This window comes from Coturnix japonica, chromosome 2, assembly GCF_001577835.2.
Source record: "Coturnix japonica isolate 7356 chromosome 2, Coturnix japonica 2.1, whole genome shotgun sequence".
Taxonomy (NCBI): domain Eukaryota; kingdom Metazoa; phylum Chordata; class Aves; order Galliformes; family Phasianidae; genus Coturnix; species Coturnix japonica.
In genome coordinates, this window is record NC_029517.1 from 84,360,754 (window position 1) to 84,504,932 (window position 144,179).

Consider the following 144,179-nt stretch of genomic DNA (forward strand, 5'->3'; position numbering starts at 1 on the left):
GACAATAATGAGGTGGACTGTACTGGCAGTGTAAAGAGCAATCCAGTAATGGCAAAAAAATAGGCTGTTTGGTCTTACAATTTTGTTCTGTTTGTAATTTACTTTATTTTATTTTATTTTATTTTATTTTATTTTATTTTATTTATTCATTTTTGTGACTCAGATGTGGTTTACAAAATACATTAGCATTATAAAGAAATTAGTGAATTTTGAGCTAAACTACTTTGTAGCATTTGTTCCCTGGCTTTCAATTGTGGGTATTTCCATGTAAAAATTATCTCCCATTATTATCTATCTGTTAATATTATTGAAAAAAATAATAAAAAATTTCATGATTATAATCTTGTATACAGATATGCTTATGTGGGAAACAAAGAACTCTGGCATAACATAAGGTCCATAAGATAATGAATAAAAATAACTGTCCCTGCATTCCTAGTTCTTCCTTTCCATATGTTCTACTGTTTTTACATATATATGTAACGTGTAATACACAGTTGGGGACAGATAATATGTCTTTGTTGAAAATCAAATAACCAATTTCTTTCATAACACCATTTTTATCTCCCTTTTTCTTAGCTTGAAAAGTTTGACTGGAAACAGAAGAGACTGTTAAAATTATTATTTTTTTTTCAATGACGAAGCATTAGTCTGACTTTTTAATAATATTTGATCAATAATATAAGAAAGTGGATATTCTGAGTATACTTGATTCTGTATTTTCCTCTTCCTCCCATTTCTTAAATTTAATGTCCATACCAGGCCAGCCAGTCCAGGGTTATGAGCCACAGTCCCATTGATTTCATTGATGAAATTGACTGAGGAATAAAGCCCTCCATAAAACTATAGAGCTACCTCAGTGCTTTGGTAAAATATATAAATCTCTATTTTTTTTTCCTTTAGTCACCTCTACTTCAGAATCTGGGCATCTTTTAAAATTTGACCTGCTGCTTTGAATGTGAATGTGAATATATTAGTAAAGTAAGTGCAGATATTTCCTATCTGTTTTAGATAATATTAGATTGCCCATAATTCCTTAACAGGGTATTTAATTTTTGTTTTTATTATCCCATAATTCTAGCCAAACTGAAAGTCCACAGAGATAGCTTATCTGGCAATCCAAAGCACCTTATCATATCTTTCCACATTTTGTAATAATTATTTCCATTTCATTTGCCAGAAATAAGCACTAAAGTGCACTTCAGCATCATGAAACACTGCATTGTTCATTGCAACTCTACTACTGCACACTGCACTGCTAAGCTGAATTATCTTTGATCTCAGTACCTTTTCTTTCCAAAACTAGTAATATCCGGGCACTTAGGAGTGTTTACTGTAACTGGGCCAGTATCTCTTTTTGAAGTTAAGAACAATTTTCTCAAACAAGGAAGTTCTATTAATATAAGTTTACGGGCAAGAAGCCTGTGTCTGCGTCGTTCTCTGACTCATCTGCTATCAAAAGAATGAGTGTCTTCTTTAGAAACTTCTAATTTTCAAGTGGAGCCTGAAACTTCAAAACTACTTCGAATCTTTGAAAGTCAAAATTTTGCAACGTTAAGATCTCAGATTAAACAAAGTGTAACACAGAGAGAAAAACACTATTTGTGTAATGGAAAAATACAAAGGATTTATCACACCTGATCTACATCTGGATGAGCATCATATCTGGACATGTTAATCTATTTACAGCTTTGCCCGGTGTGGGGTGCTTCATCTAAAGAGGAGGTTTTGATACTCCCTCAAATACCAAGATAATTGTGTAATACTATTGAGAGCTTAGGAGATGCAACTGCTTCCTGAATTGTCCGCGTAAAACTGAGCCTTAGGCTTCCTTAATTCACAGGACTGTGTATGAGAGTGTGATCATCTCATCATGCCTGGCTCTGTGGTATCCTTGCACACTTCCTCCTCATCAAACTCCCATCTCAGTCTGCAGCTGCATTTGACTCTTCAACAAACTTAATCCAAGGTGAACTATGAAAATAATTATCCTAAAACACAAAAAATAGAGAAAGATGGTTTAATAAAAATCCAGAGTTGAGCGTGGAGGACAAGTGGCAATTTTTTGCTAAAAAATGTCTGTGATCAGATGCATGTGTGTGTGCCTTCACATCTGTATGTTTTACTGAAATATCCTTCAGGTATGAGGAGAGAGTCTCTGCTAGAAAAAGACATTTTATTGCTGCTGGATGAAGTAGCTTGCTGTGCTAACTACGAAAACTGTCACATCAATAACAAATAACTTCTGATGAATTATTTAAGTAACAAAATCTTCTTGGATTTCTATTGGCATTCTTTCACAGAGTACTCACAATTGAACAGTTTATGAAGTCGCTGGAATTTCATCAGTAGTGAATTACTGCTCATTTCCTCAGAAGGAATTTTAAGTGTGACTGTATATTTTAATGTAATTTTTCATTTTGTCTTAAAAGCAGCAGAATAGTTAAGGTTATCTCAGGGTCACCACAATAAGCTTTGGTTTTTTTTGAGCTGTTAGATATCAAAAAATTTCAGCATTAACTTTTGTGATATAATACCTCAGACCTGGAAAATACTATAAAGATTAGTTGTAAAACAGTGTTTAAATAACCTCTCAATTGATCTGAATAAAACACATAACAGAAATATTTGGGGACTGAGTAGTGCTGGGACTTCTTAACCTTGCTAGTGTTGAGTTTGCTCCCTCTGTCACAAATCCTAGAGTTTCAATATTACAATTTGACATTTCCTTTTTTGTTCTAAATAGACAGCAAAAAATATTTAAGAGTGAACTTAAATTCTTAATTGTGAAAAACTGGCTTGTTTTTGAAAAAATAATACAAAAATACATCTTAGGCTGGCAATTTGACAACAACTGAAAACTACCCTTTGACTTGACTACAAATTAAGTCAGCCAAAATCACCCAGAACAAGGTTTTAACATCTGTGCAGTGGTGTCAGGAGCCTGTAAGTTTTATGTACTACTTTTACTGAATCAAACTGATGAAAACTGAGCTTTTTCAGAGAAGGAAAGCTTGCAAAAAACGAGGTATTAGGTAAATTAGTAAAAATGAATGTACATAGAAACTATATATGGCAAGAAAGTTTGAGACAAAAAACATGCTACCCATTGATAAATGCATAAGTGGTAGTAGAATCTAAGATAGGAATAATGAGTTTATTGTCTGTCAGGAATGAAAATGTAAACATGCAAAATGGATTACAGAGAACAAGATTAACCTTTAGTCTATTAAAAAAAAAAAAAGTTAAAATAATTACACAGGGCAAAAGTAAGAAATAATTTGAAACAACTAATGTAGGCTGAATAAATACTGCACAGAACAGTTTTCTCTGTGGTGTAAATCTGGAGAACTTTCTATGCTCTTTTTCTCTTTAATTTGCAGTTTCTATATGTGGTTGTTGCAAAACTGCCTAGCAACACTGAATGTCCTTTTTCCCTCATTATTGATAGGAATGGGGTATCTAGTTCTCTTAGCTACTAATTGATTTGATTCCTAAACCATCATTACATGATTAGAAAGATAATTTGTAAACTATCTACAGCCTCTGAAGAGCTGAAGGTTCTGTCCTCTTTTTGATAGTGATGTAGGTACTGCTCTGTACTCTTTAGTTTTGTGTTTTAAGACAGTGAACTCATTTACTTCATTAAATTCTACTTTAATGTTCCTCAAAGGGACACGGAGGAAATCAGTTTTTCTTCTGACATACAGACTATAAGTAAATTGTATTATGATTCTTACCAGGTGTCCCAGACACTACTTCCATTTGTGGCAGTGATGGCTGGGTGTGGAAAGAGGATACTAGCAAGCTCCAGAGCATAAGCCAAGTATTTGGAAATGTTATTTGGAGAGGTTGCAGCATGAATTCATTATGATCACAGGTTTAATATATGAGATCTGAAAAATGTCTTTCAGGGACTATTTCCTTCTCATTGAGAATGCTGTTTTAAGTGGCCCTCATGTAGTGGCCAAATAGAAGTGGTCTTCAATTTTTAGAACATTTCCTTTAAAATCAAAAATCACAAACTAAATGAAACTAAACCAAAATAATAAAACTAAACTTAGAGAAATAAACTACTTTTTCATTAGTTGTTTCGCATTATAAACTGTATGTCAATCAAAGGCTGTCTACAAACTGAAAGTAGCAGGCCTGCAGTTGGTCTTCAGACAGCAAAATGTTGCAGGTGAAACAGAGCAGAATTAAGGCATTTTAGATCGTACAACACATTGGGCAGTAAGTTGGGGCTAGACTGTAGTTGTGAACTCAGGCAAGCAGCAAGGAAGATGAGATGCACATCAATAACAGTTCCCAGGAATGCTCTCTGTTTTGCTGGGAAGGCAGATGCAGTGGCTGCTTATGGAGACATGCTGACACGCTCTTTGTATCTATCCTGATCTGTGGACATCTGTGCATGAACAGCATTATTGCTTGAGCAGCATCACATCTACTGCTGGCTGCTAATGAGGTTTCTGTCATCACTTCTGACAAGTACTGATGAAACACATTAAATTCTAAAAAGGGTAAAATAAGGAAACAGAAGACTGTGCTATTCTTTATCCTCATTCCTATGCACACACTTACAGAGAAATGTTATCCAACAGCTTGTCATTGTGCTGAGAGATGTCTGCGCAATGATACAGATTTCTGATGGTTAAATGTGTGGTTTGGAGCTAAACGAGAAATCTAGGAAGGCACAGCCTGGGACCAAGCATCTGATTTTGAAGCATCACCAGCTAAATGTTGTTTAATCCATACATAGCGAGGTGGTATGAACCCTCAGTTATATTTTTACTAAGCTGTGAATCAGTAACACATTCTCTGACTTGAGAGGATGAAAAGATTTAGACCTAACAAAGTGATCTGTGCTTGATATTGGACAAATGATTATCTAGTATTAACAGCAGAGAATCCACATGCTTCTTTCTGAAAGAGTTACACAGCACAAATGGATTCTTAATCAAATTAGTTATTTTATAATTGCAGAGCTAATTAAATTGTAAAGAGAGATGAGCTGGCACTGGAAAGAGTCTTCACATTCTTCAGATAGAGCCTTCTTATTCTATGAGTGCTGAACTGCTTTAGTCTTCCTGGACCTCTGATTTAGCTGTCTAACTCAGGTTTCTTCAGATAAGAGCATTTGCTTAGTGCAGACCAAGAGACAGTTTCAAGGAATACTTCTATAATAAATTGCTTCTTGGAGATAAGTACATATCGTCTTCCTTTAGTCAGTGAAAAGAGCAATAGATAGATGCTGGGTCCCTCTTACCTCTGCCCCTGACAAGTAAGAACTGGAAGGTACATGTGGCTAGCTGGCCCTTTGCTATAGTCTTCTCTATGGCCTACATTCAACACATCAAATTTAAATAGGGGGGAAAAAAAAACAAAAACGGAGTAAAACCCTAAAAAATATTGCATGAAGAATAGAAACATTGCCCAACAAAACAGTGCAAGCAATCCCAATGGTCACCTTGATATCATTCATTTTGAAAACTGGTTTTCTTCACTAGAGATATAGCTCTGGCATGCTTAGATACTACTTATAAACTGCCTTTCTATGAGAAAATTAAAATTAAAACACCGTTTAATTCTCTCTGTTAAATCCAAAAATACATATTGTGCGTAAAATTTGATAGTAGGTAGATTAGGATAAATATGGGAACCAAGATGGTGAGAATTTCAGAACTGAATGCAATTATTTTTAGCCCAGAGTGTGTCATATATCTGATGTCTTTAGGATGCTATTAATAAGGTTTTCCTATATGAAACCAGAGAAAGACATTGCCAGGAGTTTCTTTTTTTTTTTTTTTTTTTTTTTTTTTTCCATTTATGCTTTGAAAAACAACCAAAAGCCACTCACTAATAGTCATAGAATCATAAAATTACGAAAGTTGGAAAAGACCTAAAAGATCATCCAGTCCAACCTTTCACATATTACCAATAGCTCCCACCAAACCATGTCCCTCAACATAACATCCAATTGTTCAAATGGTGTGCAGGCTCCTGTTCATTGTTGACAAAAATGCATTTAAGTAGTGCTAGCACCAAAGCATCAGTATTTCAACACATCACTGAATATGATTGACTTGTCTGCATTTTATATTTAGTTTGTTCACCAAATGAAATTATGCCAAAAACAAACAAATAAACAAACAGAAAACAAATCATCAAAACAAAACTGTGAAATGTCAAGTCGGCAGCCAAGTTCATAGTATCATCATAGTATCATAGTCTCGTGCGGGTTGGAAGGGACCTTAGAGATCATCGAGTCCAACCCCCCAGGATTCGAGCCTCTGTGTAGCAGAGCGGCACTTCTACCACTTGCGCTACAGGGGGGATTTGAACCTGGGCCTCCGGTGTTGCAATGCGGCATTCCTTGTGTTAGGTGTTTCTCCAAGGTGACACATGTCAGAAGATGAACTTGTTGCTTTCAGCTACCTGCAAATGGACTCTGGCCCTTCTCATCTGTATGTCAGTAAATGCTAACAATCAGATCTGCAAACAGCTCTGGAGTCAGAACATGAACCATCTTCCTCATTGCTTGGCATCTAGATGACGTAGCAGGGCTACAGTTATTAAAAACTTATTTTTCTCTACTAAGAAAATAAGACTAGGTGAAGGCATACATATGGTTACATTTTTGAAGAGACTTCCAAAAAACGCTCTCAAGTATTTGGAAAAATGCCTATTTTTAAGGACATAACAGTCTTGGATGGAAAACTGGTTTCTTGCATGCACTCTAAATCTCACAAAGATTACAGGTGATTTTGTTAAGATGCTTTCAAAAATGTACTTGTGGGATTAAAAACAAACAAACAAAAAAAAAAAACAAACAAAAAAAAACCACACACCAAAACTGTAGGAACTGACATTCAAAACAAGCCAACTGACAGCCTAAAAATTTTAGCAATTGAGACAAAGATAAAAGGCTGGGTGGGAAAATAGGCAAACTATGAGAATCTGCTTATGGACCAGGGCATACATTTTTTCCCTCACTGGGGGAAAGCTGGAATTCAGACGACTCCAGGAAAGCAAGTTGGGCAGAGCTCCTTCTGAACCACTGGGGCTGGCAGTTCTGCTTTCTGGAGCACAAAATGAATAGCGGAGGACTGGCATCATCTACTCAAAGTTGTTTTGGTTTTCATTCTTGTTTAGTTTGTAACACTGGGAAAATGTTTTGCACTATACAGTTTTAAGTGTGCACTAAGCACCAGTGCTGTGAAAACCATGTGAAATCTACACAGGAAGATGATAAACAAGAATTGCATCATTTCTGCCTGTCAAGAATATTCTACCAAAACTTGAACACTTAAATTTTTATTGCAATTGAAGAGAACAAAGTGAGTAGGATTCCGTTGGAGGCACGTTTTTTCAGCTGAAGTTTAGATATTTGACACTAGTCTCATATTATGATACTTGACAGCTTCAAATCACAGGTTCAAATAGCTGAACAAGTTTTAGTACAAACTTACTAACAGTTAATGATTGACTTTATTTTGATTGAGACTCTGGTAAAATAGATGAGAATTTATTTTTTTATTTAATGTCATGCATTTCATCAAGAATTTATGTACATATTTAAAAACCAGGTGGTTTGAGCAAAGGGCATGTAGAAAAGAGTCTCCTGCCACAAGTGAATATAATATACATTGCTTGCTCCGAAAGTAATGCCTCCTAATTATTTCCATGGTAACTACAACAGATACAAAGAATACAGCAGCACTGTTTGATATAGCAACGTTCTCAGCTACAAAATGCTATTTTTCAATACAGTCAACATCAGCAGCTATGTATTTTTGCCAGTGATAAGCAAGAGCCTGCATGCTGCACTTGTAAAAATCTGCAGCTGCAGAGGTGAGACACTGTCACTGTCACCACTGCTGAAACACATCACCCACCACCTCAGTGTGCTCATATCCACTGTTTGGTCTCCACAAATGTTCAGCAAGCATCAGTGAATGTCAATGGATGCCAATTTTTCCACACGGAGGAATTCAGTGGCACACCTTTGCTTCATACATACTTCCATGTGAGACACCATTTCATCAGACTGCCCCTCTGCTGCCATCTGTCACACAGCAACAAAATGCAATGGAATATTACAATAGGAGGCATTACTCTCAGAGCAGCCCTCATAGGTTATGAATTTCTGTCATCAAGACCCTCAGAATTATCAAAATATTTCTATTTCTAACTTGAATACAGTTTCAAAACTGTGTATGCATGAATTTCAGATTAATACTTGATTTATGGATTGTCATTTAAACAGATCTGATCTCTATCTATTTTTTTCCCCAAGGATTTCCCAGACTTTCAGACAAGATCCTGGAAACTGGGTATCCTGTGACACAATTTTTTGTCCTCTGACTATTGCTGTTGTTACATTTATTACTGTATGCTTTTACAAAGGCATAAAGGCACAGTAATTCTCAGTGATTTGAGTACTGCATATTTATCAGTTGCTGTTTGTGGAGGCAGCAGAATGTCACACGGCTTCTCATTGCCCACAGATGTGACATCATGGCATCTGCAAGATGTGCAATTATCGGAATGCTCTTGGGCAGTAATATGAACAGTGTAAGATGTGAGTTTTTTTTCTAATACATTGATCTGTAAGTTGATCTAAAGTGTTTTATATTTTTTATTTCTTTCACCTGAACATGAGATCAAGAACACTTGAGAAACTTGGTAGATTCTTAAAAAGACAGAATGGAAACAGAATCTTATTTTCTTTGGTGCCATTTTTAACTATAATTCTAACTATTGGAGAAAAGTATTAAATGATAGGCAATTAGCACTAGCTTCTCTTTTCCACTACAACTCAGTGACCACCAAGTAAGTGTAATGGTTAATTAATGGCCAGACCTGTGAATATGACTCTGTGGATTATTTTAGTCTGGGAAATTTACTTTCTTAGTTAAATTACTATCATATTATCTGAAGATACTATTATCATTAAATAACAGTAACAACATCCAAAATTGTTTTCACTTCTACAAATGTGACCCAAAGTGTTTTCTAGTCCATAAATTGATGCAAGACTAAATATAGAAAGGAATACTCCATCAGTGTTTCAAGAGGAATTATTTTGTGTTTTGGCCTAGACTTTTCAATGTAATTACAGTTACATGAGAATGAAAACAAGCATGTCATGGTGTTGGCTAAGATGGGAATATCATACAGCACTAGTATTAGCAGGAAAGGGTAATGTCTATGACAACAGTTCTCAAGAATTATTGTTTTCTAGAACTGTAGAGCATCTTGAGATGCTCTATATTATGCAAGCAATAAACTACAGAGAGAGCTCTCTTTAGAACCAGCTGCATTTATTAAATGCCCTAAACAACACACTGAATAATCAGAAAGTGGTAAAGAAATGTAGCGATACATACTAAAACAGTCAATATTTTAATAACATTTACGATGTTATCACAGAGATATATTGATTTTAAATTATATAACTATGATTTGTTTATAAAGGGGAAAATATATGTGGTAACTGGTAACTGCACATACACAGTCAGAAATCATAGATAGTGCACTGGGCCCTGTAATAAAGCAATCCAGTTATTTATGTCAGGCACTGACTTGCCAGCCCTTTCCATGAGTTGTATGTAGACATAGTGCACTAGAGTTTAATCTGGTTAAAAAAAAGCCAACATTCAATTTAAGGTGGCTTTGTACTTCAGAGGGACGAAGAAGCTTACCAACTGTGAAAAGGTCACTAAAAATCTGTGGGCTACATCTCCCATCAGAAGGGTTTGGAACATGACAAATGCTAAAAGCTGATGTGTTGAGGGAAGACCTTTTCAATGTTGTAAAGTGTAATCATCTTATTCATCTGAATTCTCTGTGTTGTGCTCTCCTTCCCTCCCTGGTGTGTTCCCTTTGATGGGATCTAAATTTGCACAGCAGAAGAAAATAAGAGTGCCTTGGTGTGGGAGGCTGCTCTAACAGCATTCTGTCTCTGAGCAACGACCTGAGATGCTGCTCAGGGAGATTTGCTTCCTCTGATCTGTGCGTCCTGGCCTGTCCAGATACAACCACATTGAATAGGCCTGTTCTACACTGTCTGGTCTGATCTGTTCATTTTGTCTTTATTTTATTTTATGAGGGCTCTTCTGAAAGTAATGTCTCCTATTTTATGATGTGAGCTTGCAATGTCAGAGGCAGATGTCAGCAGTATGGCAGTAGAAGATGAACCTTCTCGCCAATATTGCATTGCATTTTGTTTCTGTGTGGCAGATGACAGCCAAGGGGCAGTCTGGCAAAACGGTGTCTCACATGGAAGTGTGTATGAAGCAAAGGTGTGTCACTGAATTCCTCTATGTGGAAAAAGTGGCACCCACTGACATTCACTGACTCTTTCTAAGCATTTATGGAGACTAAACTCTGGATGTGAACACAGTGAGTGATTCTTTTTAGCAGTCATGACAGTGACAGTGGATCACCTCCACTGGTGCAAATTTTTATGAGTGTGGTATTCAGGCTCCTGCACATAGCTGGTAAAAATACATAGCTAATAGTGGTGATTACATTGAAAAGAAGTGTTTCATGCATGAGGATTTTGATCTATCAAGCTGTGTGGTTATGCTCTTTCTATCTGTTGTAGCTTCCATGAAAATAAGTAGTATTACTTTTGGAGCAACCTACATGTAAGAAACAATAAATTAAGAATCTTATAAACAAGCTCCAAATCTGCATCTGTAATGCTGCAAACCAAACATTTGTAGCAGGCACATAGCTTGGGTATTATGTACCTGAAAGCAATAAAATTCAAGAATCTACCAAAAGATTGTCACAAGCTTTAAGGTAATGTAATAATATGCTGCTCCTGGACATAAAAAGCACAAAGTAAAAGTTTTTATATACATAGCTTCACCGATGTTTACAGAAAACCTTAAGAAGTCTGCTATCATCCTACTGGTTTTGAATACCAATTTCAGAAATCTGATAGTCAGATGAAATGATAAACACACAGAAATACTTTTGCCAGGTTGTATTAACAGTTTATGGGCAGCAAGTCCCATAGGTCCCATATAGACTGCATAGATAAGGAACTTACAGGGGTGTTTTTTGATTTTCAGACTTTAGATAGCAGCAGCAGTTGGAATCAATAGTGAACAGAGAATGGTAAGAAAGGTAGGGGTGACATCAGGTATCCAGAACAGACAAGGATAGTTTTAAACTGACTCTGGAATTAATACAGGCATGCTGAGAAGATAGTTAATTTATTCAGTTAATTTTCTCAGGTGAGGAATTCCTCTAAATTTTTTTTGGCCATTTTAAACTCATTCCATTTCCAGTGTTTTCATTCTCTTTGCTTCTATTTTGCCATCCTCTTGAAGCTGTGAGCTTCATTTTAAATGCAGCACTCAGCGAGGCTGGGGTATCACAACTCCCGTTCGACACTGCCTTCTCAGAAACTCCTGGATTTCATATAATCATATTTCACATCCCACATAACCTGATGTTCTTTCCTACAACTGCTGCTCTTTGGTGCATGTGAAGGAAAATTCATGAAGAATCATAAATTGCAACACTTAAGCTCAGAAGTGCAGTAGGAATATCATCAAAGGTGGAACCAAGACTGTCACACACAGTCTTTGATATGGTGATCTCTAGAGCATCTGGAAGGTGGCACAGTGGTAGGAATGCCGCTTGCAACACCGGAGACCCAGGTTTGAATCCCCCCTGTGGCGCAAGTGGTAGAAGTGCCGCTCTGCTACACAAGAGGCTCGAATCCCGGGGGCTGGACTCAATGATCTCTAAGGTCCCTTCCAACCCGCACGAGACTGTGATACTGTGAAGAATGTAAGAGGACAGAACTCAAAAAAAGTAAAGAAAGGAAGCTTTCTTTTTAATAGGCAACTTTGAAAATAGAATGCAGTATGACTGCATTCTGCACTGAATAAATGATTTACAGCAATGATAAAGAAACAAACAAAAGAAGTCTGAAAACTCCTTAATACTCTTTTTTTTTTCCTTTTTTTTTCTTTTTCTTTTTTCTTTTTTTCCCCAAGCTCATCTCTTGCTAAGACATTTAATTGAAACAAAATTTTAAAGTTAAAGTGCATCTTGTACTGAAAGTGCTAAAAGACGGCTTTTGGCACAAAACCAGAGCTCATAATAAAATCTAACTAATACATAAGATTGAAAAGAAATGACTGGAATTGTAGAAACCAAGTGTGTGAGGATAGAGGAGTAGGCAGTTCTTTTAAGTACATCTTATGTAGATCACAGTAAGGAAGCATCAAGGGACAATGTAAATGAGATTCAATGACTAATTTCCCGTGATGAAACTCCCACATGTTTTGACTTCAGATCAATAAGAATATACATAGAGGACAAATGTCCATGTTAAATAATGCCAGCGAAGATGAAAAAGTCAAACCTGTTTTAGAAGCAGTTTTGGGAATCTGTAGGCTAGCTAGGGGAACTAGGAGACAGGAGAAAATGGAGGTATTAGTGGGACATACACAGGGAATTGATGCTGTCAATAATGAGACCGGTATTATTCTTTCTGTGTAGATTTTCTCACAATCTTGATGATAATTTTTGAATCCATCCACCACTTTATCTCATTTTCTATATCCAGTAAAAGACTGTAGGTTTTTTGTTTTGTTTTGTTTTTCATTTTTCTTAGGAGAAAGACACTTTAAGCATCTTTCTAACAGTGAGCATCCAGTCTGCGCTGATCATGTCGAGTAGCAGTTTGATCCATGTTAGAATAAAGCACATTGTATCAGCAGATGCAGCATGCTCTTAGATCACTGGTTACACGCAACTTTATTTCTGGTCTAAAACAGAGGCAACAAAACTGAAGCTGCTGTTCCAATGTTAGGAATATATATAGATATTTTCAGTTGAACTTACGTAGGCCTTCAGTTAAGAAAATCATTTTTTTCAGACGCAATATTGATTGAAGATATTTAAAGAGGAGAGAAAAGTTACATATTGAACACGCCTATACATGTCAATGGTGCACATTTCTTCCCCAAAGAAACATTTTTACTTAGTCTCCTTTGGGAAATGACCGCTTCTTCAATTCCTTTTCTTTGCAGAACAAATGAGGTACAAAGCTATTCCATCATTATAGATTCTCATACATTTCCCAACAAACCTACTTGTTGAAATGTAAGCACTTCTATATCCCTGATGAGAGCTCTTTCTACACTGTCAGTGATCTCTTTTTCCTTATTGTTCTTGGAAACATCCAAATGAGTTCAGCTTCTTGTAGAAAAATATAGCTGCAGCAAGCATAGTATGCTTATAATCAGATTTAGCAAACCCCTTTGTTTCATTGCTTTGCAAATGTAAATACTGACTTGCAAAACGATGGACTGCTCAGAGTTGTCATTAAGAATTTAGTACAGCCTTGATACAACAGATGGAAGATATTAATCTAAGTTTACTCTGAGCTAATACCATAGTGACGGTGACCACGGTGGAAAAAATATTAGATGTAAACTGAGAGGGCAGTGACATATATCCTTCTGGAAATCATTTGCATATGGTTGCACTTTCCAAATTTTTGTTGGCTGCAGATAAAATGTATTTTCTTAAGCAATATATGATATAAAAGAAGAAACCACAAAGATTAGAAAGCCATTGTCATTTCTGCATTTGCAGTTACACAGAAAAAAAACAAAAAAACAACACACACACAAAACCTGCAACAACATTCTCCACTTGAACACTGTCCATTCATTTCTCCCAATTATCATGTCAAGTTCAATCTCTCAAAAATAAACATCAGCCCTCTAGTCAATCTGCAATGTGTTATGCATCTTTACTATGTGTTTTAGACACTCAGCTTTTTGAAAATGCCTTTTATTATGAACAAAGCAGTCACAGAATCACAGAATCACAGGATGACCCGGGTTGGAAGGGACCTCAAGGATCATGTAGTTTCAACCCCCCTGCCTGGCAGGGCCACCAAACATACACATTTACTAGATCAGGTTGCCCAGGGCCCCATCCAACCTGGTCTTGAACACCTCCAAGGACGGGGCATCCACAACCTCCCTGGGCAGCCTGTTCCATGGCCTAACCACTCTCCTAGTGAAGAACTTCCCCCTAACATCCAACCTAAATCTTCCCTCTTTTAACTTAAAGCCATTTCCCCGTGTCCTGCTATTGTCAGCCCTTTCAAAGAGTTTACTCCCCTCCTGGGTGTAAGTTCCCTTCAGGTTTTGAAAGGCTGCAATGAGGCCACCCCACAACCTTCTCTTCTCTAGGCTGAACAAGCCCAACTCCCTCAGCCTGTCCTCATAGGGGAGGTGCTCCAGCCCCCTGATCATCTTTGTGGCCCTCCTCTGGACCCTTTCCAAAATCTCTATGTCTTTTTTGTACTGAGGGCTCCACACCTGGACACAGTACTCCAGATGGGGCCTCACAAGAGCAGAGTAGAGAGGGACAATCACCTCCCTATCCCTGCTGACCGCCCCTCTCCTGATGGAGCCCAGGATACCATTTGCTTTCCGGGCTGCCAGAGTGCCCGGAAGTCTACCAGATAGACCTGGACAGGCTGGAGGGATGGGCTGACAAGAACCTCATGAAGTTCAATAAGATGTGAAAAGTCCTCCATTCGAGGTAGAATAACGCCACGCACCAGCATATACTGTGGGCTACCCAGCTTTTCAGAAAATTGAAGGTCCTAGTGGAGTTCAAGCTGAACATGATGCTCCTGGGCTGCATTCAGCAAAGTATTGCCAGCAGCTTGAGCAAGGTAATATGATAATCATAGAATCACTCAGGTTGGAAAAAACCTTAAAGATCATAGAGTCCAAACATGACCAAACCACACCACCCTTACTAACCACCCTCCGCTAAATCATGGCCTTGAGCACCACATCCAAACAGTTTTTAAACACGTCCAGGGATGGTGACTTAACCACCTCCCTGGGGAGCCTATTCTAGTGGTATGGTATAAGGTTAAGTATATTAAGTATAAGATTAAATATATTAAGATTAAATATTAAATAGTGTGTCCAGTTCTGAGCTGTACAAAAGAGACATGTGTATATTATAGAGAGCCTGATGAAGGGCCAACAGAAGACTGAAGCATCAACAGCACTTCTGTGTTGCACAGGGGATGGAACACTGGCACAGCCTGCCCAGAGGCTGTGGGTCTCCTCCTTGGAGACCTTTAGAAACCACCTGAATGTGGACCTGGGCACCCTGCTGTTCTAAGTGGATCAGACACAGAGGCTCATTCCAATCTCAGCAACTCCATGATTTTAGAAATAAGGTTATCATAGTCTCATAGTATCATAGTCTCGTGTGGGTTGGAAGGGACCTTAGAGATCATTGAGTTCAACCCCCGGGATTCGAGCCTCTGTGTAGCAGAGCAGCACTTCTACCACTTGCGCCACAGGGGGATTCGAACCCGGGCCCCAGTGTTGCAAAGCGGCATTCCTACCACTGCGCCACCGGGGCACACAATATAAAACAAACTAACTACAAAACTATTTTTGCAGATTATGCTGCAAAACAACAGAACTATTTTTGCATAAGATTAAGTTGCAAATACACCTTCAAGGACAACACAACTTAGGATATGAAGAACTGTCATCTTAGTTATGGGCAAGGCCCATCTTGCCAGGTTGGATGGGGCCCCCAGCAGCCTGGTCTAGTATACATGTGGAGGTTGATGGCCCTGCCTGTGGTGGTGGGGAGGTTGGAGCGTCATGATCCTTGAGGTCCCTTCCAACCCAGGCCATTCTGTGATTCTGTGATTCAAGCTGCAAGTAGAACACTGATGCGGCAGCTCCCTTCTGAATAGAGAACGGCAACTGCCATGGATCTGTTCCAATGCTGCAGGATGGGGAGGCAGCTGGTTGAGCTACACAACCTCAGGAGCACTACTCCATGCTGCATTCTGATCTGTAAGGATCAGAAGGATCTAGCACCATGCGCTGCGTTCTGATCTGTAAGGATGAAAACACAGAGACTGTTACATCGCACGGCTGGGCTCCTGCACAAACACATCTAGTTTTCTTTATAGAATACGAAGGAACACCGCGCTGAGGAAACAGCCCAGGACTTCCCTCCACAAAACCCGTGGGAGGCGACTGCAAAGCACTCCCTAAAGCCAGACAAAGTGAAAGCTCCCCACCCCGGCCCTGAGTGACCCCGCAGCAGGGTCTTCCCCCGCCCATTGCCGTAGCGGGGCACTACGGGACTTGTAGTTTCTTCCCCTCCCACCCTCACGTTGTGGAGGAGTTCCCCGCTCCCAGGGTGCTCCGCAAAGGGCGAATGAGAAAGCGAAGGGGAGCAGAGGAAGGAGGTGCGGACTACCTCTCCCATGTTGCCCGGCGGCCCGCTAGGTGCGGCGGTTAGCGGAGCCGGCGCGGCGGTTGAATTCCGGCGGGGAGAGAGGCGGGATGGAGTTGTCCTCGCTCGTCAGGAAGCTGGGTAAAGGCTCCCGGCTCCTTTCTGTTCGGGCACTCGCTCTTCAGCTTGCTGTGGTCCCCTCCCTTCCTTCTCCCGGCCCGTGTGCGGGCATGGACACGACCCGGCCGCGGGCTGCTCCGCTGCTTCCCCCGCAGGCGCTGCTTTTCCTTCTGCCCTCCGTAGTTAGCTCTCCCGGGGGCTGCCTCCGAGATGGAGGCGTTTTCACACATCTTTGACAGCATTATTATTGTCCAATAACCATAATATATGTTCAATAACCGTAATAAAACGTCAGACGATCTGACATTGTTGTGTTTTCTGTTTTTTCTGTCTTTTTTTTTTTTTTTTCTTTGTGCTTGTTTGGGGGCAGGTCATGAATTGGCAGAGATAAGAGAACGGTCTCTGAAGAGCATTCTTTTTAAATTGGATCATAACTTGGTTTCCTATGCCGATCTGGTTCATGAGAAAGTGCTTTTCCCTAGTCTCTTGGAATGGTTCAACTTTCCCATAGTGCCAATGAAGGAGGAAGTGCTGAATTTTGTGAGCAGTTTGATCAAGGTTTGGCATCCTTACATTTATTTATAATTGAACTGCATCTTTAGAATACAAAATAAAAGTGGTTGTAATTTAGTGTTAGTGAGATTTTAGTGTCTTACAAAAAGAGAGTAATAAAACCATTGTATGCAGGCAGAGAAATGAAAACTCCTTCCAGTACTTGAAGGGATAAAGTGGGGATGGCTTTAAACCAGAAGAGGGGAAGTTTAGGTTACGTGAGTCAGAGGAAATCTCTTCACTTGGATAAAGGTGAGGCACAGCTGCCCACAGAAGCTGTGATGCCCCATCCTGGAGGTGCTTCGGTCCAGGTTGGATGGGGCCCTGGGCTGCTGAGTTGGTGGGGAGGCAGCTCTGCCAATGGCATGGGGTGGGGATGGTTGAGTTTTGAGGGCTTTTCCAATCTAACCCATTCTATGACTTACTCCGCAATCAGTTGGAAGGACAGTGTCTTAGTTTCAGCTGGGATGGAGTTGTTTTCTTTGGAGTGTCTGCTATGATGCTATATTTTGGTTATACCAGAAAAACAATATTGATAATGCACCCATGTTTATAGTTGCTGCTCAACAGTGCTGTGCTGAGCTGAGGCCATTCACAGTGAAGGGCCCAAGGAGCTGGAGGGGAACAGAATTAGGACAGCTGACTTAGACTGCTAAAGGGACATTCAATATCATATGACATCATGTGGAAGGAGTTCTGTTGGGGGTGGGAGTTCATCTCATCGATCTCTCTTCAGCTGCTTGGGGACCTAGCTGGGCATTGGTCTGTGGGTGATGAGCAATTGCTTGCCCATCACTTGTTATCACTTGTTATATATGTATAAATACATTTGTCATAATTATTATCCTTTTCACTGTCTTAGTAAGGTAAAGTTGAGTTTTATCTCAACTCATCAGTTCTTTTATTCTATTTTATTCTATTTTATTTTATTCTATTTTATTTTATTTTATTTTTTAATCCCTCCCATCTCAGTGGGAAGAGGAGGAGTGAGCGAATGACTGGTGCTGAGCCACCTTCAGGGTTAAACCACAAGAGGCAGCTGGAAAAGGGATTATTTTCTGGCTTTCTACTTGGTTCTGATTCTTTGATTCTTGTTTAGTGTTTAACTTCTGCTTGGGACAAACACTTGCACCATTCCTGAGAAATTAGCAATTTAACACCATTTCGATATAGTTTTAAAAAGTGGTAGATAAAACTTTGCAGGAGTTTTAGAGATCTTAATCTTAGTCTATTCTTGTGTTGTAATCATTAAAAAGCATCTATAAAGAGGAAATTAAAACAAACGTATCCTTGACAGTGGAGAATGAGCTAAAATAATAAAGGTCTAATCAAGCTTTAGTATTGGTTACAACTTACCTTTTTTTTTTTAAATCCCTCCCTCAGAAGCCCTTGAAATTCTTCTGGCTAACTCTGTCAGTTGTTTATCTTAATGTAGCATCCACCTGCTGCTCAGGAAATGATTGGAATTGGTGCAGTGGAGTTCTTCTCTCAGCTTCGCTCAGATGTGGATCCGAACTTGCAGGCTATAATAGATGGGATAGTGGATGGACTGTTTTTACTTCCTTCTGGAATTCCTTGTGGTTATTTATCAGGGTGTTACCAAACTGAGTCTCAGCCTTCAGTAGACCAACCAGGTAAGCTATATATAAGGAGTGTTATTTATTTTGAATGAAAATAAAATAAATGAACATCTAGGCTATGAGAACTGACATTTTGAGGCATATTAGGTGAATGTATTCTTTAGTGTGAAGCATGTGGTTTTCTGCTAGGAAAAATATGATCTTAGCTCAGGTTGTGCTCCTCCTTTAATGGAATTCTCTGCATGAGAAAGCTCCTGTTGTTTGTAAGCAGACCTTTTGTGCTTTCTCATAGTGTCTATTTACTATTTGTTACAGTTTGAAAAAGACATGACATAGATTTTGAAGGTTGCTTCATGGCCATGAGTGTACCAGCTTCTGAACTAATCTCTTATTAAACCGCTATTTTTTGTTACCTTTCTTTGCATAGCATGCTTTAAGAGGAATATAAGTGTGTTTGTGTGTATATACATATAACAAAGGAGTAGAATTTTTTTTGTGTGTGATATGCATTATCTCCTTAGCTTTGGATAAGTACCTCTTACAGTAAACTGTGTTAAGCTTGCAGAAAATGTGTGAAGTGCTATTATTTATTTCTGTTGCCTAGCCTATCAGACATTACTAAGATGTTACACAGTGCCACATAGATATAGTGAAGAAACAAACCCACAAAGTCTTTTTCTGCATTAAAAATTTAGACATAAAGTATAAAGGAGGAAAGTAATAACCATGGAAGTCCTTGCCTGATCCTTCCAGTTCTTGTGAGAAAGATGTGGATGCTGTACTGTACATTGTAATAACAGTCCCATCTTTGTCACTCACACTGTGCAATCTCACAGATGTAAGTAACATTTTTTATTACTTCTGCAATCTGTCCAACAATTGGAATTTATTTCAGATTGCCAGAACAATATTCAATGATTTTTATTTTTTACTCTGAGTCGCAGTAAGAGTTAGGCAAGATTTTAATCTAGGATTTACTATGAGGAGTAATGTACTGATCTGTTACATATACATGCTTAAACTATACCTATTTTCCTAATTGAAATATCACACAATTCCTCTTTATGCTGTAAATTGGATTAAATCATGTAGATTAAATTGCCTGAGTGCTTAACAATAGGGTGTTGTGTTTCTTTTTAAACTTCTGGTATTGGGAAGAACATTTTAGATCCTGGCATTATATGTTTTGATTTTTTGAATCAAATACTGCAATCAGACATGTTCTGGAGGATAGATTACTTTCAGTGCTGTGCATGTTTTGTTATATAGTTTATATATTGATTTACATATGTTAAATATTAATATACATATATACACACGCATACACATATGAGGGGACTTAACCTTTCAGCTTACTTGAAAATGTGGCAGTTTTGGTAGAGGGTGGCTTTTAGTAGCTAATTGTAAATGTAGCTTTTAATACTACACAGCTAGATTAGAGAAAAACATTTTCTTCACTGCAACTTCTCACTTAGGCAGTAGACTTTGTGTAATTGTTTTCACTGCTACTTATATGGTATGAAAGGTACAGTATGAATAACAGGTGGAAAATATTGTTATAAAAAGCAGACATCAACACACTTTTGGGTTTTTTTTCCCACTTTGGTTTCCTGAGGCTAATTGAAATCATTTTTATGGTTAGGAAAAAGAGGAAGCAGTGAAGATAAATTGACTCATTTGCTTGTACAATTTACTCTTTATTTTAGTTCAGCCTCAAGAAGAATTATTTACTGGATATTTTGGTCAAGAGAGAAGTCATATGCGCCATTTAGAAATACCTCTGAAAAGAACATTTGGTAAGTGTAGTTAAAGACTATAAATTTGATTACAGAAGGTGCTTAGAAATGTTATTTAGATTGAATTCAATTACAATTATTAATGCTGACTATTCTTGTTATTCTGTTAAAAGGCTCATAATAATGATGTTGCAATAGATCTTTTTCTTCTCTAGTAAGTAGTATAACTATCAGAATATGTAAAACACCTTAGAATAGCCTGTACTTCAACAAAGTACTCTAAAAAAAAAAAAAAGTAGCTTAAATTGCTAATACTTTTCAGAAGATCTGTGTTCTGTAATCAAGTGTGTCTAAGTACCTTTTTGCTAATAAAACTCTAACTTTGAAATAGCTTTCTATTTTCAGAAAACTGGATAGTGCTTTAGAAATCTTTACCTTTTGCCTAAATGGAATCCAATATTATCTCTAATTTATTTAAAATATGAAATTGTTTCATTAACTGACAAATGTAGGCCAGTATTACTCAGACAAGTCTTTGCATGCATTGATATGCTAATAGCAATTTCCATGCCAGTATCATACTTAACATATATTGCTTAGAAATAGATTTTAAAAACTGACTTTGGAATTACTATATATAAAGTACTAGCTTACTTTTTATCAGTTGATGAACTATCTTTAAAATTATAGAATAACTGTTACAGAAATTAATTTTTAAAATAACTTTCAAGTTAGGCATATAGTTCATATATGTTTCATCTTTGCTATAGGAATACACAGTTTATGACTTCGGTATAGTATACTCTAAAATGTCTTCTCTCTCATGTTTGATTTTGCTTGTTTTTGCAGCGAAATGCTTGAAATTTTCCACATTTCCTTGGCTAACTCTTACTTCAACAGACAGACACATTCTGTCATCAAATGAAAGGTACAGTAATAATAGCACTGGAATTTGGTTGTAGTTTTTATTTTTATTGAAGAACAGGATTCTAAATTTTTGTATGTTCTCATAATTAGGCTGTTCCTGTAAATAACTAATGAGTTAATTTTTTATAAATGATTTTTAATACTGCACTGAAGCTTTGTGGAGCAGATAAACAGTGATATGCAATGGGACAGATTTCTTGTTAATAGCTGTATTAATTCTTGATGTTTAATTCATAATGTTGGTGTTTTGTTTTTTTTTGTTCATAATGCTTCACTTGTCTGAATTTATCAAGTGAATAAAAGTCACAATTAATTTTAGTGCAGAATTGTTGCCTCCCCACTTGTCAGGGAAATCCATACTTCTGATAGTAGCCTGACAAGATTTAGGTCAAGTTTAGTTGTGTTGATTTCAGACACTGAAGCCTTTAAATCTCCTTTTTGCAGTGATGTGTTTGTTTTTTTTTTGTTTTTTTTTTTGTTTGTTTGTTTTAAAGTTTTGCATAGTAAACTAATGTTTGAAATGGCCCAAAGAAAGTTTTGGAGCTGGGATTCCTGATTTCTAGCATAGCTGGCAATGCAGTATGAAGAACTGGTTTATTTAGCAAGTCTATTTAACTCATATTTCTTGTGAAACATTTTCACTTTTTACATTTCAAAAGACTTAGGAAGCTGGAAAAACTCTGTAATACATCAAATCCTTTATGTTTGAGTCTAGAAAAATAGCTTAGAAGCATGAAACGGGTTGTGTTTAAATTGTTAACAGTGATTTCCCAAATAGTAAAAATAGAAAAAATGATGTAGAATGTTAAAAAGGTTGTTACACTGTGCTATGTTTTAGAGAATAGCTACTAGATTTCTTTATATTAACTTTCCACGTATGTAATTCAAGTGTTTTGAAGCTGTACATGAACCTTGCTAATGGAGAAAAACTTGGGAGGTGTTAGATTGCTTGCTACATACCACTGTGATCATCACTAGCTTCATGGGGAGTTTCCAGTGTTTCTTACCTCAATTTCCAATTCAGAATCAATAAAGTTATTTCTCTTCTGGAAACTTAATTTTGTATGACAGTGGGATTGGAGGTATTCTTTACTGTATACAGAATTAACATAGCTAAGGAATAACTCAAGTATAAAAATTGCATGGCAGTAGAATTACAGCTCTTTATTTATTTATTTACTATTTTTTGGGGGGTTTTCAGTGTTGTGATTTTCTGTTTCTTGTAGAGGCTTGTCCAAACTAATGATTACTTCTTTTTTGTTTTTAATGCATGTTTAAACACTTACTGTAATTTTAGCTCTTTAAGAAGCAGCAACCAAAGCTTAATTTGGAGCACATGTGAACTTCTTCAAGATGTGATTATGCAAGATTTTCCAGCTGAGATCTTCCTTCAGAGACCAAAGATTGTACAGGCAAGTATTAACTTTGGATTTAAGGTTTTATTTTTTTATGGTATCACTTTCGCAAAATAAGAACAGTTGTAAATGCTATAACTTGTTTCTAAATAAAATAGCTTAACAATGCAAATATATTTTAGTTAAAAAATTATATTGATTGTAATATCTATATTGTTGATCAGTACTTAAGTGTATTGCAACAATTATGTTGTCTCTTTCTGTTAAGGTAAAATCACGTCTGTCATACACACACTATTTAAGGGCTTCCCATAATGATAACACTGGTTTCATTAGAAATATAATGTGACGATCAGGACTTATGAGTCCTTAGGATAGTCTTGTATTCAGTAAGAAAACATTAGTTAAGCCTATTTATTCTGTGCTGTGATCTTTAAACACTTGGGAACATTTGTGAATTGCATTTAATGTGAAGATCTTAGTGACATGATTTTCATGAAAGCATATTATAATTCAGCTATCAGTGTTAAGGGTTTTGTATTATTTGCAGAGCCTTTTATCTCTACTAAACCTAGCTTTTGGAGGAGATGGAAGACATCGATTAGCTTTACAGGCTGTATCGTGTCTGCAACAGCTGTGCATCTTGTTAAGAAGCAGACTTAACTTCCACAAAGATCCAAGTTTTTTTTCCATTGAGCAGGGTAGGTGTGTCTAAATATTTGAAATAATGTTGTGTTTTTTGCTACAGATGGGACTGTATATAATGCTCTTTAGAAAAAAAATGCACCTCTTTATGACAAATCTTATAAAACTGTTCTGGTAGTTGATAGTTCAGTACTATCTATGTCATTAAATATTCCTAGAATACTTACATTGTTTAGAAAGTATTTTAGGATTAAATTTACTGTTTGTATTGTTTCACGTGATTCTCTGTGCACCAGTCGTTTTCAGCATACAACTTTGGACTTCAGCAGGAGAGGGATTTTAAATAACGTTAAATTAAATATGTAAGATAAAAGTAGGCAACTTTTGAATTTCAGGTTTTTGAGCTACTCGTGCTTAACAACTTACTTAGAAATTGCTTCAGCCGTGGTAACTTTTTTTGTGTTCTGATGACTGAAAATAATTTAATCTTTTTTTTTTTTTTTTTTTTTTTTTTTCAGAAATTACAATTATTGGGACTATTTCTCAGTGTTCGTAATGCTTAAGTTTTGTAGATTTAATAATGTAGATTGTTTGTAAGGATTTTTCCATTTCCATTTTGTCAGATAAATTTAATCGATTTTGTTTCTCTGCAATGGCAGACTGGCTCTCTTCAGAAGATTGTCACTATAATTGGTGACGATTTCAATAAATTCTGTTTAGCTGTGTCTTTACTAATTCCATTGTAACATCAACAAATCCAATAGCCTTGGCCAGAGACCATATCGGTATTTTGGTCTGTTATTAAGTAAGTCTTCATGATAGCTATCTTTTCCTAAATTGGTATCTATAACTTGATTTTTTTGACCGCGGCTGTTTATTTGAATGCAATGTTTATTTGAAGCTTATGCAACTTAAGAATGTTTTTGTCCACTGTGCTGCTCTAAGACTAAAATAGAGTTAATAAAACATGGCATGGAATTTTTCTATATAGTTTTTTTTTTTTTTTTTTTTTTTAATGTAAGATTTCTGATTAAACTATGATTAAATTGAATTTCCAGACTCTCCTACATGCCAGTGATAGGTTGTCCTAGGTTGCCAATATTTACTTATACATTTCAATGCTCTGCCTTAATTACTTTTACCATTATTTGACTATTTAATATCTTTAAGATAAAATAGTCTTTATAATTCCTTTAATGGGTCTATATAATTTTTACAAAGGCACAATTTCCCAGAATTCTTCTCTATCTTACTGTGAAGAAGCAAGAGGTGCTCCTCGTTCTCAGAATCCATCACCTGGAAGTAGTAGTCCTCGGCCGTCTGTGATTGGGCGGACAGTTCAGCGTCCTAGAGGAGACGGTCAAGACTGGGATGCAGCATCTTCTAGGTGAATAAAATCAGAAATCAAATTGAATTTTAATTAAAAATTATTAATACTGAAATATGTAGCGAGCTCTCTGCCAGTATTTGGGATCATGTGACAGTTTTATTAACCAGTTAAATTCAATTCATTTTTATGGAAATGTTGTCAGGTTACACAAAGAACTAAACAGTTTTTTAAATAGTGTTGTGAGTGGTGTGTAAGGTTAGTTATACCTGCTGTATTCTTAAGCCAGCAGTGTGCCCTTGTGGCTAAGAAGGACAACAGTATCCTGCAGCTCAGTAAAAACAGCTGGATGAAGATGAAGAAGGTTGTCCTCTGCTCTGCCCTGGTGAGACCACATCAGGAGCACTGCATCCTGTTCTGGGCTCTCCAATTCAAGAGGGACAGGGAGGTATTGGAGAGGGTCTGGTAGAGGGCTACAAATGCAATTAGGGGCCTGGAGAATCTTCCTTATGTGGAAAGGCTGAGAGATCTGGGACTGTTCAGCTTGGAGAAGGGAAGGCAGAAAAGGGGGCGTGGGGGGGGAAATATTACCAATGCTTATAAATATCTAATGCGTGGCAGTCAAGTGGATGGGGCTAGGCTCTTTTCAGTAGTGCCCAGTGACAGAAAAAGGGGCAATGGGAACAAACTGGAGCATAGGAGGTTCCATACAAACTTGAGGTAAAACTTTAGGGATGATAGAGCACCAGAACAGGCTACCTAGAGAGATAGTGGAGTCTTCTTCTCTGAAGATATTCAAAACTTGCATGGATGCTTTTCAGTGCAACCTAATCTAGGGAATTTGCTTTAGCAGAGCGATTGGACTAAATGCAGTCCAGAAGTCTCTTCCAACAATTTTGTGATTCTGTACTTAACTGACATTTCTAAAAAAAAAGTCGTAGTTGTTTCTGTGCTGTTATTGCATCCATTTGACACACAAATGCTTATTCAGACTTTTGCTGTAAATTCTGGGGTTTTTCTTCATCATTTGACCCCACAAGTTTTTAAAAATTGAATGACCATCATGTAGGTAACAGTGTACAGTATGATCAAAACTACTACACTGTATAATTTCTGATAAACTCTTTAAATTTTAGTGCTAAATCTGACAACAATTTTCATCTCTGTATCTCCTAAAAATGAGATTACAAATTTCTGTCATAACTTCAAAATATTGAGATTGTTCTTTGTGTGTGGATGTTACCTTGATACAACAGGCATAAAGCAGTTTAAGTTCCTGGGAGTCCTTACTGTGTGCTTATTGGTAATTCTTTTTGAGTCTTCAGGGAATATTGACTTAATGGTTGAGTAACTCATACAAATACAATGATTTTACAGATGAGAACACTTCATGTATTTAGTTGTATATGCATCTTGAGAGTCATTGTGTTAAAAAATTATTTTTACTCACCTTAGGTAGGGTTTTATTCAGGTTTTATTATGTAGCCAGTACATGACTCTAAGTAACCTATGTGCTTTGTATACCTAAGGACCTGACTGTTTTCTCAGCTTTAACAATTAAAGGGTTAGTAATAATTGGTTCCTATTGCACAAGAGAGAGGCATGACCCTATCAATCAGTCTAGTAAGGAAATCTATGTAAAAGTGTCAGTTGAGATTGTTATGATGAACCTTTTAAAGAGCAATAATTTACTAATAGTATTAAGGCCATATTTTGAGCTATTTATGAAGTTACATTTTTGTATTGTCACTCCCTTTCTGCTGCTGTCCCTGAATCCCGTTTCATATGACTATATAATTTAACTCAGAGATAACATAATGGAAAACGTATTTGAACAGAAACGATGTTTAAGGAAACAGTGAAGCAGGAATTACTATGATGCTTTAACATTCATAATTCTAACATGGATCATCTATTGTTAGTGAATCTTTTTTCAACATAATTGTAACATAAACTATTTGTTTACTGTCGTTCTCAAAGTAACTGTGTTTTTCCTTGTTCTTTAATCTTGAGACTCTTCAATCTGTGTGTTTGTCTGTTTCAAATTCTGCCTGGAAATTTAACCTTTCCTCTTCTGAATTGTTTTTGATTGATACCTCTCCTTTCTTACCCTCTGGTAAGTACAACCAGAAACTCTACATATTTCTGAACTCTCCTATTCTGCTTATGGTCTTCAGTCATCCTCTTAATCTGTTAGCTTTCAGACCCCTTTTACATTCAGGTGGTTAAAATAACATAGTCCTGTCACAGTTCAGTTTTTTCGGCTTGCTTAACAACAAAACAAACTGTGAAAGTCATACTGATTGCTAAGGCAAATAAAAACAATTCATATGCTTAGGGCATTACTTATTTTAATTCAATTAATTATAATGTAGACAACAGAATTCTTTCTGAAAGCATGTAGAAAATAAGAAAATAGTGATTTTTTATTTTTTTATTTTTAGCAATGCATACTTGATTTTCTCGAGGAAGGGATAATTTCCTCTTTTACAGTGAAAGGAGAAGCCCTAAATGCTTTATTTAACAAAGAGTACTCTGTTTTCCTTCTAAGAATTCTGTGGCTAGCTATGTAGAATAATCTTCATGTAGTATGTATGATTTAGATTGAAATTTGATTCAATAAGTGGCCTCGCCTCAAGCAGCTGTGAGATTTTTTTCATTGAAAAAAAAAAAGTTATAAATCAAATGTTTTTTTTTGTTTCTTTTATAATGTTGTAACTCTATTGGGAAAAAAATAAAAAATCCCCCATTTCCCTCAACACTGATTGGGTATTGGTTAGGAATGATATGCTGTATAGAAGGAAGATGTTAAAATACCTATTGTCATCTCTAACTTCTATGCATTTATCAGCTTTCTTTGCAAGGGTAAATGCTGTTTCATTTTTATTTTTTATTTTTTTATTTTTTTATTTTTGCCATTTTAAGTGGAAACAGTACTCAAGCAAATGCGGACTCGAGAATCTCTCTGCGTTCTCCACTTGGCGCAGGACATGCTGACCTACCAGATACTGAAAATGAGGACACTTTGGAATTACAGATGAAGCAGTTTAGCCTTCCTCAGTTCTGTGTTTCTATCTTGGAAAATGCTATACCTCTTCTAAGAACAGGTGAGAAATTTTTGAACTTTATCTTTCACTTTAACTTTCCTATATGTGTACCAACCTGTAAGGATGTTGTTATTATGAGATGTTGATGATTACTGATACATGATAGTTAATTATAGCAGTTCTTTTCTAGAGTTTTTGTCTAGGTTGTAAGGCTTGAATCATCTGGTTGATTTTCATATTTCCTGCAGAAGCTTAAGGTGCTTTTTATTGATGATCGTGAGTAATGATAGGGAAAATGTGAGTGTGTGTTGTGAAAAACTGCATAGTGGAATAAAATGTCCCTTGAGAAGATGGAAAAATAACCACACTTAACAGCACAATTTTCGGTCTCTTTGAGTCAGTGGGATTTTCCTGTTCAAGAAATAATAAACAAAAATTCTGGAAAAAGTTTGTTTTCATGGTATTTGCAATAATGCATTGCAATTGCATGTGAAGCAAGAAACATACATAAAGGCTGCTAAAGATTTTTATTTTAACTGAAATGTTCTATGTTCCAAAACCTTTTGTTAGACAATTGTTTTGGTCTTAGGTTGTCTAAAATAGCACTTAGTTGTAAAACTGTCATCAACAAAGGTATTGGTATGGAAATATGTATCGATCTCTGGCTAGAATAGTAGTCCAAATTATTTCGGTAATAAAACAAGCTCATATTAACAAAATATTTGCTCTTTTCCTTTTGGAGTATTGAAAATTTTAATTATTCAAATAGTAACTCCTCACAAGCACATTCATTCACACACTTTTGCCATTTTTTCTTTTACTTATGACTGTACAAAATTTATTTTCCATCTTCTCCATTTCTTGCACCTGTCACTTCAAGTCTGCAGTCATAAAAGCACTTAGTGAATTTTTTCGTAATTGAGTGTTTGTTTCAAGTTTCTTTCTTTGCATATATTAGAGAACTAAAATAGATTCATTTTCAGATGAGGTTAGACTTTTCTGTTGCCCTCAGTTGTTTTTTTTCCAGTGCCTTTTCTTAGTTTCTTTCTTCCACTGTGCTGTAATGAGATATGGATGAGAAAACATTTTTTTTATCCCTTTTTTCATCCTGTTCCCATTGATCTGAAACCCTGTGATGTGTAGTCTCACTGTGACATTGTGAGACAGGGATATCTAGTAATGACCTGTTCTCATGTAATAGTGTTTTCTGATTTTATTTTATTTCTCAGTAAAGTTGACAGGCATATTCATTAGCATCATTTCCACCTTACATGGTATAAAATAATCCCCCTTTTTCTTCCAAATGTTTAAATTACTAGGTGAAAGGAAATTAATAAGTGTTCTGTAAAATTCACTTATTTTATGTATTTTACAATATAACGTCTTTTGGTTAAGCTCAAACTCTGTTCTTTGTTGAGATGGGAATTCTTCGCTGTACTGACCTGGCTTGTGATGTGGAATCATTTCAGATATCAGTAGTTGGTTGGTTGGATGGTGGTTTGTTTTTTTTGTTTTGTATTTTTGTTTTTATTTTTGTTGGTTATTTGTTTACTTGTTTTGGTTTTGTTGTTAGCTTTAAGTTATCTCATTGGTCTTATGTTTAGTGGTTTAAAGCCAGTGTTAATACTGGATGTTTTAAAGACAGTTTCTCTACATTCATTTGTATCTTGTTTTTGTCTGCCTCTGATTAACATGGGTAGCAGGAATAATGAGGATCTATACGTATTGTATTAGATTGGTTTGTATTCATCATTGTATTAGATGGCTTAAACAACTAGAACTGACAGGTGTATGTCTGTTGGCACTGATGACTCCTTCTGGTATCTATGGCTCTGCTGGCACTACCTACAGTTACTGTGGGAATGACTACATGTAACACACTCATGTCTTTAATTGTGATAGTTTCTAAGCAGGTTGTTGTGGGGAGAGATGGTTACACCTGAGTTTCCATTTTGTTTAATATTTGTGATTTTTTTTAGATCTGAAGATAACAGTTTGCTAAACAAGTCAGTTTGTAAAGCTGTATATAGTTATTTCAATTTTGAATTTGTTATTTGGTTAATTATATCATTTACTGTGTTCTTTGGTAGAAAATATCAGCACTGCATGGTGAATGGAATTTATGTTTCATTTAATTTGCTAGTAATTGTATTATTTGCTTTTAAAAACAGAGTCGTAAGTTTGTTGTATATGAATAAATGAAAAAAAAAAACCAACGATTTTGAGGGATATATGCTCTTTATCAAAATTTAAAAGGGAATTGAGAAAGTTCAGTGGTATGTAGAATTCATCCAAGTCTTTAAATAGAAGCAGTCATTGAGCCAACAGTGGAGCTATGTCAACTATCTGGGGCAAACTGTCACTTTCTGTTTCCATAGGATGCCAGACATCCTTGGCATCCTCTGTTATCTGTTGGTGAGTGAACTTGGTCTTGTTCCAGGAGTTCTGCGTTGTTCTTCATGAAACTTACTAGTCTTTCACTGTTTTTTTTCTGATTATTTGTGGGCATGGAACAGGGGCTGTATATATATTTATATATATATGTATATATTATATATAATATAATATATATATATATTTGACATGAGGGAGAAGATGTCATGGAGGGAGAAGATGTCATACAAGCAGAGAAAGTGGTATTCATCTTCTTGCCTTTCAGAAATGGATCTCCTGTAAAATAGTCCAAGAAGAAAGCCACTCTTCCTATACAGAAAATGCAGATTAGCAGGAATAGGCGATATATTTTGAATATCTGTAACCAATCTCTATTGATGGGTGGTGGTAGAAGTAAGTAGCTATTCTGAACTTTATTGAAGTGTAGCAGTTGTATTTACAGCAATAGTAATGCATTATCCTCTAGGATATAAGCAAATGCAGATTTCTTTTTAAATTTAGGTAATGATTTTAGTGTCTTGTATTGCGATTCCTTTTTTTCCCAGCTGTTGACTTTTGCTAGAAGATAGTTTGCTGGCTGAGGGTAGTTAGCATTAATTTAACACAGGGATATACTACAGGAAAATCAAAATTTCAGTATTTCAGATTTAGAATACTTTGTTCAATGTGGTGTTGTCTGAATATGATAATATGTTATTTTGCTTGTATTCAAATGTATCCTCTGATTTGTATTAGGCAGCAGGAGGATGACAATGGAAGTTCTTGAGTTGCTTGTGGAAAACCTGTACCTTATTGGTGATGCTATTTCTGAGAATGTTTGGGAAGATGAGAGCCTTTTTGGATTGGAACTGGTAAGATTTCTTTAAGCTTTGGTCATATATATTTAATAGTCCGCTTTGGTAAGCCTCTGATGTTTACAGTGGTTAATATACATGTTTAATCTGCTCAGCTATCCTATTGAAATTCCCAAATAGTTTATTGATAGCTTTATGCCTAACACATTCTTTTTATTTGAACTGTAACTTACTTCACTTCATACTGAAATTTCACTTCAGGAATATAAATCATTAATTTTGTCTTGTAGTGAAAAGCCTGTAAGTAGCCGTTGAGGAACACGTGCAGGAAGGGATCTGAAGCATAAGTGCTGACTGCAGATGTAGAAGAGCAATTGGACTTAAATGATAACTTTAACTTTCTTTTTACATTATAAACTATTTATTTAAAAATAGAGGGATAACTGTTTAGATCCCAAACTGGAATTTTAAAGTACCTTGTGTCTATTTCCTACATAGGTGTATAGATTCTCACAGATTTTGAGTACTCTCTGTTGCTTAGCTGAGAAAGAAAGGAGAAAGCTGCCTCAGAAGAGATAAAAAACCTCGTGGTACTGTTGGCCTCATATTTAAATTACTGGAAATACATACTGAAATCAGTTGAGAGTTGTTATAGGCATGAATCATCAAATTAGTGAATGACAGGTTGTATGGGAAATTGGTAATCACAGCCTGAACCTCTGATTAATCAGATGTGGCAAGTGTTGGGTCAGCTGTGGGAGCACAGGTGAGAGTAATTCAGCTGTGCTCCCGGAAGTGGTGGAGCTTGACTCCACCTCCTCTAGACCTCATTTAAGGGCTGACCACCACTAAGGTAGCATCTCTGGGAGATTGCTCCTTGGTGGAGATTACATCAGCGTTTCCCAGCAGACTGAAGGCTTCTATATGGGTGAGTTTTTCCTGTAGATAACCTTTTGGATATTTATTACCACCTCTCTTGTACCATTACCATCTTTACATTATTGTCACCGTATACAGGTGAAGTACCAATGGGTGACTTGCTTTTTTGAAGTTGATGGAAAGCTAAAACATTAACTGGCATAGCTTATGCATATTGCAAAAATACCAGAGATGGAGGGGCTGGAGCTTGTTTAAAAACTTGTTAACTGTCTCACATGGCCTAAGTTAGATTTCATGAAGATACTGCTAAATATGAAGCAATAGTATTGCAATAATTGTTAATTGAAATATTACAGGTAATACCTATTCAATACTGTACAAATTATTATATATAGTTATAGGAACTAGCAATGAATGAGCTTTTTTCTTTGTATTGGAGTACTGATCTGTCAAAATCTATTGTAATTGATCAACATTTAGTCAATACTGAGGATTCCTTGCAGAACATTAAATTAAAGAAGCCTAGGTGAGAAGTGTCCTTAAAAGGACTGTGCTTGTTTTATGCTGTTCTCTAACTTCCCATTCTCCAAAGAATAAGAGGAGAAAATGCAATGAAAAAAAGCCCACAGATTGAGATAATGAGTGGTTTAATTAAAGGAAATGGGGGGTGGGGGGCACCACCACCAACAAAACAGCAAAGACCATGCAGAAGCAAAAGGAGAGAAACAGTCTCTACTTCCCATCAGCCACATCTTGGGAAGCAGGACCTCATTATGCTTTGGAATTTCTTGCAAAGATGGATGCTGTAAATGACAAGAGTCCCCAGCTTAGTGTGGCAAACTATAACTCTGGCATTGCCAGGATCATGACATACATTGTCTTGTTTGTTTGTTTTAGGATTTTGCACTTGTTTAGAGTGAAATTCAAATTCATTGAAGGAAACAACTGTGAAAGTTGCCCCCTTACTGGTATCTTTAACTTATTTTTTAACATGAATTAAAAACAGAAACGCATCCTCATATTTGGTATTGCCTAATTGTCACTATAAAAAACTGGTGTTTGAGAACTGGCATTCCAAGTGTAGACATTTTGGTTTTTTTTGGTTTTTTTTTTTTTGTTTGTTTCCTTCTTTCTTGTCAAGTGACTGGATTCTGTGTCTGTGAGCTGGATCTCTCTAAATGGTAGTGATATATAAACATACATAGAACATTTGATATTGACAATGTTGTTTTTTTTTTTTAATGTTTTTTGAGTTGAAATTTCATTAGTAGGTTCATATTAGCTCCTGATATTTCAAAAATGCTAGAAATTCTAAGGTGAAGCAAACAAGAATTAAGACAAAAATGAGGGAAGAGAGTAACCAATAATGGGTAACTACTGAACAAAGTATTCAGAACTACAAGTGCAGGTAAAGTAAGGGCTAAAACCAATTCTGTTCGGATGACAAATGAATTACTGTGTGTTGTACCATTCCTGCAATTTTAAATTAGTTTGTATAATTTTTTAAGGGTTCTACAGGTGCTATATAAACAATACAATAAAAATATGTCAATAGCTTCTAATGATTGTGTCTTTAATTTTTTTCAGAAAGACAAATTGCTTCTGGTCTTGGGCTTGCTTGGAGAAACTATACTATATCACAAAAGCAATATAAGTACAGAGCAGCCTGAGGTGATGATGGTGCATCACAGAATGGCATTCGTTAGCATTTCGCTTTTCACAGTTAGATTGCTACAAACACTTCTTCCTGTGGAAAAGGTAGGCCGTGCTAATTTTAAAAGTGATTGCATTTGCTTTTTGCATTTTAAAAGGATGCACTCCTCAGTGATTAATGTTGGGAAGAATAGCCACCAAACAGAGAAATTCACCTGATCTACATGGGCTGAAAAATAGTTGTGGAAGGGAATTTTGTCTTCAGGTATTGGTATATTCTGCAGAAACTGCTGTGGAATGCAGGTCTTAAGAAAAAATAAAATAAAAAAACATATACAGCATTTTAATGAGGTTCGCAATATTACATGTTCTTTCTATAGCATTTTTTTTCTGGGATTATGAGTGGTTTGCAAAACTATGCTGCCCCCTGCTTGTTTATTGTTGTTGTGATATGTCTAGTGTTGTATACTCCTGAAAAATCATTCTTAGTTTTAGGGAGTGAAGTGAGCAATTATGTTTTATGCTTCAAACTGATTTAAACTGTTATATGCTTCTAATGCTCTTAAAACGTTGTGTTGTAGCTCTTCTGTTGTTTTTTTTGAATTTATTTCCTGTGGGCATTTCATATTTGAACGTTTTTGTGAGATGCAGAGTGGTAGAAGATGTTTAAAGTTCTCTTTAAAAACTTGTCCACATTTTTTGTGTATAATATTGTAGTGTAGTTTTCTTTATTCTTCAAATTAAATAAGTTTCTTTTCTCAGTTTCTTTTTTGCTATGAATATTAGATCTTTTACTAATAGCGCAAGTAGATTCTTGTCTCTGCAAGCAAGTGCACATGTATTAATCTACTGATGTTTTATAATATTTTTTCTTACCCTGCAATGTACAAAAAATTTTTAGTTCTGCATATGATAGGAGTTGGGAAAAAAATGCTACTGTATCTGAGGTCAAAATTTTAATTGAATGAGTACGGAACACTTGCAGTAGAAAATAAAAACAAAGATGAAACAAAATAATAGATATTCCTGTTCTTAGTGTGTGTTACTGTTCTGTGGAATTTTACAGATAATTGTGGTCTGTGTATTCTCTGCCATCTAGTGGTTAAACAGTAAATGTCAATCTGTGTTGCTGGTGCTGGATCCGACTCATCTTTTATGTCTGGTTGCAAGTCTTCTGTTAGGACTAGCATTAACTGGACTCAAGCATTTAATAATAATTATTTTATAACTATTCTTCATAGTGAGCTCTTTTGATTTGTATTTCTTCCTCTAAATTTTACCTAGTAGCTGTAATGATTGTACTTATTGAAAGACTATAAATGCTGATGTTGGTTTTACTGTATTTTCAGACTGTTATTCTGAAATATTCTTTTCTTTTCTAAAGGCGAGCAAAGTTTTGCAAAAGAGCTTGCTGAGTGCTTTGTTCCTTCTGTCTCTGGATGTGCCCTTTTCCTTGGAATATCCAAGCATTCATGAAGCCATTGCAGCCTATTTGGAGCAGATGAGTTCTGAGAACTACAGTATTTATAAACAAGCTTCAGAAGCTGCATATTCGATTGAATGTACTTGTAGCTTTATGATTGAAGTTCATAAGAAGGTGTAGAATTTTATTTTATAAAGCATATTTTTGTTAATAATAAAGTAAATTTATTTCCTATGTTTTCTTTCTCTTGTAAAAAGTGTATTTTAGTTTTGCCACAGAAAAAAGTTCATGAGTATTTTGTAGCATTCCAGATTTATTTAACTTATATTTGTTTTCATTAGCATTATTGTTGTTGTTGCTTATTGAAACAAACAAACACAAAGCTAATGAAGAAAAACTTTAGGCAAAAACAAAGGAATAAACGCTTTCAAGTGACCATGTGATCTATTATGCAGAAATAAATTAAAGCAAGTGCTGTATTTCAATATACAGTTTAGTATATTTGAATATTTAAATTCCAAACTATCTGTCAATTCTAGCTCTAAGATACTGCTACTTTTATACTGTATGAAATCTGCATGTTTCACTTTGTTATGCAGATAACAAATATACTGTGTTTTGCTAGTTAAGAGATTCTAGCGTGGTAATGAAACATTCTTCTCCATTAGTAAAATGGACAAGTAATTCCTAATTGTGCAAAATGCTTGTTGCATTCTCACTAAAATGTTAATGAACAAAATACAGCAATAGGAATGACCTATTATCTTAAATCTGAGTGAATACATCCTTTACATAAAAAGGTTCTGAACTTGATGCAAGCAGTATTTTAGTTATAAAATATTAGTTGCAGTGAAGTTGCAGTCTTCAAATTGAAGTGCTCACGTTTGATGTGTTTGTGAACTGAAAGTATGGATACGTATATACATAGACTTATTTACTTATTTTTAAAAACTTATCCTAATATTAATAGTGAATTGTTAAAAGCTTAGCTTTTTATACTCTATTCTTGGACACTTTAGAAAGTGTTTTGAATAGTGTTGGAGTGTTAGATATTGACTTTAATAGAAATTTTTTAGCAGTTGAAGAGTTTTCAGGTCACAGGAACAGGTACTAAAATGTACTGTGACCTTCTCTTTGAAAGGCTTAACTAATCTCTACGTAGTAGATACATTAAATGATTAATTCTGAAAGGTGAGGAAATACATTTTATAGTTTTAATATTACTAATTCTGATCATTCCTATTTTTCATTTTACTTTTCAGGGAGAGAAGAATCTTACTGAGTTAATAGAATTGGCAGATCAGGCTTTACATAGCCTACCCTACCATCAACACTTGCCCTTGCTTCAGGAGAGCATTCACATATGTTCTAATATGTAAGTGTATTACTGTTTAACTTATCTGAGAAAATATATATATTTTTAATAGATTTTAATAGAACTTTTAATTTAAAATAGATTTTAATAGATTTTTGATAGAACTTTCTCAAGTGGGATCTCAGTTCGTTTATGTATCTGTATCTGAACTTCAATTTTTTTTTTTAGCTATTGAAATATCTCTTGTGAAAAATTTGCGCCATCCAATGATTGACTTCTTAAAAATGGAATTTCAGCTGCTAAGAACTTACGCTTTATTCTTTCCTATGTATTAAAATACTTTGACCTCTGTTTTGACTGTTTTTCTATTTTTTTATACTTTGTGAGCATAACTTCCTTTTATTTTACTTTCAAAACTCCTGAAGAATTTGTTTTGTTTTACAGGCAGTGTCTTGCAATATTTCATTTATTAAAATGTCTGTTTTAATTGAATTTTCTTTTTTTTAGATTTTCCATGTTAGCCTCTATTAAAGTAATGGCTCAGGAGGCTGTGCTGTTTAGTCTGGAGAAGAGGAGGCTCAGGGGAGACCTCATTGCACTCTATAACTTCCTAAAGGGAGGTTATGATTAGGATGCACTTGGCCTCTTCTCCCAGGCAACAAACAGGACCCAAGGAAATGGCCACAAGTTGTATCAGATGAGGTTTAGACTGGTCATAAGAAGGAACTTTTTCTCTCAGAGAGTGGTTGGGCACTGGAATGGATGCCTAGAGGGGTGGTGGAGTTGCAATCCATGGCAGTGTTCAAGGAGCTAGGAGATATGGTTTAGTGGTTTTCTGTAGGTATGGTGAAGGGAGGACGGTTGTACTAGATGATCTTGTAGGTCCCTTCCAACCTTGTCATTCTGTGATTATAATTTAAGTTACTCTGTCACGTCTTGAAAAATTATGTGTCATATACTTAATTAGAAATACAAAATCTCAATTTCACAGTATTTTAGAGTTTTAGGGATTTATTTCAAAGGAAACTACATAAAAGTGCTACCTAATAATAGCATTTAATTATAAAACGTCAGAAAAGTAGGGCTGCTCCAAAAGTAATACCTCCTATTTTATTATGTTGGCACCCAACAACAGAGTTGGATGTTGGTGGTATGACAGTAGAGTTTGAACCTTCATATGATAATTCGCAGAATCACAGAATTGTAGGGGCTGGAAAGGACCTCTAGAGGTCATCTAGTCCAACGCCCTGCAAAAGCAGGTACCCTAGACCACTTGCAGCATTGGGACTCTGGGACTTGGTTGTCCTTTGATATTCCATTATATTTTGTTGTCATACAGCATTTAGCAGCAGAGAGGAAGTCTGACAAAATGGCATCTGGTGCAGTTTTTTGAGTGTAGCTTGCAGGCTCTTGTTCAGAGCAACTTTCAGTTTTTTTTGTTTTTTTGTATTTTTTTCTCAGTATTCTAATTCTTCTAGAGTTAATTATTGTTAGGCAATTTTTCCAGAAACAGGATTTTCACTTGAGTTGTTATATTTTTCTCTAATGTCCACACTTTTTGTGATAGTGAGATGGACTGTGATTTCTAACAGTAAAAACAAAATGTAACAATAAAACCCTGAAAGCACTGGAATCTTCATAAGAAGGTCCTACTGAAGCTCCGGTTGACATAAATGTTTTTCCAGTTCCTTAGTTTGATTAAAGGATTTTGGAAAAACTGTGATCTTTGTATGTGTGTGAAAAGAAGGCAGTTTTTCAAATGTTAAGATTAATATTATAATTTTATTACATATTTTGTGGTCTTGAACTTTTGTCTGTCAAGTTGTTTTTCAGGAAGAATTTTGGAGTTATTATCTTGAAATTTAACTGGAAAATTTTTATCTGGTTCCTGTAAAATAAGTTTATATAAATTTATAAAATATATGTATGAAATCATAGTTCTATAATTTATTATACAAATTATTATAATTGATAATGGAAATTCAACTGTTTTTCATTTTAAGTTCAAAGTCTGTCCAGTCTGACCCATTGCTCCACACTGAGAGTCAGAATGTGCTTCTCCGTCTCTTGGCTCATCCATTGCTGAATATAAAAGCTGAAGCCTATCGCTGCTGTCTGGAAGTGGTTAAGGTTAGAACTGCTGTATCATTATCATTCTGTTGTTGTGCTAATGTATAAGGTGTGATTTCCTCATGTAAAGCAAATTCTGCTTACCATATGATACGCTGTTATACCTGTCCAGGCATGGGTTTACAGTTTGCTGTTTTGTTCTGGTATCTAAAACTACTTAGATTAAACTTCAGGTACTTCCATTCAGAACGTCCATAAAGGGTGAGGAAAGCCGGTGACTGACAACTTTGATTTTTTTCAAAAGGACTCTTAGTAATATTGGTCACTACTTGTTGTTTTGTTTGATTGATTTTGTGTTTGTTTTTGCTACTGCTCTGCAGAAGTATTTCAAGTTACTTTTACTTGTCTGCTGAAATGAGATTGCCCATCTTCTGTTCCCCAGGAGGTTTTTCTATTCCCTTTGTTGTGCTTTTTTGATTTAGTTAGTATTTTTTGTTTGTTTGTTCCTGAGCAAAAATCATTTTGAGTTGACTGCTTGTCTGGTTTTTTTTTTGCAAAGATATCTGCTTAGACATGATAGAATAATGAAATACTGATGCTTTCAGAATATAAGTATTTCATTTTAATTGCTCAGACTGTATAAAAAATGTGGAAGAAAATGATTTTTTTTCCTATGTGTAAATGTCTGGAGAGTGTTTAAGAATATGTAATTCCTTTATGTGCCAAGTCTGTCTTTTTTTTTTTTTTTTTTTAAAACCCACTACCTAAGGTTTTTGTTCGTATGTTTTAATAAAGATAGGACAAGAGCATCAACTTCCTAGAAGTGTATGGTTGTATTCTTTATTAACAGTGGTAGTGTCTTATTAATCAGATCATTTCAGGTATTCAGTAATATTGACTTATATCAGTGAAAACAAAAAACACTTTTCTGTTTCGCTGTTAGCCTCCATTGAATGAATGTATGAAATGTACCTATTATTTAAAATCAAAATGAAATGATCTAGCATTTCTTATTCTTATATAGCAGCAGCAACTTTTAGTCAGTGATCTGTAAAGACGTTTCTTTCAGAACTATAACATTTAGTTTTCAGAACTTTAGTCTTCGTAGCTGCACAGATGCCTTTCACTGCATGTCAACTCCCAAGCAATAGTGAAGTCTGCGTGGCGTTTTATAACTAACTGTCTTTATTTTTACTGAAGGACTGTTTAGGTATTCATAATGTTGCTGAATCTGTGTCTTCAATCTGCCACGGAGTACATTTTCTTCTTCATCCAAAAGTTTTATATGAAATTGTTACGTTTGGACTTCAGGAAGAAAAAAATGAGGTACTATGTTTAGTAAATGTATTAAGTTGATATTATTATGGTGCTCTGAGGCTTACCTGAAGTTTTTACTACATGGTTTTTCTACATACACGTGGAAAGAGTGAAGGATAAAGAGAAATGTTATGCATTTGAGTCGTTTTTAACAGCCTGATGTTTAGTGTGACTGATAATTGAGAATTTTTTTGTATTAATATTTTCTATTACAGTGTTGTCAAACTGATGTAAACACATGAGTTGTTGAATTAGTTTCTTTTCTTTATTATTTTATTTTTTAATTTTGCAGGTAAACTCCTCAGCGAAGGCCATTCTGATGCATCTATTGCAGGGCCAGTTAGTAATGACAGTATTGACTTGGAACAAGTTTCTTGAGGCTCTCCATCCCATCATTCCTGTTTTACAGGTACTTCTATGTGCTAACTTCTATGTGCTATTATCAGTATTTAGTGTATGAAATCTTGTAAACAGCAGCATGAATCTTGTAGGGAACAAACAGAATATTTACTTAAGTAGCGGGTGGAAAGTAGATTAATGGTGAAATACTCATATGTCAAATGGTGAAATGCCTTCTTTTATATTTATTTGTAGACAAATTTTAGCCTGTTACCATAATAGAGATTGGCAGTTACTGGCTGAGACTTAATTTTTTTTGAGGATATGAGTGGAAATCCATATTTATTGTCACCTGCATACTTATATATATATATATATCTTCAAGACCTGTGTCTAAGAAGTTGTTCATGGTAACATTGAAGAAAACTGGTCATAAGCTGGAGCCCTAGGGAACCTAACTAGGGACTGGCTACCAGCCTGGTGTAAGCCTGTTCACTATAACCCTTTGTGCTTTACCCATCTACCAATTGTTCATGCCTTGTGTTATGTCTTTGTTGAGCTGCATGCTGGACATTTTGTACAGAATGATACTGTTAGATCACCAAAACCTTTGCTGAAATCTTCAAACTTCCATCTTCTGGCTTCTACTGGTTAACTAGGAGGGCTACTTTGTTATAAAAGGAAATCAAGTCTGTTTACCCTTGAGAACTGGTGTTGACTGTTACCTGTGACTGCTTTGTCTTTAAAATGTTTTTCAATAATTTATGGAGTAGTCTCTGTAATTTTACCAGGCACTTAAGTGAGGTTGATAGGGTCTATAATTACCAGTACTGTCTTTCTTGCCCTTCTTGAAAATTAGGACAATATTTGCCAGCTTCCAGTTGAATGTGAACTCTCCAAATTCCCAAGACTGTTGAAAAATAATTGAGAGAGGTCTTGTGAGGTTTCTTTCTCTTGTTAAGTTTTCTTTTGAAATATCACCCTTGATTATTATTTATGCTTACTTAGTATCATTGCCAGCAATTTCTTCTTTGCCTGTATCTGAGTATTACCATAAATTGAAAAAAAAAATAAAAAAAAATCATTAAGTAAGGTAGTCTATGAAATAGAAGGATCAGATTGGATGTCTGTCACAGCAGAGGAAGTGCAGTATGAAAGGAGGAAGGCTACTGGTGAAGAAAGCTCTGAAGAAATGTCAGGTTTTCTGTTGCACATACATATGCATTCCATTGATATTCAAGATTAGATAGTGATTTTAATATAACTGTAGGCTAAATGTGTGAGAAGGAATTGTCTCATTTTTTCGAGAGTACGGTTTTTCTTTATGCTGTGGCTTATAGTGACTACATCAAACAAAAGCACTAACAGACAGAGGGTTAAAGTTTCAAGTGGAAGTGAGCCATGTAAGAATCTTTAGATAAACTTCATTGTTTTTTTCATAGAGGAATTTTTATCTACAGGAATATATTTTTTTTATTTATGTTTTTTCTTCAGTTGCTACTTCTTCCACTCTCCATTAGTATGTAAAAGAGCGGGAATTACTTGTTGAATTTGCTAAGTTTTTAATTAATTTATTGTAATTTAGGGGATTTGTTTTTGTTTTAGGGTTACGCTGACACAAAGGATGAGCTAGGTAACTGTATCCTCACTTTGAGTGAAACATCCTCTGACAAAGGAGATGGTATCCTCCCTAGAACTTCCAGGCTACGAGCTGCTCTGCGTCTTCTCTTCTCAAAAAAGCACTTGTGTGTATTGCCTTGCATCATTTCAGCATATCTTTAACATTTGTGCCAAAAATATCTTCCTTAAAACAAACCTAAAAAACAATTGACTATTATACAGGGGGTTGATGTGAAAGGTATAAAGTAAAGCCTTTGTTCCCCAGTACTATATTAATTATATAGATTAATATTTAACTGTGACACTAGCATTTTCTGTTATGAGCACTCTAGATATTTATTTTAAATTTTTTACTCCTTTAGGGTTCGTTCTGTAGCACTTAAACATTTATTATTCCATCTTTTGAATGAAGAAGGAGCAAGCCTGAAACGTCCATGTCTTCATGGCAGTGTGTTTACTAGTATATCAAACTTATTTGTTATAGAAGGAGCTATTGAGCTGAAATTGGATGATAAAATGGAGTCTATATTTAAGGTAAGCTCTGTCCAAATACTTTATCATTGGTACAATGATAGCTTGTAACAATTGTTTGTTACTCAGTTGTTATGTTTTTGCTTTTTTTTTTTTTTTGCCCTTCATGGATCAGTTAGCAGAAAGAATGAAGTGCAAAGGAAACAGGCTTGCCCTGCTTATGACAGTTTAATTGTGTGTGGGTGGTCTGATTTTTTTTCTGAGATTTTTTTTTTTTCTACAGGACCTGTTTTTACTGAGGAAGATAGGTTTCAGTATGAAAATATTCTAAAATAATGGGAAATTGTCTGTGTTTTTTAAATATTATTGCTTTTGTGGAAAGGAAAAATAGTTATGACTACATGATATAAGGGAAAATTTTCTTTCTGCATTTGGTCGGTTAAGCTGTGTTTTACTTATTTTTCCCTTCCTTCCATTCTTTTCCTTTCTTTACAACCTCATGAGATTAGCAACTGTTTAACATACTGTTAATGTGATTCCTCTCTGTTTTAAAATTATTCCGGCTACACTTGATTTATACTCCAAAAACCATAATATGAAATTTGCACAGATATATAGAATTATTTTAGTTCCTCTAACCCATTTGCCATCAGTCCCCTTCGCAGACTAAAAATTATTAATTCTAGTATTCCTGTGTAGTTTTGGGCTTTCTGTAGACTTGCATAAACTGAACATTATTTATTAGAAATCAGCTTCTATTGTTTACTAAAAGCTATTCTTTTCTGTATATGACAGAAATTAGAGGTTATAAAAAGGCTACAGTCTTTTCCTTTCTTATTTTGTACACATTGAATCCAATTAAATATTTTCTAACAAAGAATATAAGCCCTTATTTTGATGGAGTCAAGATCTTTTCGGTTATGTTCAGTGACAGGACAAAATGCAATGGACGCAAAGTGAAACACAAGAGGTTCCATCTAAACATGAAGAAACACTTCTTGACTGTTCAGGTTACAGAGCACTGGCACAGGTTGGCTACAGAGGTTGTGGAGTACCTTTAAAGATATTCTAAAGTAGGATGTGGATCTGGGCAAAATAGGTAGTCACAACTTTGTGGCTTGAGCCTCCTGAAGTTCCTTCCATCTGTAATTCTGGGATTTTCTATTTCAGTAAGAAATGTGACAAGTTACCTTATTTCACAATTGTATATTGGTTGTAAATCTATAATAACTTTACTTTTAGGTAGAAACAATTGAAAAGCTTTATGACATCTTGACTTCTGATGCTGTTGACATAGTTCTACGAAAGTCTGCAGCTGAGCAGCTGGCCATTATTTTACAAGGTAAAATTGAGAAAATTTATAGTCAAATGTTGTCCATGAGAACTTTTAGTTCTGCTACTTTTGTGTATATTTCTGCAAATGGTGCTTTTTGTAAGTTTTATGTGTATTTTTGGAACAGAAGGTAGTGCTGTTGTGGACAGTAGTGTCTTTTATTCTTGATGGTAATAAAAGAAATAGTGATCTTACTTGTTTGAAAACAGCTCCCCTTGGTAATAGAGGAAGAAGCTGAATTTTGTAAGCTCTGTCAGAACTTTTTTTTTCTGCCTTGCCTTTTAAATGTTTATCATTCTGTTGATTTGTGTTACAACTGATGGTGCTTCAAATATTTTCTTTTACTACTTTAAGTACAATGCCTTGACTGAAGGAGCTGATGTTTACTATAAAATATACAAGTATTTTTGGTGTTGTTTCATTTTAATTAGGGAAGTCAGTTCTTAGATTACATAGATTACTTTTACATGTTTTATGTGTAGTGGAGAATTTCTTCTAATATCCTAAATGTTTCTCTCCGTTTTGAGATGGTTATGTCATGAACATAATTTGGTAAACTCAGGTTAAGCTTCCATGTTTATATCCCCTTTCAAAGTCAAGATATAGACTCTCTGAGGCATATAGTATGTTTGCAGGAAACATGCTCCTGCTTGTAATCTTTGATTTTATTTAGGTTACTAATCATATGCATTACATTTTCATTGATGAGTTTGTTTGTTTTATAATTGTGTTGATCACATGGGCAGAAAAACTATGAATTGTTACAAAGACTTGATTAGTACATATGTAAACAGTTTTTGGTAGAATATGATTTGGCTCAATGCAGAATTGCAGCCTGAAGCACAAATTTTACTCAAGAAACACAAATCATAAAGAGAGAGCATGGGAACGTGAAATCTTAGACAATATCAAAATTAAATTGTTTGTCTGCAGAAAAATGATCAGAAAATTGAGGAAATGTCTCTTTTGAATTGTAAAATATTTGGCTATGACAGGAAAAGTTTTCAGATGTAAAGAGACAATGTGCAAGTTATCATAGGATAAAGTTCTACAGTAAAAATTGCAGTATTTTTTTCATAAGAAGTGGACTTATGAAGAAGTTATGGACTTATTTAAGAAGTTACTGTAGTCAGATCATTGTGTTTACTTATTTATTTGATTTTGCCTTGGAGAGTATTATCTGAAATCTGTGCTGTGATGACTGCTTGTATGAGCATCTCTGGTCTTTTTCACTTGTTATATAGACAACTGTGAGTTAACTGTGCAGTTACTGTCAAGTTTTTCAGAAGGAGTAGTTAATATTTATGCATTTTTAACTAGCATTGTGCTATGTTTTTGTTAGCTGAGTTAAAGAAAGACTGATGAACAAGACTTTGTGGAGGCTTTCCTTAGTAGAACTAGAGCTTTACTTGCTGTTAAAGTTGTTAATCAACAGAACAAGTTTTGCTCTCAATGGAAGTTTTTGATCATTGAGAGAAGTTCAGCATTAAACTGATTATGAAACCATTTTTTTTAACCACCTTTTGTCTTTCCTACAGATACCAACATGCATGGTATTGTGAAAAAGTCGGGTGTCATAGAAAAGGTTTTGGCTTACCTTAGTGAATGTGTACATGTAAATGGCAAGGTAAAACTAGCTTAGCATGATGATAGTAGAATTTGCTTTTTTCTGTGCTTAAATCTGTAGTTTTCTTTGTGCATCAGTTTTGCATTGTAAAATGTATTTGTTATGTTTCTGATGACATTATGATTCTCTTAGGGAAGATTAGTTTGTCAACTTGTGAGAATAGTTAGCAGACTTTAAGTGATGTGTCTCTTAAATATACCTGAACTTCTACCAGATTTCTCAGTCATGACCATAACCAACTTTTTTAACTCATAAAAGCTATTGTCTATAATAGACTCTAAAGGTAAGACTTGAGGCAATTTATAATTAAAGATTAGGTTAGATTCATAGCAAGTGAGAATTTACACATCAGGTTACAATTCAGGAATAAGTAATTTTTTGACTATAGAAGATCACTTAACAAGGGATGGCCTTGTAAGATAAGATATTTAAAGCTGAGTGCATTTATGTTGTGGATGAAGAATCTTTCCAGTTTTGTAATACATTTAATCCGGTGGTTGAATTTTTCTGAAAGTCATTATTTTCAGTCATTTAGTGTCTGCTTATTTAGGCTATAAAGTTTCTTTTAAATGGAAAAACTGCTTTTCTCAGTTTGCTTTCATAACATTGGCATAGCAGTCCAACCATCCAAACCTTTAGTTATTTGTTTTGTTTTTGGTTTTCTAATTCATTTTTCTATATAATGATTTATTTCCTCAAAATGTGCAAGAGCTGGGTTAGAAAATAAATCAAGTAGAAGTACTGCTTACCTCTTCTTTAATGTAGCTTTTTCTTAACAGAAGGCAGTGCTAAATTCATTAGATCAAAGATACACCACATAAGTTTTATTAAACAAGAAATTGGGATGCAGTCTAGTCTAGTTTCCAATTCTCATTTCAAATGATTTTTAATTTCATTCTAAAATCTATAAAGGGGAAAAAAAATAAATATGCAAAAAACGACACACTTACAAAAAGAGAAATAAAACTCTGCATCATTGTAGTGATATGAAAGAAGAAATTTATAGTAGAGGGAAGAAGCACAATTTAAAAAAGGCTGTATATGGTCTCGTACAGAACATGCCTTCTCAAATTAAAGAAGCAGAGATTTTTTCTATTGCATATCCAATGATGCTGAGTTTGGTGATAGAGTTCATTAAACTAAATTGAAAGGTAGAATCTCAGTCGAGCAATGGAATGTTCTGTGAAGGACATGCTGTCTTATCATTCTTCAGTGAAAGTGATTTTGGTCCTGTTTTTGGCTGCTGACTGATACTTTAACAGCTGCTTTCTTATTTTGTGATCTGAAAGATTGGGACTAGAAAATTTGTATGATATTTGCATTTAAAAAAGAATGAATAAGGTTATGAATGAGTAGTTTTTTAAAATCCCTTATCTAATGTATGTGCTCAGAAGAAGTACGTATTTTGGAAGTGTGTTATATAACCATAAGTGTGTTATAAGGCCAGAGACCAATAATACCACCAACAATTGCTAATAAAATGAAACCAAAAGTTATCAGTTATTTTCTAATGAATATACAGTTATGCAGGGACAGCATTTTCTTGACTAGGAATGTTTCTATACTATAAATAGTAGTATGTGCTTGTTTATTGTGTAGCTATATGTATTGAGCACCTCATAACAGATCATCCTAATTGATTTCAATATTAAATTGTTATTCTTGCAGGTTATGGAATCCATAGTGTTACCTTGTCTGATGATCTTGAGGAAACTCGTATATGCTGATTCAGATGTTCGTTTGTCTCTAGCACAGCAATCATCTTTGTTGCTTTTACTGTTCAGAGGTGAAGTTTCTATTTTGACTTTAATACATAGGTAGAAAGAAAATATGTGAAATATGTTACATGACTAACCAGCAGCTTTTGTGAGTGTCTTGGATAACTCCTGAGTCCATGATATTTTAAAGAAAACATTGTTTGCTAGTGTTAACAATGTTGTGACATCTCATTAAGATGTTAGCAAAATACCTGTGGGGAAAAAAAAGATGAACCACTGTCCTTCTATGTACTTTTAAATGCCACTGTGTCCCTAACCATTTCTAAAGTATCTTTTGTTTTATTCAGTTTCCCTGATATTCCAAAATGATCAAGCTGTTTTAACGGAAGCCTCAGTATTGCTTTGTCTTCTGTTGTTTGATGAAGTATCAAGAACAGACACGTGGTATGAAACATAGTTATTCAATTCCATTCTCTTAATCAAAATTAAAGATTTTTCATGAAAATTAGTTTTGTTTGGATATGTGTGTGTATATATGTATATATATAAATTATCCACAGAAGCATATGTTCAAAATCACATATTTGCATGTCAAATGAATTGTTTCATTATTTAGATTGTATGTCATATAAGTCTACTTGGCATGTATAAGTACTTTGTACTTAATACTTAAGTACCTTTATTTTCATTTTCAAAAAGCCCTGGTTATTCTCTAATCCATGTTTTCCATAAATGGAAACGACACTAGTCAAATAACTAGCTATGGATGTGTTATTGATGATTTTCTAACTCAATTAGAATTCTCTTATTTTGACTTTCAAGTGTTGTGGTTGCCTTTAAGTCAAAGGACTTCAGCTAATGTTATGTTGTTATTTTAAATTAGTATGTATGTCAGGAAAAAATATGTGCTTAAAATATGCACACATGGAGTACACTGAAAAACAATTCTCATTTGTGTTTGTCTCTAATAAAAAAAGTACATAGGTCACTTCAAAGTAATGCCACCTATTTATTTCCATGGAAACTACAACAGATGCAATGAGCACAATAACACTGTTTGATAGAGTAAGTTCTCAGCTACAAAAAACTATTTTTCAACACAGTCAACACCATTTTCTATGCATTTTCACTATCAATGAATAAGAGCCTGAATGCTGTGCTCATAGAAATGTGCACCAGTGGAGGTGACCTGCTGTTGCCATTACTGAAACACACCATCCACTGTTTGGTCTCCATAAACGTTCAGCAGGCACTGATGTATGTGAATGGGTGTCGTTTTTTCTGCATGGAGGAATTTAATTCCACACCTTTCCTTCATACACACTTACATGTCAGATGCCGTTTTGTCAGACTGCCTCTCTGCTGCCATCTGCCTTACAGCAACAAGTATAATGAAATGGCAGGAAGGTTCAACCTCTACTGCCATGCCACCAGCATTTGCCTTTGATGTCATGGGTCAAAATAATAAAATAGGAGACACTACCTTAAAAACAGCCTTGTAAATAAGCCTGTGCTTTGGTATTTAATTTCATTTACATGTATGTTACGTCTCTAGCAGGTATTCTATGTGTATATGACCTAAGAATACCTGAATATTGCATAATCATAAAGAATCACAGCTTATAAATATATTAAGCAGTAGGTTCTACAAGAGATTTTTGTAGGGGAAAAAATACTAAACAGCTGTATCAGAAACATGTTGAGTAACTACAGCATTAGTAGATAATCAAAGTTAAAAATAAGAAATAACTTAATCTTTCTTGCAGGACTGAGAGCATGAGCAGTAATGGTACTGTCCTGCCTGCCTTCAGTTTACCTGTTGCTGTTATTAGAAGGTATGTTGACTTTTTGTTACTGTTCTTTGTTTTATTCATCCTTTTTGGGGGGAAGTGGTGGTGAGGGAGAGGTGCGGGTTGGCATTGTTTGTTTTTGTTTGGTTTTTCACTAAACTTTAGTCCTTTATGTTTGCTGTCCTTCATAAAGGATAGAAACAAAGAAGGCATTTGATATTACCTCCAAAATTGTCTTCTCTTTTAAGTGATAAATGTGGAATTTTTCACCTAGCTTTTTTTTTTTTTTTCCTGTCAGTTTTGAAAACATTATTTGCAAATTTAAAAAAATTATTGACTGAAGCATTTAATCGTTGTGTTTGTTTATTTCAGATATCATCTCCCAGTCAAGATCACCGGTCATCATATAGTTAGCCCTAATTCCATTGTAGTGCCTTTGTCTTTTGAAAGCTTGACTATGAAGCCTGTGTTAGATATGCTAAAGATGTCTTGGAATCTGTCATGGTACCATGGGACTGAAAACCTGCTGCGACTGAAAAATTACGAGAAGCAAGCAGAAACGTGAGCTGTTTAATCTTGTTTTTAAATCTTAGTATATTTCCTTCAAGTTCATGCTTGACATCAAACAACAGTACAACTTGTTTGTAGTTTGAAAATATTGTCTTCTAAATGTAAAGGATTGCATCACAGTAGTTGTAAATAAGTTATTGTGATAATACCTAAATCATTGGATCATAGAATTGCTCAGATTGGAAAAGATCTTAAAGATCAAGTCTTAGCACAACCTATACATACTACCCTAATTAACAACCCTCCACTAGATAAAGTCTCCGGGTACCACATTCAAGATTTTAAACACATTCAGAAATAGTGACTCAACCACCTCCCTGGGGAGCCTGTTCCAGTGCTGAACAGCCCCTTATGTAAAGAAGTTCTGCATAAAAGCATAGAATCACAACGTTGGAAGGGACATACAAGATCATCTAGTCCAACTGTCTTCCCATTACTGTTGCTACCATGAGCCACTAAATCATACGTCATAGCTCCTCATCCAGACACCTCTTGAGCACTGCCAGGGACGGTGGCTCCACCACCTCCCCAGGCAGGCCATTCCAGTGCCTGACCACTCTATGAGAGAAAAAGTTCTTTCTTAGTCCCCTTATCAAGCTCATTAATAAAGATGTTAAGTAAAGTGTCCTGAGCACTCCTGACTGGCCAATAAGTGGATTTAACTCCATTGATCACAACTTTTTGGACAAGGCAATCCAGCCAGTGCTTCACCCAGCGGAGTGTACACCCATTCAAACCATGGGCAGCCAGCTTCTCCACAAGGATGTTGTGGGGGGCAGCGTCAAAGGGCTTACTGACATCCAGGTAGCCCACAATGACAGCCTTACCTTCATCCACTAAGCGGGTCACCTTGTCATAGAACAAAGTTAAGTTTTTCGAGTAGAATCTACCATTCATAGACCCATGCTGACTGGCCCTGATCCTCTGGTTAACCTTTAGTTGATCCATGATGGTTCCTGAGATTGTCCTTTCCATAACCTTCCCTGGCCCTAAGCTGAAACTGATATGTCTGTAACTACCAGGATTATCTTTCTGGCCCTTTTTGGAGATGGGCATCACATTTTCCAGTCTTCAGTCTGCTCGGACATCCTTGATTCTTCAGGACTATTGAAAAATGATGGAGAGTGGCTTGGCAACTGCATCCACAAATGCCTTCAGCATTCTAGGGTGCAATCCATCTGGCCCCTTGTATGTGTGAGTGTCCAGCTTTTGAAGCTTGTCCAAAACCATTTTTTCATGGATTATATGTGGCCTATTCTGTTACTCATTCCCTATCTTCCAGTGCAAGGGGCTCTGTGCACAGGGAACAACTGGTCTTAGTGTTAAAGACTGAGGCAAAGAAAGCATTAAGTACCTCAGCCTTATCCTTGTTTAATGTGTTCCCCTCTGTATCCAAGAAGGGATGGAGATTCCTCCTAGCCCTCCTCTCACTGTTGATGTATTTATAAAAATATTGTCTTTCACCTTAGTGGCCAAGTTCAGTTCTAGCTGGGCTTTGGCCTTTCTAATTTTCTCCCTGCACAGCTTCACTGTGTATTTGTAATCCTCATAAGTTCCTTGCCCCCTCTTCCAAAGACCATAAACTTTCCTTTTGTTCCTGAGTTCCAGCCAAAGGTCTCTGTTCAGCCAAAATACTGGAGAATGCAGGTATCGATCCCGCTACCTCTCACATGCTAAGCGAGCGCTCTACCACTTGAGCTAATTCCCCTCCTTCCATAGGTAATCAAGAAAATTCTCTGAAAGTGCTTTGGTGAGCACTTGATTAGCAAGGTTTTTGAGATTCTTTTGTATACAGAACTCAGCATTCCTGATAAATCATTTTTATTTTAATGTATCCCATTCAAAACAGAAATAATTTCTTAAAAAGAAAATATCATAGTTAACACCGACAATGCCAGAGAGGAAAAATTTGTTAAAAACCATGAATGACACCTTTGAAAGAAGTTTTTGAGAGGTGCCCTCCTTCCAAAGAACTCAAGTGGCTCAGGATTTGAATTCTTTTGGGGTTGTTTGTTGGTGGTGTGTTTTTGGTTTTGGGCTTCTGTTTTGATGTTTTTGAAGTGAAAAAAGAAACGGGAAAAGATTGGTTAACTAAATTACATCTGGAAGGAAATTTATATTTTGTTTTCTCATCTGAACTAAAATAATTTAGAAGTATACTCATGGATAATAATTTTTTCTTTTATGTCTTTTCAGATTTTTAGACACACTAAAACTCTCCTCAGAAGACATTCTTATACTGAAAATTACTCACACAACCTGTGGACTGCAGGACTGTCTTAATTCAATCATTCTGGCAGTATCCCATGGGGATGTTAAAGCTTCTCTCATTAGGCTCAGCTTTTATGCTCTGAATGACAAACTTGCTTTAAAATGCATCTCTGGGTCTTGTCGAACCATTTTGAAGAGCATTGTTTGGCAAAAAGCAATAAATAGGTAAGCATACTGAAAGCAAAAATGTATTACAAGTATGTTGTTTAAATTATAAAGTTCATAGTTTTCATATCATCAATTTTACGCCTTTGGTAGCCTATGTACCTTTGATTCTGATTGTTTTCTGTGCATATAGTCAGAATGATCCCATGGAAAATTTATTATGTGATCATGTAGTTGATTTCTGTTTCCTTGTACTTCCTAAAGCTAATAGATGAGACTAACCACAAATTGTACAGGTAATATTAACATTGGCTTTGCTTGTATGCTATTTTTATTCTTTTTTTTTTTTATTTTTCTGATTTTCTGAGTGTTTGGTTTGTGCATGGTTTTTCTTTGATTAGGAGTGGAATTAAATTTCTGTTCATAAAACACATCATCTATCTGTTTGCAAATAGATCTTTAACACTACAGAGCTTGTAATTTAGCTATTTGCAAGCAAACATGACTGTTCTGGATGTACTCAGTTTTGTGTATAATCCACTTCTGAGCAGGGATTATTCATTCTACTGCAATTCTCCACTAGTTCTGACTTTAAAGTGCTACTTAGAGCCTACAGCCATGTGATTCAAAGCATAAGTCCACTTATTTCTAGTGTATAGTTTTGTGTGTTTTGTTGAAAGACTGGTATATCAGTGCAGCACAAATTCTGTTGTTTTGTGTTTGGCTGTTTTTTGTCCATCTGTTCAAATTTTGGTTCTGATATATGGGCTGAGAATCTTCTGTATGCTGTTTAGGAAAATGGGAGTGGTTTGTTCTATACCAAGCTTAAGCTACAGCAGTTCAGCAAGGGAAATGAAAATTCCTGTACTTGGGATAGAACAAATTCATGCAACCATACGTACTGATGGCTGATGAGCAAAGGAGGTGATTTTACCCCCTGCATGGTGTTGATGAAACTGCGCTTGAAGAATTGTGTTCATTTCTGGGCTCCCCAGTACAAGAGATACATATATGTACTAGAAGGAGTCCAAGGAAGTGCCAAATAAGATGTCTTAGCAACTGGAGTATCTCTTATGAGGAAAGGTCAAAAGAGCTGCAACTGCTAATAGGGGACTGCATCTCACTGATGTATATAAACACCTGACAGAGACTGCAGAGAAAGTGGAGCCAGACTCCTTTCTGTGATGCCCAGTGTCACGAAAAGGTGAAATGAGCAAGGACTGAAGCACAAGAGGTTCCATCTCAACATCAGGAGACGTTTTCACAGTGTAGAGCACTGGCACATGTTGCCCAATGAGGTTATCAGGTCTCTTCCTTAAAGATCTTCAAAAGCCATCTGGACATGGTCCTGAATAAGCAGTTCTACATGACCCTACTAGAGTAGGAGAGTTGGACCAGATAATCTCTAGAGGCCCATTCAAAGCTCAGTGTGCATATGATTTTGTCATTTGTTTATGTCAAAGCAGCACAGTATAAGAATACCATATATAACTATGGGGTGTTTAAAATAGTAGAATCATAGAATGATTTGGGTTGGAAGGGAATTTCAAAGTCATGTAGTTCCAGCCCCCTACTATAGGCAGGGATACTTCCCAATAGACCAGGTTGCTCTCAGCACCATCCAGCCTGTCCATAAATGCTTCCAGGGAGGGGGCATCCACAACCTCTCTGTACAACCAGTTTTAGTGTCTCACCACCCTCACAGCAAAGAATTTCTTCCTAATATCCAGTCTAAATCTACCTATTTCCAGTTTAAAACCATTTCCCCTTGTCTGTTGCTACATGCTCTTCTAAAAAGTCCCTCTCCAGCTTTCCTGTAGGCCTCCTTCAGGTACTGGAAGGTCCTCCTGGAGTCTTCTCCGGGCTAAAGGGTCCCAGCTCTCTCAGCCTGTGCTCGTAAAGCAGGTGCTCCAGCCTTCCTATCATCTTCGTGGCCCTCCTCTAGACCTGCTCCAACAGTTTCTGTCTTTGTCCCTGTTCTGTTTTTTCTGTATTTTCCAACACATGATTCTATGTCTTTTAATGTGTGAAGTATATATAATGCAGGTGTATGGAAGATTTAATATAACTGATAATTTCTATTATTTGTAGTTATGTCATGTATATTTAGATATACTTAGATAATAAGCAACCCCTTATTTGCTTAATATATTAATTAATATTATACTTGCTTAGTTAATTCAGCCCTATTAGACTGAGATCTTAACACTCTCCCTAAAAGTATGAATATATATACTCTTGTTTTCATTGCAGATTTTTGCAAGTGCTTCCAGCTTCTGCTGAGGATGAGAAGCTTTTGGTAGATGTTTTAAGATTTTTAAACAAATTGTGTAGGGAACAGAGAGCAAGCTTGGAGGCAGATCATCTAAAGTGGATCCTGAAATCATTGCTTAAAAATGTAAGAATATAAATATGAACTTATCTTGCTGTGGTGTAGGTAACAATAATAAAATGGTTATACAGAGCCATGTAAATGTAGTTAGCTATGTGTAGATTTATGCAGAGCCCTATACATACATTATATATGCATTTATATTAAGTAAATAGCTGTGCATGAATATACATACTTGTATAGCTATATGTTTAATTACATAACTGTGTTATCTATGCAACTCAAAGAATGTAGTTCTCTGTGGGTATATTGTGACTTTCCACATGGTAAAGAAACATAAATATCTTTGATTAAGAATAAGAATTGAACATTAGGACAGAAGTTTTTGTCTTCGGTGTCTGTTGTTTCAGTTTTGATTCAAAATGGTTGTAATATGTCTACGTAAAATATTTTTATAACCCTGAGGAAAGTATTGTATGAACATACAGTTGATACTGTATGAAATATAAAAATGCAAGTGTAACATTGGAGGAATATGATTTACTTTTATTTTTTGTTTTTTACATGTGTGCTTTTCATTTGAGATTTCTTCTATCTAGTATTATTCATTAAGATGTACAAAAGCAAGTAGTAAATTAAGATTAAAAAAGCAGTATGAACAACTTTTATTGTACTTGTCAAAATTCAGTAATTCAATCTTACTATGTGAAAACTAGATTCTAAAGATAAAAATGATGCCTGCAATTGTATAACTGCATTACGTAGTACTGTTCTTCACAAAGCAAGTGCGTACTGTAATCAAAGCGAGATCGTTCATGTCTTACAACGTTTGTCATATATCAAGTCTGCATGCATTTGCATCTTCCCATTTTAAAATACAGTTTAAACATTTAGAAAAAAGTGCTAATGATGTTTTTTATTTTTTTTATTTTTTATTATGTAAGAGCTGATATACTTCAATTTATATAGTTAACAAGAAATCCTTTAAAATGTGGTAGATATGGCTACTTAGTACCAGGAAATCTTTACTGTGGTTTTTTTTGTTGTTGTTTCAAGTTACAGAAATACTTCTTGGTAAAATGATGATTGTGGAATTTATGATTTTTAGTGCGTTTGATTTTAAAGCATCAAACAAAAAAACTGGATTTAGTGTGTTTATTAAAGTAGAATGTTAGTACTGCATTATGTGACTGTATTTTTATTCTTTTCTCTTAGAAATCAAATTCCCTTTTGGGCCTTTTGGTGCGACCAGAATCCCAAGTGCGGGATGAAACAGATGAAATACAGACTGCTGTCAGACAACGACTGGATAAAGAACTCATTCATCTTTTTAACACACTGTTATTTTGTTCCATGTCAGTGACTGACAGGTACAGTTTAAATGGCACCTTCTGTGTCATTCATTCTGGGATAATAATGCCTTGTGCTACTGCATCTTACTCAGAGTTTGAAACTAATTACATCATGATACAGTCATGGTAAACTTTAAAAATGGAAAATACTCCTCTTTAAGTGGAGGTCAACCTTAGCTACACCTTTTCACAGTAAAATTAGGAAGTTAAGAAAATAGTGAAGAAATACACAAATGCAGTTTTTCAAAAAGTGATAGTTAAGTTGATGGCACTGAGAAGATGGGCTATTTCTTTTTCACTACTGGAAATTTGTTCAAGCAATAGCTGCATTGATTTTTCTACTGGTTACTTATAGGAAAGAGTATCAGCAATTATTTATTTTTATCTACTTCCTTTTTGCTTCATTGTATATTATTGACAATGTTCATGCACACTGGTTATTGATAGGACGCCTACTTCAGTGCCATCCTTTTTCTGTTAGTCAGGCAAACAGAAATTAACTTCTATTAGTTTTTTTTTTTGTTGTTTGTTTGTTTGTTTTCCCTAAGTTTATAAAATAATACTTTCCTGGTAAAGCCCTCCATCCAAATGTATCCAATTCTAAGATGCTAAAATTGCAGCTGTCATATTTATCTGTATGTCACAACATAACTGCTTGTAAAGATTCCTTCAAACTGCTATCTTTATCATTCCTCCCACTCCCTCAATTTCTAAATAAAAAGAAAAAAATGACAGCCTGAAAAAGAAGGATTACAGAAATTGCTGCCAGTTATGTCTTATACTCCTTTGTTTTCTGTCTACCTGGATGATATATTTGCAGGAAATATTTTAAAACTTGGTGCCTGAACCAGAACAAACATAAGTGAAATCTTTGTGACTCTTGTCACTCTGAGTTGTCTGATGGTCTTGAACTCCTGCTCTTTTCTATGCTCTTTGGAAATTAGAGCACTACTTCATTTGTCCTTTTTTTTGGTTAAGCAGTACTGTTCTGTAATTTAGTTCTGCATTATTTGGTGCGTAAGCCAACAGTTACTAATTGATATGCTGAGACCCACTTACTAGCAATAACAATAATGATGCACTGGCCTCTTACAAAGTAATTCATTATAATAGCTTTATGCTACTAGTTGATGGTTTTTTTTACTTTTTATAATTAATCCAGAGAGGGCTTGGAACTTGCTGGCTGTTTCAGAACTGAGCTGGCTCTCAAGCTGCTACAATGTTTAAGGCTGACAGATGCACCACATTTTTATGGACTTCCTTCACTGGAGAGAACATTGAGAGGAATGGTTCATGTTACTGCACTTCCAGACTGGAGCACATATTCTGCTACCGCTGAACCTGTCACAATTTGTAAGAAATATTTAACAGGTCTTCTTGAGGTAAGTAGTTTATTTTATAACCTAGCTTTTTTCTGAATGCCTGTAAAACACTGTGTAACTAATAAAGTTATAATTTTTACGCTATACTTCCAGTGAATATCTTTTCTATGAAAGGTGCTTTTCTTTCTCCAAGAAAATAGCTAAAAGATTAAGATTAGATCAAGAGATTTCTATCTTTACTTGAAGGAGAAAAAAGTTTTTAAATCTGTTTGCTTATGATGATTGTTTACCCTGTGTGCATCTTCCCATTCCCTTTAGAAGTTCATATAGAAATATTTGTTTATTCCAATTCAGGTCCTAAGAAAAGATACAAATGACCCATGTTCTTGAACATAGAATTTTGGAAAATAAAGTGTATTTTTAGTTACAAACATAGCAAAAAAAAAACATGCTTGGTGCAGTAAGTGGCCTGTTTCCAACAAAGACAAACTTTTGAACTCTGACTGAGATACTGTATTTAGCCAGCTTTCTATTTAATATTGTCCTTATTATATAGCTTTGCTATATTCTTCATTTGAATAAGCAAATAAAATAATTACTGACCTTCAAGGGTTTAACCATACAGAAAAATGATGTATGACTCATAAGTAAATTATTAAGATTTAGCTAAAAGGGTGTGTTTAATAGTTCACCATCTTTTGATGAGTTTAATTTATGTGCCTACAGTTGTTTATTCGTTATCTGTGTACTGCTAACAGTAAAGCTACTGTGAACTTATTCCTACACTCCCAGGTCATCTCATCATTTTATGTTGAATGGGGAGGAAATGCTATGTCCTTCATGGGAAAGGGTGTTACAAAAAGCACTGTTCTTTGTTTGCTTCATTTATCTCATGAAATGATGGCTCAAGCTAAGGATACAGTGAGTACTTTATAGTTTCCCTTATCTTGTCGCTTTTGATGGCTAATAACAGGTATATTTTAACTGATTTAATTTAATAATTTAGTGTAATCAATCTGGAGAATTGCAGTCAACTCCAGTTAATACCTGTGGTTGCCACTTGTGAAAACATTTCAGTGTAATGATGTAGACTTTGTATGTGGAAATAGCTTTGCTTTTGGAAAAAGCAACAACAAAAACAACAAAAAAACAGTGTTCCTGTTATTATTCCAGTTTTTATTTCTGAAATCCTGTAGTCTTTCATGATTCTTTATGTCTTGATAAAGTTTATTAAAGTGAGAGGATGACCAAGTATTAAGTATAGTGTAGGAAGACTGTAGCCTTTGAGGAATTAAATCCCAAGAGAATGAATTAAGGAGGGGACTTAAATTGATTTTTAAGTATGTATTTGTTTGTAAACATGTAGAATAATATGTATAGTAGCATAATGAACAGTGGTGGTTTTCTTGTGACTGTAAGTCATAATGTGCCAGCAGCAATGTCTAGATTACTAATGTTTTATGTTATTATAATAGTTTTAAATCCTATCCATTGTTTACAAGTGACGTGATTATGTGTTAGATCTTGTGGAGAGAGGAATACAAAGTTACAGGAAATTTCCTGGATTACCAATTTAAAAATTACAGTTTATTGTCAATACTAAAAATGTACAGTCTAATGAATTGAGATTAAAACTAGTTAAAATCCAGGTGGCTTTTAATGTTATTTTGCTCATTGGCAGTACTATAAACCGTTTTGGTTCTTTGTTACTTTAAAGAGCCACCTTATTAAGTTGGACATAGAATCCTTTAGCTCATAGCAATGGACAGAAATGACTTGCAGTTGTTCAAAGAGTATATAAGAAATAGAACAGATGCATAGTATGTGATAGAGTTGCTACAATGTTTTATTTCTTTCATTTCTTTGATATTGCTTTATGGACATACTTTGTTTACTTGGATGTATTTCATTTTGTATTTTAATTTTCATTCTACCTCAAAGACTGTAAAAGTCTGTCATTAATTTTGTGTATTGAGAAGACTCATGCAAAAGATACTGTTCCAAGTGAGGCATCCAAATGCAGTCATCTGTTTTGGAAAAAAATATGGAGGGCTGAGACATTCAGAAGATGCACCTATAAAATTTTGAATTGCGTAGTTCTCTATGAACATAATGCATTGTGCAGTGCCATAATTAAACAAAGCGTATGTTGGGTTTTTGTTTTTTTTCACCTGAACTAAAGAGCTACATTTGCAAAGTATGAATTCATGGAGTCTGCAGCTAAGTAGTATATGGCATTTAACCACATAGTAGGCGCTCAAAGTAATAAATTGACTGAAGAGAGAGCTGCATGTACTTAGCAGTTTCCTGCACATATATCATGTCTCTATTTTCTTTTTAAGAAAAAAATATGCATGGAGTAATTCCTAAATATTCCCAATTTTTCAAGTAAAATATTTAATCCTTTTGGCGCTGTTATCCTATTACTAAGCAGAAGCAGTTACAAATTTAATTTATTCAGTGGGTCGAGTCAAAACAATATATGTATGTTTAAAGAGACAATGAGCATCTTTTTCCTGTGTTATCAGTGTTATGTTCATTTAGCATGTTTATGTTTAGTATGCAATTGACAGCCCAGTCTGTTTATAGGCAAGTATGGCATTGAAAGACTTAGAAAATAATTTCATACTTTATTTTCTGTTTTCTGATCAGGACTGGGTATCTCTTTGGTCTTTGCCTTACAATAACAGTGAAGATCAAGTTCCTTCCCATCTAGGTCTGACGTGGCTGGTTCCTTTATGGGTAGATAGAGATCCTGAGGTTAGTTAATGCAAAGTTGGTCTTATTTTGACACCTAGATACATGCGAATTTTTTGTTTCAGGAAGTTAATGTTTTAACTACCAATTTGTATTATTTTAAATATTACTGACTGTATCCTAAATAGCAATACCAATAAAGTAGGGAGAAAATTTTCTTATAATTCTCTGAAAACCTTCCTTATATCTCCAATCTTCTATCCTCTTATTTGTCATTTATGGTAATGAATCATAGGCAGTTTTCATCAATGTTGCTTTAGCTCTAATGCAAAAATATGTATGTAAACTACAAATTTAGAGCAAATGTATGATGCCAACCTGTTAAATTATGACTTTTTGAATACGAACTATCTTAAATGGTAAAACACTGAGAATATTGAATATATATTTAAGTATTCAATAATTTATTCATTTTGCTATTTATACATACATATAGTTATGACTGTGAGTATACTGCCAGATGAATACAGGAAAAATAACTTGTTAAACAATTTAAAGCCTTTTGAAAAGCTACAGATTGAGTTGATTGAACTCAACAATAATTTAAAAAATGTGTTATTACTGTAAGTAATGTAATTTTCTATTGTTTTTACATGTACCAGGTCAGATTTACTGCGCTTGGAATAGGATCAGCTCTTACATCTCTTGAAATAGGTTGCATTGCTTTAGCAGAGAGTTGCCAGAACATTTCAGGAGGGCTGTGGGGAACAGCGTTCAACATCTTTCTAGACCAATCTGAATGCAGCATGGTACGCAGGGAGGTATGTTTCTTGTCTTCTGCCTTCTGCTGTCTTAAACTGTTATGGGTAGTTTGTTATGGAGAAAACAAATAGCTAGATTTTAACCTGTTTTGTTCTATTTACAAGCTCTTTGGTGTACCAGCTTGTCACCAGTTCTGTAGTAAATATCTTCTCATTGTAAACATGAGGTAATCTAATCTGCTCTTTTTAACTATACAGACATTTCTCTCTCGTCTCTAGTTGTAAGATTTCTTCTTTTTTATCCACGTGAACATGGAAAATCTTTGTATCTAAAGCACTGGAATAATATCTTGACTATTCTGTTCAGTCTGATGTGCTTTATTGGACTGTGATGGCTAGACAGTAATGTTGGTGCATTCATTTCTTTTAGGCTGCTTTTATTCTACAAAATCTCCTTGTGATCCCAATCCCTACTGAAGATCAAAAAGACTTGTGGCAAGTGAGTGACACTTAAATTTGATGAGAATGTTTATACTGTCATGGAGAGGCATTATTTGATATAAGAGCAATGTCAATATATCTACAAAACAAATTTTAAAAGTTACATCTGAGATGACATTTTTGAAAGAAATATGTGAATAGATAAGCTTCTTCCACCTCCCAGAGAGTTCAGGAAAACAAGTAAAGCTTGGTTGTGTAGTATCCTATATCATGTACGTATGGTATCTTATGTATATCTTCGATCTCCAGGGAAACTTCATTACTTATGCAGTATCTTATAGATAAAAATTGGTTAGTTTTCTTTTGCCTGGAATACAACTTGATTTTAGGTGTATAAGAAAGAAAAAAATATGAGAAAGTAGTGTTTAAGTGTTTAATGTAGTGTTTAATATTTTGAAAGAAATATGAGTGACAGGAAGCAAGCCTTCCCAGAGAACGATAAAGTAGCTTGTTGCATTAAATACTTTTTTAAGAGCATACTCCCTTAAAGAGATGAGTTACAGCAAGTTTCTCAGGGCTATGTCCAGATAGGTTTTTAATTTCTCTGAGAACAGAAACTCCACAACCTCTCTGGATAACTTTTTAATGTGTTTGACCACCCCCACAGGAAAAAAGAGACATTCCTTCTTTTTTACTTGGATAAATTGTTGCTGATTCACATGTACCCAAAATGCACGCATCTTGCAGAGCTGCAGTTTATAATATGCCTCTCTTTACATATTATTATAAAGGAAAATTTTCAGGTAGTGGCTCTGGTTTTGGTCTTTGGATATTCGTGATTTTTTTTTTTTTAATCAATAGAAATAATTATTTAATAGCATGGGATTTGCAAGGTGAAAGCCACTGTGACATTAATATAAATGTGCTGTAAATGTGTCAATATTCAAAGTTGCTCTTTAGTCTTTAAACATTTCAGTGACTATGGTGAAGTGTCAGAAATTGAATATAGTTGAACTCAGAATGAATTCAAATGCAATTAATGAATTTTGAGTCAATTCTAATTAAGAGCACTTTAATGGAGATTACTCATCACCTGGTGGGGGCTCATGCAGGAAGATATTAAACAACACTTTATAGCAATGGGCAAATTGAAAGTGCTTAAAATATAGATAATAATTAAAGTTATAAGATACCAGCAGGATAAAATACTGTATTTCAGAGCTATTTTATTTCTTTCAAATGTACAATTAATAAGATAAATTGTTTCTAGACCTTCATGCAATCAAGTCTAAAGGAGATGAATTAAGTGTATTTGGGTGAATAGCAGAAATAATATACCATAGCCAAAGTAGAACATTCTTATTTTTTCCCTTAAGTAAATAGGTTTGGGAAAGAAAAGACTGTTACTAAAGCCTATAGGCCCTAGTACTGCCATAGCGTTACTTTTAACCATTTTGTTTGCTTCATAATAGTTTATTTTTCTATGTTATTTTAAAGAGTGACCACAGGAAGCATTTTTTAATAAATCAGCCTGTATAAGGTGTGCTAAGATTATAATGTACTGCATTTTCTGAAAATCACTGAAGTCAAAATGCATTGTGAGAGGAGCTCTTTCATTGCTCCCATTATACAGTGAAGTGATTGACATAGCTTTTTAGATTGACAAAGACAGTTATGGAGCGTGATCGAATTTAAGAGAATTTCTAAACTATACATGTCATTGTTGATATAATCCAACCACATTGCTGACAGTGTATAAGCTGTTTCATAATTCGTTACAAGAAATTTGTATGAAGTAATGTTGTTCTTGGAACTATTTGACATCTCATTGTTTACAAATTAGCATCAAACGCAAATGGTCAAAATTGTTTATGTATTATACAAAACAAAAAAGTCAATATTTAAAAATAAATGACTGAAAACCATTCTTCAGAGATAACATCTCTGTTTTATTTTGTTGTGTATTGTAAATCGACATGAGATAGATGTAGCCTAACAGCTGTATACTTTTACAACAGAATTACCAATTCAGGATATACTTACCTTAGTAAGTGTGTACTCTCTCCTCAAGGAAACTTCTGCATTAGTTGATATCTGTAAGCAGAATTAAATGAGAAATTTGTAACAGCTACATAGAAAGTCATAGAAAGCTGTAACTTAGGCGATTTAAGACAATATCTATTTCCATTCTTCTAAATAGAATGTTTTTATAAAACTTTTAATTGAGCGCAGTCTCAAAATCTGACTGCCAGAATCTGTTAGTCTATAAAACAGCTATACATATGCAAACAAAAATTATTAGACTTTAAGTTGTGTTTTGTTTGTTGTTGCTAGTTTTATGTAAAATATTCCTATTTTTTTCAGGGACCGTGTGTACATGATGAAGAAACTGGGCTCTCCCAGACTGGAAAACCAGCGCTTAAGTCTCTTTTGCATCACTGTCAGTTTTATGAACATTTGAATCAGATGGTGAAACACTGTTACTTAGGCTGTTATATGTTTGATGTCGATTCTTCCAGGGAAGACAACCACATCATTGAAAAAAGTGGTTCAACTGGTAAGTTATGTTAATCTTGCAGTATTTTTAACTTACTGAAGTAACATCTAGTTAAGTAATTCATATTAAAGGTGGAGTTCAAATAGAATGCATTAGCCATGAATGTAAATGTTTTCAAGTTTGATTTTTACCTTAAAGTTCTAAGAATAAGTGGTTCACCGATTGAACAAATTTCAGAAAAAGCTCAGAACTGTTTTTTACATCTTCAAAAAAGATGTAGTTGGTTCTGCAGTACATTATCTTGCAAAGTATTAGGTGTAAAACACTTCTTAGATTTGTGATTTTGACAGCAGTACAGTCAAAGTTTAAGAAGAAAGAAATACACAGACAGGTATATTACCAGAAGAGGCTGACCCTCACCTCACTGCAGCGTCCTTTTAGGTAATTGGAGACAGTGATAAGGTTCCACCTGAGCCCCTGCTAGACTGAACAGTTCCCTTAGTAAGACTTCTGGACTGTGCAATTCTTTGAACACACTCCGGCTCCTCAATGCCTTTCCTGTAGAGAGGGGCCCAAAACTGATCACTGTACTTAAGATGTAGCCTCACCAGTGCTGAGTACAGAGGAACAAGCACTCTTTAGTCCTGCCGACTACACTATTTCTGATGCAAGCCAGGATGCCATTTCTTTCTTGGCCACCTGGGCACACTGTTGATCATGTTCAGCTAGAACCCCCCAGATCCTTTCCTGCTACACAGCTTTCCAGCCACTCTGTCCCAAGCTTGTAGTGTTGCATGAAGTTGTTGTAACCAAAGTGCAGGACATGATCTTGTTGTACCTCATACAGTTGGTGTCAGTTCATTGTTCAAATGCAGATCCCTCTGTAGTTCATTCCTACCTTCAAGAAGACAAGCACTTCTTCCCAACTTGTTGGCATGTGCAGACTACTGAAGATGCATTCAGTTCATGGAATTATAGAATGTTTTGGTTCAGAAGGGGCCTGTATAATCTGGTGCTGTACTGTTGATTTAATTTTTCACTACGCATAAAAATTATTAACAGGTTTGTTTTGTAAAATTTTCATCACTATTTGTTCTGAAATATTTACAAGTTCCACCTTCATTATATTTATGAATATTCATTTTCTTGAAACATGAGCTTAAAAGTTTTTGAGGATGAAGACATCAGTTCATTATGTTTGTACTGTGAGACCCCAAAATCAGTACTTTTTATCCTCTTCCATTTTAAGTGAAATGAAATCTGAATTATGTAAAATTAGTGAAGACTATGTAATTGCAGTTTGAGCTAATCGTAGCTTTTCCCATGCTTTATTGTTATAATCAGAAGATTTTATTCTATTTCTATTTATTCAAGGGATTTACTGGATAATAATACAGTGGCACAATATGTAGAAAAACTTTAGTATTTTCAGACTCTTTGAAATATTTTGAATGTTTGAGAATAACTGCTTAGCCACTTCGTAGCATGAAGATGTTTGAAAGTGTTATGTTTTCTGCTGGTCTTGGAGCAGTAGGAATGCTTGTTTGAATCTGATGGTTTTTTTATTTCCCCTCCATACAGATTTTGATGATTCTCTTAATCTTTGGAAGGTTCTATCCAGTCGGACCCCATCTTCACATTCTCAGTCAACATCAGAAACTATGGTAACTTCCACAGTAACCTCTTTATGTCAAATACACTGTTACTAACGATATACTTTGAGGAAAATTATTGCTGTTGTAAAGACAAGAAAAAACTTTAAATATCAGTTTAGTTTAAGAGCTGAAACTAAGTTGAAATTAATTATGAATTAGTTTTAGGATGCTGAAGAAATGCACAGAACAATGTTAAATTCTCCAGCTACTACATTAGAGAAATCACTCTATTATCAGCTTTACTGACAATAAGCAATCATTTTTGTTTATAACTGTCGCTTCTACTGTTTTTATCAAAACCATCCTTTTAGAAAGAACCTGTATTTAGATTATGCAGCTATAAAACTGGGTCAATGAAAACCACAGAGGCATATTAGTTTGAAGATGCATTTTTTGTCATCATAAATACTGGATTTCGTAGCGTATTTCTAAGGTATGCAAGTGTAAGAAAGTGGATGAAATTGTTTTCTGGACAGGATGATTCCTGCAATTAAAAACTTTAAATGCTTACTGTCTTTTTAAATGGCAAATGCAAAGGAAGTGAAAGCAAAGTATATTCTTTCAATTCCAGAATGGATTTACAGTACTAGATGAGACTATAATTAAAGCTTTTATATTATCCATTAGTTACCTAGTAAAAATTGCAAGTTCTCAAAGATTGCAGCATAACTCTAAGAAAACTAACATATTGCATTGGGAAGTCCATTTTTAAAATTTTGTTTGAAGTTTTTTGATGTATAAATAACCATCTAATGTAATATGAAAGCTATAATACTACAGCTAATACAACTATCAAAGCTGTCACAGCTAAGTGAAGTTTTTTAAAAGGTATTATAAAAATACAGTGTAAGAAAATTACTAGTGTAAAAACGTTATCTCAAAGTTTGTTTTCCACTTGTTCTTCCTACAAAGGAGCAAAATTATTTCTGACAGGTTCTTGGCAATACCAGGTGAAGTATTTGCAGTAGACCAATAGTGAAATACCTAAAGAAGAGCTGAAGTCACCCAACTGGTGAAGGGGAAGCTCTGCCTATGTTAGTAGTCCTTCTTGGGAAGCAGACTAGACCCAAGAGCTACTCTCCCTTCAGTGTCTGGCCCTTATCTGAGCCCAGCATGACTCCATCCTGGGTGCACCCGTTCTGGTCATTTAGGAAGCACAGCTGCAAACAATTTTGCCTGTGCTTCTTGAGCCAGACACACCCCTTCACCTGTTCAAGCTGTGACCTAATAGTACCCCTACACTGCTGCATTTTTTTAAGAAAGAAAATAATTAAATTAAGAACACAATAGGTCATGTTCATGCTCACTGTTTTGCATTTCAGTTAGAATGATCTTGATTAATAAATGTTACTGCTGAAAGTCAGTACTTAAGGCACCTGTAGAGTTTCTGCATTGTTATATTGGTCTGTGTTTCTTTAAAGTTTTTAAAAAAGCCAACCACATATAAATGAAGTGTGGTTTTAATTTGGATTTTATTTTATGAAAGTGTTATTCAGCTTGGACAGTGCTAAGTTTGCTAATTACAGAATGTTAAGGCAGTGTCCTTACTTTGAATTACTTTTGAACTAATTGCTTAGGCATTCCTTTTCTGTTAAACAGATGTACTGCTATAACAAATACTTTTAAAACACATCAGAATGCTATATTACTTTCACAATTCAAATTTTGGAAGGTGTTCAAAATAAAAATGCTAAAAAGCCAATACTGAAATTTTTAATCTCCATATATTTCATATTTCCTATTTTTCCTTCCTATTTCGACTCTCTGTTACACATTCTGTCTATCACTGCTGCTACTATTGGAATGTTTTAGTAATTTAGGAAAAGTATACCTAAGTGTTAAGCTAAATTATCTCTGCTTTAGAAATGTTATTAGTTTACTTGATTTTCATTTTGCTAAAACAAAGAATAAAGCGAATAAGTCTACAAAACAAAAACTCAAAAACCCAAACTTAAATATTCAAAGCTGAATATTTGAAACTAAAATAAATGAGACTGCATAGAAATCAGGAAATTGATGCTTACACAAATAATACTTTAAAAAAAGATACCATATTTAAATAGAAACTGCTCATTGTTTCCAAATTGCTTCATACTGAATGGAATGTTACTTTCATAAAGAAGCTGAGCATGTTTTGTTCATGTTACTCAAGGTGAAAGTTGAATTTCAGCAATTCTTACTGAAGTTGAATATTTGATCCTCTAAAAGTTGTGCTTGGGTTCTCATAAAGAGAACTCATGGAGAGTTCATTATATCATGGCTTGAGTGGTATATTTAAAAAAAAAAAAAAGTGCTTTGGAATCTGCTAGATCAAGTTAATGTATTTTCATTTATATGTGTAAAGTAGCACATTATAGTTTAATGTAAACGTTTAGCTGTACGGTTCCATTTAAGAAATTGACCACTAAAACTAACTAAAGCTGATAGCATATGGTGATAGACTCATTTGTATCAAAATTCCAGATATTGTAGACTTTGCTCTTACTAGGATTATATTCTTACTGCTCTAAATAATATTAAATATACATCACATTTATTAAATATATATATGTAGATTTCACAGAAAACCTTTGGTTGTTGTGAAGATAACTTAATTTGCATTTGACTTACATGCTGATTAGCAGTATGAACTCTTTTAGCAGCTGTAAACTTATTTTTATTGACTGTGTTTTTTGGCCTTTAAAAAAAAACACCATAACAGTGCTTAACATGATACTTGATAAATTACTGAGCTGGAATGAGAAATGCAAAGATCTGATATTCCAATCCTGGTTTTAATTAGAAGGGGTAAACACAAGGGAATTGAGGCTAAATGCAAACTGTATTTCAGAGCGCAGCTAATGTCTATTAAGTGTCTATCTAATAAATTTAGAAACAGTATTTAAAAATACCTCAAACTTTACCTGCAATCAGACACAGTTTATTCCTGTTCTAAATTACCTTTACATTTACCTTCCTACTGGTTGGCTCAAAGTTTTCTATTTTGATGTACAAGGAAAAGGAGTATATTCATGAAGTCATTAACAAAAGTTTAAAAGATAAAGGGATATCATCATTTGAAATACACTAGGTGGCATACTTTCCCTATCACAGATGAAAAGAAGTCTGCCGGCCCTACTGAGGGAAAAATATTTTTCTGTTCAATACCAATTTGATGACAACAGCCACAAGTAATTGAGAGTTGCAGGTAAAAATACTAATGTTGGAAACTCTTTCCTGATTCATTTTTTTTTTAATTCTTGTAGTTATTTCTACATCCATTCATTGTAACTCCTGTTTACTTCTGTTAGCCGCATCCTGAAGATCTTTCTGGAAACCAAAAGGATGATTTTCATTTAATTCCATAAATGGACAGTAAAGACAGATTGATTCTTTTTTAATGTATTTGAAATCAGTTCTAACATATAATGAAAAAAGTATTAGTTTTCAGTTTTTTCAGGTTTCATGTAATCTGTGCTTTAATTGAACTATGCAGTATGAAAGACTTTTCGCATAATTTTAAATGAAAATGGTATTTAAGTTACTCTTAGGCTTCATCATATTTCCCCACCTCTGTTTTTTCTCCAGATTTACAAAAATTAAAAATTAGAAAATTAAAAATCAGGTATATTCATAGCAGGAATTATTATTTTCTTTTTTACTTTACCGTATAATGTAGTCTGACAGAAGTTTTGAGACTATCTGTACTATTCTACACAGTTTATAGAAAAAAGAATGGCAGTGTGGGAATGAAATCAATGATTCAAGGTCACATAAAGGACAGCAGGAGAGCTGAATTACTAATACTCTGAATGATACATTCTGTATTCTGTGTCTTTAAGATCTCAGTGGATTCCGTATTTTTCACCAGTTTATTTTTCTGTGAACTATACTGTGGATGTTGCTGTTGTAAGGAAATAACCATGTTTTGTCTCTTATAGAATTTACTGTTTAAACATTAATTATTATTATCCTTACACAGAAGTTATTTTAATCAATATATTTGGTTTCTGTTCATTATTATGATTGAGAACACCATACAGCATATACGTGCAAACTTGTTTTACTCTGTGTAAATATATTAGGGCTGTTCTGTACCCAGGGCTGCTTAGCCAGTATGAACAGTTCTTTAAAAAATTAAGCTAAGGTTTAGGTTAAAGACCTATAAACATTTCTCAAATAGCAAAGTCATGACCATTCTTACCTGTGAAATCTTTATCCTATTTTGTAAATAATGTGTATTTTATTTTCAGGTTCTGTGGTTACCAAATTGTTCTATAGCTAAGCAATTTAAACCTTTGAAAAAAGAATTAATCATTGCAGGCCTACTAAAATAATACCAGAAAGACTGCATACTAGTTTAAAAAAAGACCTTTTATTCGTATCCAGTAGATATACAGTAAAAACATTTATCTTGTTTTCATTATGATGACTCTTGTATTCTTTTTTAATTGTTCCACGGTCATCGTCTCCCCATCATGCAGCTTTCTTTTACCCCATTAAACTCCCTTGCAAAATCCATTGTTTTGCTATTAAGCAGCAGAACACTTCATTACTCCCTTAAAGAATATGGTAGCAGTAGTCAGTATCCTTGTGTGGACAAGATGTCCTAGACCTCCAGCTGATCCTTATCAAAGGTGATATATAGAAGTGGTTATATCTTTTATTTCCTGGGAGGCATGACACTGTAGAAATTACTTTGTTGTATTACTGTATGTATTCTGTTAAGATAGCACGAAGATTAGTTTTTTAACCCATATCTCAGTGTAAAGCAATTAGAAATAAATGTCATATTACTCCAGGAGTATAATATTTTTATAACCAGGTAAAACATTCATTGATTTTTTTTCTTACATATCTAATACCTTATTTTTTATTTATTTGCCAAAAGTCTTTAGATGATTTTGCAAGAAACATAATTTATTGTTTGATTTAAATGATGCTATTTGTTAATATATGAATGTGCTTGTATGAATTCATAATAACATTTTTAAGATGACTCTCAATATAGTAATAACTCCTTTCAGGGTTTTACTTGTTGCAGAAGTGGGGGTAGCATTTGGTGTTTATTACTTTCAAGAAGGATTTATGCCTTTTGTTGTTTATTACAATGCTTGGAATTGTAGTGCTAAATAGATGAAGAATTTGTCATGTGTCAAGATAGATTGATTTACTCTTGTATAAATGATTTTAATAACGATTTAAGTTAACAAGTGTTAAACTTTAAATAATTTATTTCAAATGTCAAATATGCTTTTTAGTTATGTATCTAAACAAATTTGATGTGGTTGGTGCAATTTGGTAGTGATGCTTGCCAACATAAAAGTACCCTGCTAGGCATATCCTAGAGATTATGTGAGCCCACATAATCTGAGGTATGCATATTCTTGGTTTCACACATGCACCCCAAATCTTACTGAAGCTTGTCTTCAGTCTTATAATAATCTTTTGTTTTCTGAGGAACACTGAGCATTCTTCATTAAAAAAGTTTGGTGCTGTAGATAGTTGTGGGAAACCAGAGGAAAATGGGGAAGAACGGAGCTCAAGGTTGCCACCACAAGCTTTCTGTTCATGAAAGGACTTTAGTCTTGATTAAAGTGGTGCATGTACACCACGTTAAACGTCATCTAGCTCCAACTCCTCTTCCAACAGCGGGAATACCTGCCACTAGATCAGACTGTCCAAGGCTCTATATTCTTTATTCTATATATTGATATTGTTGGGAAAAAAGTGTTATGTGAATTGTTTAGATAAGAATCAAAATTAACAGAACTGAAAAATGACCTGATATGAACAGTACCTGTCATTTATTCTGTGACAGGTCATAGGTCTTGTTGTATCACAGAACCGTTAAACTTTGGTGTCTGTGTCTTCTGGTTTCAAGCTTGTGGTCATAAACACTGTAACAAAAGCATTAAGAATCCATTTTGGAAGCATGGAAAATTAATAATACAATGAATAATCTAGTTGTTCAACTGGCAGAAAAAGCATGGTAAATTATTTAATGTAATGTAAGTATCTCGTATTTTCAGCATGAAATGAACACATTCAAGGGTCACAGAATGAAGATTAAGACAAGTATTCAGAATCAGACAGGCTCTGGAGCTTCAGCTTTAGCTGTCAATCAGCTGACTTTTAGTATTTTTCTTATATCTTGATATAAGTGCAAAAGTCCTGATGGAGAAAATAGTCCATGAGAAACTTGGGTTTAAGTGACAGAACTGTGTAGTGCCTGAAATTTCCAGTTTCGTGGGCCTTGATTAATTTTTAACTGAAATGTTTCAGCAGGTTCATATTACTCATCTTTCAATATTTCAATTAGTAGATGCATATAAATATATGTTTTTTTGTGCATATATATATATATATATATATGTGCACAAATGTTATGAAATTTGTTTTGGCCACGAGTAATTTGTATTTTTGTATTTCTTAATTTTTTTAAATTTATTTTTTTTAATCATGTAAGCTATATGTAAATAGAAATCTCCTCTATCAAATCTTTTTTATGACTTCCTAGATTCTGTCTGCATCACCAGCACCAGGGAGTGTTACTGAGCTTCAGGCAACAGTCCCAGCAAATTCAACTAGTTTTGTTCCTGAAACTGCAATTAATCGGCTTATGGCACAAGGTAAGTCAAGCTTTGAGTTTGTATGCATACTAATTACTGTTTGACCTGCTAAAATTCCAGTATTTGTACTTGAGTATAAAGTATGTGTATTACTGGAACACTCACCATTGGTGCTTCTAATCGTTATTTCAGAAAACAAGCGTGAAAGAGACTCCCTGTAAAAAGAGATGGATTTGACAGAAGTACAAATGGTTGCTATTGCTTGAAGTGTAACTCATTTCTGTCATCCAGTCACCCTTTCAAAACATTCCCTATTGGTGAAGCAGTTGTTTACATAGGCAAACATACACGCACATAAACAAAAATCTTTGTATGTTTATAAATATAATTCAGTTTATATGTAGAATGATAAAATGTATATAAGCTTATATAGAAGCTATGTAGGTCTACATATCTATATAAAGATTTAAATATTTTTTGTTTAGGAAAGAATTGAAAGCAAAATTTAAATCACAGTAAATTTACCATTTATCTTTGATTATTGGTGCCTTTAGAAAGAACATTTTATTTCAGAGCTATTTTAAATAACACTCTTCTGTATTTGATTTGTTTTTTCTTTCTCTTCTTTCTTTTTTTCTCCCTCTCTCCAGAATATATTGTTTTAAGTGTATGTATTTTAAGTATATTTGGGCATTTTACGTGAAGTAGAAATCATGTTGTTTTTAGAGACTGCTTTAATTCATCTCTTGTATATTTTGTATTTTTTTATTATTTTTTTTTTAATTAAACATATGCTAGGTCAAAGTGATACTACCACAACAGCATCTCCAAGTCAACATGATTCTCCTTTGTCTGCTGCAATCTCTAAACAGTGTGCTGTAGTCACACCTGCACTTTTATCAGCTGTTTGTAACCTTCTGCACAATCTGCTTCTTGTTATACCACAAGATACTGGGATTGCCCTTCAACAAGGCTTGCTAACAGCTCTCAGCAGGTATGAGATCAATAGCTGATGAATTACAGACAAGTTATAGTAACAGAAGTGAAAAGTTTGTTAGGGAAACTACCAGTATTTCTTAGTAAAACTGTTAAAAACATTGATTTCTTCATTCTTCTGGAGTGTTCACAAATGCCTTTGAATAAATATATATATGCATATATTTTCTATAGAATTAATTAGTGATACCATTTGTGGTGTCTACCTTCTACATAAATTGCTGCGTATACTGTGTATGGTCTCAGTGGTAATTTAGTTGTTGAGAGGGAGAGGAGTTTCCTTTTTCTTATTTGACACTTCAATATGTGATATTCAGCTCTTCAGAACTGCAGATCAGTTCAATTTGTTTTATAATTTTCTAGTTTTAATTGCTAGCTGTATTTTGAGGCCAAGGCCTGTTGCAGTAAAAGAGAGTGAGTAATGTGTGCCAGCTTTGGGAAGTATTAGATCAGAGACTGTAATATGTTTTCTTGTTTGATTTGGGTTTGTTTGTTTTTAAAGAAGGAACATCTTCAAAATAGTCTTCAGATTATATTGCATGTTTCCACTTACATCATAACAAATTCTTTCATCTATAAACAGTGTTTAAAAAATCATGAAGTGGAGCATGAAAATTGTGGGTTTATTTTTTTTTTTTTTTAAGGCTTTGAAGAGCTTTTGCAGTTGCTCTTCATACTGCAATTAATGATTAAAAAAAATCTTACTTGAGTACAGTTTACAGTATTACAGAACTGTTTATTCTTACATAGGAAAGAAAGTAAGCAATCAATCAAATATAAAGAATTTTAACCCATGCAATAATGACCAATAGAATTCCCATTAGTCTAGCTATTATGAAACAACTTAATGTGACTACAGTTGCTATTACACTAGATTTTTTTAAAAAAGTAAAGAGAGTAAAGTTAAATTATGATGTGCTACTTTTAATATTCACATATAGAATGGTAATTTAGTAGAATATTTTTAGTATATTTCTAACCAACTTTATTTTGTTTTAGTCTTGTAAGTGCTAATCTGGTTGAGAGATATATCTTGGAACTGAAAGCTCCATTGGGTAATCCATGTCATACAGAACATGTAAAAGCTCAGGTTAGACAAGTACTTGTTATTTTTTATTAATTATGGAAATATTTATGTTTTCTATCTATGTTTATTAACATCTACCAAGCATACTGCCACAGGTTACACTTGTATGAATCTTTGTGCTTTTTCAAAAGTTTAAGTGAAAATACTACATTATGCTTAACACTGAAGAACTAATTTCTATATTAGAACTATATTTAGAACCCTCAACTTGAATATTAATTTTGTGGGTTTTTTTTAAGCACATTGTAACTACAGTAAACATGTAATAGATTTTATTTGTACAATACTGAAGTATGAGCCAGATGCAGTTAGCGACACAGTTATTTTCCATAACAACCTGGCTGCCTTACTTTGGTTCTAGTCCTGTGAACACTTGAATAGTTCTCATCTGGCTATGGTGTATGCAGTGTGTAAGGGTTATTGCCTGTGGAACTACTTTTGTCTCAAATTTAACTTATTTTAATTAGTTTGAAAGCAGATATTCAGAACATTAGGAAAAAGTGGAAGTGATATCTATCTATCTATCTATCTATCTATCTATCTATCTATCTATCTATCTAATCTATACTCATTCAAAAAAAGTTATGAATCAATTAAGTTGATTATATTTTAAAAATGTGAAAAGTGCAAATGTATGACTTTATTTCTTATCTTTTGAAAATATTTAACAGGTATTATTGCTACTTCAATACTTATCATCTGTGTCCAGGCTTCTGAAGTCATGTTTACTGGTGGACTCTCAGCTTGTAATTCAAGATGAACTGTTGAAACCTCTCTTAAGAAATGCCTTCACAATTCTCTCAGTTCTCTCTAAAGATGGGCTAGGTAATGAAGAACTTAGTTTCCAGTATAGACAGACAGAGGCAGTTCTTTATTTTGAGTAGTGGCTTTATTTAGTAGCAGTTGTTTCTGGGCATAGTTACACAGATTTGTGTGTATGTATAAATAGATTTTTCTATATTCACAGATTTTTCTATATTCTTTTTCCAGATACTGAGTTAATATCTGTACTTCATGAAACCTGGGTAGATTTCTTCAACCTTCTAACTACATTATTGTGGAACAGTAGCCAAATGACTTTTCCATATGTGGCAGCAGCTCTTGCAAGTCATTGTACAGCAGTAATTGGTAATAACTTTTCCTGAATGGGTTTTAACCTGGAAACAAAGAAAATAAACAAAAGAGGGAGGCATGCCATGCTATATTTTAAGTAATTTCCAGTGTCATACAAACATAAATATACCTGGAGAACTTGACTAAATTTTTCTCTTGAATTCATATATTGAACAGTAGTTCTAGCTCTGAATCTTAAACAAATATGACACTTTCATATCAAGATTGAAATTATCCATTTTTTTCCCTTTAAAGATATTGTTGTTTTATCTTACTCAAAAAGTGAAAAAGTGAAAGTTCTGGAGTGAGATAAAGGTTACAGCAACTCAAGATTATTATGCAGATGGTTTGTCAGGGGGGTGACAAGTATGCTCATTCATTTTTTCTTTTTTTTTAGTTGTTCCTTTGTTTATTACTTGTATTTATCAGGATGGTTCTCTAATATATTTAGAGACACCAAGATATGAGTGTCACTCAAGCTTATGATTTCACTTTTCAGATACAATTTGTGATTGTATTCGTCTGTCAAGCACTCATCCAGCTTTATATACAGCTAGTTTACAGTTCCTTTCTATCCTTTTGAATGAAGAAAGAAGACAACTGCAAGATAAACAGAGTGTATGTCAGGATCCAACTGTTAGCTTTCTTTTAGATCACTCTGAAGAATGTCAGGCATCAGTGACTCAACTTAGTGAATTAATTATTCAGGTATTTAAAGTTTCATCATGTGCTTGCCGAATATACTTTTGCTATTTATTTTTTTTCTATTTTGCAAAAAAAAGAATGTTGTTGCCTAAAAAAAAAAATAGTTTCTAATTATGAACCAAAACACCTTTCATCTGAAACATCCACTACATTCATTTTTGAAAGTCATAAAATAAGTTGGAAAAAAATGTGGAGCAGCAGCTCCTGGAAGTTCTTTGCGTGGACATTACTGTTGTGCTGCAAAAGGATGGGATAAGATCTTTTGTAGGAAAGGCAACAGAGTATCTTTGGCCAAATACTGATATGGTCTTTTTTTTTCATTTTTCAAAAATGTTATGAGATTTTATGGCTGAAGTTGTAATCTTCCTCATTGTAAATGACAGAACCATTGTTCTTAGTAAGCTGTTTTTGTAAATCAAAATGGACCATTAACTCTTTCAGTTAATTCTCTGCCAGTCTGAGTGGTGTTATTGTTCTTTAATACACGTCCTATCATTGTATTTTCCAAACTAGTTTTAGATTGACCAGGCAGCATATTTTCATTTTATCTCCCAGCAAGCTTATATACTGGTGGCAAGATGTTCTTTCTGAAATTCATTCTCAATGTTCTGTCTTTCCTACAGTAATCTCATTATTTTTACTTATACTTTCTTGCTCTGTCTGAAATAATCTTCACTTTCTTCATTTATTTACATTGCTAAAATATCATCCATTTCCTAGCAATAAAACAAGTTATGCTAGAAATTTGTCTAATTTACCTTTCCCTACATAACAGTTCTTCTGTCTACATACTCACTGTCCTTTTTTATATTATGTGCAGTTTTTCATTGTAATGATAATATTGATCCATGAGTAAACATACTAAAAAAGTTGGCTGAAAATGAAACACTTCAATTTACTAATGCTTTCCTTTTTATTGCTGTGGATTTTGTTTGTTTCTTTGGGTTTGTTTGTGTCAACGTTTAGTCCTGTTTTGTTATGTACAATAATATGTTTTGAGTATGTGTCAGCTCATGTCGAATGGTAGAAACAGAATAATGTTATGTTAGTTATCATTTCGTCTCTATTCCCGTGGTTACTGAATTCTTGTTAAATTACCTCAAAGAAGAGCTCAAAAGATAACCTGTGTTTCCTGAAGCTTTATACTGTATGTAAATGGATATATCTCCTGTGATCCCGTGATAGTATTAGGAATGGTCTGTGGAAGGCTGAGATTATTAACCTAGGTAGCATGTTAAAAAAAAGAAAGAGGAGTAGGCTTTAGGAACAAATAGTTGCTGGTTGTTTTTGTTGTTGTTGTTTTCTGCTTTCTGTTAGAGAAAATGATGAAATGCTTCAACGTGAATAAACTGTTAACATGAATGTAGAGAGGGAGAATTCTGGACAGGAATATAGCAATGAGCTAAATACAAGTAATACTTACAAAATGATTACATTTTCAGTGTGATAATGAAATTACTTTATTTTTAGATTTGTGAAAGGAAATCATCAAAGGATGTGCTGAAAGAAGTTGCTGCAAATGCATTGCTCTCTCTATTAGCTGTCAGTAGAAATGCCCAGAAATATGCATTGGAAGGTGAGCATTTTTTAATTTATGATCAATGCTTTACTAACCAACTGTTTGTAGGTGTTTTTCACAGTTTACTACTTGTAATATCCGTTGTCAAAACAAAATACCTAGTTTTCAGAGACTTTTTTTTTTTTCTTCTGAGATGTTTTTGCTAAAATGTATTAATAATAATTCCAGTATCCAGTCAGAAAATCTGGTCTTCTCAGCCTTTGCTTCAATCAGGGTGGTTCTTCTGTTGAGGACCCATGAAGTCATCTAAGACCTGACTCCTGTAAAACCACTACAAGTGCTAAGGCAGCCTTTAAATCCTAGCTGTGATGTAGCACAAGTCTTAAAGAAGAGTTCTTTAAGTTCAAATTAATGACCAGAAAATATCTATAGCTCTAATATCGAAAGTTCAGCTCTTAAGAACTACTATTAAATGCACAAATGCAAAGTCCTGCACCTGGAGAGGAACAACAGCGTGAACCTGTGCAGCCTGAGGAACAGGAAAGGACCTTGAGACCTAACCAGTAGGCTGAATGTGAGAAGATTAAGAGCATCTTGGACTATATTAACAGGAGCAAAGCCAAAAGGTTGAGTTAAAAGGTTATCTCCGTCTACCTAGCATGTTCTAGGCCAAATCTGGAATAATGTATCCAGATTTGTCCCAGTACAAGAAAGCGTGATTTCAGTGGAAGGCCAAAAGGGTGGGCAGGACCTAGAACTTAGAGGAGAAACTGAGGCCTTTAACCTGGAGAAAAGGAGGATTTTGGGGGGCCTAATGGTAACCTACAGGTATGTATGAGGTTGTGAAGAAGACGGATGTTTTAACAGCAATGTGTGGGAAAGGAGGATGGGAGAGAATAGGCAAAAATTGAAACGAGGGAGATTTCTGTCCACAGAGGAACTTCATATCTTTCAGGGCAGCCAAACAGAGGATTAGGTTGCCTAAATGTATTATGCAGTCTTGGTCCTCAGAGACTTTCAAGACCCAGCTAGATCAAATAACAGGTAGATCTTGTCTACTCTTACAGCTGATTCTACTTTGAATATGAGTTTAGTCTATATGACCTCTGGATGCTGTCTCTTCCAACCTGAATTATCCCATGCTGCTGTGATCTTGTTGTAATTTTGAGAACTCTGGGTGCCATTAAACTAACAACATTTTTCACTCTGAACCACCTGAATCTTGGCATTTTTTTTTTTTTTTTCTTTTTCCCTTACTTCAGATGTAGCAAATCTTCTGTGATAGGGAAAAGCTTGGCTAAGATGAATGAGTGCCCTGACCATTCAAAGCTTTAGTCTTTTATGCAGCTTTGTTGAAGATATCTTGAAGACTTATGATTTGCTATCCTCATCCTCCCAATTCATTTTCATAAGCTAGCCTGTCTCCATCTTTGTCAACTGTCTGTCTTATTTCAGTGACTCACAGAAATGAAGAATGAAAAAAAAAAAAGTGATAAGAAGAAATCATCAAGAGTCATATAATCATAGTATCATAGTCTTGTGTGGGTTGGAAGGGACCTTAGAGATCATCGAGTCCAACCCCCGGGATTCGAGCCTCCTGTGTAGCAGAGCGGCACTTCTACCACTTGCGCTACAGGGGGATTCGAACCCGGGCCTCCGATGTTGCAACACGGCATTCCTACCACTGCACCACCGGGGCACACATCCCCAGTCTCCCCCCTCTCTTTATTTGTTCCTTTTTCTTTGAGTATTGTCCTCGCAGGAATCTGTTGCAGGACAACTCAAAAATATCCTTGGTTCTTGAGGTCATTAAGCTAGGTGCAATCCATCTCAGGGACTGTAGTAGTTACTTCCTGATATCATGGAGATTTTGTTATGCAATTGCAGAATTTGGAGAACTGAATAATTAAACTTCAGGAGAGTAATAGTAATCATCATCTTTGTAAGAGCTATATCTTCTGTTCCAGCATGCCTGTTGCCGTATTATTGCAAGCTACTAAGACCTAATCTTAGTTTCTTTCTTTTTAATTACTACTGTTTTATTTTGAATAGTTTTGAAAGTTCACATTACATAAAGGTATTTTGAATTCCTTTGATTATGAATGAGCTTCTAAATATTAATGATTTTTGTCTTCCAGTTGACCTGATAGGTAGCTGTATAGAACAGATAAAACACATTCATGCACAGCTGAATTTGGATTCTCTAAAGCCTGGGAAAACACAGAAAAAAAAGGTAACTGTAAAAACAAACAAACAAACAAAACCTCAACAACAAACAAACAGAACACTGATATGATAAGGTACTTCTTGGCTTTTTTTTTTTTTTTTTTTCCTTTCCTTGAAGTGTATACTTACTTTTGGTAGCAGCCACAGCTAAAAGAAAATAAACAGCTTGTCATTTATAGTAAGGTTTCCTTAAGAATCTCCAAGTACGGGGATTTTGCTAACTTGATTATTTTTTTGTTTGCAGAGTTGGACTTCCAGCATTAACAGTCATGCCCCTGCCCAGTGTAGCTCATTTTTCTTATCTTGTTTTCACAAGAATATATCTTTTTCATTTTTCAGTTTTTCCTCCTCTCTTTCAAGCTGTCCTATCCATTTTCTTTTTATATTTTCTTGCACCAATCTCCTTCCTATCCCACAACTTGTTGTGCATTTTACTTGTGTGTATAAATCTTGTTTTTTATTCTCTAACTTCTATTCTTTGTTTTCCAATTACATTCCATTTTCTGTCCTACATAGTTGAGTTGGGTGCTTTGATTTCTTATTTGATTTCTTACCAGACTAAATTGACCTTGTTGTTTGCTTCTTATCAGTTTGTTTACCTCATGTCTGCTCCTTTCACTATCAATACTCCCATGTTCTTCCCTCCATTCACAAGGTGTTTTTTTAGCTTTTCTTTTTTAATTTCCAATTCACTCCATCATCAGACTTATCTATTAACCAGCTCTTCCTTACTGCATCTAAAAATAGATGACTTATTATAATACAACAGTTTTATCAGTTTCTGCCTGCTTTCTACTATTTTCATCTAAGAGAATTATTAAAATGCAAGTAATGACTTCTGCTGTCAAATTTGATATCTCATGCAATCCCACATTAACTTGTAGTTGCAGAAAGTAGGTAGGGTAGATGTGCATTGTTTAAGCTAGATATTATTTTTCTCATTGGCATTGGTACAAATAGACACCGTGCTTGTTTTGTGAGGTTGTGAAACTGCATTTTGTAACAATGAGCTCTTACAGGAATTTGACCCTGATATTTGAAGATCATAATGATTTCTCCTCAGATCTCCTAAACACTGTATTATCCTTTCTGCAAGGGATGGAGGCTCAAAGGTGTACTTTGCTGAGTATGCCTCTTGAACTTGGAGTTTGTTCCTCATTTATATTTGTTGGGCTGAGAAGGGGAAAGCTGGGGATATGTGCTTCTCATTAAATGTTAGGAATTAAATAAAGGAATATGAGATATGAAAGAAAGAATCTTTTGAGAAAGGTGACCTCAACTAGCCAGAAGGATTTTTTATATTTAATAAAAAAATTTTGAAAGAGATTTTCAGAAAACTTTCTGGCACATTTCCCCATTGAGCTGGGACTGTAAATTGCTGCAGCAAATATAAGTGTGCTCTTGTTTGTGTGTGGTAGCGCATAAAGATAAGTAATTTGGTGTTGCTTGAGGGAAAACCATACAAACCACCTGTCAGCCCACTTTGGGGAAAAGCTCTTAAAGTAAGGTTAGCAGAACTAATTTTTTGTCTTATTTTGACTGTTGTGAAAAATGTGTTTGGACTAACTTCAGTCTCAGAGCACCTGAGACTTTTGATATGAGATTCCTTTTCCTTCACAATAATTATCATAATACTAGCCAAATACACATATATATACAAATAGTCAAGCTTTAGAAAAGCTCCCAGAACAGAATCAAGACAGCCTAAAGTAAATAAGTTAAAACAGCACCATGAACACAATCTATAGGCTTTTTAACCTGCTAGCAGCTCACACATTAAGTATTAGTTGCAGCTTGGGGAATTTTATAGGATTTATTGCTATTTGAGTTTAGTAAACTAATCCATAAAGAAGTTCTTGAAGGATCTTCTTAGTATTTTACTTAGTTAAAAATGAGACAAACCAGTCATAAAATGTTTTTAAAAGGAAGACATATATGTTTTTTTTTTCTTACATATGATTTTTATTAACTTTTTTTCAGATAGCTTTGTAATTAATATTTAAATATCATCAACTGTACATGGTATGTCTTATAAGTGTTTCACCTTATTGGAGAAATAGCATAAATCCTACATCCTTTATCCTTTATGCGTATAGATATTGAAATATGGAAACATTCTCTTGGGTTCAAAAAGCTTCCTGGAATTTGGTAATCTTGTAGAAGTGGTTTAGTCTATCAACCTTACAGTAGTTAGAGGTCAAGCCATCATTAGGTTTTAGTGTCACAGAGCTACCATGAAGACAGATTTTATTTTTTCACTTTTATACTTGAAACTCTTCATGATAGTTCACTGTCCAAAGGTCTGTATTTATCTTTATACTATTCTTTTAAGGTCAGAAACTTTCCAGTATTAAGAATTGTGAACTAACACAGAGAGAATATATTGATGAATTGATCTGACCAAATACAGAGATCTGCAAGATAGAGATAGTTCATCTTTGTTTTCACCCAAGGATTTTAAATAGGTGCTTTTAGGAACTGATTTATCTGACTTTTTTTTTTTTTTTTTTTAAGATGCCTGCTTTAGGTAGATACAACTCAAACCCAGCAATTGTTCCATCCCATTTTTCTTTAATTTTCAGAGAAAGTGAGCTCTACATTACAGATCTCTGCATTTGGCCAGTTCAGTCCCCCTGGTTAAAAAGAGAGAGGAGGAAGTGTGCAAGTATACATGTTTAAAGCTAAGTGAAAGAAATCTAACCTGAAACCAGAAAGAAAGCATGGAAGCCATGTGACCTGTACAGTGATAACTTAGATTTTCACCTCTCATTTGAGATATCTTTCTTTCTGTGCACTGTTTTTGTATTTTTGTGCTGATCTTCCAATGTTTTTATCTAAATAGGAGGATAGCCTTAAAAAGCAGTTAAGATGCTCTATGCAGCTTCTTAGAAACTGCCTCTTCCAAAATGAAGAATGCAAGGTAAGTAATTCCTTGCAGGAATACCTCTGCCAAGGACATGTGCTAGCCTCCATTTTTGTTTATAGAACAACATGTTAATAGGACAAGAGGGAATGGCCTCAAGTTGTGCCAGGGGAGATTCAGTTTGTATGTTAGGAAATACTACTTCTCTGAAAGAGTGGTCAGGCAGTGGAATGGGCTGCCCAGGGAGGTGGTGGAGTCACCAATCCTTGTGATGTTCAAGGAACATTTAGATGTACTGAGGAACCTGGTTTAGTGAGAACTATTGGTGTCAGGTCGATGCTTGGACTGGATGATTTTGTTGGTCTTTTCTAAAGTTGATGATTCAGTGATTCTATCAATTACAGGCCTACATAAGCCAACTGGTTATCCAGATGGTTCCCATATTGGTATACTTTTTTGGTATACTATTACTTTGGCTGCACTGATGCAACCTTTCCCTTCCAGAATCAAGACCATTTCCTTACTGGCATACTTCTTCAGAGGAATAAATTTAATTGCAAGCAGATAATTATCAATAACTACGTATTATAAAGCTGTGTAGAAACAAAAATATGGATATATAATGTATACTTGAGATTTTGCTACCAAAATATTTTAATACTGAGGTATATATTGCAAAGTGTAGGCATGCATATAATTAAAAACAATTTTACTGAAATGAAAGCAAACTAAAGGGACACAGTAAGGAAAAACTTGTTTTTCTCACTTTGTTTATACTTTGAAGTATATTGTATATACTATAGCAATGTAGGAATTATATAGTAATATAGTGTTTATATAATAATATAAATTCTTTATTCTGTGTTCATAGATAGCAGCACTCAAAGCTCATCTTGTTCCTGTTCTGCATTTGCTATGGCCATGGCTTTTAATGGATGACTCCTCCATGGAAACAGCTCTGCATTTGCTTTGTGTCTATACTGCATACTATCCTGCAGGTATAGTCTCTCTGTGATGTAATGTAACAAAATATTTTAAAAGAATAATTAGGGTAGCATGAAAAGGGAGCAGAAAAAAGGAAAAGGGAGCATAATGAGAAAATAATGTTTATTACTACTGTCAGAACAGAGTGTAAAAGCACTGGTCCGTCAAAGTCTATCAAGAGTTTTAATTTTAATACATTCAGGACTTCTGCTCAGATCCTGTTTCACTGTGTTGGATTTAGAAATAATACAATTGTATTAAAGGATTAAATAGCATTTAATTCAAACCATGTCTGAGGGTTACACTTATTAAACTAAATAGTATGTTGTAGAAATACTGCTATGGGAATTTTGTTGTCAAGAACAACATTATTGGTACTTTATACAGTTTATGTTTTGGCCCTTGTTGGAAATATAATAATCTAATTTAACTCTTCTATTTATATATCAATCTTAGTAACTAGATTGATAAAAGTGCACTTTTCATAAGAATCTTCTTCACTTAAGGAAATTGTCTATTTCCACTGAGTAATTATCCCCACTGCTCATTTCAAATCCAGGTTATCAACTTAAATAACAGTTTGTTTGTGACTTGAAGAAGCATAGGTATTTGATTTCTCCCTGTCAGAATACCTTTATGATTTAGCTTTTTAAGAATATATTAACAACTGAGCATTTTCACCCTTTTTTAAAGCTAATATCTCTGGATTTTAAATCAGTCTATTATATCTTTTTCATAAATCCATTATTTTTAAAATGGTTTTCAGAAATATATGAATGTATTAGCCAGCCGTAGTGAATGTGTGAAGTTCTGTGATATGCTGGAAATCATGCTTAAATTTCTGATGGCCCTCTTGCTCTTGTGTGTGACTCTAGGCTGTATTAATTCTCGCTAATAAGATTTTAAATTAATAACATTTTCTCTTCCCATTCATAATTATTGTTTATGAGGTGACCCAAACTTACCTGTTCTAAACTGCTTACCCACTTCTGCTTAATGCAGCCAAAGAAAACATGCAGATGTTTATAACAGTTAAAAACAGTCTGATTTTTATTTACTTATTTAAATAATTAACCATGGTTACAGTTCACAAATACCACTAAATAAAAATATATAACTGCATATTTTTACATAAACTTTATATCAGTAACTTAATTGTTCCCTGTTGATGTGTTAGAGCTTGTAGTTCTGTAGTACTTTAGTACTACAGTTCTGTAGTACTGTAGTACTAGTACAGTACTTAAGTACTGTAGTACTTACTCTGTAGCATTTTATTTGTACTATGGTTAAAACTTTCATAATTAGAGACCTGATTTCTGAAACAGTTTCAGAGGATCACTATGAATTCTCATGCCAGATAACTGCACTATTTCCTAGATAGAATGTACTTGTCTTTAAGGAGACATTCTGAGGCAGAGCAATTACTTTTTTATTTTAACAGTAGAATAAACTCTTAAATGCTAGAACAATAGGCTGCTCTTCCTGTAAATTGTCATGTTCACCATTTTTAGTTAATTTCTTTTTTTTAAAATGTATTTATATTCTGTCTTATATGATAAATGTTTCATTTCCTTAAGGTTGTGCTTCACTTTGTTGGACCAGTGGTGGACAGTCATCACTTGTGTCTGTGCGAAGTGCAGCTGGCAGTTCATTAATGCATAACATCTTGAAATTGGCTTCCCAAGTATCTGATGATAACAGCCCACTTCAGCACTTGATCTTTGATCTTCTTTCTAACCTTGCTCTATCTCATGATTGTAAAGGAATTATTCAGAAAGTAAGTAAATAATATTCTTCACATTTTTTTTTCATGATGTGATACATACATTTTGCTTTCTGTAATAAGCCCTCATACTTCAGTATGGAGAGTCTTGTGGTCATGTGTAACTGTCCCAGCTTTCTCAGCCTTTTCCCATATGTGACTAGATGCTCTGGTCCCTCGGTCATCTTTGTGGCCCTTTGTTGTATCCTAATATGAACATCCATGTCTCTTGCATACTGAGACGCTCAGAACTGGGCACAGTACTACAGAATTGCCTGTAGAGGGGAAGGATCTTCTCCCTCAACCTGCTTGCAATGCTTTTACTAATGCAGCTTAAGATACTTTTTGTCTTCTTTGTGGCAGTGGCACGTTTCTGCCTTTTTTTCCACGGAGACCTGAGAGTCCTTGTCTACAAAGCTGCTTTCCAGCTGGGTGGCTCTCAACATATACTGAGAGTACCCACATATTTCTCCTTGCTGAAGTTCATGATATTTTTGCCAGCCATATATTCCAGCTTCTTGAGTTCCCTCTGTGTGACAGCATGATCCTCTGGCATACCAGCCACTCTTCCCAGCTTTGTGTCGTCTGCAAACTTGTTGCAAATACATTGCTTATGACTATATATGAAGTGCAAGATACTGTTCATTTAACACTTGTTAATATAAGTGAGGATTCAAGAACATATTACACAAGTGCTGCATTGATTCAGTAAAATTGTTTCTAGTTCATTTTGGGGGCAAAAACAATAAATACAAAGCAAACCAGAATGCTTATGTAGTGATGGGACTTTAAAGAAATATATTGTATTGATCCAACTTTTATGTGTCTATGTGTACCACCAAAATGAATAGAGAAGAATGTGTTTTGCCATAGCAACTTTATAGACATGATGTGGATTCTTTATCATATGTAATTATTTTTAAAAATCCTTGACTAACAATGGGTTTCAATAAATCTATATATATCAATAAATAAATATCTATATTAGGTGTTGTTCAAGTATATACCTTGGAAAGTCTTAACAGCAGTGAAGAAATCATTGAACAGTACATATCCTAACATTCTTTTTATTCCTTCTGACAGAGTAATTTCCTGCAGAACTTTTTGTCTCTTTCATTACCAAAAGGAAGTCTTAAAAATCCTAGCAACGTGTGTACCCTTTGGCTAAAGCTGCTACTGAACATATCTTTTGGAGAAGATGGACAGCAAATGATTATGAAGATAAATGGGTTTTTAGACCAGATAGTGGAAATGTGTAAATGCAAACACAAGAGCAGCCAACATATAGCACTACTTATTCTACATAACATGTGTTTTAGTCCAACAAATAAGCCCAAGATATTAGCTAATGGTAAGTGCATGAAGGGTATTAAAGCTATTAGAAAATATATCTTCCAAGATACCATATTTTGGTACAATTTGTGTTACTATTTAAAATCTTAATATTATTTAGAAAAGTGTATTTATAAAAACAATTTTCACAGAAGCAGAAATGCATTCAAAATAAAAATATTTAGCAAAGAAAAAGTAGAATAGTTTTAAGAAAATTATTGTCAATAATTCCATGTTCTGTTGTTTGTAATAATATACTTTAATAGAACTTTATTAGAAATTTCTACCATGGAAGTTAATCTCTTCGAACGAAACCTTATTATTTGCTGCAAATCATGGCTATCGAAACAAACTATTATGTTCTGTCATGCGTTGAAAATGTTTTTGATAGTGATAAAGTAACAACCATAGGCATATATGTTTGATGTAACAACAGGCTCAGAACTATTCTTGTTTTTTGTTTGTTTGTTTGTTTTAGGGTGTTTCAGGTTCTCTTATTTAATTGCAGACAGAATGCTGCCTTTCTTATGACTTTTCTACAGGTCTTCTACAGTGTCCATCCTTCTCAGTTTTTCCCCAATGCTGATTTGCTGCCTTAATGAAACATACATTATTCACATACATTATCTGTGAATTTTGTTAAGTGAACAATCTTACTTTAATATGTTTTCATAGTTAGGCTAGAAAATTAAGGTGCCTACTATAGAGGGAAAAATATTTTTCATCAGTTACAAGTCACCTACACAGCATTTACTATGGAAAATAAAAACATCTTAATTTCCATCTTGATGTGGCTCTAATTGTGACTCCTGAGAGTTATGAAACAGCTTCATAGCTTCCTCAGTCTCTGTGCATATCTGATGCCTGTACATAATGTGTGCATGTTTTATTCCTCATTTCTTATTCTTTTGCACTCATTGTTTTTTGTTTGTTTTTAAACACTTTGTGAGCATATTTAAGTTTAATCTGATATCGTAACTTCTGTAATTCCTCTACCATACATATACCTTTACATACATGTCATATAAAATGTGCACTCCAAGGATAAAAATAGAGAAATATGCATATAATTATGGCTTTGATATTTTCTTGATGATTTATTTTTTCTATTTATTTATTTTAAGATAAAGCTATTGCAGTTCTAACTACCTGTTTGGAAAGTGATAGTTGTGCAGATCAGAGAATTGGAGCAGCTTCACTTTGGGCGTTGCTTCACAATTATCAGAAGGTTAGTATTTGAGAAATACAGGAATAAAAATGTAATGCTTCCTTTATGCATGGCAACTTTTAAGTAAATAAAATTATAACTTACATTAGCAGCTCCATCTTCTTATTTTAATCACAGGTGCTTGTGATTGGGGTTTGAACAGCAAAAGTAAGCAACTTGTCCTGTGTGATTTCACACTGCTCATATAAATACACTCTGTTTGATGATAACATGCTAATTCTAAAATTCAAGAATTTCAACTTCTATTGAGTTATTGTCAATATCTGCTTATAAGCAGGGGGGTTAAACTTGTTGTTTAAGTGTCTAGGTGGAGGGAAACAAAGTTATTGTGTTTTGTTTCTGTGTGCTGCAGGCAAAAGTGACTTTGAAGAATCCATCAATAAGAAGAAAAATAGATGAAGCATATTCTTTAGTGAAAAGTAAGTTTTAATCTCAGCTAATTCCAATTCTGTATTTTTTCTTCAAGTAGCTCACTAGTGCATTCTAATTTATATTATCAGAGTAATTTTTGGCTTGCTGTGAGGTTTTGACAGGATACTTTCATCTCTAAAATCATGAGTACTGATATGATTTATAGCCAGGTATCTTTTAAGTATAGATTGTAAAATGTCATTTGATTAAAAATTTTCATGCAAGATCTCAGGTGATAGATAAGGTTCATTTGCAAGAATAGGTCTGTTTCTGTCTGCAGCAAATATACTCCTGTGTTAATGATTTAGAAGAAAATGTTCAGATTAAACTTTGCTTAAAGAGTTTTCAAAGTCACTGTATTAAGTTACATAGAGAAGGAATCAGGACAGATGGTTGTGCCAGTCTTAAAATGCTGTACTATGAATTAGTTGACTTCTTGAAAGCTTAAGAGTTTTCTGAAGTACCTGAAGATAACTACAGTTTTGAGTAGCTTTTGAATGATAAATTGCTAAATTCAAGAGCTTTTATTTTGGAATAATATTCAATCATTAGACTGGAGCAGCAGCAAGCATTAGTCTGGAGGAGCAACTTCAGTAGGTAATAATGGATTTGTATGTTGTAATTCATTGCATCAGACCCTGACCTTGCAAAAGCATGCAAATACTTAATTTTAAATCAATGAACTTTCCTCCTGAATTACTTTGCTCTACACTAGTATGCAGACAGGTTTATCATTGCAGAGGCTTTTAATACAAAGTTAACTTCATATTCTGAAAGACAGAATTACCACAAAATTTCTGCTTACAATACAATATTTGTTAGGATTTTAATTAGGAGGAGGTGCTAGAACAGCTCATAATTTAGTTCTATACTATGTCTACTCTAATCCATTGTGCTGGTGTTCCAAATTCATCCTTTACTAAGTCAAACACCAACTGTAAAGCAAGGTTTTCTTATATTAAAAACACAATAATGAATAGACAACTTTGTGTCGACGTTGATAGAACAACAGAACTTAGACTGTTCAAGTCATTAAGTTGAATCAACAAGGTAGAAATGCATGGTTTTGACAGACTAGTACTTCATAACATTGATCAATATTTATTGATAGACTACTTCAGAATGGAAAGTCGTAATCTGAAATATTGATTTTTGAATTCAGTAAACATTTAAATATCGAAATAATGACTATGAAATACTTTAAGGACCTGTAGTTATTACAGTTTACAACAATGTGAAGTTGTCTTCAATATTTTCCTGCTTAAAGTTTCTTTATTGGCCCACCCTAGTGATTCTCCAATTAATTCACATTGACAATTGAGCTAAAATGGTAGATTGTTCTTCTAAGTGTAAGTGGAGGATTTTTTTTTCAACGTCTTTTGTTCTTTTTCATTGTCCACTTTGCTTTTCCAAAAAAATATTTTCAAAAAACAAACAAACAAGGGATTACTTTATTGTAGCACAGCAGGATCAAAAGGCAGTTTTCACTTTGTTCTTACAACTGACTAAGAAAACATACACTACAAAAACCAACAGAATTTGAAACATTAAGTATTATTTGTTTTAAATTTTCTACTCCATAATGCAAAATGCTTATAAAATAGGATATGGGTAAAATGTAAGGCATTTGATTTAGTCTTTGGAAAATATGATTTTTATTAAGAATCAATTAGAAGTTAAAGTCTTGTGCTTTGTTTTTTTTTTTGTTTTTTTTTTTTTTTTTTTTTTTTTTTTTTTTTTTTGTTTTTGTTTTTTTTTTTCATTTTAGCTACTCCGCAGCCAGAAGGAGACGAGCTAAATGCCTACTACTTAAAATGCTTAGAGAATGTAGTGCAGCTTCTTGATTGTTAATGACTGTCAGATGAATCCTTTTCTTGAAATCGGACAGATTGTTCAATGGAAGTCTGGAATTCAAAGAAAGCACTTCTAATTCATGGATTTATGGCAACAGCAAGCGTGCTATGGAAAAAAATTATGAAGCTTTTGAGAAAGGGAGTTGGTTGCTTTGAACCAAAGAAGTTGCATTAAATGTAGCTTAGACCTTTTGTACTCTAATCCCAGTGGGAAATTGTAATGATGCTGCTATGTAAAGTATGTATGAAGAATGAATGTACAGAGAAAAAATATGTGAAAAGACAGTAATTTTCTTAAATTGTATATTGAAATTGTTACTATAACTTATTAGAATTACTGTTTTGGATTGGTCTTAATAAAGTTTTGCTTTGCTTTTTAATTCAGTTTAATGTTTGTTTATAGTTTGTAATTTGTAATGTTAATAAGCACACTGAAAACAGTTTTAAGAATATTCACAGTCATGTTGTGTTATACCTGTTAGATATAGAGTAGCAGCCGATGGTCCCTTCCAACACAGCCCATTCTATGACTTTAAGAAAAAGGTCATGCACGTGGCGTGATATTGCTTGTATGACATAACCACAATACTTACAATAGCTGGATTAAGTCATTACTAGGAATTTAATTTCATTATCAACTATCCATCTTTTCCCTGACAAAACAAAAAGCAAAGTGAGAAAATCAAAGGCTGATTCTTTTCTATTTTATACATTGTATGTGGTTACTTGCAAAGTAGTTATTAAATGCTGTCATTCTCACCCTACAGTATTGCAGTAAGCTGTAAGGCTAGTGAGAATGAGAATGTTTGGCTGTTCTTAGCCCTGCATGTTAGTGTTTTCTGCCCAGGCTTAGTGGATAGGTATCACAGTAGCAAATGCTGGTGGTTCTTTGTTTCGGCATAATCAACCCTGATGATTTCTCTCAATTTCAGTTGTAAGTCAAAACAAAGATTGCTTGCCACTTTGCTTCCTTTGTCAGAGACACAAAAAATGAGAGCACTTACTGCCAAATTAGTTTTAATGGAAGTAAGCAATCATTTAGCAAGAAGCTTTTTCAGGGTGCAGAAATACACATGGATCTGATTAGGTGAAATAGAGCTGTATTTTTAAAGCTTATTTAGCCTTGAATTTTTAATTCAGACTGATTCATATTAAAATGTTTTTACTGATCCAGAATTCTTGAAGTCCATAGCCTTGTAAAGAAAGCAGTGTATTCTCTAGAAATAGAACTATACAATGTGGCAGAGTACAAATTAAGAGGTGTTTCAAATCTCATAGCTGTAATGACAAACTAACAGCATAGCTATTGATCTAAGTCTGTGCAGACAGGACTTTGTCTTGTTAAACTCCACTGGATGCTGAATATTATTTTATCTTTTTATATATATATTTTTTTCTGAATATCCGTAATAACATTTGAATTGTATCATTGAACTCACATACAGTATGTTAAGAATATCAAACAGATGCCTGTACTCTTAAGCATTTCAATTTTACTGAGCTATAGAAATTTTTGAAGAAATTATTCATGTTAAAAAAATCCAGAAAAATTGCTAGTACATTTGTTTCTATAGAGCAAAGATAGAAATTAAAATTTTCTCTGCATTTTGAGTTGTTTTACAGTAGTGGGAGGCAACTGTAGCAGTGGCTTAAGTAAATAATTGGTTGGTATTTATTTTTTCCACGGGAAAATTTAAATATTTTAGCCTCTAAGGAGTATATATTTCAAATCTCTGGAACTGCTCCAACAGCTTGGAGACTTTCTTGTATTGGGGGCCCCAGAACTGAATACAGTACTCCAGGTGAGGTCTCATGAGCTGAGTAGAGGGGCAGAATCATCTCCCTCAACCTGCTGGTCACGCTTCTCTTAATGCAACCCAGGATATGGTTGGCCTTCTGGGCTGCAAGTGCACATTGCTGGCTTGTGTTGAGTCTTTCATCAAGCTACACCCCTAAATCCTTCTTCTCTTTTCTGTGCTTGGGGTTGCCCCGATCTGGGTGCAGGACCTTGCTTGTGGCCTTGTTGAATTTTGCATGGTTAGCATGGATCCACCTCTCAAGCCTGTTCAGGTCCCTCTGGATGGCATCACTTCACTCTAGCTTTTCAGCTGCACCCCACAGCTTGGTGTCATCTGCAAACTTGCTGAGGGTGCACTCAAACCCACTGTCTATCACCTACAAAGATGTTGAATAACATCAGTCCTAACACCGAACCCTGAGGAACACCACTTGTCACCAGTCTTCACTTGGACACTAAGCCACTGACTGCAACTCTGAGTGCAACTATCCAGCCAATTCCTTGTCTAACGAGTGGTTCATCCATCAAATCCATCTTTCTCCAGTTTGATGACCAGGATGTCAAATGCTTTGCACAAATCCAGGTAGTTGATGTCAGTTTCTCTTCCTTTTTCCACTGACATTGTAACTTTATCATAAAAAGCCAAGTCTGTCAGACATGACTTGCCTGAAGCCATGTTAGTTACCACCAGTCACCTCATCTGTATTTTTCATGCTCCTTAGTATGGCCTTCGGAATATCTGCTCCATGAATTACCTGACCTTGTTCAGTAACTGTAATAAATTAATTGAAGACTTGTCAGTATTAATGTGTTAAAATACTAATAGGAACCAGTTGTTATCAAACTACTCTGAAAAATAATGATGGGTTTTTTAAATTGCATCATAGAAACAAGAGCTTCATTATTATATGTTTGTTGAAAAGCATGTGCATTACTACAATATCTGATTGCTCGTTATTTTTTTTATAAACAGTATTCATTCCTCCTGATTAAGACTAGCCAAACATAACAGAAGATTTCAAGAAGCTGACAGATATCTGTTAGTCAGTGGTTTTACCAAGCGTAGGTGGTGCATGCGAGTCCTTTTGGCTAATTTCAAACCTGTGAAAGATGCGTCTTACGCGTTGCAGAAAATGATTATATCTGTTAAAAGGGTAAAACTGCTAACCTTCCTCACCCTTCAAAAGCACTCCAAGAAATTATGTTAGTAACTAGCTGTGACAGATAATTATCACAGGCAAAAATGTTTTATTCTTCCTAAATTATATATATTAATGTTGCAGCGAGCTATGTACTTTACGCAAATATAACATATCGCTGCATGCAGTGCTTTAAACTGCTACTAAGATTAATTAAACAAGTATTCCAATATAAAGATGTATAAGAAAGCCTATTTTATGAAAGTGAAAAGACTCATACTAAATTCTGATGAAAAAAATATTCTTGTTTTTATGTGAAATTTCTGAATCAGCCAGACAGGGTTGGTTAAGTTGCAGCCAATATAGCCAATAAATAAAGCCAATAAAGTGCAGGTCTGATCCTGCAGGTGATACATATCCACAGGTACTTTCTGGAAGAACTAATTTTTACTTCTTACTGACAGGTAAAACTTTTCTTTCTTGTTCCATAGGAGGAGCGCTCCTAAAATATGGAGCACAGAGTAGTATGAGAGAAGTAGCACTGCTAGTGAGTCAAATGGCTGAGATGTTTAAAGCCATCAGTATGCAATTTGACAATTCTCAGAGCTTCATGTAGGTAATGTGAGTTGTTTCACTAGAATTTGCATGCCTTGCAGTCTTTTCTAGGCATTGTCTATCTTTATTTTACAAGGCAGTATTAGAAATGCTTCATAATAAAAAAAAAATATTTTAGGAAAACTGACCTGGCATTGAGATACATATGGGATCAGGCAGAGGCAAGTAATGACCTTTAAAATCAAATATTCTCTGTTCTCGCTTTTTCCATAGCCTTAAGTAGCTGAGGAGGGGTAGCAAATGACCTCTCAGCCTGGGTTTTATGTTGTGAGCACAGGGAGCTATAAGATCACCTGTGTCCTTGTTTTGGATCCATTAATGGTAAGCGTGTGGTATGAAAAACTTGCTAGCCAATTTAATGAGATCTAAACCTTATGTAAGCTGTTGTGAGATGATGCCAATCTTTTATTAAGTTTAATAAGGTCATATCTCCTCCATATTGTTTTCTATGTTAGGTCAGCATCACAGACTGCTACCAACTTCAGAGGCCATCTGAACAACACTGAAGAATTAAAAAAAATGAACAAGAAAAAGCCCATTACTCTTTAGAAGCTTCTGTGAGAAGACAGTTCTCAAAATCTAGGTGGGTTGAGAAAGATGCATGCTTGACTGAGGCAACTGAATCCCATATGTTAATATCAGAATAGAAGTGCTCATCACATAATTCCAAATTCAAGATATTTTAGAAAAGCTCAAAATGCTTCCACTTCAAAGTGATTTTTTACCAAATCAAGAAGGGGAAAATTGCTTTTCCTATGAGTTCTAGGATTCTCTGTAATTGATGATTTGCACAGAGAGCCATTTCCTATTGCTATGGCAACTGGGTTATGACTCACAACTTTTCTGAAACTTTTGGTGTGATTTTGAGTCTGTTTGTGTAAATTAAGGCATCTCCTGCTCATTAATCCAGAGCTCAGTTGTTCTGGGTATGCTTCTTGGCATTTTTGCAGTGGTTGCCTTGCACTTGCAAAATATACTATTTCCAGCACTGAAAATAAGTTTCAACCAAGGAATGTCAAATTCTTCCACCTACTGGTTTCTGACCTAATAAAAAATGCTGCACTTGAAACAGAACCCTTTTGTTGTAAGAAATTGCAGTGCACAGTGAAGGGTTTGCAAAGCAGCTCTATGAATGATCCCATTAGCCCACGAGCAGGCCTGGAGCCCCACCAGGGAGGCCCCTGGGGTTTGGGGGCCATGTGGCCTGTGGTAAGCCCTGTGGCTTAGGGCTTGCCCTCCTGTTTGGGGGCCAGGGCAGTCAAAGCACTGCTTAGGAGGAAGCGGTGGTGGTTTGCACAATGCTGGTGATAGCTTCGGAACACCTCTCAGTGCTGTCTTTATGTTTTAAAGAGAAAATGTTCCTCCATGGCCTTTGAGTGGTCCTTGACAGTAATTTGGTGCTGCTTTTATTCCTATTTATTGGGTTTATCATACAGCAACGGGGGGACAAAAATTGAACTAAGCTACTTTAATTGGCCAAGTTCAGGGTCAGAAAAATGTCAGAGTAATTTTTTCTAAACTGAATTTCTCAGTGACAACAATAGCAGAAGAAAAAACCCACCCCAAGCCCCACAGTGCTATCACAGCAGTGGGTTATTTGGAGTCTGTATGTGGTTAAATAAACTTGTGGGTTTTATTCTATGTATGTTTAAAAAACAAACAAACAACCAAAAACAAACAAACAAAAAAAACTTTTAATGACAAAACAAGTAACATTTAATATGGATGAAAAATTATTGTATGTGTAAAAAAAAAACCTGACTTTAAGAAGCCAAAGGACATAAAAATCAAAAGAAAAATCTAACTTCAGGTGATGCTGGACTAGATCCCAGAAGGGGAAATATAATTACATAGGCAAATTCAGTATGGAGCGTATCAGGAATTGAGGTTGAAGTGTAATCACCCAGAGCGTAGCTTTTCAGGGCAGTTTCTTTTATTCTTCCGCTGAACTGAAACATCTCTTAATGGTAATAAATGTTACCCGATGCTGGGGTGTATTTGCAATAAAGTGTCAGAAGAAAGTTCTTTAGCTGCCTACACATTTTTTCATATGACTCTCAAATACTGTTTTCTTCCCCAGTGTGCTTGCATAATTTTATTTTCGGTGAGAGATTAAATGCCTAGATGGAAACAGCAGTAGGTGACAACTGCTAAAGCAAAGGTATGAAATCTAACTGATTCTATCCATCTAGAGAGAGACAGAGAGAGGTAGAGAGTTACATAGCCTGATCTGGTAGATAAGTTCAACAGACCACAGCTATAACACCTGTGAAAACTGTAACTGTATGAGCCACCACGCTTTGTTACAATTTAATTTGTTTGAGCTTTCTTTTTTTTTTTTTTTTTTTTTTTTTTCACTCAGTGACTTCCTTCAAGTGTTTTCTGTTCCTGCAGCTCTAGAAACTTTTGTTGAACATTACCCTTTGAAATGTTGTCAAACCACTTAACAATCAGTTCACTTTTTTTTTTTTTGCCAGACACTTAAAACTTGCATCCCTTTATACCCTCATAGATATGGTAACATAAGCTTTGTTTTGATGTTGTTTGTCTATTTGGTTGGTTTTATGCCAACGTAGCAATGCTTTTGCTGACTCTTAAAAGCACAGAGATGAGTCTGCCGTGTTTATTTCCCTTCTCATCTGTGAATGAAAATGATGTTGAGTAAACAGCATTTAGTACTGGTATAGCAGTTTCCATCCAAGGGCAATGGCACTGCTGTAACCATTGTGGTGGAAAGGTACAAGTTTCATGCACAGCAAAGCCCTCATCTATTCTATAAAAAATAAAGTGAATATAAGATGATCTCTTTGACAGTTCTATATTTCTTCTGCTTAAAATGTCCTCATTCTGCCATTCCACCAAGTTGTTCTTAGTTCCAGTTAGAATTTTTTTGATTTCACGGGGACTCACATAGTCTGAGAATTACAGATAATACACTGCTGACCAGCAGAGTGAAGCAATGCATAAACCCACCACCAGCTTTTGTGCTAGCAAAAAGCTCACCTGCTTGTGTTTGTAGAGTCCTTTTGAATTTCTGGATAAAATGAGAAGAGTTCTGCTTCTGTTCTGTCTTCCAGTGAGTACTTTTTATCACTGCTACATTCAGAAGGAGTTCCTTTCTGCACAGTGTTTTTAGGAAGTCTCCTCAGAGAAGAAGCAATATCAGTGTTTTGGAGAACTCAATGGAAATGTATTGCTTGGTAGCTGACAGTAAGTTTTGGATTGGTTAGTGTTGTCTTCTGCATTTTGGTTTGGTTTGGTTTGTATTTTGCTTTTGTTGCTGTTGCTTTGTTTTCCCAGGACTTCCAGTGGATGTATCAGTACAATAAACAAGACAGCTTTCTCAAATGCATCAGAAGGTCATGTATGAAAAAAAATGAATTGAGTGTCAAAAATTTTTCTTCATAGAAGTAATTAGCACTGTCAAAATCTTTCCAGAAAAGCAAAATGAGAACTGTTTTAGATGCTTTAGACACCAGCTAAGAATATCTAATACCAGAATGACACAAAATCTGTATCTTTGTTCTCAGAAGACTTAATTCATCATTTGATGAATTAATTGAGTTGCCACATTCTGTATGTTACAATATATATATATCTTTTTAGCAGTAGATTTCCTGCTCTAGGGAGAGGGCTGTACATCTCATCTCAGGTTTAATAGAAAATACAATTGATTCGGCAGTGAAAAAATTGTCCATTGAGACTGAAATATAATACAAGAAACACTATTCACCATCATCTAGAACAGAAACAGCAACAAAAGCCAGCACAGAAAACTCTCTATCAAGACAGGAATTGAAAGAAAAAAACAAAACAACTGACAACAGTTTTAACAATACAATGTATTGTTATAACAATACAATACAATTATTTTACTCTTTGAAAAACAATCAAAAATATTAATTGCATCTCACATGCAAAATAAATACTGGTTATAATGGACACACTACTACAAAGAAGGTTTTTTTTTTTGTCCTTAGAGAGATCTTTATAAAGATTGCTTGAAGCAACCAGAAACCTGAACTTGTACATGTGACAGATCTGTGTGTGCATGTAAAGCAACCAACTCTTTAAAATTATCCTAGCAAGCTTTGTCTTGGTTTATCTGTTTGAATTCCTGCCTGCTTAATGCATCAGATTATTCTGCTAAGCCTTTGAGCACATCATAAAAACAGATCACTTCCTTTTTAAAAATCTCTTTCAGAATAACAAACGAGAAATAATGTTTCGATTAAAAATAGAAGGCAGTTGTTGTAGGGAAAGAAATATCTGCAAATTTTCACTTACAAATGGCTTAAAAAGAGCTAGATTTCAAGTTTGCAGGGGTTTCATATGATTTCAGCTAAGGACTTGTAAGTGTAAAAGCATAATATTTTTAATTTATAGTAACATAAAGGTACTACGATAATTATGTTAAGATATTTGGTGAGCCATCTTTGAGCAGGTATACTACTTTATAGCCATTTAATGCTTCATGTAGATCACAGACATAGTTTTTAAAAAAAAGTCTGTCAAACTCCAGTGCCTCCTTGTTATGAGAACATAAAAGAAATAAAAAACCTATGTGGCCAGAATAATTAAATTTGAAAAATAAATCCTCATAAAACAACTTGTGATGATTCTATAATGGCTGCTCTGAAGTCATACTGATGTAATATAATTAAACTTCCAGGATCTTAGAAATGAGTGGTCGCAGTTGCAGGTTAAATTTTGGAAAATAAAGCCAATGTATTATATTATTTCTCGAACTGCAGAGACTAATTGAGCATATGAGTCACCCACTGCTTCATGTCAGTATAAATATCATTGATTTCTTTGCAACTGCATTAGCATAAAACAGATGTAAAATGTTGTAGAGAACCAGGCAGGAAATTAAGATACAATTATGCTATTTCCACTAAAACAAATGATTACAGCAGATATTTACGTGTTCCATTAATTTACAGTTTATTGTGAATCCTTTCTTGAAAAAGCTTTCCTGCCGTGTAGGACTTCCCCTGAGCAAATGAAGAGTAAAACAGCTCAGTGCTCAAGAAGCATCTATTCATGATTTTTAGTAAGGAAAGGCATTTTTACTTGAAGAATTGTGATATATTGTCATATGGAGGTGCGGAGTTATAAACAAAATGCAAGACCAGGCGAGATAAATTCACTACAATAGAACAGATAGAACAGAAATTTTGATTTGTCTTCGGGTCTGTTGTTGCTTCTTCCATTTTTTTGCATGTTTAAAGCTTTGGGAGGAGGTTGCCACATTTACATGGCTTTATTTGTCCTTCTAAATCTCTCTCCCTTTCTGTCTCCCATGTAGAATTTAGACCTTTATTTGGTCAACATTTTCTCTCGCAAATAACTTTAATTTTCTCTTTGAATGTATTTTTTGCAGTATAATCGAAAGGGAAGAAGTTCCTTGTTCTGAAGCATACTTCTTTCAAGCAGGAGGTTAAACAGCTGGGTTGGTACTTCTTGCAGCATTTAAAACCTGTTAAAGATAAAGAGGAAAGAAGCAAAGTGCCTGTACACTTGTGCTAAGTCAGCTATACCTTGGAGAAGGGACTGAGTGTGTGCCCCGGTGGCGCAGTGGTAGGAATGCTGCGTTGCAACACCGGAGGCCCGCGTTCGAATCCCCTGTGGTGCAAGTGGTAGAAGTGCCGCTCTGCTACACAGGAGGCTCAAATCCCGGGGGTTGGACTCAATGATCTCTAAGGTCCCTTCCAACCCGCACAAGACTATGAGACTATGAAACACTGCTTTCCCTGAAGCCTCTGTACCAAAGGTATTCAATGCCCTTGGCTGTTTTTCTTCAGAACACAAGTAATGAAACAACACAAGGTACCTTTAAAAGCAGATCTCAAACACTAAGTTTGAGTCTAAGTTTTGTCTAAGTTTGAGAGATTTTATAAGAGTCCGAAAATAAGCTTTCCCCAAAAAGTTTGTGCCCTCACAACTGTTCTATCTTCCAGTTCTGTCACCTGGGTGACAAAGCCACTGCCGTACAGGCTGTGGGTCTTATCTGCTATGAGGTCAGTTCTAATCTCAGCTCCCCCACCCATCCCAATGCCTGGCTGTACCAGTCTTGTCTCAGCCAACAGCAACTTCCATCTCTAATGCCCAATGGCATGCTTCCCCTCATATTTTAACAGAAAAAACAAAACCCAACCCAATATGAGCAAGTTGTCAAACTAGAAATAGTTAATAAAGCAAACAGTTACCTGATCTTCTGTTTTCACACATCATCACTGCTGAATATTTGGTGTTTGGATTTTGGCTTTGTGTATTCTTATGGGGAGAAACTTTCGGATTGTATTAGGAGCTTGAATTGATCTTGTTGGGAAGAGATCTGCTATATCAAATGATAATCTGTCACTTTTCTCTTAATCGAGTTTTTATCAAAAGAAGGGCACAAAAAGGGCTTAACAAAAACGATATATGAGATATCTTTCTTTGCCAAGAAGGTATCAGGTACTGAATGCATCAACAAAAATAAGATGCATTATGTACAAAAGGTGCAGTCTTTTCTTTCCCTAGCTTTCTCCTTGGACTTTGAAGGCCATTTTTCAAGCCATAAGCTTCTTTGCCAAAGATCAGCTACAGATCTAACTCAAAGACTTGTCTGAGCTGACAGTATCATATAATTCAGAATAACCTCAGCCCCCTCAGGAGGGCTTCACATCCTGGCTGTATTTAAGGGTATTGTTTAGGAAACCTCTCAGTGAACTGCTCTGCCAGCAAAAGGGAAAAACACCAATGTTCATTTCCTTAAACTGGCTGCTAACAGTTTTAAGGTAAAAGTTGTTTTTTTTTTTTAATAGCAACATGATTGTCATGAAAAGTAGAGGTGAACCAGGAGAGGGTAGTTCAGGAAAGATAACAGTTACTTAAGAATGGCTGTGTTCTGAAAGCAAAATGCCCCATTCCCAAGGTCCTTTCTTTGAGCACCTTAAAGTTTTTCTGCTTCCGTTTTTTCTTTCATTAAAAGGAAACTCCTGGGTTTCTGTAAATAATGCCACTTTTCTGAAACTAACAAGCTAAAAGATTTCAACATGAGGACAAGAACTAAGTTAACAACAACAAAAAAAGGAACAATGTACAGAGCTAACAGTATTAACCCATTAAATTCATCGAGACACGAATGTCATCTGTTATTTTCCTTTGTAAATTAGTTTATTTCAAATCTTTTGAATGACATCTTCCATGCTTCTGCCAGATGAAAATTCAAGGTCACAACATGAACTAATTATCAACAAAATGTGAAAAAAAAAAATAAAATCCAGTCGTATCTTCCTATGCTTAAAGGAGAAGAATTTATAAAACGTTTCTAAGGACATTTTTAGTATCTTATTGAACAAATCAATGACAAATATTTACAGACAAGATCACCAAATAAAAAAAAAAAGTTTTAGTTTGAGGAAAAAGGCCTGGTGATAGGTCTTCTCATTAGGCAATTGCATAATTAAAAATGTGAAGAAAATATTAAATACTAAAATGAATTATCTGGTTATTTTCTAGGGGTTATTTATCAAGTTTTTCTTTCTCTTCTTTAAGTAGGTCAGCTTTTTTTATTTACTTGAATAACCTTGTTTATTAAATTCACTTTTTGTCATATTTTCCACCTTTTTTTTTTTTTTTTTTAATTCAGATGAACAGAGGAGAGCTTCTGATGTTTTAAGAATTCCCCTTGCATGCAAGTAGACACAAACTTCTATGAAGTTTGGTAAGTTGTCACAGGCAAACTGTCTAGCCACGAACACATCAAAGGATCACCACTTACACAGTGAACTTAAAAAATACCACAGACCTTCTTATCTCCTACCAACACACCTCTCGCTTAAGAGTCAGCAGCAGTATTGCTTTATGGTGTCTAGTTCAAAATTTGTTCAGCAGTGACGTTTCTCCCACTTTCTTAATCAGACCTTTATACTATTAGTACATATCACCGTGAGCATATTTTGTCATTCAGCATAGCTTTTCTGCGTTCAGATTCCATCAATTGCTTGTGATTAATCTTCCTGAAAATAAATAAATGTGAAACTACCCTTCCTGAATCTCAACAGTTAGCAATATCTAGCCTTCATGTTGCAGCTGTGGTGTTATCACTAACAGTCTTATCTTCCTGACCCATTTAGGTGCTCAGTGTTACATTAGAATGAAAATCCAGTTAGCAGTTTGGTTCCAAAAATGCAGATAATTTTCCAGTTCCAGAAATGTAAAAACATAGTCTTTATCTAAAGACCCCTGAATACATATCCTCTTGCAGCGTGGGGCGATGAAACAACTCATTATAGAATTATAGCTCATATAGTGCAACCTGTGCAATTGCCAGTTTTATTTAAAAATTAAAAAAAAAATAAAAAATCAACAAGGTTTTGAATATATAGATCATATTTTCTCTACATTTTTACTCTGCAGAAGGACTTTTAGTTTTGATTATTTTTTTCTTCCTCTGAGGAAGTAAAGGCTCCTCTGAGCTCTGAGTCTTTAATAATGTACCCCACTGTATTTAATTGATGTTTTTTTCCTCCAATTTCTTTGGAAGAATTCTAGGTGTTAATTTCTGCTCTGATGTTAATGAATATGTACTAAAGAATCTTATCCATTATGTTACTGCATCAGGCATGCATGTAGATTAATCCAATTTGGGGTTTTTATTAGTGCAATTAGATTAGATGCAGAATTGGAGAGGGGAAATTGAATTATTTGCCTTTATGCAGCTACACTGCTTAGCCCTTCTGTTTAAAGAAACCAAGAATAGTGAATGGAAGAAGAGATAATTTCCTTTATGGTAATCTTGAGGAAGACTGTCATCCATGGAGGGAGAGGTGTATCATTTGTTGCTGAACTACCATTCTGAGTTGATTAGCCTGGCTTTTAGATGGAAGAGCTGATCTCCAGAGATGCAGAGGCCAAGCCCTAACTATTCAAAGCACTCCTTCCTTCCAGTCCACTTTCTTTATTATCTTTACTGAAGATTCACTGAAACAGTCCCCATGCCCTGACCAATTTTTCCATTGGTCATGTTTGTAAGTAAAGTGGTACCTGGAGTGAACTTCTTTTTGGCTATCTCCTGCTTTACTGCACTGCCACAGACAAGGCCTTTTTCCTGGAAGAAGCAGAAGCAAGTAGATTTGTCTCTCTTTCTGCAGTATTGCTGCAGGCCTATCTGTTAAATCTTAAATGCTAATAAATCATTAAAAAGGATATTAACATATTGTGCTGGCCCTATACATATATCTTATTCTTCACTCTTTTATAGCAATTTCCATTAGAGAATCTAATTACAGAAATCACTGTAACATACTTTGAAAGAGCATCCTTGGTTATATGTTATCTATATATTGATTTGGGGGAAATTAACACACCAGGAAACAAAATGATGTACCCAGAGTCATAGAAGATGTGTGTTCAAGTCAAGACTGAAATCCAACCCTTACATCTCCACTGTGTTTACTGTTCAATTGTTCCTGTTTTGTTTTGTTTCTTTCTGATTTTTAAGTCACCACTCTACAGTTATACATTCAGCTGTAAAATTACACGATGATGGTTTTTGCTGTTAAATTATAATTGTCACTTAGAAATAATTACTGAAATATAACTTGGTCACTTCCATGAACATCTCCTTCTTTTGCTTTGGGCTTCTCAGGGTGGAGAGAAAATGGGATTACTGGGAAATGAGCAATGTTATGGCAGGCAGTGAACTGGTGTGGAAGAGACCAAGGAACTACTTGGGTGACCATGGCATGTGCGGTTGCTGTTTCTGTGAAGGTCTCTTCTCCACAGATGCTCAGAGAAACAGGGATTTTCCAGCCTTTTTCTGCTGGAGACCATAAGGAGAACAACAAGTTAGAGGTTCAAGGAAGTGGGAGGCAAGGTTGTGAGATAACCTTCCCTTACATTACCTGCTCTGTCCACAGGCCAGAAGGGCTGTAGAGGCAGTGTTTATTTCTCATTTTTTAATGCATCTTATGTAAAAACAATGACATTTAAAGCTTGTACCTTCTACCAAATTATGTCATTGAACTCAGCTTTCACAGTGGCTACAGCTTCCTAATTTGTGAATCCAGGCATACCACGCAGGTGTTCAGAGGGGACTTGTAATGCAGTCGTAAGGGTGAGATCCAGTAATACTCTGTTAAAAGACTGCTGATTTTAGCGTGTGTGACAAAGAACCCTGTTTTGAGGACCAAATAACTAACCAAGAATCCATGGACATTTATAGTAACTGTGACTGTTGCATAATAAATAAATGTGTTTGGACAACATGTAGTATCACTGATACTTAGTCATCATGTAGAGCTGGATGTTAATTTCTTAATTTCTGTTTTGCTCTTAAAGCCATATGGAGAGAAATGAGCATGAAATCCACAGCAATAAAATAGTAATTTATATATGAACAAATAAATGAAGAATAATTTCCACTGAAGGGAATTTGTTTTCATTTTGGAGATTTCCTGAGTACTTAATCTTAGCTTTAATTAAAGAAAACAGATGTGCAAGAAGTTTTGTTTATAATAATAATTAAAAAATATATTCACGTCTATTTATCTTTTCCTTCAACTTCAGACTTTGTGAAACATCATTCATTTGTAAACTAGCATAAGCATATGTAGTATGACATAAAGAATATTTCGATGTAGAGAGGTACTTCATCAATTGCTCCATTTGCAACTGCAGCATGAGAACAGCTAGCCAGTGAGTTCATTAAAGACTTAAATACAAGAAACATACAGATTATGTATAGTCGACTGAAGACCATAATGGTGCATAGCATCCTGGAACCAGGCCTCATCGACCCATAGAATCCTTTTTTCTCCTGTACAAACCTCTGTTTGACTTTGGAACCTCCTCATTTCTTTATTTTGTTATCAGCAATCATTCTATTTCCTGAGATACGATAAATGTAAATAAATATTTTAATGAAGATTAAATATTTAAATAATAATAATTAAAGATTAAATTGAAGATATAGCTGTAATAAAATGAAATTCAGCCTCCAATTAATTTTTATTTATTTATTTATTTATTTATTTATTTATTTTCTATTTAGATTTTTAGGATTGGATCAGATTGGCTATTGACAATCTGGGAGGATTTTGTGAATTCAGATTATGATTTTTCCAATTAATAAGTTGCTCTTAGAAAAGATGAAGCTACTTCATAGAAGTAGCATAGTTTCTGGGAAAAAAACAAACAAACAAACAAACAAAAACCAACAAACAACAAACTAATAAAAAACCATCAAGCAAGGTTTTGTGTATTTTATATTCCTATTTTTAAGGACATTATATTTTTGCAGTGGAATTATTACCTCTGGGTTATAGTTCCTCTATAGGAACTGTCTTCTCTTCCAAATTTCTTACCCCTTGAATAGCAGACAGATGTTGACTTGGGGTAAATGGCACAGAAGAATTCTATTGGCTTGTTCTGATGAAACCTGAAGATCCCTGAAGATACTTGAAGACCCAGTTACCATATGGCTGGAGGTTCAATAGTAGTGCAAAACTTTTCCCTGAGATAGTTTTAGATGTGAATTCAGTGTCTCTTCAATGCAATTTTTAGAATGTGAAAGTAAAAAGCTTGTGATGTTTTTCATGTTTCAAAAGTAAAACCTTCCCCCTGAGAACAGCACGTGGTGTGCAGAGGCTGCACAAAACCACATTGCACCAGTCACTGATTTCAGTGTTCTTTGAGATGGATCACAGAGCGTTCCTTGTTGCTGTTCTCCAACTTTGTAGAAGTAAGATCCCTTTCCTATTCCTAGCTATCGTATTTCTTTCCTCTTCTTACGTAATTACAGATATGGTAACAACTCACAAGTGTGTCACTGTGTGCTTCAGAGTAATGTTAACTCTCCAGTCATATTTGTACATTAGAAATAGTTACAATATCTGGGGGTAGCAGTTATTTTTAATGAATGTTTTCTTCAAAATTTTACTTCTGATGCTGTTAATGTCATTTCTCAGTTTTGCTACAATTTAAATTTCCAGTAATGTTTATAATAAAACTGGATGTCTTTCTCAGTTTTAGCCAGCATGGAAGGAAGGTTTGTGGATTCAACTATAAAGCATTCAGAGAAGATGAAACTGGAATGCACATATCCGAAAAAAGCTGTGATAATACAGACATCCTGGATGAAACAACATGGAAGTCATAAAGAAAATGTTGCTGTCTTGCATCCTACCTATGGTGTACATATTGAAGATAAGTACAGAGGAAGAATATATTTTGAAAATACTTCCAGGGAAGACCAATCCTTATCCTTCAACAAGAGCACTTTGGAAGATGTTGGTCTTTACTTTTGCTCTATTGTAACTTACCCAGATGGAGTTACTGAGAAGGTAATAGAAGTTATTCATCCAGGTAAGGAAATTTCTCATCACTTTTTAAAATTTCTGATATAAATGAAACAGAAATGTATGCAAATTTTGGGAGTATCTGGCTCTGAAATTTTTCAGTTATACTGCACATATAAATGGATTAATTTAGGTGAAAGTACAAACACAACAGAAAAGAATTATGTTGCTTTCACCTAAGATTATCTTAAGAGAAGTAGGAAAAAAGTAGTGGAACTGAAGGAGACAGATGTATGTCACAGTACTAATGTGTCACATGCCAGACTTTAGATAGCAGTGATCATTTCAAAAGTGGTATTTCCATTGGAGCAGCATTTCTATAGCCAGTAGGATCTCTTTGGAGAATTAAATGAAACCTTATAACTGCCCATGGAGAGTAATGGATTTTTATTGCTAAGCTTTATAGTGAGGGTGCTATTGGTCTCAAAACTAAGAAAAAAACACACCAAAAAACAACAACAAAAAAACCCCAAAATATGAAAGAAAAACAAACAAGCAGCCAAAACAGCAACAGTAACAACAGCAACAGCAACAACCAGACATGAAAACACATTTAGGAATGGTGTGGCAGCAGAAAGAAAAAAAAATAAATAAAAATAAAAAAGAAGAGGAAAATAGAGAAATTTAAACAAAGAAGAACAAGCTTTTATTTGAAAGAAACCTGCTTGGAGATGGAAAAAAGGAGGAAGGAAAGAATAAGATCAGATTCACTTATACCTATGTACTTTCTGTGCAGCTGCTCATATACTTTCCTGAAGCTCTCTCTACTTACCTGACTCATCTGATTTGATTTCCTGTCCAATTCTGAGTGAGAAAGGGGAGAAAAAAACCTTTTCAAGTATTTTTCCATGCATGCCCATTTGGTATTGGTCAACTCACAACACTGGTGCAAGTTATAACAATTCCTTGATGACAGGAGCTGAACTGTGGTCATTAAGTCCTTAGAAGTTTGTTACATACAAATGATAGAACAGCCTTCAGAAGACAACTGTTTTTCATTATTGGTTTATTGGTTTGATACAGTGAATGTAAAGAGAATCTCTTTCTCATCATCCGAAATGGAAATAGACCTCATTCAGTGTTTTATTGTATTTCGCACTTAGGAGAGAATGAGTTGAAGGAGAAGTTTAGTTCTGTTTCTTAGTCTGAAAGACCAGAAAAATTAAAAATAATTCCTAGCCTGATCCCTCTGAGTCTTACTTTCAAGTTTATTTTCTCTAAACTTCTGTTATTTCTGTTACAAATAAATGGCTGAGCTGATATTGTAGTAGATATGTAACTTAAATAATTTCAAGCTATGTTGTTCTTGCCTGCACCATTTTAGACTTCTGAATCTTGATTTTTAATAATAATTTTGGTAATGGAAATGGGATAGGGATCCATTTCTACTTTCCTATCTGCACGGCTGCTTATCAAAACAGAAACTAAGCCAGACAAATTTTTGGGCTGTCTTTAAAAAAAATATAATTCTACTTACAGAAGTTATTTCAGAACTGAAATTATTTCTGCCTTTGTAGTCCACTCGCATACTCATACAATTCAACCATTTGCATGGAGAGGAAATGTCCGTCTGGTGGAAGAGTTAAGGAGGTCCCTCAGGGTAGGCTTGCAGTTCAGATCAGAGCTCCTCAGCTATGATTCCTTGAGTAGCTTCTCTGATTGCTTTCTTCAGCCTAGCATCTACTTTATTACTTTATTATGTAAAGGAATAACTTTTGGAAATAGTACCTCTAGGTTTCTCTGCTGGTCTGTTCAATGTTAATTTAACTCTAGGCCTTAGAAGCATTTTTTTTTAGTTGCATTAAAATAACCCAAGATCTGGAGATTCAGGTTGTTATTTGCAAAAAGAAGGCAAACTCTATCTCTTCTGTGCTCTACTTAACCAGAGTTCTGACAGTGAGTTGATTTAATAGAAAATAAGTTAGATGCAGTAGAGGTCTGCTAGCTCATTTAGTCCTTTTTGTTTGTGTAAAACAGTGCTGACCTAAGCTATTTGTATCTGACTTTGTAGTTAGTTAGGTAGTGAGTTTCCTTGGGTTTCTGTCTGTCAGTCCGAGACTTATATTAGGTGATCTACTTACAGATTTCAGCACACTGTAAATCTAACAAAAAAATTATCATTCATTGGAGTTAGATTTTTTTTAAACGATAATGTTGGATACAACATTCACTATTTAGGATACCTCTCTTGATTTGGGCATTTTAAACCACAAAACTAAAACATTCATATTTCCAATATATATATTTAATCCTACTACAAAGAAAGATAATAATGTTGAATAGAAGTTAATCTTTTCCCATTTAAAGAATCAAGGTTTCTCAGAACAGGAAAAATCAATTTAGCTCAGCTCCCAGTAAATGCTCGTAAACAAGATCTTTGTACCCACTGATATGGAGAAAAGGAAATGTATCAACAGTAAGGATGAAACACTGCAGCTTCAATCTACTCTGCAAATTAAATGTGATATTAAAAACAGATCTTGGAGAAAACATTTTTAAATGTAGTGGTTATAGAAGAACTGTTATTTGTCTGGCTTTATCTACCCTTTAATAAATGCATTCATCAGTAATAAATATCTTATATTCCCGGGATGACACCTTGCTTTGATTAAATCAACAGTAAACTTCAGTTCTACTTCCAGGCAGCCAGCTTGTTGGTGACAGCATATGTACAATTTTTCTTCTCATTTATCAGCTGGAAAAATTAGGACATTGGTGTTTGCTTTGAATTTTTTTTTTCTTCACCAGGGTGAGAGCTAAGTGTTAGTCTTATCCTTTCAACTGGAATAGGACTGTCTCTGTAGGATGAATGTACACTGTTAGATAGTTAAAGTCCCAGAAAATGAGGCACTTCTAAAGGAATTTTGTATTCTTTGTTATAAATAAATCTGTCCAAAATACCGGAAAAAAATCATTTTATAGGTTATTAAAACTGCTTTTGAATTATACTGCCTGCTTTGGCTTTTGGTTTATTTATTGATTCACAGTAAGTACAGTTTTTTAGAAGAACACTAATTTGCTTTTATTACCAAGAAAAATGTGCATCTCACTGTAAAATCCATTTCTTTTGTTTACAAAAGTAAACCAACAAATCTTTAATGGAGTAAATTTATTAATTCAATTAGAGAATTGCATTATGCCTGATGCTTTGCAATTTATGGTTTTACCTTTAAAGATTGGTTGATTAAGCTTTAAAATTGGAGCCTTTAGAAGGATGCAACATTATGAGCACAACGTTCAAAATGAAATGTAAGCTTTCTTTGGTATATTCATACAGGTGAATTTAAACTGATATTAATAAGGTGTCTATGTTAACCAAAACTGAAACCTGGATTATAATATATTTTGTGCTACCCAGGCATTTAGAAGTTTCACATTTTATCTGTACTTACCTATTACTCTATGGAACACAGATATTCCTGCTAAATTACTTAAATAAGTATGTCAGTGCAGAATCTGTGGCACAGACCAGTGAAAGCAAGCAACACAGATTGGTCCTGGGGCTGTTTCAGAAGATGTAATAAAAATATTAGGACATACATTGCTCTTTTTTTTTTCCTTATTTTGTCTAAGATTTCTAGGATATCTATGAAATATGAGAAGGAGCTCTCCCAGGCTCCAAAATGTTACTCATGCTTACTCTATTGGTAGTTATTCAGAGACACAGACAGTAAAGCAATAACAGTTGCGGCATAACTACTTCACATCTTACATAACTACAGGATACATTGACAAGCCTGTGCAGTGCTGATGTTCTGGAACATAATTGCAGAGAACTTGAGGTGGTTTTCTGCCATCACTACTTTTTATTTTATTTTATTTTATTACGTTTACATCAATACTTTGGAAAATAATTGCCTATTTATCCCATGAGAAGATATCTGCCAGCTGTGTAAATCTATTGCTTCTTTCATCTTGTAATGTGAATGTACATGCAGCAGTTTTTGGAAGAGAATTCAAGAGCACTTTTTTTTTCTTAATATTCCTAGATTTTATGAGTCACATCCTGTGCTAAACCAACAGAACCCATACTCTCTGTGAAAACTCCTTGTACATTTTTGTTTTAATGAAAAGATTTTGTTGGATTAGTCACTACTTACTTATTTCACCTTAAGGAAGAGTTTAAGGACAATCTTTAGTTCCTTACATACAGTTCTTATATGTGCATGACTGAAGACTGATTTTAGGTACCATATAAAATGCAAGGAGCAGAGAATAAAGTCACTGCTAATTGAAGAACCATTAGAGTTGGATATATCACATAGGAATTGTTGAGTTCCAAAATATTACATTTCAAATGTTTACTAACCAAAAGGGAATGCATTTAAAATGCAGATTTATTTTATATATGTGTATATATAGGAGTATATATATGTGTGTGTGTATATATATATATTTGTAATTTTACTTTTAGATAAAAGAACAAAGAAAAATATTGTCAATTACCGTCTGTGTACCTAACTGTAGCAGAGAGGCAGAAGGAATTCTGCAATCCTCTCCTCTTCCCCCCCCCTTTTTTTTTTCCTTCTCTAAAATGTTTTCAGGGAGAGAAAACATTTCCAATGTCCCCCAGCTGGGACATTGATCCATTTGTTTATGTGGTCCTTTGCCAGACGGGTCTTTAATCCTTTGGTTCTTTGCTCTTCAGTTATCAGTACAAGAGATACTTATATTTGAACGGGACTTTTCACTGTAGTTTGTTTTCAAATAAATAGTAATTACTAGTAATTTATGACTTTAAAAAGCCATGCTATATATTAATGGAAAATATTATTTTGACAGTCTCAGTAACTTTTACATCATCTAACATGAATTATGCATAGCTGCATAATTTTCTACTCTTAAACTATTTGAAATTGTTTTATTTTATTGTTTTTATTTTAATTCATAACTAACTTTTTGGCTCTGTAGTCACTGACAATTGATCGTTTGTTCAGGGGCTGTGTCTTGCTAGCAACTTTGAATAAGAATGGAAGTTCATCAATAGAGTATTTAAATGCCAGCGGTACCATAAAGTACTCCCATACTTTAAATAGAGTGATCAACCTCCTCTATGATAGCTCAGAGAGAGCTTTTCTATTCTTAGCTAGTATGATGATACCCATGCCACTCAGCCCTTACTTCTTTATTAATGTTCTTCTGCCTGCCGAAAGCAGTACAATGTATAGACTTTTTTTTTTTTTTTTTTTCCAAGTCCCTATTCACCTGAAATAGCTTGCTTTCTATTTATCTCTGTCTCAATTTAGATTGTGATTCATAGGTCTACAGTGAAACATTATCATCCCTTTAAAGGACATAGAAACAAGAACTAGCCCTGAGGGATCTTCATTCCTCAGCTCTCAGACTCTGAGCTCCCCAGAGCAAGGGATATCTCTGTATTTTACACAGTGTCAACCACATGGTCAGCACCTTATTAAAAAGCAAGAGCATGCAGCCAAGAAGCAACTGCCTTATTCATACCTATGCTGTGGTTATTGACCTGTTAAACATTGCTTTTCTTTCTTTTTAACTTCTGTGCTGAACTGAAGATTGGATTTCCCTTCAGTAAAAATGGCTAGGGGAAAAAAAAAAGAAAGAAAGAAAGAAAATAAAGCCTGTTTGGAGCAGAGCAGAAGGAAAAGCTTCATTTTTGGAGGAAAATCTTAGATTAAAACAAATTACAGGAAAGTGGAAAAATCAGGTCGGAAAAGACTTGACAAACTCAACCATCTCTATTCCAAGAAAGTGTAAGCATCTTCCATAACAAATTCCCATATTGGAAATTTATGCATAATATGTTTTGCATAGCTATTGTAGTGTTTAACCAGCCTTGGAATAAGATTTTTTTTCCCCATTATATCTAACCTAGATACCTCTTGTTTAATATGGATCTTATTCATTTTAGTACTTCTCTTTGAAAAATAGAAGGCTCCCATATTGTCAGACTTCATTTGTCTGTTCTAAACGAAAATAGTTAACTTTCCTTCTTAGTTCATTCTTCTGAATTTCACCGTTCTTATATTCATCAGAATTGTCTCAAATTCATATATTACATTCGCAAAATAATCAGCTAAAATGTTCCTGCTAAGGCCACAGCATTACTGAATAAAGCTGAATATATTGTCCTTTATCTTGCCTATGTATGTGGTTTATATACTTGAGAAAAATTATCTTCCAGAAACAGAAAATGTGATTTTTGTTCTATTTGGCTAGCAGTCAATTACAACATGCAGCTGCTTTTATTCAGTCCTGTTTTTTCTGGTTTTGTGCGTGTATGTTTTTGTTGCTGTTTTATTATTATTATTTTTTTTAAATAATTCTTGTTAGTTTTTAAGAAGGAAAATACTAGTTAGTACTCTTAGTTTCTATGTTTGTACCAGAATGTGCAGTGTTAAGGAAAAAAAACATCTATGAAAAGTAGTGTTGTTTGCCAGCTTAAGATAATTTTGAAGAGCTGGTTTATATATTCTCTCTCAGCATTTCTTAATGAACACACTTTGTGTGTTCAGTGGATACTACAGTTATTTACTGATGTATGATAATTTGGAGATGAGTCTCACTTTTGAGCTGTTCACCTCTTGCTGCTGTTTGCTCTTTGTTGAGTTTTATCATCAAGGACTCTTTTGGAGGGTCATGAAATGTTAGGAAGAAGCAGTATTCAGATGGGCAAGTGGGGAAAATTCACCTTTCCCATCAGGCTGGGCAGTCTCAAAACTGGAGAGAAGGGCCTGGAGCACCTCTCTTATGAGGAAAGGCCGAGCAAACTGGGTCTGTTCAGCCTTGAGGAAAGACAACTGAGAGGGGATCTGATCAACGTATAAATATCCAAGGGATATTTATAAGGGAGCCTGCTTTGGCAGTGGGGTTGGACTAGATGATCTCTAGAGGTCTTTTTCAGCCAAAATTCCAATTCTGTGATTCTGCAATTCTGCATTGCCTTTTAACAGAATCATAGGGGTTGGAAGGGACCTCCGGAGATCATCGAGTCCAATCCCTAAGAGTTTCTTCTACTGCAAGAAAGCAGTGGAAATGCAGGAAACTCTATTAGTGGATGACAAACCACCTAAGAATCTATGGGCCAGAATTAGTAGGCAGACCAACGTGGGTTACACTGTGATGAGTGTCTGCTACCGATGTCTGCTACCAGTGTCCTTGCAAGGAAGAAGTAGATGAGGCCTTCTTCAGGGTACAGGAAGAAGCTCTGATCCTTGTTGAAGAATTAAACTACCTGTGTGGAGCAGCATAGCGGAGCACAAAAATTTGTGGAGTTTTCTGGAGTGTAGTAGTGATAAATTCCTCACACAGGTGATTAAGTAGGTGATGAGGATGCACTACTTTAAACCTTAAACTTAGAAAAAAGGAAGAACATTGGAATTTGAAAGTCAGGGACAACCTTGCCTGCAGTGACCATGCAATGTTGGAGTTCAGAATCCCATTAGAAGGTGATAAAAGTGAAAAAGTAAGATCTTCTGGGCTTCAGAAGACTAGACTTTGGCCTTTTCAGCTATCTGCTTAGAAAAATCCTATGGATGATGAAGAAAAACAAGCCATGAGAGAGCCTGCTGATTTTGAAGGTTAACTTCTTCCAATGGTCCATCAAGACAAGAAGGAAATTGACTGCGAATGCTAGAAGTCCTGCATGAAACATGCAGGAATGAAGTTAGGAAACTAAAAACTAACTTGGAATTGAATCAAGTGAATTCAATTCTAATTTATTTTATTTATTTATTTACTTACATGGCTATTTATTTATTTATTTATTTATTTTGCATGTGTTTCCTTGACTTCATAAGATAAAAATACTCTTCTCAGCTACTAATCCCTAATTCTATGCCACTGCAGTAACCGTGGTGAATTTCAACTTAATTAGCACATTATTTCTAGTTTCAACCTTTCCTTCTGTGACACCAGATCTGGATTCAGATGTTTTATTACTTTTTTTTTTTTTTTTAATCAAACTTTAACTAATATGTATGACATTTGAGCTAACTGTGTTTCCAAATCATCAGTGTGTGCAGTAGTAGGGGAAAATGAAAAGTGCATATTGACAACTTTAATATATTTGAAGTTAAGGAGATACATCATTATCTAAGACAGATAATGTTTCCTTTGGAAAAAATATGTGTTAGGTTATGAAATGAACAGAGGTATGTGACAAGGTGAAGGGAATTACAGATTCAGATAGTTTTCTCATCCCACATTTTTCCCAAGAAGTAGATAGTGTTTCTACTGTTTATATTTCTAATAATGAACTTTTCTTTCAGCTGGTCTGTCTGACAAACAATATAATTTATAATTCAATCAAGACAAAAAGAAATGGAGAGGAAATAAGCAGCATAGAATGTTGATGATATATTGATTTCTTTTACTTTCCTACCTGGTTCCAAAATGCATAGCAAACTTACTGCGAAATATTTCTACAATATAAATTCAGTTCATAAAACAAACCATTAAAATAATAAATATGTTCTGAGATGCAGGGCAAATAAATAAATAAAATGCATCTTCATGTTGCACTCCCAGGCATTACAACATTTGTGGGGCTGGGCAGTATGGGTATTGTATACACTGTCCACTGTTTTTTCAGCATTGGCTTTCCCTCCTGAGAAATATTTGTCCTTAGGAGCTAGTTTTACGATTCACACTCTTTGCCTTCCCCTCTCCCCTGCCTTTTTTATCCTGTGTGGCTTTAATTGTGATGTACTGTGTTCTACGCTGACAGCCTAAAGAGCCAGCCACACCCTGGGGTGCATCAGGCCCAGCAAGGGGAGGGATTGTCCCACTCCACTCCCTGATGTGTGGCCTCACCTAGTGTGTGATGTGCAGACTTGGGCACCACAATATATACAACTATTAGAAAGCTTCCAAAGGAGGGCTGCAAATACGGTGAAGGGTCCGGAGGACAAGACATAGAAGGAGAGGCTGAAATCCCTGGAATTGTTCAGCACAGAGCAGAGGAGCTGATGGAGGCCTGATGGCGGCTACAGCTCCTCACAGGGAGTGGAGGGGCAGTGCTGAGCTCTGCTCTGTGTGACAGCGACAGGGCCCGAGGGAACGGCATGGAGCTGTGCCATGGGGCAGCTGGAGGGGCAGCTGGAGGTGAGGGAAAGGGTCTGCACCAGAGGGCGGTGGGCATGGAACACAGGGCTGCACAGGGCTGATGGCATGGCTCCTAGGGCCGGAGTTTAAGGAGTGTTTGGACAGCAATCGTAGTAGTAGGGTTTGATTCTAGGTGGTCCTGTATGGAGCCAGGAATTGGGTTTGGCGATCCTTGGGTGTCTCTTCCTACTTGGGATATTCTGTGATTCTGTGTTTCTCTGATAAGATGTAAGTAATGAGACACAAACCTGTACACCGGCATATGTGCACACACGCATGTACTTATGATGTGATGTGCATTTTCCCAGTGTAGCATTTGTTTTCATCACTGTGATAAAATCATAAACAAAAAGTGAAGGCTGAGGACAGTATCCTCTGTCTTTCCTAGACATTCCTTGGACTCCAGATTCTGAGTAAATTCCCTTTATTCTGTACTGATTAAGTTCCTGGAGAGAGAAAAAATCTGAAATTCTGACCTCTTACACCTTTCAGATTCTCCCGCAGGCAAACCCTGGCATAATGCATTTTCTATTCTTCTTGGATAACTTATTTCCTAACAGTCAAATTCTTCTGCTCAGAAATGTTTGTACTTGAATAGCTGATATTTTCTTATTCTTAATAGCACCATACTCTCCCTAGCTTCTTCCTTTCCTTGTACCCCATGTAACTAAAGTTTTAAAGACTGAGTGAAATAGCAAGGGGTTGAGCAGTATGCACAAACAAACTTGAGTTGGAGATGATTTCAAATTGGGTGCTGAGCGTCTATAAACTCACAGATAATTAATAACTTGCACAGACATATTCATCAGATTGTTGTAATATAATTTAAAATGACATTGTAAATGTATAAGAGTATTAATGCATTTAGCTCTTATGATTTAAATACTTTCTGTAACAAAAATACCTTTCCAAACATGGTACTATTGCTGATTTTTAGTCTGATTGTAGAACTTGAGCCAGTAACTCATAAGAAATCAAGATCTTTACTGCTTCAGCTTAGATAGCAGCCAAATATTCCAATTTTCCTTTTTCATTTTTAAAAAAGTCTATTTTTTAGGGTCTCAGCAGAATTATGTGGCACATGCACACAAGATGTTTGGGAGGTAAAAGCAATCAAATGAAGAATATTGAGGAAGGGTGAAGGGGTCAGCTTTGAAGTATTTTTTCATCTAAAAGTTGATTTTCCTGAAGGCAAAAAAGCCCTGTAGAAAGTTCATCTTCATAAAATTTTGAGACCGCCTTTCATCTACAGTTTAGTTTGCTGTTCCTTATTATAAGCAGTGGAAAGCAACAGTGTACACAATGCTTCAGCAAACCTGGGAACTTGTCTCTGTGATGGAGCTAAGTTAGCTTTGCAGTTTTGGAAATTCTCATTTGTTGTTTCTAGTGGAAATTAGTACTTCCTATGGGTAGAGGCTTTAAAGATGGCTCTGTTAGCAGCAGAATGAGCTTGTCCTGACCCAGAGATCAGAGAAGTACACGGAAAACATCCGAGTTCTGGGATGGCTGAAGATATGACATGTATTACCGTGTTTGTTTCTCATCATCGTGTGCACTGGTCAGCAGTGACTGATGTTAGCAATATAACTGTAGTGCTGGTAGACCTGAGTCTCTGTTTAAACTTCATGCTTCAGCAGAGAAGCAGAAACATGCGAAGCCATAGAAATATTTCTTTCAGTGCATTTTATTTTACTGCATTGAAATTTTGTCTTTCTGAAGTCACAGTAATAATGTTGAAGTATGAATATTATTTTCTTTGTTAATAGTTTAAACCAGAAGGAATCATAGAATATCTTGAGTTGGAAGGGACCCACAAGGATCATCAAGTCCAACTTCTGGTTATATGCAGGCCAACCCAAAAATCAGACAGTATGTCTGAGAGAGCTGTCCAAATGCTTCTTGAACACAGCGTGCTGCTGTGCCCATTGTCCTGGGGAGCCTGTTCCAGTGCCTGAACACCCTTTGGAGAACCTTTTCCAGATATCCAACATGAATCTCCTGAAAATGCACAGCATTGGTTTTTGGACTACATTTTTGTAGTTCAGAGTAAAGCTCTGGAGACTGATGTAAGATTAGAGATATGAGACAGGTGAAACTCATGATTAACTGTAATTAAAATGTCACAGATACTGACTTTAAAAATAAATGATCTAGCTGAAAACAAATCTAAGTATCTAGGTAACTCTCCAGTTATGAATCACAATGAGCTAATCCTTTCCGAGATCAAATGAATGAAACAAACAAATGAAAAACCAAACAAGCAGAAGTGAATAGGACATGAATAAAAAATAGAACGTCTGAAAATATCTAGCCAAGAGAATGGGGAACAAAATTTTACCTAACATTTATTTTGACTTTTTAGTGCTCTGTAGCAAGGAAAAAAAAATGGAAAAAAAAAGTGGAAATTCTTAACTTCATCGATTCTCTGCTGCTGAATTGCATTTCAGTTGCTAAATCCTTTAAATCCTAAGAAGTTGGTTTGCACTCATTCACGCCTCAATGTATCTAATATTTACTTTCCAGAAATATATTGAAAGATTATGTGTGGGTTTTTTTTTGTTTTTTTGTTTTTTTAAATATGAGTGCTTATTCTTTTTTCTCTATATGTCTAATGGACTTGAATCAACTGGAAATACGTGTAGTTGCAAAAGTTTGGTGAGATAGCATTATGCCAAAAAAAGATACAAGGACGGTTTCAAACATGGAGCCCTTATATTTTACTAAGCAAAGAAAAATGTGTCTCCCTCGAGTGCTGTCACCGCCTACTGCTTTCTCTTCAGGAGGAGCACTGACAGGACTGCAGTGGAGGCAGAGCGGACAGTAGCAGCTTTGGCCAGAATGAGCAGAGGGCAGTGAAAGTCTTTTTATCAGAAGCAATAGTACATTTTTAAAGCATTTCTGAAATGTTGACATGGTGTGACACTTCGAGTTGTGTGCATGCGGGGGTGAAGTTGTGCGGGTGTACCTTTTTTCCATAGAAATATTTCTCAGAACAGGAGGTGCTGGTGCTCATCCCACGCATACCAGGCTGAAAGCAAAGAAACTGTGTTCAGAAAGATGCTAAATAAAGCAAGTGCTTAAGCAGAGAAGGAAGATGAAAGAACAGTTCTAATGTGGATGTCAAAATAAAAATGGGACCATTGTTTAAAACAAAAGCCTAAAACATTTCAGTGTACTTGGAAAACTGAATTAGAAATATATAGGCAGTCTCCACTGCTTGTGAATACATAATCAGGTTTTGCACAGGACCATACTGTAAGGATGGAAGTGATTTATATCTTTCATCAGAAGTGCAAATACCTAAACAATGCTTAATACAGTTGAGCAAAATATGCATACAAAGCAAAGAATTAAAATCTATCATAATGTCTGTGAAAATAACTGTGATAGAGTATATAGTGACTGAGAATATAAATATGTTCCTATTTTAGTTTGGCTGTTCCTACATCGTTCTCCTGACTTTTAACAGGGCAAGAGATAATGGCCTCAAGTTGCACCAATGGAAGGTTTAGGTTGGATATCAGGAAAATATCTCTTCTCAGAAAGAGCAGTGAGGCAGTGGTACAGGCTGCCCAGGGAAGCAGTGGAGTCATGGTCCCTGGAGGTGTTCAAGAAACCTGAGCTGATAGTTGGACTAGATGACATGATTTTAGGATTCTGTGATTATTAGCATTGTATTTATTATATTTAAATCCAAAAAATTCTACAAACATATTAAGATTTGTATCCTGGAATATTTTCACAGAAGTTACAAGCCAGCATCAGCTTTGTAATGTACAGGCTGCAGAACACATAGTATATAGCAGTATTACACATTATTAGGAAGCTGTGATATATTGTTTTACAAATATAACGCAGTTAGCTAATGAATTAAAAGAACAGATTTTCATTATTGTGATTTTCATGATTTCTTGATTCGAGCTCTTCACAGTTTACCATATGTGTAATATGTATTCTTCTAGCAAATATACAGCAGGGCAGTGGGGAACAAGGCCATTTTTATTTAGTCCTTGCTGTTGCCTTTTTGGGTCAGGTGGAATTCCTCTGGAAGGAGGGAGGTGTATAATCACAGATATACATCATAGTTTCTCTAATAAGTATGTTTAGATATGAGAAGCACCTGGGTGTTGGGGTGGCATTGGCAGGAAAAGAGTAGGACAGCAAGCACACATACAGGAGCAGATGAGGATGCATGGGGGCTCCCAAGAAATAAGTAGTAGGGCTTGCTCATTAGAAGTATAAAGGTACAGTGAAGAACACAAAACTTCTCAAAAAAGAACGTGTGTTATTTGTTAAGCAGGCAGTTATTGGAAGTCAGTAAAGTGGGATAGGAGGAAAGGACCTGACCTGCTAGAATATGATCGTCAGAGGAGAGATTTGATATCAGTTCTCTTTTCACTTAATAATCATTTACTTTTCACTTACTAATTACTCCCAACGTAATCAGAATCTACCCTCTCTTTAAAAAATCAGAATAAAATAAAATTTCTTTTGCTAGTGTAGTGGCTTGAGGAACATATTTTTTAAGTGTCAAGTACCATCATAGTAGTCAATTAGCCATATATGAATAAAAATTCTCTAAGTAAATTCTTAGAATTGTTTGAGTTGGAAGAGACTTTAAAGGCCATCTAGTCCAACTTTCTTGCAATGAACAGGGACACCCACAGCTTGATCAGGTTGCACAGGATCTGATCCAATCTGGCCTTGAGTATCTTCAGGCATGGGACATCCACCACATCCCTGGGCAGCATGTTCCAGTGCCTCATCACCCTCACTGTACAACACTACTTCCTTATATCTACTCTAAACCTTGGCTCTTTTAGTTTGAAACCATTTTCCCTTGTCCCATCACAGCAGACCCTGCTAAAGCATCAGTTCCTTTCCTTCTTACTGCCCCCCTTTAGGGCAGCTGTCAGTTCTCCCCAGGGCCTTCTCCAGGCTGAACAGCCTCAGATCTCTCAGCCTGAGTTATATTTTCTTTTTGGTCTAATGAATTTCTTTCTTTTCTGTCCTTGTCTATCATTAACTTTCCATCATCTCCTTCAGTGCAGTCTGCGTGGATCTTCAGGTTCTTTATTCAATTTTTTAGGTAAACTCATTAGACATGGTTCCTTTTCTATTTCAGCATTTCAGTATTTCAATCTTACTTCTAGTCGCCTAAGACAGGAGGAATGTAATTTTTCTGTGCTGTGTTCCATTGATAAATTATTAAAAAACGCAGGCTAGACATTTTCATTCCTATTTTTCATTGTTTCATGGAGACCAGGCAAGTGTCAGAAGTCAGACTGCCACGGTGAAACTTTCATCCTGCCAACATGAATGGAATCACTTATGCTTAGATTTAGGGTGGCATGCTTGTCTATGTGAAATCCTGTTATTTTTTGCAGCTAGCTTAGAGGCTGAGGTAGGTCACTCCGTATTGGTGATTTCTCCAGCACATGTAATTTTGACAGCTTTGATGCTACCAGCATTCCAATTAATATAATTTATCAGCCTTTTTTTCTACTAGATTTATAATAAATATTATACCAAGCAGGATCTGCAACCATCCAATCCCATGAATCTGGCTCTAAATTCATATTAATGAATATCATTTTTGCTATCCAGTTTTCTTAATTCTCCTTCATGGATTTCAGTTGTTATCTTACATAGACGAAAGCAGGCAAATATATACTACTGATATTTTCTGACATGAAGACATATAATAAAATACAGAATCTCATATGATAAAATACAGAATACTGTTGGAAAGATCAGTCCTTCTACAGTGTACAAAAAGCATTCGGATCATTAATCTTATTCATGCAGTCTTCAAAAAGATGACAGTGCTCATTCTAACTTTGAAAAACATGCATTACAAAGGTGTCTCTAGAAGCCAAGTGGCCATTGAGTCTCTGAATACCAGAAACAATGATAAACTTGCTTCAGATTTTTTCAGTATTTATTTATGTGTAAGCAGTGAATTTTATTGGTAAAAACAGAAACTCATAAAAAAGAAATTTTGGTCTAAATGATTTAAGATAAAATACATCTATGATCTGTATATGTCTGTAATCTTGACTGTATCTGTAAGTCTCCTTTCAAATAGCCTGGCTGTCATACAGAGCAATACAGTATATACGTACAGCGTAGGAGTGTTTAAATGTTAATGGAGTGTTGCATTTTTGTTTGTTTTTTGGCAGATGCTTTTGAAATGTCTGAGAGACAAAATAATCCAGTGTTTGCCAAGCCAGGAGGAAGCGTCACTTTTACTTGCCATTATGATATTGAAGGTTCAGTACAGCAAGTGAAGTGGGAAAGGATTAAAGCAGGCGGGACAGATACCATTGTCCTGTGTACCTCAGTAGGAGGGCGAAGCTTTGGTTCAGATTTCAGAAATCGTGCACAGGTGGATTGCTTTGGTCGGGCAAGCTCCACGATTGTCATTCAAAACGTCACAGCCTCTGACTTTGCAACATACCGCTGCGTGGCTACTGGAAGAAATAAAACATTTGAGATGTGTTTCACTGTGGTTGGTAAGTAAAGAAGGTAGTGATAAATGTTTCCAGGACCTTCTGAGGCATTAGCATCTTTACCCGTAATAAATAATACTCCAGTAACAAGTGAGAGTTTATTCAAATGCCACATTCAAATGAGCAGTGTGAGAAAGGTGACAGAGTTAACAATCAGTCTGGTTTCCATGGAAAGAAGCTGGTTTAGCTTGTCTAATGTCATAACAGGGCTTCAGATCTGTTTGTGAGAAGCTGATCTGATGATAGGAAAGAGACTCTTTGAAAGAGGAGACTGCAGAGTTTGCAGGGGGATCAGTGTTCTCCGGAAGACGTGGGGCGGTCCCCATTAGCACAGTGCACTGCAGGGCATGAACCTTGGTCCTAGGTGAGAGACCAGTCATCCAGCAGGGGCTAAGAGCAAACTTCTGTTGTAAATGTAGAATCTGTAGAATGGATTGTACTTTGTTCAAGTAAGGAATTTCTGTAGGGGGAGCTGAATAATTCTTCAGGTTTTGCTGGGACTATTTTCACAGTTTGATTATAATGGGAGCTTAGGTCTCCATAAGTAGACATAAAATTGGATTGCTCAAACTGTGAGCTAAATCTCACTTTTAGTTCTATGTTCTGTTATGACTGTAAAAAGGGCTCAGTTTTAGTTCTTCTATGTAGAATGCCTTTTGAAAACAGAGTTCTTGTACCACCCCAGCCCTTCTTCTCCTGTTGTAGCATTCAGGTCAGCTCTCTGGTGTCTTTGGTACTGCCTTTGTTGGTGGTATTAAATGAGTGCTGGCAGACATCTGTTTGGCAGCATGTAGAGCTGTGGCATGCTGTATAAAGCTTCAGAATATGCTTCATCTGTGATACAGGTACTGAGAATGAACTCAGGAAGAAAAAGTTGATCTGTTTTACTCTGAACACTTGACCACAAAAGCCCATGAAAATGAACAAAATGAGATGAAAAGAAGCATCAGGCGAATAATTTCTCTCACCTCTGAAATTTTTAAACATTCAATTTTCAAAATATTGACTGTATTCATATAATCAAGCATTTACAAATTGTAGAGCAATGAAAATATTTTGTTTGCTCCAAACAAAGTGTTTCTTGTACCAAAACTAAATCAAATAATGAATAGCCAAACCGCCTCAAATTTAAGACCTACCTATGCAAATTCTTTCTTGTTCAGAACAAAACAGAACAAAAAGAAAGACATTAGATTCCCTGCTTCTTTTGAACTTGAAGCAAATTCTATTTATCACAGCTGGTTTTAATGCCAGTGTAGTTATGCATTACTGTTGAAGAAAAAAAGGTATGAGACCACTGAATGAGTTGAAGTTTAATGAGATTCAGAAAACAGCTCATTGTCTCCCTCTAAAACACTCTGCATTATAACATGCTTTATTTTGCTTTTTATTCCAAAAGAATTGAAGATTTCCAATTGTTTGCCTTTAATGTTTAGATTTGTTTCATAATGCATGACTAATAGTTCCATGGGGATATGTAGAAATGCTAAGAGGAAAGTAGAGAGAGGCCAGCTGTTGGCTCCCACAGACCCTGTGAAGACCTTCACTCCAAGTTGTGTTCTCTACTTTTGTATAGCTTTAATGAAAGAGTGATGACAGAAACTAGATGCACTGATTTTTGTGTTATGTTCTATCAGTTCAGACACTTCATTTTCTTTAGTTAAGCGTTACAGCTAAGCCACAGTCTAGGCTTGGATTTGATATCAAACTCTTCCAATGTTTTTATCCTGTTAGTGTAATTCTGCATGGGTACTGCAAATCTTACCTTGGCCAGTGCTAGAGACATCCAGAAATATAGAGTCTGGGAGCTGACAGAATAGTTGCGCTGTGAATAGTAATGGGGAGAACTCTGTTTTGGTTGAGAGAGAGTAGGAGGAAAAATAATAAACTTTTTTGTGTTTATTTTAAGAGAAGTTGTGTTTTTAAAGATTCTAAGGATTTCTGAAGGGAAAGAAACTTGTGGGAAGGGAGATGTAACATAGTGACTTGAGATTATCTGCAGAAATGGTAATAATTCTAAAACCACAGATTCTGAGAGGTTGCATGGTAGAAAAAGGAAGCTTGCTTCTTGTCTGAAGGTGAAAGTATTATTGCAAGGAGAAATAACATGAAATTCCTATGAAGAAAAGAAGAGGAATTTAGGAGAACAGATATTTAGGTGTGGGAAAAACCTTGACTGCTCTTGCAGTTGTGTCAGTAGAAGTCAGCATGCTTCATTTAATGTTTTCCAACATCAGTGAAAACAAGGCCGTGGGATCTGTTCAGTATCATTACCCACTCTTCCCCACCAAATATTGTTATTTTTGTTTAACAGTAACAGAATTTCCAGCTGAAATTCTACAAATCTGTTTTTGACCTTAAAACCTAGAAAGCACAAAGTAACACATGTGTAAATTAGTGTGGATTTGCCAAATAACAGCTGCAGGAACAGAAGGCTGAGAATTATGTAATTATGTAACATGTTCAAGAGACTTCAGATTAATTTCTGCATGAGCCTTACTGTTCTGCTGCTTCTGAAAATTCTGCCAATATGGTCATGTCACCAGATTTTACATCTGAATCCATTTTTAATTTTTATTTACCATATTTTTCCCTTTGAGTAGATCTAGTCTTTTCAGCAAGTTTCTGAAGGATAGAAGCAGATTCACTTTGTTTAGGTAAATGAATAGATATTGGTATATTGGTATATAAAAGAAAGGGAGAAGTCATGAAAGTAATTGAAAACATGAAGAAGCTGTTATTTCATCCTGAAGTCCTGTGGAACGATTTAATTTCAAAATGAAAATTTACAGTCTTTTGAACACCTCTCTCTGTCTGAAGTCAGTGAATTGGGCTAACATCTTGAGCTCAATGTGTGCAAATGCAGAGGCTTGCAGCACAAATGCACCTTTTGGTATTGGCAGGAGATAAAAGTAAAAAGGCATAATGAAGTCATATTTCTCCCTGCTGATTTACCTGTGTTATGGATAGTCTTTTAAATGCTACTTCAGCTGTTTCAGGTGACTGGGTAAGGCTCTGTAGTAGTTTCTAGGCCAAAAGAGCCAATGCCAGCTGGGCAGCCCCTGGGACTACCTTCTGTGCAGTCTGAGACTTGTCCCTGGTATTGAGGACACTGGTGATTTGCACATGAGTATGATGGATTGAATTTGGATTCTGGTAGTGAGACTTGGGTTGATGATGTAAGGAAGGTCTATGCCTATTTTTTTTTTTTTCTTTCTTGCTGGTTTTGGCTTTATTCATACTTTTTTTTTTTTTTTTTTTATTGTAATTTACTATAGTTCTGAACCCTCCTATTTTGCGTGAAAACTACTGTAAAACACAAAAGCTTTATATGACTGAGCTCTGTGCATAATTTGTGTAGCAACTAATGCCTAAAATGGTTGATAGCAAGCTGCTTCAGTTTCAGAGCACTGCTAAGTTGTCTCCAGTGTATTTTAGTTATAAAGGAGCCTTTTCACCTTGAGGACTGCTCCCTGATGCCTTCAGTTTGAGAGAACAGTAACCAAATAATCACAAAGATAACAGGTCAGCGTAAGGAACATCTAGCATTTAGAAAAAAATGGCAGATGAAATGAAAAGCAAGGCAGCCCTTGTCCAGTCACAGCAGGTTATCAAGCAATCCTTCTAAGCTGGGAGAAAGCAGCAGTACTTTTGTGCCACAGAAAATAGACACAACTTAATGCTGTCTTAGTGGGTGAGGAGAATCAAATTATGAGTGAAATTAGCTACCTTCTTTGTACATGAATTCTTCCTGAATAAGTGAAAGATATCAGTCTGTCTGTGGGTCTCTACTCAACGAAACACTTTTCTGTGAGCATTAATGTATTCACTCTGGATTTCTATCATTCACTTGTGGGAGAAATTATTTCAGTGATGTCTAGTTGCATAGCTTACATGCTGGATCAGCAGGGCATGTGACAAGCTACGTGAAGATATTCATAGTGCAGTTAAAATCACTTGTAAGGACAAATAAATGTCTTCCCCATCAGTACTTCGTCCTCAAAACCAGAGCACTAAAACCTCTGCACAGAAAAGTTTCAGATTCTTGTAAGAGAGAGAGAAAATGCCAGGGCTACAAAGCTAAGAGAGAGAGCAAACACTGTCTAATAATAGGAATTTTACTCAAATCAGAATATTGCCAATGATGAGAACATGAGCTAAAGAGACACATAACAAGCCTGTGACATGTTTCTTCAAATCCTAGAATGTTATGTTAAAGTTGGTAATTACAATAAATTTTGTATTGTTAACAAAAACAACTGCCTCATGAAAGGTTTACTTATTAAGATGATAAAAGGCAAAAGGTCTTTTGAGTTGTTATTGCTTCCAAAAATATCTAATTACTTCTCTCATCCAAATTTAACTGACATCTGATAATCCCAGTTCTCAAACTCATTCAGTCAGAGATTATTATCTTGACCTGATAAACTGAAGGTGAAATGCCATGAAAAGAAAAGACGAAGTCTGGAGGGCTTGGACTGCAGGATGGAGACACTGCTGAAGTCTGGAATTCTATCCAAATTCACCCACTCTAGATGATAAATAAACACGAGGTTTTGAACAGAGTAGCAAAAATCTTAACATTTCTTTGTTGCTTACAGAGTGTTTTCTCTTTATTCCTATAAGTACTCATTGGCACAGGTGAATATTTTCTTTGGCAAGTAGCCAACCACTTGGAATAAATAAAATAATTTTTCTTGAAGCTGGACATATGCATATGCGCTACTCTGTCATTTCAAGTGTGTAGCCATTGAAAACATGCTGGAAGTAGAGTATCTACATTTTGTAGTTATAATACAGAAGTCATTAGTTTGCATAATCAGGTAACATTCTCTATTGTGTCACATCCCTTCAGCAGCGTAAACTTTTTAAAGAGTATTCTTTACTTTTACTTTTGAGTGAAATAATATTGGTATCCAAGAATAAGACCATTCTGTATTCAGTACTTTTTTGTTATCCTTTCCAATGTGCATATTAATACTTAACAGGCATACCTGAGCTGGTTTCAGTGGGTAGCTCTGAAGCTTTTTGATCCGGGAGAAAAGTCAACTGGTGATGGCTCAGCAGCTGGTTTGCTGAGATTACTGTCATTAGCAATACTGATTCTTTTTTATTTGTCTTTGAATTAAGCATATAATTTTCTTTTCTATCCAGAATTAAAACTCTTTTAGGGGAGCTGTGGTTTCATCTTCAACTGCTCTCTTTCTCTCTACATTGTCTAGAACGTTAAAGAGAGCTAAGCTAAGTAGTTACTGCTCACCAATAACTTGCTAGTTTTTATCTGAAATACACATAACAAATTTTCATGCATAAGATATGTTCAGTGTCTTAGGTAATACAAAACAGAACCCTATGTCTTGTTTATACTGAGTTTTCCCTTTTTATTATAGAACCATAGAATATCCCAAGTTGGAAGGAGCCCATAAAGATCACTGAGTCCTGCTCCTGGCACCATGCAGAACCACCCAAAATACAAACCGTGCATCTGAGATTGCTGTCCAAATGCTCCTTGAACTTGGGCAGCTTGGGGCTGAAGTCTGTTCCATGCTTGATCACCCTCTGGTGTAGCTGCCCTCCCCTGACAGCTCCATGTTGGTCCTTGGGCCCTGTAGCTGTCACAGAGAGCAGATCTCTGTGCTGTCTCTCCGCTTTCTGAGAGGACCTGCAGCCACCATCAGGCTTCCCCTACTTTTTCCATCTCAAAGCATCCTCACATTTTTGTATGCCTTACTTTTTTTTATTGCTACATGCTGAGAAACTGAAGAATATGCAGGAAATATTTCTTCAGTACATATTTGGACAGATTCAGGTTTGCAATAAGACATTGCTATCACATAAGCTCGCTAGAGTTTGCTAGAAGTTTTAGATTATTAGAAGTTGGTAAAACCACCTGACAAAGTTATTTGCTGCTACCACTAGTCACAAATACACTGTATACCGTCATGTTTATTACTTTCTATTTGTGATTCCTAGTTTTTTTTGTGCTATTTACTCTCAAGCCTGCAGACAGCTAGCACAGAGATGCAACAGAAGCAGGAAATAGCACACTGTGGTGGGCTGCAAAAAGCTGAGTTAAAGTTCTGTGGTTTGACATAGTTTTGTTTTTTTCTTTCTTTTTTCTTTTTTTAATGATACCACGAACTGATGAGTAAAAATACATAAAAATACATACATATTTTAAATGAATAGCTATGTTGAGGACTAGAACTGTGGACTTGCTACGTGACTTTGAGCTTATTACTGCTTCTCCAGCTTTTTTCACTTAAAGAATGATTCCATCCCCATTAGCTTGAGTACTTTAAGAATATGTTGATTCATACCTTGGAGACGTAGTCATGCTTATCTTGACCCCCTCATTATTACGTGTCGATCTGTAGATTTATTTGAAGAAGTGATTCATGCTGAGGAAAACTATGCGTTTGTAAAACTCAAACTACAATAAATGTAACTTCCTATCTCAGTTGTGATTCTCAAAGAAAGCATTTTTGTTAATACTGGAAGAAATAGGGTGAGTTTCCTGAACAAATTATGTGCAGTACAGGTCTATTAAAAATTGATCACAACAGGAGAATTTTTTGTGGAAATATTTTTGTTAAAAAATGAACAGATTTTGTTTTGAATTGGAGTCAAAAAAACTGATAAAAGTGTGAAGCATTGAACTGAAAACCTTCTGGGACTGAGAAAATAGCTTGTCACTCATGGAATTAATGCATGTTCATTATGCACGTATCATATGGGAAAATCTTTACAGTGTCGAGGATATTCATTTAAGTCATCAGAGTGCTTTTATTGACTGTATATTGAGTCACTTATGAATGCTGTTGGACTGCTTTTTCACCACAGGAGGGAACGAGAGGAAAAGGAATACACAAGACATCTCTGTTGGTTTTTACATACTGATGTGCTGTGTTTACTCACCTTCCATCATCTCAGTTGCAGCTTTAGTAAGAGCTAGTTCAGCATAACAAAGGCTCTTCGGAAATGAGGTAATGGTTGTGAGATCTGAATACTGAGCTCGAGATTCCATGGGATAATGTGTCTATATAATTATTGATTTTCAGCTTAGTCTGTCGTGCGGAGTTCATGATGTTTTATACAAAATTCTAACAATATTTATTACAATCATATTCTAGCAACTTGGGATCACAAATGGTTTATTATCTACATAGCTGGAGGAACATCTGCTGCTGTTTTACTGTTAGTTTTCCTACTCATTTTCTGCATCACCACTGCTTATCGCAAAAAGTGAGTAACAATCAATTTGCTTGATATAGAAGCATGAAGCTATTAAGGTTTTAAAGGCTCTTCTATTCTTATCAGAGGCTATAGAAAAATGTAGGCTTGGAAATTTAATTTTCTTGCTAAAATTTTTAATTTGAAAAAACTAATCAGTTAAGCAGGTTATAAAAGAAGTTAATTTTCCCATTACAATAACAAACAAACAAACAAAAAATCATACTCAAGTTCCTTAGTCAGGTAAATGCTTATTGTACTATTAGCAGGTGACTAGCATAAGCTTAGGTTGGGCTGCTACTATTTTGTGCATAGAGAAGCACAAAGGACATCTTGAGGTTTTCTTACATCTTGTAGCATTTTGTATCTACTGTACACTAAATATGTAGTAGTTGCCTGATCCAGAATCTCTGCTTCAAATGGAAGGAAATATAAAGTAGAAAAAAATAAATATGTTTATTTCCCCTTCACATCATACGAAGCTTCTGGAATTTGCTGGTAATTTGTCATTGTTCTTGCCCATGAGCAGGAGATCTTTGGATGTGTCTCCAGACCATTACAAGAGTGTGAATCTCATGCATGTTATAGTCTGTATTTTGGGGAAGGTCTATTGGATATTATTGATATTAGTGGGCAAGTAAGTTACATCAGCGTTATCTCTTCTATGCTGGAATTAAATAGTTTAGACTATATTGTAATACATGATGCAGTTCCTTCCATTATGCTTCTAACTGAATGTGTATCACTAGGAAGAAGAGGAAGAGGATCACAGAGGCCTTATTTAATGCTCTGTATCCTACTCAGGAAGAGGTGAGATCAGCTGGAGTTCACCCATACTTTGTATTTTGCATATTTTTTAATATCAGCTCTTCTGTATATGATGTTTACATTCCCTGAATTGTACAGTTTAATCTAAATCTACAGTTGGGAAAAAATAAATATTTCTATTTATAAATTTTCCCTTTTTCTTGTTAGAACAGTTATATTTAAATATATTTTTTTTCCATGTAGCTCTTTTGCTTTGCAAGCTCTGAACTACTTGTTTATTTGATTGTTTATTGGCAATTTTTATTTATTTTTTCCCCCTCAAGTTGCTACTTGCAAAACTGAGGCAAACATCCCACCAAAAAATGTATCCTGTCATAGTATTTGTATTTATCTATTTTCTAGTATAGCTTCACTGTAATTTGCTCTTGTAACTGTTAAATTGCCTCTTTTTGTGCTTTAACAATCAATCAACTATTTGGAGCCCTGTGACTTTTCTCCCTAATAATTCTATTCAAAGGCTGAGTAGAAAGACAAGATCCAATTTTTCTGCTTCCACCTTGTCGCTTTATACTCGCAGTCGTGGTATGAAGTAGCAACGTGATCAGGAAAATGGCCCCTTCCTCACAGTGGGTGTGACTCTAGCTTTCTATCTATTCCCCTAAGACAGCACTTGAGGAGATGTTCACTGTAGATACGGACTTAATTATAAAAAAAAATCCTTTAACCTTCTGCCACTTCTGCATCCCTTATTCTGCCTCTTGGGTCAACATTCACATTAGGATAAAGCTCTTGCTAGGGTAATCATAGCCTAGAGACTTGCCATTTACCTCAGAAAACTTCTTCTGAAAACATGACAATTCTGAAAACATGACAACAAACAGAAGCAGCGTCATATTAATGACTCAAATAATTTACAGTATAGTCCGTACCTTTAGAGTCACTCACTCTTTAAGATTGACGTGGGTAACTATTTCAGTATGTAAAGTGTGTACATGAAGAGAATGAAGCATTCCAGTAATACTAATGCTTTGATACATTACCAGTAATACAATATGAGACTGCTGTGAAGTATATTCAAAGTACAACTTTTTTCTTTCATATGAATTTAAAATTTATTCATGAAACACAAGAAGACAAAACCTACTTTGATGGTTGAGTATTTCTTAATAATAAAATAGCATATGAGGAAAAATAGTTAGGTTTTGTTTTTTTCTTTGTTTTTTATTTTTTTTCCAAAGTCATTTTCAGAAAAAATTCTTCAACTTTTCTTCTTTTCTTCTTTTTTCTTCTTTAAATGTTCTAGCCTGGTAACAATTATGCAGAACACAATTATCACTCCTCATGGGACACAGAAAGAGGAAAAGAAGAGTCATCACTCTGGCCGACACAGGAGATTTATGTGAACTGCATAAACCTAAGAAATGACAATTAGCTTCCTTCTTGTGAATGAAATAACCCAAGTTCAGGCCATGTATTTGTGTGTTGGACTTGATTTGTTTTGCACGGGTGAGCTGCAGAAGGTTATATTGGCTGTGCCAAGCATGGTCCGGGCTTCTCTGGCCAGACAGGTATCTAAGCTGGCCAGGGCACATCTGCATTATAAGATAGTCTGCAGCACTAACGCACCCCTTGATTCATATGTCGAAGTGAAGACTATTGGTACTTCTAAAATTTAAACATTTTTACCCAACTTTTGCACTTACAGGTAATAATTTTAGAACAACTATGCAGAACAAAGCAGAATATGTTTAAATTACATTCATTTCACTGGAGAAACAAATGTCTGAGAAGTCTGTGTGGCAAGGTGAGAAAGAAAATGTGCTCAGTTCTCTGTATTCATGACTTTCAAATCCCAAATTGAAAGCATTATAGAATAAAAAAATGTCCATGATTTTCCACACAGGAGGTGTTGTCACACTGTTGGGCAAACAGTATTATTCATCTGGCAAAGGGAAATGTATCGGGGATCCTTGAAGTTAGATTTAAAAGCAGGAAGAGTGCTGTCTGGCAGCGATGTGGTTTACATGCTGCTTGCCACTCATGACAGCTCTTCCAGTGCTCACTATTTGTGCTACAGAATAGAAGCACAGCCCCCAGCCGACAAGTACTCTCACACATGCACACATATTTTTTTTCTCTCTCACTCGAATGCTCGGGAGAAAACAAAACGTGAAGACTGTTACTGTCAAGTTATATTTAATAATAATTTATTATAAGGTTTAGTTGCACAAAAAATAAATGAGAACATGGAAGATACATGAATAAATGATGCAAAGCAGAAAAAGCACGATTGAGAACATTTACAAAACAATACATGTACATGTGTGATTGTATGTGTGCATATGTATATATTCTGCTGAAAACTACAGAACGAACCACACAGAAATTGAACTAACAGACAAAAAAAAATTATAATAAATAAAAATAAAACAAACAGAACTAGAAGGCAGACCTGAGAATTAGGATCTACACATCTTTTGGCCTTTTACAAATCTGCCATGTTACTGAGGATGGAATCCCAGTCAATGAAGATGTTACCATGAGAGCTGATAATTATATACGTCTGCATTCTATGAACTGTATGCCTGGCCCACCAATGCCTGATTCCCCTTTTCTCTTGTAGAATTAGTAAAAGTGTGACTGAATATGACTTTTCTTTTGGAAAGGTGTTGAGGGAAGGCATCATCAGTCTGCCTGAAAAACAGTTACTGGTTCAACTTGTCTGGCTAAGGAGCCTGACAGTGAAAAGCAGAAGGTATGTGGCTTTCGCCAATGAAAGCTTTCTTCATGTGCAAAGGAGAACATGAGTCTAGGATCTTGAGTGGACACAGGACTTCTATGAACTACTTGAGTGATGATAGTGTCACACAGATATCCTATACTTCACCTAAAAATCTAAAAACATAAACCAGAGTCCTTCAGCCTAGCATTAAAGACTTAAATTCTTTTACAGTGTCAAACACCATTATAAAACATCTCATTTTGGTTTTGCGTACTCCTGAACAAGGACACATACATATTACAGGGATATATTTTTCCTTTCACTTCTTGAAGGTATTCAGATATATAAATGCTTGCATGTGCAATTGATGAGGATACACAGACCTGTACTATTAATAAGTTGGTTTATTTCCTGAGTTATCGTATGTCAAAGCAGATAATTCTAAGTTGTGCACAGCATTACAAGTAAAACCCTGTAGCATTGGGTCATTTCCTTGATGATTCCATTTATATTAAAATGCCAAAATGATGATGTAATGAATTAGATTACATTGAAGATCTCAGTTGGAATCCTGATACGGAAATATCCATAAGCCAGGAAGTTGCTATTGATTCACTGTTTGTAGAGACACTCATAACACATCCCTACTTCATTGAGGACAGAAAAGGGGGAGAGGTGGAGGTTAAGAGTCTGTAATATCAGACTGCTTTTATTATATCTGGTAATGCCCTTATTTCTTGCTTCCCCTGGTGCTTTTTGCTTGTCTACGTGCTTTTTTTTTTTTTGCTTTTTTTCCCAAAAGAATTGGTTTTTTTTGTTGTTTGTTTGTTTTGTTTTGTTTTTTGAGATTTGAGGAAAGAAAAAAAAATCTGTATTGCACGGCTTTGCAGATATTTAATCTAGTTTAATTCAAATTCCATAAACATATTACTTCTATCAAGATAGTCCACAGGGAAAATCACATTACACGTAGCATAATAAGAACAGTATTTTTTTTTTCTCATAAAGCAAACCCAAAACAATAGTTTCATTTTTGTATTGTTGTAATATCAGTGAACAGCAGCTGAACATGAGACTGATACAAATAAAAACCAAAAAGAAAACAATTCACACCTCATCAATATTCTCCGTGGTTTAAAAACAAGTAAGTTATGCACAAGAAAAACCTCCAAAAGTGTCATTGGAAATGAGATGCTGAAATTCTTTAAATGCTTTATGAGTCTGGGAGGATGGGACCTAGTGAGAGCCTGTTTGCTATGTATGAGTATGGATTATGCAAATATTCTGTCCTGTGCAGAATACCACAATCTGTTGTTTGTGTTTAATTTCAAAACTTCCCATAGATTTGCCTTTCTCTTTTGGAAACTGTCACTTTTTTGGGGGGGTAAAACTGATCAACTCTAACTTGGAAGTTTCACCTTGAACAGCTCCTGTGATACTTAATCCTGTATTACTTGCTCAGATAGTTAAAAGAGAAAAAAAAAAAAAAAATCAAGGAAGAAACATGGCATGGCTATGGACAGCAGATAGCTCAGAACACTATCTCAGCTGTCCCTTTTGTTGTTTTAAAGCCTTAGAAACTCTACTGAAAGGAAATAAAGATAATAAAGCATTTTTCCATTACAGAAGAGTGACTTCAATCACTGAGTAACTACTTTCTGTGCAACAGGAAAATGGACCTATGATATTTTAAGAAAAGGAAAAGTAGACTTCTTTTCCATAATAATAAAAAATCATATTTTGCCATCCTGGTTTATACTGGGTGAAAAAGGCAGCTGTTTAAGCCTCGTGTACAAAGGAAAATTCAATTTTTGTTACTTTTAGTACCTTTTAGATTAATAGAAATACTAAGTCTTTGAAGAGCTTAAATTCATATCATTTGTAAAAGAAGAAATCAGAGAAAAAGAAAACATTTCAATTCTTATTATTTTATTTATTTTAATATAAGACAGGCAGTCACCAGACTTTGGATCAACAAGGAGAATACTAAAGCAACTGTCTATGAAAGGTGGTGCAAGTTAGAACAGTAAGATAATACATGACCTCTTGTTGCCACATCTTCCTTCCTTTATCTCAAATATGTCCCTATACCTTAAAGAGCTCCCCTGACCCTCTAATATATTAATGACAGTGACTGTTCTGCTTGTCTTTCCATCTTCTTTGTCTGTGCATTTTCGGGTTAAATGCACCAGTCAGGAAGCAGTCTGCTACAAAGGCTGGATCCAATGAGGAATGGGAGAACATTCTACCAACTCCCGCTTAAGGAAGAGCAGTCTAACACTTAATCCTCCATCCAATTCCACCTACCCTAAATTCCTAGGCTCCTTTTCCATGAGACAACGTAAGTTTTGTAATGACTGTCAGAAATAATTACTTTTAACAACTGTGCTACACAAGCAAACCAACTGCCTGTTCTTCAGGTGTTGGTTTGATCATAGGTAGGTGGCTGCTTACTCTAGAAAGATTCAAATAAGGAAACAGACTTCAGAAAAGGAAAAGATTTCGAAGGACTGATCTCAGTATCAGATTCATTAAGCACTGAGATAGGCTTTCCAGGGAGGTGGTTGAGTCACCATCCCTGGATGTGGTTCTAAGGGATGCGATTTAGTAGAGGGTTGTTAGTTAGGGTAGTACAGTTTGGTCATTGTTGGACTCAGTGATCTTTAAGGTCTTTTCTAACCTGAGTGACTCTAATCATAAAGACCTTTGGGATTCAGGGCTCTGTTTATCTTCTTTTATAACTACATATCATGTCTCTCTAAACCTTCTGTGTCACTGAGCTATGTAAAAGTTCAAATCAATGGTACTTACTTACACCAGCTAACACTGCCTCAGTGAGTACTCCCCAGAACAAGTGGAAGAAGGCTTATTTCCTTTAAAGTCCAAATGCTCAATGGAAGTTAATCCCCTAAACAGCTCTGTAAGTCTGATACTACGGGTTAGTTCCAAATCCTCTCTTCAAGACAGGCTGGAAGCTCCAGGAGTAGAAACTACACATCAGGTTCATAGTGTACATTATTTAACATGGAAGTACAGCAATTCAACACACATTTCAAATACTCACACATTCCTGAGGAACTGGGCTAGAGCACAGAACAACTAAGAACAAGATGTGTCTCCATGGGTACACCATTCTGGGTTGTGATGTCAGAGTACATGTGAGGGGTCAGGGTCAGGGTGGCTACTTTCCCTTTGACATCTAGTATGAAGGGTCCCACCCTGAGGCTACAGACACAGTGGTCTTCAAAGCACTGATACTGATTGGGCTTTTCAGTGGTAAATGACATCCCAGATGTTCCTGCCACCATAGTTGTTTCATACAGCTTCCTGCATACCAAACCAGCCAGGGAATGAAAGACCTTAGCTAAGTTCCTACTGTAGGCTGCAGCAGACACACCCCATCCTAACTCTCCCTCTTGAAGCTGGGATCCTGTACAGAAACAACACTCATGCTTTAAGGACTAAGAAGAAGAGCCAGAAGTGAGCTTACAGCACCTAGTAGGGTGCTCCTCCAGCAAGAACATTCTCATTTTTGTTTTCCCCCATAATGCTTTTTTTTCTCCATTCTAGTCCTTCCATACTGAATAACAACTCATGAGAGAAGGGTGAGAACATGGATAACTATAGGACAAATACATGGGAAGTCTGTGAACATTTCCTTTGAAATAAGAGAGCCTCGGGTTTATTGAGATAGCATCAGCTATGTGAGGCTGGGAGGCTACTGGAGCAGACTGCTGCCATGACACTGTCACTGCTCTGATGAACCACAAAGGTGGAGTTTTACCTTACTGCCTGTGCCTGGAACACAAGGGTCAAGCTAGAAATTGCAAAAGAAATATAGTAAGTTATTTACAGCAAGATTCAAAAGATTAGTAATTATTAGCTCCACATCAACACTGTTAGCCAGCACAATTAGATAAAGTGACTAAATTTCTAGCTCTGCGACATTTTTTGTCTAATTTTATGCTTACTTAAAACAATAATTGTGTAGTTTTAGGAAAAAAAAAGTATTTTGGTGATTCTGACAGAGATTTATCACTTTTCTTAACAGTTTATTTACTTACAAAGTTATGGTAGATAAATCATTGATCTTATGAAGCAGTAAGTTTTCTAACATGATTTAAATGACAAACAGCTTATCATGCTAAGATACAGTCATATAAATACACAGTATCTTTTCCTTTTGATCTTTCTCTGGAAAAAACAGTCTGAAGCAGAAATCTATTAGCTCATTCTAAATTTCCATAACTTACACAAAAATCACATTAAGGGAGGACTTTTCTCACAGAACTTTGTTGAATTATAATTGGAAGCATAAATGGGAACACCCGTGTACATATTTTTATGCATCATAAAATGCAAACACTGCTGCTATTATCACAAATCTGATCAGCTCTCAAATACTCTTTAAGTCATATTTTTAGCAATATCTGGCTGCAGAATTGTATACTAACAGTTATGATGCATTGTGTATATCTTTTGAGCACTAGATTGCATAATGCACTTAAGCTGGGCTCTTGGCTCTTCTAGCCCTGTTAGGGAAAATGCACTGAGCGCTTCTAAGCCTATTGCATAGAGCGTCATAGAGCTGTGGGTTGTGTTAAACACAAAATATTGTTCCCAGCTTTGATAAAATCAGAAGCTGAATGTTCTGGAAAGCTGTACTGCACTCAATGTGATCCACTGCTATCTGCTAAAATTCTACTAAATTCTCCCAATCTTTTTAAAGATTAAAGTTTTGGTTTTAATCATTACAATTTTTTTTCTTGATTTCTTACCTTATTCTTATTATTTTCATTAGATTTCAGATCCTTTCTTTCTAAAATAGTGTTCTTCAAAGAAGGAAAAAAACCTCAAAGGTGTGAAAAAGTGAGCGTATGTCATATTTGTGTAGAAAATCATAATAGATTTTTTCTGCGTTGCCTGATTTTTCCTTGTAACCATCTTAAATCAGTTAAGCTTACAAAAGGCAGTCCTCGAACATAAATATCTCCTGTCACAGCCTGTCATCTACAGAAACTCAAAAAATGCAACAATTAACATCAGTGAGGACAGCTCTATTTTAAGTATATATATTTTTTCTGCTTTAGACATAGGAGCCACAATATGAATAAACGTTTAACTGAAGCCTTTAGTTTTGTTATTTATCAAATTGCCAAGTCAATTGATTAATATTGTGCTGTTTTCTATGTATGCTGCAGTCTTGCTGTCATACAATCATAAAAAGATTGAAAACAACATGCAGCCCACATTAAAAACAAGGGTTAACTTCAGTCATGTCAAATACTGTTAAGAGTATTTCACTATTGTGAAATGTATCCATTCTCTTGACAATCTCAGGACTGTAGGAACAGAATGAGGTAAATCTGTTGAACCTCATGAGGATTTCTGTACTCAAGGAAAAAAACGAAACCTCAACTCCTGTTTAGGACTTTCATTGGATTTAAAAGATTAACTCCTTCATCTTAAATAGCATATTGGATTTTGAGCTTTCATTTCCTTAAAAAGGAATTTTCTATTCCATTACAACTTGCAACATTCAAATCAATATCGATGTTTTAGCATGTTTTAATTGTAATATATCGTGCTTAAATATTCCTATCTGTTTTAACCTTACCGGATAAAAATCCGTCAAACTGTGTATGCATGTGAAGATGCTGGAAGTATATTTGAAAAGTGGAACCTCTTTTTTCTTTAGGAGAAAACCTTCACCTATGGATTGTAATCTTTACGTTTCAAAGCACATGCCATTTCAGTAGTTGCTAAATACACAGCAGCTTCACCTATCACCTTTCACTGTCCTGTAAGGGCACGGGAATGGAAAGACTTCTAGTTGCTACAGCCAGTTTGACAATGCCCTTGGACTTTTATTCCACCATGTGCCTGCACGTTTCCAGGATAACACACACCTTTATCTAAAATGAAGAGCGTTTATTTAGAATATCAAGAACAAACACAGCATCCTTTATGAATTTCAAGACTTTGCATTTTCAGCATTAATATATCAAACCTCATACCCTTTGATTTTAAAGTTTTGCCACCTAAGTCGTGTGCCCAGTTATTACCTTCTGCTAACAAAGCATAGCCCTGTTGTCAGTGGGGAAAAGTAAAGGGTTTTAATATATACAAGTTGTGAAACAAGTTGGTTTGGAAAGAGTCACAAATATTTGGATGATGTATGGAAAAACAAAATGTTCCAGTGCTGCTGGATCTGTTCCTATAATCAAGAAACTTCTCACACTTTCTCCACAGTCCACACTACTCCATATGTGGCTAAAAGCCATGAGTATTTATTTTCAGCAGGTATAAAAGGAGATAAACACACACTGATATTACACCCTAAAAGGCAGATTAATTGGAACACATTCCTTATTTCTTTTGAGGAAGAAATGGTAGTAAATAAATAACACCGTATTTCATGCTAGAAAGCACAGCCATTTAAAAGACTTATATTTTGTCATGGAAAACCATCCTGCAGTTTCTAGGTTACCAATTGAAAATTAATGAATGTGGCTGGTGAGCTAAGTCTGAGTAGAGGTTTATATGCTACAGGCTGATGATTTTTTTCTAGAGATCAAATAGCTCAAAAATCAGTACTCCACATGGTATTGCCTATTACGCTAGAGATCAAGAGCTGAACAAGCATGAAGTTCATTCCTTTTCTGATAAATGCAATAGAGAGATCTGACTAATGCTCTTTTTTTTTTTTTTTTTCTTTTTTTTTTCTGTTTGTCGTGAACAGGTGAGGGTTTTCACAGTCTGCCTGCACTTAGCAGCTCCTAAATAAGTGGGTGCCACAGGCTGTATGCATGCTATACATTATTGCAGGCTGTATGCATGCTATAAATTATTGCTATATAGAGCACTTCAAAAGATTTCTGACCTCAGGTAATTTCAGCCCTTCTTCCAGCACAGTCTTATAAGTTTAGAACAAGGCTTGATTAGATATGTGTTTCCTACTCCCCGTAAGGATTTCTATTCATTTGTGAAATGAAGTATTTTTCTCAAAATGCTTTGGATATTACTGAAACAGACTTTTGACAAAATGAAAGAGAGCAGCTCTTGTTGCTGTCTAACAAACTTCTTTGGTTTGTTGATATGTTCCCAAGCTTTATTTGCTAGCTTTAGGGGGAAGAAAAAAAAAGAAAAAGAATTTTGCATAAGCTGGTTCCATGTGAAGACCTGCAATCAGAGTCCAACACAGAAAGCAGAGCCTGAACATTTATTCAAGAAGGCAGAAAATTCCATGTTATAAGACATTTTTCTTTCTTATTCCTCTACATCATTAGGCAAATTTACTCCAATAGATCATATTCACAAATGATTGAAACTATTAATAATAAAATATAGCCATATTAAAAATGTGGCTACTCAAGTACCTTAGCACTATTTTATGACTTATTACCAGGCTCCTTCAATTTCTCCTTTTCTACACCAAGTGACTTCAAAATCAAAAGTAATAGCATGCATCAATCCATAATAGTCAGTCAGGAGGTATTGGTAACTATATTTAGCAATGCTGTGTGTTATTTGTTTATAGGAATGAATGCAATCATTGTAAAGGTCTTTAAAAAAAAAAAAAAAGTCACGCTTGTAGCAGTTTATTTTTCACATTTCCTCAGAACTGGGATGAAAACAACTACCTTACATTAATTTTACCATTTTGTAAAGTACTAAGTTCCCTTTTCGCCAGTTGTAGCTGGCTACCACTGAAGACATGTTGCCCTCCTTCTCCTCTCAGCTCACTGGCTGAAAACAGAGATCCTCTCGGGTCAGGAGAGAACATATTACCTGTGTGCCTTGCACATGAAAATAGCCGAGACTTGAACAGGGACCAGTAGGGCCCCTGGGCCTGTCTATAGCCCCTTGTAGTCTCTAGGCAGGCAGCTCTACCACGTGTGCCAAAAGAGAGCTTTCCTTCTGGCAGAACCACTAGGAGCTGTCCAAAGCTGTCTCAGTGGGGAATCACTTAGGTTATTGACAGGCATATGCCAGGAATCAAAGCAATTCCATGAAAACAATTTTCTGGCAAACTGTTGGCCTAGTGCCTGCCTGCTTCTCATGAAGCTTTCCTGAGGAACAATTTTGGAAGCTGGACAAATACACGTGTTACAATGGTATCATCTGCAAGTGCCACTAGACACAGAACACCTTTGTGCTTCAGATACTCAGTCTGCTTTGACTGTGTTGTAGTATGCTGTGAAGTTGTAACCTTATCTTCAACTTCAGTGTGCTTGTGCGAACAGTATGCAAGAAATAGGTTCCGAAGATGTCAGCTTTACTTTCGTTGATAGCATTCTTGAGTTTCCACTGGAATTCATTTTCTGTCTGTTGCTACTAGATGAAATATCATAGATATTTATAAACATATGAACTGAGAGGACAGTTGCATTATGTAATGAAAGGAAAATATTTATTAAACCTCCTTTATGTGGCCAATGTGTTCAATATATATTTTTTGAAATAGCATCTACATTTTCACTACTGAGGCAATATTTAGGCAGTAGAGGAAGACAAAATCACCTATGAGAGCTGGGGATCTTTTTGCAAGCAACTTAAAGTGTGCACTATATAGATCTGATGTTGTCATCCAAACATAGCTAAAGCACTAGCTTTAGGATTTAGATTCTGCAAGTATATGGGTGCTGGGTCTGCAAAGGAGTTCTGATAACAATTTTGGGGAACATATAAAAGTATTAAATGACTGATATTCAAGTCACAGAGGAAAACAGTTCATGGATATGACATAAAAATGCAGAAGATACTGGAAATATAATCTAAGGAATTTTAAAGAAATTAAATGCTTTTAGGGCAAGTGAAAGAATCACAGTTGAGTAGAAATAAAAAAGCATATATTTGGCAAAGGTTCCTTGATTAACAGCATTATACCAGCATTATATCCTTTTGTAGAACATCTTGCATGTAACATCTGTAAACTTGATTTTTTCCCAAAGCAAAATGTCAAATAAAATTTTCTTAAGTTAGAGTGTGAATGAAGCTTCCTTGATGGGTAAAGACCAGGGAGCACCACGGGTGTAGCTCCCTGACAGTGTGGGAGAGCAGTTTTTCATTTTATTTAATCAAAATATTCTCTGTAGGGAGTCATTCTATTCCTGAGCATGGAAGAACTGTGAGAAGGAGAAGAGGCAGTGAATGAGACAGGAAAAGAGAGGAAAAATAAATAAAGTTGATTGTGGTGGGGTAGAAGTGTTTCATTCAAGCGGATCACAAAGCTTTTTTATTCAGCAGCTGTTCACTGAGGTGTAGAAAGCTGTAAGTCTGCAAAGTCTCTTTAGTCTGTAAAATGGTTGGAGAAAAGCTGGACATACTGTATCAGTAAAAGTTTAATCAAAAGCAGAAGTATTTTTTGTACTTTTTAATACATATATATATATAGATGTGTATATATAAAACAACCTGACAGCACTTTCTTCAATCAAATTATAGTACATAAAACTGATTGTTTAATTGGAATAGAGCATATGTGTCTCGTCCTTGATATGCTTCCTTGACATGTCCTGAGAAACAACTAATGAAAATAATTCCTCTGGTAATCATGGCAATCAGTTTCATAGTGGGAACAGAATGCAAGGCCTGCTCATGTGGTAACAAGAGAGCTGATTTTTCTCCCCACATTTTCAGACATTTCAGGGTATCGTGAGAAGTACGTACATATTTGATATCACCTACAGAAATCTAAATATTCATGATAGACAAAACTTATTCCCCGCCTACAGGTATGCCTTCCAACTTATTCGCTCATTACCAATTACAAACACACCTACTACATTTCACTTTTGAAAGACATCTTCCAAAGACAGAAAATTTCCATTGAGATGTACTCATCATCCTTTTCAAAGTGAACTGATGCATACATCAGTTCACACAAGGTACAATGTGCATCTAAATCAGAAATCTGAGAAGGAAACAGGGAAAAGCAAAGAAAGGCTGACCAGAGACAAAAGACTAGAGCTCAGCTTCTGTATCATGTCTGGCCCAGCCATTGAACAGGAGACCACCAGCCAGGGAGACAGCCCAGGTTTACTTGCTTGAAGAACAGGGTTTCTTTGCTTCTTAAAGTTATTCTTGCAGGCACTGTTACTTAAATAATTTGCAAATGGTAAAACTTCTTAGCAGTCCTAAGGTTGGGACTTTGCTGCTGCTCATGTGAACACTGGCAGCTCTTAGGGGCATTTAGGAGACGTATGCTGACATTAATAAAAAACAGAATTTATGCCCCAGGAATTAAAAAAAAAAAACAAAAAAAAAAAACAAACTTTAAGGAAATAACTTTATCTTAGTACATCTCAACAAACAGCATCAGTTTGCCTCCAGTATCCTCCAGTATTGGAGCCTGACTCAAAAACCACTGGTCCTCTATGGCAGTCAGTGAACCTGCTTGGCTCTAAAGGCAATGCCTGCAGTGCTTATGCTGCTTGTTTAACTGGCAACATTTCATTGAATCCAGCTGCAGTCAGTGGGCTACAGCGAGGACCTAAATATATCACCAGTAAGGATAGTCTGACCTGCTGATGGAGATGGGTAGGAAGACCCTGATGTCAAATGCACATTGTGACAGAGCCCCTTGACAGAGCCTTCTCTGGTCATGCAGAAACCTTCACACCAACACAGTTTCATTTGTTTCAATCACTTTCTTACAACACGAATGCTTGCCCTCCCCTCCCACCCCCCTCCCCCCACCACCTCCATCCTAAACATATTGACAGAAGGAATGGCAAAACAAATAAATAAAGACTTAGCCTCTGCTTCAGGGAAGCTGCCTCTCCAGGTTCCCATCTTCAGGGTGGCCGGGCTGGAGCTGGTAGGCCTCAGTTTTCATGGCAATTGTGGGTGTGGAGGTGCACGCTGCTCCCTGGCCCTGGCGGCAGGTTCCAGGCTTGACTGTCTCTCTTGGCCAGCCACCCCTGGCTGTCATTGCACGAGGCCCGAGCCATAGCTGAAGGTGTAGCTGCTGGCCAGTGAGAGGGACTGCTGGTGCTCCTCACCCTGCTCCGAGGTGTAGCTGGGAAATGTCTGTGCCCGGGACACCTTTGTTGAGCCCAGGCTATGACCTGTGGGGAGTATGAAAGATATGTCAGAGAGACAAGCCAAGGCTCAGTGCTCTGGTTTGAGGAACCTTGCAAAGCAGGACTTGGATGCTCCAACACAAAGTCATGGTGCTCTGCATGTCTTCCGCTGCTTCTGGTGGTGCCATGGTGTCCTGGAAGCAGACCTATCCCATTTAAGCTGGAAAGAAGGGTTTTGGCAGCTCCCATATCACGTGCAGACAAAAGATGACCAGATGAGGCAGGAGATCCCCTACATATATTTCTTATCCCCTAGATATATTTCTTAGTTAAAGCTGATGCAGAACTAATGCACTTATTTATCTGAAGCCCTGCTTAAGTGGTAGAAGTTAAATGGAGATGGAATGTGCTCATATAGCAGAAGACTAGTTGATAAAAGGCTATGTGAGATCTTTTTGTGGTTAGATTTGAGAATTTCACATAATCATGGCTTGTTTGCTCACAGTCAGGGAGATGGAGAATTGTTTGTGAAAAGACATTAAAGAGCAAATGATGTCAAACATTAGAATAATACTTCTATGACTTGCTTCTGTACTTTGTTCAAAATTCCCTCTTGAAACTGAGATTTAATTAGTAGCTAAACGTTACATTCCATAGCATGCATCTTCATGCAAAGTATATTCTCCATATTTTGGAAATGTGTATTTAAATTTCTATTCAAAATGGTTTAAGAGATTGCTTTCTAAAACATTCTTTAATCCATTCATTATATGTTGGAAAACAAAATACTATTTTTCTGTTGAGCTAGTAAAGAACTGCTTTAACAGAGCGTACACTTGTACACTGAAGAATTCAGCTCACGTTGAAAGGTTCCAAAACAACTAGCAATTTTCTAGAATGCCTTAGCAGTACTCGTATTAAGAATACTGTTGACCAGACTTGGCAAAACTTTGTCATAACTGTTGTATCTGGAAAATTTTGCCTAAAACAAGTTACTGACTGCCTCATGAGAAAAAATCACAGTTCCCCCAAAAATGAGTCTATACAAACAGTGATAGAACCAAGAGAGAAATAAAAACTAAATTAAAAACAGAATAAAACATACATCTCAGTGACACTGGAGACAAATATAACAACAGATGTAATTCCCAGTGGCATGGTAATGGTCATAAAATCCCTTACATAATACAACCAAGTGGAATGAATTTCATATGCGTATTTTTACTGTTCGTTTACTGGGTAGACATTGGCTATCAAAACTTGACAAATATACCAAGTTTAAACATTTCTGTTTCAAGAATCTTTTGCATCAAATCGAATTAGAATGTATGGTGGCTGTGAGATCTGACCTACAAAGCAAAAGCATTGAAGAGCCTGTTAATACTTTGGCAGTAGTCTTAAATGTTGTGTTTTGAGCAATTTTAGACTACATTAAGTACATAAAGCCTTCACGCTTCTTTAATTTGAGAACTGCAGCAAAATTCCTGTTGACTTTTTTAAAAAAAGTTTAATTCAGACAGAAACATTAAGTAGCACGACCATTGGTTTTAACCTTGTGAATCAATTTTTTCCTTCTCAGGGAGTTAGAGTCATGCTTTCTTTTTATCCAGAAGCAGGAATCATATGTTTTTAAATAGTGAATTATTGATCCATGTGAATGGCTGTGGATTTTTTTTAATACAAGTAAAGATAAATAAAATATGTTGAAGTGACACTTTCAGTCCCTTTTTATATCTTTTCCCAAAATGTAGAAGAAAAACAATCAGTCCTCGTGACAGTGAGCAGAAGTAGACAGTAGTTACTCAATCGAGTTCCTAAACTTAGGTCATATAGCTTCTTTTTAATTCCCTGCTGTAGAATAGTGCAGTTTTATTGCAGTGATGAACAGTACCTCTACTAAACTTATTTCTAGATAAGGTATTAAGGCAGTCCTTTAGATTACTGAAGATAAATTTGAACCTATTAAGGTTAAAAAGGAAACTGTGTTCAGGTCTTCC

At 35.3% G+C, this 144,179-nt stretch overlaps 3 protein-coding genes and 1 non-coding gene across 7 annotated transcripts in view; 2 read left to right on the forward strand and 2 right to left on the reverse strand.

Moving 5' to 3' along the window:
• The first annotated feature begins 16,243 nt into the window (after positions 1–16,243).
• On the forward strand, positions 16,244–89,330 carry RTTN (rotatin). 4 transcript variants are annotated; one of them, XM_015855194.1, is made up of 49 exons: positions 16,244–16,416; positions 16,766–16,953; positions 18,383–18,581; positions 20,234–20,323; positions 21,113–21,191; positions 22,488–22,602; positions 23,096–23,246; positions 24,412–24,577; positions 27,443–27,624; positions 30,694–30,809; positions 33,219–33,389; positions 34,669–34,881; positions 35,970–36,082; positions 38,026–38,152; positions 39,293–39,418; positions 39,702–39,818; positions 41,354–41,493; positions 41,731–41,902; positions 43,082–43,181; positions 44,711–44,799; positions 46,468–46,585; positions 46,865–46,961; positions 48,284–48,352; positions 48,680–48,868; positions 51,074–51,313; positions 53,507–53,651; positions 54,801–54,955; positions 56,100–56,319; positions 57,052–57,180; positions 58,912–59,019; positions 59,619–59,777; positions 60,148–60,216; positions 62,523–62,715; positions 64,237–64,319; positions 70,810–70,921; positions 71,660–71,855; positions 72,857–72,947; positions 73,616–73,769; positions 73,935–74,072; positions 74,557–74,765; positions 76,233–76,338; positions 78,420–78,514; positions 81,350–81,427; positions 82,242–82,368; positions 83,932–84,131; positions 85,200–85,467; positions 86,573–86,676; positions 87,029–87,095; positions 88,856–89,330. In XM_015855194.1, the coding sequence occupies exons 1-49, from the start codon at positions 16,386–16,388 to the stop codon at positions 88,936–88,938; spliced, it is 6,687 nt and encodes a 2,228-aa protein (XP_015710680.1). In that variant the 5' UTR covers positions 16,244–16,385; the 3' UTR covers positions 88,939–89,330. The 4 variants fall into 4 exon arrangements, with proteins under 4 accessions (XP_015710680.1, XP_032298507.1, XP_015710681.1 ...); XM_032442616.1 differs by having other exon boundaries at positions 27,452–27,624; XM_015855195.1 differs by lacking the exon at positions 16,766–16,953 and having other exon boundaries at positions 16,253–16,416.
• TRNAA-AGC lies at positions 50,513–50,585 on the reverse strand. Its single transcript has one exon. It is a non-coding gene; the product is annotated as a tRNA-Ala (tRNA).
• A 14,792-nt stretch (positions 89,331–104,122) lies between the features above and the next one.
• Positions 104,123–138,723, forward strand: CD226 (CD226 molecule). Its single transcript, XM_015855137.2, has 6 exons — positions 104,123–104,226; positions 104,511–104,849; positions 120,103–120,435; positions 127,566–127,677; positions 128,415–128,475; positions 129,737–138,723. The coding sequence occupies exons 1-6, from the start codon at positions 104,181–104,183 to the stop codon at positions 129,863–129,865; spliced, it is 1,020 nt and encodes a 339-aa protein (XP_015710623.1). The 5' UTR covers positions 104,123–104,180; the 3' UTR covers positions 129,866–138,723.
• Positions 138,724–141,854: 3,131 nt separating this feature from the next.
• The window catches only part of DOK6 (docking protein 6), a 249,435-nt gene continuing 247,110 nt past the window's right edge, over positions 141,855–144,179 (reverse strand). The window contains exon 8 of the mRNA XM_015855138.2: positions 141,855–142,227. Coding sequence (XP_015710624.1) covers positions 142,088–142,227 — 140 coding nt within the window. The 3' untranslated portion in view covers positions 141,855–142,087. The remainder of the gene's footprint in view (positions 142,228–144,179) is intronic.

Coding starts and splice junctions, on each gene's coding strand:
- RTTN (XM_015855194.1), top strand. CDS start 16,386: ATGGAGTTGTCCTCGCTCGTCAGGAAGCTGG. Junction 38,153..39,292: donor GCTGTCTGGAAGTGGTTAAG/GTTAGAACTGCT, acceptor TTTTTACTGAAG/GACTGTTTAGGTATTCATAA. Junction 76,339..78,419: donor CCAGAAATATGCATTGGAAG/GTGAGCATTTTT, acceptor TTTGTCTTCCAG/TTGACCTGATAGGTAGCTGT.
- CD226 (XM_015855137.2), top strand. CDS start 104,181: ATGGATCACAGAGCGTTCCTTGTTGCTGTTCTCCAACTTTGTAGAA. Junction 120,436..127,565: donor GATGTGTTTCACTGTGGTTG/GTAAGTAAAGAA, acceptor ATCATATTCTAG/CAACTTGGGATCACAAATGG. Junction 127,678..128,414: donor ACCACTGCTTATCGCAAAAA/GTGAGTAACAAT, acceptor GTGTATCACTAG/GAAGAAGAGGAAGAGGATCA.